A 125507-nucleotide genomic window follows, 5' to 3' on the forward strand; every position below is an offset into this window, starting at 1 on the left:
ATATTTCCGATGGAGCGGGAAAAACGGTAAAAGTGTATTATCGTTGCTCGAGAAGCGTAGTGGGCATTCAAATATTTTTTCTACTATCCTGAAGGTGTAAAATACGTTATAGAAAAAACTGTATTCACAGACGCAATTTCAAATAAAAATTTATATGGTAGGTACACTGAAATACTTTGGAAACGCACGTATTTCCGCCATTCATTAATATAAAGAAGTAAAAAAACTTTATTCGTAATAATAACAAAAATACAATTTCACAGCTTGTAAATTATAAAAAGAAGCAGCCATAGTGATAAAAAAAAAATTAATAATTATATTGGACTGATTCACGAATAATGAAATGTTGTGTATAATTATTAGTGTGTATTCAATCGATTAATTGCGTGCCAGTCATCACGCAATCATTACCCTTGCAAACTACAGCTTTTTTGAGGCGATTTCTAAACAGATGTCGTCGTCTAGAAGACATACTGTACCCAATATTGGTTAGTTGAAAAGTGTCCGTTTTCAAATCATACGCCTCAACATAATTCTGCAAGAAAATAAGAATTATCAATTGAATTTATAAAACAGGTAAACGGCACATAATTCGTTTAGTATTTTATATGAATCGAATAATCACATCGTCGTCTTCAAAGATGCAGAAGAGATTGTCATCCCCTATAGCCACTCTTCTGATACAGCTGTATGTGTTGTTTTTGCAATCCTGACATTTGCACGCAAAATCCGCGCTGCACAGCTATGAGAAAGGGAAAAGAGTTATGGAAATTCAAAAATTGCATAACGAAGTATTACAAGAGATAATACTAATATAATATAGAGTGAATTACAGCCATATTTGAATCACTGTCCGTTGGACATCCAGAGCTCTGCGGTTTCTCCGATTTCTCGCCTCTGTATTCGATAAGCAGTGTTCTGTCAGTATGCAGGTAATGACTTAGCAGCGAAGTGCCGTCGGATTCTGCATCCATACCAGCCATATCTAAAATAGTTGCAAACAGATCGACGCTACTCGCCGGATACTGCACGATCCCCTTCGAAATGCCTGGACCGCGAATCAGTAAGGGAACTCGAATGTCTGTTTCGTATGGCTGACGTTTGTCGAATGGCAAACTGAATTGTCCTACAGAGGAAAAAGGAAATCGGAAATATTATTGAGCGCAGATTTAAAAGTGTGAAAGAAAGAAAAATGGTAGGAAACGTGAATGGATTTTTTTTTGCAATTTTCTCACCGACGTGATAACCGTTATCCGATGTGAAAATAATGTAAGTATCGTTCATCAAGTGACGTTCAACGAGTGTATTGTAAACGTTTTGTACCAGATCATCGACAGCTAATAATGCCTCCCAGCGACGTCTGTAAATTTCGTCCAATTTCGGCAAGACAGAATCCGGCAGCGGCGCTCTACCAAAGCGTGTCAAAAAATGCTTATCCTGCCGAAAGTTTTGACGATAAACAAAATTCGGCACTATCGTTACGTCCAATAATCAACAATTATTTCTACATATCATGAAGTGTGATTAATAAACCGATTGAAGTTATACCCTCTGTCGATGAGTGTTGAAGTTCGGTGTTCGCATCGCTTTCGTCCCTTTAAAGGCGCCGTCGTGTCTCGGTGCCGGTGTGAAGGGTGCGTGAGGAGCTGGTGGTGCCAGAACCATGAGGAACTGATGGTCATTATTAGTATTTCGCGTTTTCAAAAAATCCATCGCAAGATTTCCCTGGAAATAAAAACAGCTTCGCTCAGCTAAAAAGAAGAAGAAAAAGGGATCCCCATGTGTTGGATTTGAAAAAAATAATCCCCAACAAATATATGTACATACATTGGTAACTGCGCACGTGCTTATAGTCTGAGATACGTATGAATTTCGGAAAAAATCATTTACACTTACGATCACGTCAGTGAGATAATCGCCGGGCTTAGCACCGTACTTTTTGACGGTGCCATTTATGGACAATGTGTAGTCATAGTATTTCGAATTGCCGACTAGCCCAGCCCACCAATCCCAGCCAAGTGGAACATGCGATGGCCCGCCTGCTGCGCTGCTTCCATACTGAATCGGTTTTATTGTTAGATGGAAATTTCGCTGGTTGGAAATCGCTATCAAAATTATTGACTCTATGTTTTATCTTTGACTTTATAAACCTATCAATTGTATAGTAATAATAATATCAATAACAATAATAATGGTAATAACAATCACCACCAACATCCACAGTATACACAATAATGTTTCGCTTTTTTGGCACCAGCAGAAATGAAAAAAATAAAAATAAAATGAAAAGGTGAGTCATGTTCCAAAAACTGTATGTAAATATAATTATCTTTGTCGAAGACTTCGGTTGACCCACGGTTAGAGTGACGTTCGAATGTATGTATGTATCTCGTATTCAAATTTTTGCCAATTTTGAGATAAAGTCGTACCCTGATTTGTTTCGAAGACAAGTTGATGTCAAATTGAGCAACCTTTCTTGGCGCATTAGGTATTAGATCTAGTATTCAACGATTACCTGGTTCAAATATTTTCCAGCGTAAAAAGTGGTGTAGGAGGATGAATGACGTTTTATCTGTGATGCAAACGTGTTCGGCTCTAGGTATTTCTGCCATTTCGGACTGCTGCAACCACCAGCAATCGAATTGTTGACGGTCAAATGATTGTGCTGGTATCGACCAGTCAGGATTGAGGCTCGATTGGGACAGCAGATCGGCGAATTAACAAACTAATCAATAAATAATATGATTTAGACGATTCATAAGTGGTCGCAGTGATCAAAGTGCTAAATGATTTTTATAATTTAACCCGTCCATTGTGACATACAAATCAGGACCTGTGAGTCTACCTCAAGAATAAAAAATCTTACGCACGATTTGCAGACAGTGCATCTCTATACTCCATATCGATGTGGGAGGAATTTATAGATTACAGAGTAAAACAGAGATTCTGATTGAAGGAAGGAAAGAAGACGCCACGATCTCAGTTTCTTCGGGACTTTTTTGAAAAATATATTTGAGGTATGCTCAGTTTCTTACAAAATGGCTTAGTTTCTTTAAAAAATGTCAATTCATAGAGGGTATGCTTTATAACGTTTTATTATAACTTTTCCCATTCGAACTAGCCGGCAAGTTTATATCGTGAATACGAAATCGAAATAGTGAATTCATAGAATTCGTGCCATTTCTATAAAACAAAAAATCAGTCTCTATGGCTCTTTAAGCGAATTTTTGATTACAGGCCGCTTCCAATTTTTTTTTTTCCCAACTGCTAAATTTTTCCGTAAAATTTGGAAGGAGAAATGAAATGGTCCACCATTTGGTTAATTTTTAAGATACATAATAATTTTTTGCTACTTAGTGCTATAGACGTAGGTATATAGTTTATTAGTATATTTTTTCTAAATAACTGTATGATTGCTTGTAACAATTGCTGTCAACGGCCGGGCAACAATTTCAATGAAATGCACTTGGGGAGAGAGGGAGGGAGTTATACCGCTCACAGAATAATTGATTGCAGCGAAAAAAATTTTACACAATATTTAATATGTATATATTATAATTTATACCCTTTTATCGTTTGCTTAAAAAAAAAGAAGTAACGAAAATACATCAAATTTTCCCACCGTTGCGGAATTTTGGATGGAATCTTATAAGTGCGTTCGCAAATTTTTGCTACGAAAGATATAAAACATACCGTCATCATGATCAGACCGAAGTTAGATAGTTCGGCTAATCTATCTAACGATCAAACGACTAAATATTACGTTCATAATCATCGTAAATTTGGCAGTTGATTGTTTAAATTATGTGAAATAATCGGCTATAGACAAGTGATCACCCCTCCCCTGTAAATGGCAAACATCGCGCAGTATTTGAAATAACGAGAGAAGTAATTTCACGTTCGTTCGGTGGATGATAGGCTGAAGTGCCAAATGTACCGGTAATAACAAATAAGAATTTATGACAAAGAATCTGTCTTACACGAATCATCCCAGTATATTCATCATGTTTATTGCGCCGATTAACAATGGAAATGTGATACCATATAGCTCGGTGTAATTCAGAGGTAAAGTGTTGTTGACGGTTCAGTTAAAGATAGACAAATTGCACTTACGCAGTTGGCAAAAACAGCTCCCTGGTCACCAATAAGCTTCTTCGTGTTTCGGAGTGGTGTCTATAATTGTTTAGAAAAAAGGACATCTGTATTAGTAAATTAAGGAGAAATACAAGAGTAAAAGAAATACTCCATTCTTTAAAAATAATTGTAACAATTACATCCCTATTCGCACAAATAGGTAGAATAATAATAAGAATAACATGAAATTATAATTTATTACTTACCATTCCACCGATCGTTAAATCCAAATCATCAGCTACGATCAAGACTATATTCGATGCTCCAATCGCAATCTGTGTACCAGCACATGATATCAACGCAGTGAGTATTAAGATATTCATTATGCAGCTTCCTTACGTCTTTTAAGAATGGAATAAATTGCTCAAGTTAATCGCAAACATAAGCCAACTGGCCTTCTATGTAAGCTAACAAATTTTGAAGAAATGTAAAAATGTGCCAGTGCCACTGCAACGTTTGCATATTAAACTTAGTATTAAATTACACACTTAGCCCGCAATTAATCACGAAACTCTTCATTGTTTTTATGTGATCATTGTTCGTAGCCATGAATATAAACAAACATTAAAGAAAGCTAGCCTTTGCAAACAATATGTAACAGTTAAGTGGGTAAAGTGATCGTCGGTCGGTAAGTAATTACTTATCCTAGGGACTTTCGTTGTCTTACCAGCCTGTACAGACACGCTGATAAAACAGAACTCATACACCTGCATATTACAGAACATACCTGTGGTGTATATCTAGTTTTTAAATTTATCCGGTGTATTCGCACTCTCTACCATTCAATAGTCATATTAATACCTTGATTATAACCATGCGACTATATTGTACTTTTTTGCAATTCTTAGGGGGTCTTGAGCCCAGCTGATAAAACTGTATATATTTATCTATCTCTAGATATATACGAAAATTTTCAATACTGCTCGCGATGGTGTATACAAACACAACACCCGTACCTGTCAGAATTTTTTAAGAAAAATTCTGAATCATGTCAAGGAACAAATAACAACATAATTGATGCTGTGGCATTATATCGATTATAGCAAAATTTTTGCAAACGCCTTTCGCCACGTGATCTTGGCTGTTACCAGCGCTGCCTACGACGCCTACATCAAGTTGTGACTTCACAATGGTTCACAATAGCTGCGATTGCGAATGACGAGGTATCCTAGTGTATTCCGAAAAATGTGGTACGATTGTTTTTTGAATTCGGTCCTCTTTTCGCGTAGATAAACGTAGACAAATTCATACCGCGTGGACAACTCGACTAGCACTCTGAGTACTCAGTAACTATTTAATTAGCGTACGTTCTACGAGATACCTAGGTGCATAGCTACACTAATGTGATTACTTAATTAATTGAAGGCATTTGAGTTATTGCTCAGAATCAAATAGGGAACTGAAAAATTACCTCGAATGACAGATAAATGTGAACTTTGTGTAATATATCAATAATTCTATTGAATCCTGAAATTATTCGTAGTTAAGAAAGCTTTCAATTACTACGTGGCCGTTCATAATTGAGGTTAAGGCTAGTGATTCGAAGTATGTCCATGTGATAATTAGTGCGATAGTGAAATCTCCAAAGTAGAAAGTCAGGTTTGTCATGGGGTGTAAGTTGTGAGGTGAACTTTGTACGTACGAAATTATTCGTTTGTGTTGTTCGTTTCGCGATCCTTCTTTGTGTCAAAAAATTTTGAGAAACCATTGGTTGTGCCCTGAGTAAAAGCTGATTCTACAAATATTCGCAGGTATTCATCCATTACTTCTGCCAACTCATTCTGACTCAGATAATACTGTCGCGAATATCACGTCCTGCAATTTTGCTCACATATTTTATTACATTTCATTCATATATGCCTACCAAGCTGTGATTATTATCTATGTATATACCTACTTCTAATAATAACTCTCTTTGTTAAGTAGCTTAAGCCAAAAAATTATTCAGGCACCAATTTGGCTTGAGACCTTTTCTTTTTACTTTTGTAAAATTCCAATCGTTGTGCGATTTATTGTATATTTGTAACTGAAAGATGCGAATTGATTAGTGTTTAACGGGTTGAAAAGGTAAGGGCAATCCTTTCATTCTGACTTGCATGTTGTTCGCTGGTGCTGGTGCTATTAAAACTGGCTGGGATCTGGCTGTAATTGTTATTTTCGTTATTACCAGAAGTTGTTGATCTATCTGCAACTCATCACTTCACTAACTCAACAAATAAAGAAACTAACACACGTTTATTATTAGTCTAAGAATAAGGACATGTCCGCGTATTGCTTTGCTCATTACTCTTACCGTACGTTATGGTGTTTTCTAATCACTCAAGTGAATAGCCTGTTAGCCAGATTTCTTAGTCGTATAATTACGAGTTTTCGCATTTGTAAACCAAAACTAATTGTTTTTCAACCTGTTGTAATTCATTAATTGAAATTCTTATCTTGCAAACGTTGCTTTTCAAGCTGTTGTTTAACATCCTTGAGCTGTGTTACATTAAAGATTACGGAAACCTGAAACGACATGATAAGAACAAGGCCAACATTTTCATATATTCTAAATGTAAAGTCTGACTGATGACTTTACGCTCACAATCTCCACATTTTTCTACTTGGACAATAGTTTAGAACTTGAATAATGAGGCTTAAACATTTTTAGGGTTTTCAATTTAATTATCGTTGGAAAATGAAATCTAGTCCCAGTTAATATTTCCTCGCAGCTATCGATACCCTCATGAGATTGAGAAAATTTAGTTATCATTTACCAAAAGTCATTGTTTGATGTGATTTGTACTACTGTGATTCATTGTCTAAGTAGCATCTCGTAAACAAGTCAGAAACAAAATAGTTTGAATCAACCAATATTTTTCGACAGTTTTTGCTAAATTGTTAAAATGATTTTGTATTAGCTTTGGTTCCAATTCTCATCATCATTTCAACGACAGTTAATACTTTTGAGATATGGTACAATAATTTTGCAAAGGTCCAAAGTTTAATATTCTTTGAGAGAAATTTAATAAGTCGGGGAAATGTATTTTGAAATTTTCCATCATTCACTCGTTGTCAAGGTTTTATGTTTTTTTTTTTTTTTTTATATCATTTTGCCAACAATCTGATGACATGATTTTCTTACATTTTAATCATACCAGATTCTAGATCCTCAAATTTTGAAATACTGTGTATCGCAATATGAATAAAAAAATGCTATTAGAATTTGTTAATACTGACGTCCTTGGAGTTAACACTGTTAACTTTTTCCAGACCATTCTAATCGCAAAGATAATTATATTCATTGTCATATGGTTCTTTCTTACAGCCGCAGTTAAATTCATCACAAACAATTGAAAGAACACAAGTACAGTATACGGAAAGCAATTGGGCGAATGATTTGTACGACCAATGATTGCCAATTATTGGTTCTCAACTACTCCTAGCGATGCTATTTGTCAAGCAAAATTTTAATATAAAGTAATCGGTTTGTCCAAATTATCAAACTTAACTTAAACTCCAAATAAATTGGCTCTCCGTAATTATCATCCATCTCGTACCAATTGGCTTCTGCATTCCCAAAATAGTTTTAGAAACACGCCAAAGGTACAGATCAGACTCTGTCCCTGGCTTTTGTGGTGATGGTGAGGAAGAGAGTAGGTCGAAAGGCAAACCATACCACAACCACGTCTTCTACTACCACCACGGAGTGTTCTGAGAGCAACTTTAACCAACTGAGTAGCGGTGGTTCGTTTAGCAACTCTGCTATCGCTTCCTCTCTTCGGCGTATGACGCGCGAACAGCTTAAAGGTTTACTAAGGGAACGAAGGCTACCTGTCTTAGGAAACAAGACAGATATGGTACACAATCCTCGGTCATATAAAAAAAGCAATGCTGCTGCTACTGATTAACGTTATAATACATGACACAGTTTTTGTATAGTACTTTGGTAATACTTAAATATGAACATAACAAAAGCCCTTCAAAAAAATATATTTTTCCAGTAAAACTTTGAACGTTTAAGTAAGACTTAAATGCAGTAACTCAGCTTGTCAAAATTTTTCTCGCAAATTTTTCATCGTGGAAAGCCTTTCTTCTATAACGTGTATTTGGTACCTATCAGTAGCATCAGTTTACTTTATATGTATTCATGTGATATATTATCATCCGTCCCATACGCAATACAGTGGTATTATTTTAATTTGCATTTACCAGCCTTTTCATAGAATTGTGTCTTTATTAAAATTAAGCTTGAATCCCAACAATGTGGGTCTTGACTGCAAATATTTAGAGATCTCTCGACAGATTCAGAACTTGAAAAATTACCCTAAACCAAACTTACTTCATCTAACCAATATGGCTCATACCGTATGATAGAAAAATTTTAGAAAAATTGCACACATTCAAATATCCTGTGTGATCTCCGAATATTTTTTTTAACCAGCCCGAATTCTCGGAGAACGAAAATATCTTTGATTATGATTGAAATTTGAATAATAAAACTTGAAATAGTACCACTGTAATGAAAATGTTATAAAAAACGCTAACATCCATATTGGTAATTCAAAATAGTTGCGTCCAAAATCATGATTCACATTGATAACAAATTTTCCTCACCTTTCACCTAAGCATGAACATTTCTACAACTAGAAAATGATTGCTATAGTTAATAAAATAACTCTTAATACCCTACACACATTATGAAGACTTGATAATTGCTTGCATGTTTCACTTGGGTTCATTATGATCCCGCCATACTAATAAAATAAGTAGCCATTGCTTCAATTCACCATTCGTTTAAATGCAATTTGTTGCTAATGTGTGTAATTTCAGGAATGCATATATGGGTTTAGGTATCGCTGATACACACGTTATTTTTTATCACAGCCACATGTTATTAATAGGAGATTCGGTGTAACTAAATAAACACTTCACACTTTAGACACTTCACAAATTAGTCAATCATATATTTTCGAACCACTTTAGAGTGTGAAAATCGTCACTACTTGCTCGTAAAATTATTATGGTCACTACTATCGTAAAACATGGCTTAAGTCACTTGGCCCAGTCATTAACGGTCAGAATAATGATTGAAAATTTACTACTTGAAAACTGTAACAGACTTTGTATTTCAAGAATTTTCCCATTGATATCCAATTTCAATTATCGGTATAACAAATAATGATTCGTAGTACGAAATTTAGTATCAGTTTGGAGAATGATGATAGGGAGACAGTTGCCCCTTGACCCTCCACTAAACAGACTGCCCAATGATAATGAGTCCATGATACATCAGTCAGCCAGTACTCACTGGTCGGTCTATTCAGTTGTTGCTCCATTTGCTTCACTTTAAATTTAGAGGGGGAATAACAATGGGTAATCGTGAACTGAGGCCATACAAAGACTACCTGGTCATTGATATGAACTTCGCTGAGCTGCTTGAAGTAAATTAGACGTAAATAAACAGTTTTGCTGTATTATATAGTTTTTGCATTATTCACACGAAAATGGCCGTTTGTAATATTGTACTTCAAAGTGAATTCTCAACAGACTTTTCAGCGTAAATCAACACTAATTACTGCAAGTTATAAGCACATGTAGATGCAATTTCTATATTTTATGAGACCATATGTTCGAAATAGTAACATAATTGGTTACATAAGTGAAGCCAGTTTCAAAGCTAATATTACGCCTCTGACACGGGCCTTGAATTCATTGACAAGGATTGTGAGAGTTTGAATACTGAATTATTATGTCCTTACTCAAATAGTTGGAACCTTAGAACTTATCGTTCGTGTATTTTAATTAGTTGGGCTAAAATTATGTCACAAATCCTGCTAAGTGATACTTTAGCAATGTCGTGGTTCTGCAAGTATTGTAATTTCATTTTTGCTGACAAGCATAAATTGTCAAATGCAATCACAGTATTGAAATGCCGCACTAAAGTAGCTTTGTTAATTTTGACCTAGCATAGATGTTCTTAATAATGGAAAAATCTCTCATTCAACTTAAAACAAGTTTCGTTAAATAATTCTTGTTTTTAACCATCAGATAAATCGCTTGGGAGCTACAATGTCGGAGAACACATCAGCCGTTAGACGTACTAAGGATACTTCTGCTGCTACAAATGGTACTCGACAAAGTACACCAGCAGTGAAAAAATCCTCCCATACTTCACAATCACATTTGCATTCCAATCAAAGCAGTGATTCGGATATAGATCCCGATAGCTTAACGCTATGGCATCATCCAATAAAAACATTGAACTTTTTTCTACAAGAATTACTTATCAATGTTGTTAGTTTAACAAAAAACACTTTAAAATATAGAAAAACAGTATGGAGTATAATTGTGATCGCCGGATTATTTTTGCTCTCGAGCAGAGTCTCTGGACCACAACAACAGGTGAGATTATATTTTTGAATTAACTCTAGATAATGTTTAATAAATTTAGATAATAACAGACTTTTAGAAAACATGACGACAGAGCATGAGTAAAATAATATTGAAGTTTCATATTTTCTTCTGCAAAATTCTAATATGTAGTTTGGAAACAAAAAAAAACGAGAACCATGGACTTATAGTCCTAGTAATAGAAGTAAATCTATGAATATATCCATTGTACAAGTGGATCACTCCAAACTTATTTAACCTGGTTACCACAGCTGTTTAAATCCTGGGAGGCCACCGTCGTATGGTGGTTCTACTGGGTAGGACTAGGCGTATTATCGAGTGTTGGCCTAGGGACTGGTCTTCACACTTTTGTCTTGTACTTGGGACCTCACATAGCCTCCGTGACGATGGCAGCTTACGAATGTGGAGGGTTGAATTTTCCCGAACCTCCTTATCCAGACCAGATCGTGTGTCCATCTACAGTAGATCCAGCATGGACGGCCAGCGTCTTGAATATCATGAGAAAAGTACGCATTGAGGCAATGCTGTGGGGCGCCGGTACAGCTTTGGGGGAGTTGCCGCCTTATTTTATGGCACGAGCTGCACGACTCAGTCGGCAAAGCGACAAAGATCACGCCCAAGGTCAAGATCAAGAAGAGTTGAGAGAACTCGAAGCATTGGAGGCACTGGAAAATGGAGAAAAATGTGTTTCATTGGGAATGCGCGCCAAATTAGCAATGAAACATTTTGTCCAAAAGGCTGGCTTCTTAGGAATACTTGCTTGTGCATCGGTAATTTTACAATACCCAATATCCATCCATTTCACGATAAAACTGAACCTTGTAATTGTAATTAAGTATTTGTATTACAGATACCAAATCCGTTGTTCGATCTTGCCGGATTAACTTGTGGACACTATCTCATTCCATTCTGGACTTTTTTTGGTGCAACACTAGTCGGAAAAGCTGTAGTAAAAATGCACATACAGCAATTAGCAGTGATTATTGCATTCAACGAGGAACTTTTAGATAAAGTAATTGCTTTGCTAGCAATTATTCCAGTCATTGGTCCAAAGTTTCAAGAACCCTTGAAGCGATATCTTATTGAACAGAAACAAAAACTACATGACAAATCTTCTATAGTAAGTATCAAAATAACGATGAATATTTGTTTGATTTGGTATCTTAATTTACTTTGATTTCGAATGAACGCAATTTATTTCGGCTAAGCAAACACTGTATAATCAATGATTTGCACTTTTAGGAAGGTTCTACAACAATTTCTTGGCTCTTTGATAAGTTCGTCATGTTGATGGTGTGCTATTTTCTGGTCACAATTATACATGCTTTGGCACGTAACCACCATCGTCGACGCACAAAGTCGTCAACTGATTAATCTTTAGAAGAAAATTGAACACGGACTGAAAAATAACTCTTAAACGGTGAGAGGTAGCACTGATGGAATAGAAACTTACATCATAGGCAAACATGTGCATAGATGATTCGAGTATTTTACAAAAATGAAAAGAACTACTCATCGATTATTATGCGTAGAAATGAACAATGACTAATAGATATCATCTGAGATATCATTTCATATTTTGATACCTACGTAGCTAGGTTAGCCAATCTAGGTATACATGTTAGAGCTGATACTAAAAAGAATAGTTTGCTCAATTGGTGTGCTACTGGCAATGAGTGAAGATCATATTAGTTTGGGCTTATTGTGGTAATCCAGAAAGGTAAAATTGTTTCTTAATTACAAATATCATTGAGAAGGTGATTTTTCCTCATAAATAGTACTTTTGGGTTTAAGGTAGTACATATAAGTTGAGCATGGTATGTAAATAGACGTGTCCAGCTAAACATGGCATAAAAACTACACACATGTCGCAATGGGATGCTTTCTGAAAAGAGACTGAAGTGACACAAAGTCTGCGATATCAATTGTTATATGATTTTTCCATTATCCGTATGCTTATACTGTACCTAATAGCCTCTTTCACAACAATTTCAACTTCCCATTTTTAATGGAAGAGTCATGATTTTCAAGAACTTGATAAATGATGTTATTTAGATTTCAATACACTCGTCGCACGTAGTATTTGTGTTGCGTCAAAGTAATCCACATCGACATATAAAGGCCTTGAACATTATAGACGTAAGCATAGTTAATTTATGAACTGTAACGGTCCACGGTAATCTTAATACGTCAATATAGTAATGGAACCGCAAAACCATAGGACAAATCAAAAATCCGACTTTTATTTATCCTAAAGCCAAATCCCTACGTTTGATACAGTATTACGCAGTGATTTCATGGTGGGAAAAATGAAAAAAAAAAATTAACGGTACTCCAACAAAATTTTTCCTGCTTGATCCGCAAAAAGTAAAAAGTCATAAAGATACCATTGCACTTTCTGTATGAACCCGGGAAATTTCGTATATGATAGTTATTTGTAATATATGCATCCTTGTGTCTAATTCAAACTTTTTTCATTCAATCAGTAAAGAAGTCTTAAAATGTACCGGGCACACGCATACACTATACGGGTGAATTGTTATTTTCACCTTGTTCTTAGGCATAAATGGTGACATCTAAAAGTAAGGAAGCGATATATGCAATTGGAAAGAAACCTATAAAGACATAGTTAAATAAGGGGTGGATATTGTCTGCCATTTGTATTACTCAAACGATAAAATAAGTCATAGGCTAGGCATTATTATAGAAAAAACTATAAGTTTCTTTAACTAATAGACCCATCTAATTTAAAACTAGCGAACAATTCACATCCTTATTTTTAATATGGTGTTGCAGGTAGAACAAATCAACGTAAATACCTATTGCAATACATTTTCGCTATTTTTTAAAACTATATCCAACCGAAAAAATATCAATTATAAAATTCTGTAAAAGATGAAGTGATTTAATTAAGTAGCTGCGGGAATCAATTAGGTAATGCCATTATGGTGAAGCAATGAATTATGTTGCACCGATTAAAACGGTTAAGAAGAACTGTAAGACGTGTTCAACAGAATGATTGTTAATGAATGACATTCTTCATTAGAATAAAATTTAGTTCCAAATTTACAACCAAATAATGTGTACTGTATCAGGTGATTAGAATATTATTTCATTTGATCAACACATATTATTGTTGTTTATATACATTGTTGTTATTATTGATATGTAATTATTATTTATTATTATAGAAATAAGTGGCGTGCTTCCTGAGTAATCTGTGTCATGTAAGTGTGAAATGTCTGGACACATTCGTATGCAATTGAATATGATTAAAAATAAAAGGGATAGTAATTTAAAAAAAAAGAAGAAACAAGTCAAAACAGACCATCCGTCTACAAGTTTTATTTTTCAAGTTATCATAGAGGTTTTACTTCGCACACTTTGCGTCAAAAAGCATTTGGTGACTCCCTAATTACAAGAGTACTCATTGCCTACTGAATTGAAAGTTGAAATAAGTGAGTAGTATTTATACTCAACAACAGCATCATGTTAATTTACTAGATTTTACGTTTATTTGTATTTTACAAGATGACTAAGTAGTTGAACTTGGTTCAGCGATAGAGGTGATCTGCTTGAATATTTGCAGCGATTTCAGATTCCCATTTATCTCCATTGTTGAGTAGCTTCTCCTTATTATATAACATTTCTTCGTGCGTTTCAGTGGAAAACTCGAAGTTAGGACCCTGAAACAACACATAATAATGAAATTTCATTAAATTATAAATAAAGCTCCAGTTAGCTGCAGAACGTGTTTATTTTTTTTTAAATAATGGATACTTTGACAAAATGCCATCCTTCTATAAAAATATTAACTTTCTGTGAGAGTGATCAATATTTTGAATCTTAGATTTCAATAGTTCAATTTAATGGAAGCTAGTGCACTCTTGAGTTAGCATCAACTTAAATATTAGTTAAACTATGCTCAGGTTGATTTTTTATAGTACATCAATTTGTATCAAGTTTTCATAACCTTAGGCGAAACGACAACTGTTTGATACTCTTCTGTATCCGTAAGATAACCTTGGTTTTCATTTCAAAGGCTCTTAAGATGATCGAAAGTCAAATAAGGTAACATTTTGAAATATATTTCTTTCCCATTCTTTCATACCTCCACGATGGCGTCAACAGGACAAGCTTCCTGGCAGAATCCGCAATAGATACACTTGGTCATATCTATGTCATAACGAGTTGTGCGTCTAGAACCATCTGGCCTTTCCTCTGCCTCAATTGTAATTGCCTGAGCTGGACAAATAGCCTCACATAGTTTACATGCGATACATCTTTCTTCGCCTGATGGGTACCTTTACAAAATTTTAATAATGATAACAACTTGACTAATAACAAGTGAATTAAGATTGACATAGTCACCTTCTTAGCGCGTGCTCTCCTCTGAATCTAGGGCTCAAGGGTCCCTTTTCAAAAGGATAATTTATAGTGGCTGGTTCTCTAAGCAAATAAGAAAAAGCGATTCCCATTCCTCGAAAGATTTCTAAGAGGAACATATTATTCACTGCACGATCCGTAACATCGTTCCATTCCATCGATTCCTCGGGTGGAGTAACAACGTAATACTTGTTCCGAATCGAAGGACTGGTAGCAACCGCACAGCGGGCTGCACCAAGAAGCTGCTTACCTAAAATGCAGATATTTTCAAAATACGTGTGTAAATTTCTTTGGAAAACATTGCTGAATAATAGTAAGATTAGAATTTCATGACGGTTTTGAGGTTATGACCCTATTACACAATAATCTTAACTTGACACAGAACTTGGTACATGGGTACCGATTTCAAACAGAAGCCGTTGGCCAGAACGTAAAATTTTATTCAATGACAATCGTGTTTATGATTTTTAATGAAATTATTATTACCAGTCTGTCGAAAGATCTGCACGGTCGCCATGGCCGCTACCTTTTAAAAAAAGAATCTGTGTGCCAATGTGAGTGAGGTTAACAAATTTCATGTGTGTTGGTACGACGACTGGAGGGGCGAGAGAGAAGAACTACGTATGCATGCGCAATTCGCAATGCATTTGAAAAATGGAAAGTTCAATTTAATGTTTCTATCTGAGGGATAAGTATTAAGTTATCAGTTACCACGAAACCACGCTAGGTTTTCGATAATGTGCTACGAAGTTAACGTCCGAATAGCATGGAAAAATAATTCGTTTGCATTACGTGATGAGCGAAGGATAAAATAATATCCAAATTTCACGTTCAATATCCTGAAATTATCCATGAAATGCATCTCACAACAGGAGATCTGAGACAACTGTCGGCACGTAATTACAACGTCGTTCTACCAGTACCGTACACATTTATATAACATAATTCGCACACAATTGTGCGGCTTTCTATTTCTTATTTAACTGTATCTAGTTGAAGCCGCACAGTCTTTGCACAGGTACCTGCGATAGTTTAATAGCGGTAAATTGGGAGGGGGGCTCCAAATATCACATAAGCATATTTCTACAATATCAACTGATATCATACAAATTGCTACACGTAATACCCACGCGTAAAAATCCAGCTATATTACTAAAAGAACGAAAATACCGCGCAAATACGATCATGTATAAACGCAACAGCAAAGGTTTGAATGTGTAAAGGCATGTCATGCCGAGGCACACCGCATAAACGCATCGCACAGTCGAGCTGCGCCTGTCAGCGGTAGGTAGCTTCACCGACGAGTCCCGTATTCCCGATTTCACGCTTGGTGGGTTAGATTGTTGTGTCAATTCCTCGGAAGTTTTTACTCTTGGTGAATGGTGGACGGAGATATTTTCATAGGTATCGATGAGGTGATTGGCGTGTAATTATTTATCTCTATTCAAAGATCCAATCTCGGTATGACGTAGGGTAGGGGAAGTGCGCTCGATGAAAAATTTCGACAAGAGAAATCCGATCTAGGGTATGAGCAAGAGCCTCGTTCCTTACTCCGTGGTGCCAAAGGGTCACGTGACCCTTATGTTTACCAAAATGGTGTTCTTACTGTTTTTCAAGAATTTTTAAGTTCTAGAATTGATTAAACAAGGTCCCGCCTATTGTTTCCGAGTGGTAATGTTTGATTAATGATCCCCAACGAATGCCCTTTCTCGCATCAGTCTTACGATGCGAATGTTTTTAAGACGAACTAGCATCGCTGAACTACCGAGCATTCTTTCAATCAACACGGAACTGCTGAACAGAAATAGACCAGATAAACTAACTAGATTCCTCCTTTTTTTACCACCTTTCTATTGTTATCCACCTTTGACGCTATTATCGAGTATTTATCTTACAGCTGTGATTTTTTTTATCGTCTCATTGTAGAATTATCACGGACAATGAACTCCATTTTGGGTGCAACTTTACGGTGTGTATTTGTGTGGCAGGTGCTAGACGAAGGTCTTGAAGGGCTTTAAAGAGCTACACGGTACCGCACCTGCTGTTATGCTGAGATTCTCTAATTCTAGGTAATGTGCTATAGTTTGTTGTTAATTTAATTTTTTTCTCCATCTTTATTCTCTTTACGCTTACCACTGATGCTGCTTACCAACATTATTTCACATGCTGTGACTGTTGTACTTACCTACAATATTAGTTGAAGCACACCTGCTCTTGTTGTGATTCTCTTGAATGAAATCGTGTCAATGAAGTTCAAAAGGACAAGTCCACCCTGTTATTGACACTTCAGAACGGCATGTCTTTTTAAGTTTATGGATGCTACACTTTTCAATGTGTACACAGCTACATGACTGTGCCAATTGTGCACACAGCTTCAACATTAACATTTCACCTGAAAAAATTCAACTGTTTAGATCAAAAAGTAAGTTCAATTTACATAACAAATTAAGTAAATTGAATGTTATTGTAATTAAGAACAACCTATTGAGTTTCAGTTCAGTATCGTCTTTACTCATAAATATAGTCATTTAGTACAAATGGATGGCAAGATTATTTTTCATTATTTTACCTTTCGGTCTTGGCACAAGTAACAAGTTTTATTGCCAGAAAACTTTGAAAATGTGAGTCTCAATATCGATTTTCAAATGGTTTTTGGCCTCATATACAGATCGAGTGTTCAATTCAGTTTGATGGATTTTTTAATAATTATATTGCATATTTTATTATCTCCGTTTTGAATTAGCTAAAATAAAATTGGCAATGATTGAACAAAGGTGTCGAATTAAAAACGTTCTCTGTTAGCTATATTCTGTATTTATGAGTTATAGTTTTCATTCACCTTCGGCTGATTCCATTGAACTTTGTTTTCAGCTGTGGCTGTAGATGATCTAAGGAACAACTCAGCTCGGATAGAAAAGGAAATCTAAATGACACGCAGTGTTTCAGTATAGCGTTTAGAGCTACGGCCATAGGCTCGTCAAAGATGGCCACAAATCAAGTGGATTACCAGTGGTGAGTGTGAAAAGTTTTGTTAGTCATGTATCAGATGTGAAATATTTATTTAAATGCACGATATAAATACATATATGTATAATAAGAAATATGGTTATAAGACACTATCAGATATCCAAATAGTTTTTTTGTATTTTTACAGGGCTTATTCCATCATGGATTCTTCCAGAGTTTCAACGTTTTTGATATCAATTCTGTTGATTGTATATGGCAGTTTTCGATCACTGAACATGGAACAAGAAGCCAGAGAAAGAGAGAAAGAGAAAGAACGAACTAATTTGCTGTCAGGAATAGTGAGCACGGGAACTTCGGATTGTGCTAATGGCGGAGGCGTTCAAACGCTAGAAACTATGCACGCTCTATGTTTGCCCCTTGGTGCTTCAGTCTCCCTTCTGATCATGTTCTTTTTCTTCGACAGCATGCAAATGCTCTTTGCAATATGTACTGCAAGTGAGTATTACTTTAATATGCAGTAGTCGATTTGAAATGAAAAAGATAAACATTCATTTTTCCTCCTAACTCCTCATTATCTGAAGACTGGATTTTAAACAGAATACGTGTGGTTTATATATAATGATGAAACTGTGATGTTTGTGTAGAAGTAAATTTATCATTGATTAGCTCACTTAAATTTTTTTCAGGTAACAATGCCGTTATTTCAGTATAATCGAAAACCAGAAATTTCACTGCACAAGCATTGACAACATTTTCATGTTTTTGTTCCAGTCATAGCTACGGTAGCGCTAGCTTTCTTGTTGTTACCAATGTGTCAGTATATCATCCGACCTTGTTCTGATGGGAACAAAATATCGTTTGGTATGTGTGGGAGATTCACAGGTGCGGAGCTACTGTCATTTTCCCTGAGCGTGAGCATCGTGTGCATTTGGGTACTCACTGGCCATTGGTTGTTGATGGATGCCATGGGAATGGGACTGTGCGTTGCATTCATAGCATTTGTCCGATTGCCCAGTCTCAAAGTTTCCACTCTACTTCTAACGGGCCTTCTCATATACGATGTTTTTTGGGTCTTCTTCTCTTCCTACATATTCAGCACAAACGTCATGGTCAAGGTTAGTACTTGGCTTACAGATGATCAAAATCACAAAAACTTTTATGAGGATAACAGTTAGATTTCGGCAAATGACTATACTTTTTTTTATTATCGTACCCAAATATTATTACATAAACATTTATCCTCTACAGGTTGCAACACGCCCTGCAGATAATCCAGTCGGTTTGGTGGCACGTAGATTGCATTTAGGAGGTGTAGCCAGAGAAGCTCCTAAACTTTCTCTGCCTGGCAAGCTAGTATTCCCATCTATGCATCAAGCGGGGCATTTTTCAATGCTGGGTCTTGGAGATGTGGTTATGCCAGGTTTACTGCTCTGTTTTGTCCTACGTTATGATGCATATAAAAAAAGCCAGTTATTGCCGGGTGGTTGCGAAACAGGTGTTCCTCCGCCACGCCATTTAAGTCGCATTAGTTACTTCCATTGTTCGTTGATTGGTTACTTTCTTGGACTACTCACTGCAACCGTCAGTTCGGAAGTCTTCAAAGCAGCCCAACCAGCACTCCTCTACCTCGTACCTTTCACACTACTGCCACTACTTACCATGGCTTATTTGAAGGTAATAAATTTACTGTTTGTCATGCGTGAATGTACTTTTGTTTCCTTCTGATTGAGAAATGACAAGTAGTAACCAAATCTTTACTCAATAGAGAATGTTGATTTCATTTATACTACAATTAGCTGTTTGATATTTCAATTGAAGGCTAATAGTTTCACACATTACAGGGGGACTTACGTCGCATGTGGAGTGAACCGTTTATAACTCATCCACCTTCAAAACATATGGAAGTTTGACAGCTGTCACGATCCATGCCAAATCACAATCTCCACCACATAAACATGTATCGTGAGAATTTCACTGTCATTCGAGATCATTGTCTTTTTTTCATCAACGTCATTTTGTGTAAGTAATTTTTCTCCCAATTTACTATTTTATTCACGCGCAGTGGAATAGCGCATAAGTGCAGTGTTGGATTCGAAAAAAAAAGAAGAAGTTGTTTGCATTATTACTTTTGACCCAGTAAAAATAATGCAACAGTAATTAACGCCACAGAATCTATGCAAATGGCTGCTTGTTATTAATCAATCGTCGTATTATGGGTTGATTACATAGTTCAATTTAATTTAAACTGAGATTACTAGCTGGGGAAAATGGTACTGGATTACAGGAGAACTAATAATTAGCGGTTTACTGCAATTTCTAATTTTCGCAATTTACACGTGATATAGGTAATTTATTATTATGTATCTCAATTACTTAAGTTGGCTTTGAAGAATTTAAGAGTTATATGACATGTAGAAATAGTTATTTCCGAGAATACTAGTTTCCCCATAATTTTCTTGCATGTTGACTTTGGCGTTAACACGATATTACAGTAATACCTATTCTAGATTTAATAACAACAGAAAATGTTCCATTCAATTTCTCAAAAACCCAAAGAATATACACGTTGGTGCACTGTACTACACAGCTGCATATATCAAAATTCTAGGTATATTACTCCAAGTCCCTTTTTCAAAAGTAAATCTGCATCAAAAATGTGGTTTGTGGCGTAAGACATAATTGTACGGTTTAATAGAATAACAATTATGCAAAACTTACATGAGAATAGGTTTTGGTCATTCTAGTGCTTTTTTGTTATTATAGTATTTTTGAAACTCTACAGAATATTTTTAAAATCATTTCTTTCACTTAACGCAATAATGTCACGAGTATTTAAATCGTTTAATCGATTTTTACTAGTGATTCTAAAATACAATGTGATGGTAGACTTGTATAGCGTTCTACAACTGAAACTGGTTAACGTGATAGGGTAACACAAAAATTGACCAACATGAAAAATGATGATAAAGAGAATTTTAATTTGTATTCAAATTTGGTGAAAATCATTTTGTGAGTTGTAATCTGAAGTGATGCATGATTTACGATAAGTATTATCACTCATTAGGTATATTTCATTCGTTATATTGTTGAATATTTACGTTAGACTATTGTACGCTCGAGCAATTTAAAGATAACATCGGATAGATCATTTGGTAAATTTGTCACTGGTGGTGGCGTCCCAGCATTTGTAAGACTGCTGCTGAAGATTTACTAAAATTAGGTATTTATCGAGAAACTGAGGCAGTCAACAGATTAATTTTTTTTATTTTTATACTATTAATTTCTCCCTGTCATCCAGTACCTTTTGGTCTGTCATACTACTATTTGAATGTAAACAGTAAAAGTACATAATTCGTACAGAAGAAATCTGTTTTAATTTATTATGGAATGATTCTAATTTGAAAGTGTACATAACATATTAGAGTTATGACTATAAGTGATCATTTGACGAATTCGTAAGTGCATCCAGTGAAGAAGTGTGCAGGTTGTGACTTTATTTTAAAACAGCTTTAGTTTCATACAAAGCAACTTTTCTGTACATACATACATATATACATACATACATACATACATACGTACGCACGTACATACATAGGTGAATACACACACACACATACACACACGTATACATATATGATAATTTTTAGTGTTTTAAGATTATCTAGAATTATCCGACATCGTAAAAAGTTGAAGTTATTTAAGTGAAATTGTTGCACAAAGTTACGGACAAGAAAAGAAAGCTCTTACATTGGAAACATTTCCCTACATCAAAGTCTACAGAATCGTATTGAATTTCATAATTTTCAGGAGCAATAAAAGTAGGTAACGAAACATCATTGCTTGTGTGTACAATGATACTACGCGATTTCGTTGAATATATTGTTTCTTGAGATTGGAGAAAATTGAGGCACACTCCTTATTATGCTCGTTGGGTTCTTCAGTCAAATTAGAAAATTTATTATAACGTGTTATCAATGGGTAATCTATGGTTCTTTCTATCTATGAATCCCCTGAATGCATTTCATCAGTTATGCACATACTAGTCTTACCGCAATTCATACGTAAATTATCAGAAATTACAACATGCAAAGTTAGAATAACAATCAATTATTCTGTAACTTAAATTTGCAACTTTATTTATTTGCTAACTTAATATTAGCACAGAAAAATAGATCCTATCTAAAGTGAAATGATGTGTTGATATTAATGATTTGAAAGAAATCGATTTGAATTTATTCAAAAGTAAAATGAATGATCACAAACAATGATATTCAAATTACTTATGGTAGAAAATAATTATATATATACGTATACATGCAAACATACATGTATGGAAAATATTCAACTTTCTCTTTGCCAGATATTTCGAACAAACATCGTACCCTTGCAAGAGACTGCTAGGTTTCATTTATTGACTTAATTTTAAAATGAGGAATATGTGGAGAATGATGAATCAAGGTCAAACATTGAAATAACACTTGTATATGAAAAAATGCATCTTTGTCAATAATGCTTAAATCAATACGTTTATCATTCCATGAAAAACATGGATATAAACTTTAAGCTCCTGTGTGCCGACCAAGCAAAACAAATGACGGTTCATTAATTATCAGAAAAAATGGTATTTTGACATCAAATTACGTGTTGATATTGAAAAAATAGAGTTTAAGTATACATATATAATATATAGTATGTACAATCAAATTTTCTTAAGTCTGTTACAACTCAAAGATGAATCGTACGTCTTAAAAAAAATTAAACATTGTTGTTGATCTATAATCTATAACCGAATACATCAAGAATGTGGTGTGGAATTACAGTCTCGAAATCTTAGGTTATCATGCAAATGCAATGCTTTACTAATTTATTAAAATTTCAAAGTTTTTAAAGACAGCATATCGTTCATTTCGCAGACTTCACACTTACTGCCAACAGTTACTTGATATTCTATAATTTCAACATAAAATTGAAAGTTTACTGGAATTGTTGATTCTAAATGCCAAACATAATGTTCCATCAATTAAAGTTTGTGCTTCAATAGATTTCTAAAGTTTCTAATCTAAAATTCGAATCGCTTCCAGTTATATCACAGAAATCTTGGATCCCTAACCCTAGAACGGTACACTTCCGCAGCCGATCACTAATTACACACTTGACTTTAAGAAACAGTGGTTTCAGCTGCAAGCAAGCTCTCTTTGTGTATCCAACGCAGAATTGTCTGATAAACGATTAAGAAGGGATAAAGTCGAATAACTTCACAATTAGTTATAGGTAAATACATCTCAGCGACAGAAGTCTGGTGGCTGAAAGGACTATGCAACGGAAAAAAGAGCTGGGTATGCCACATCCAGTGTAACGTTCCAGGGTTAATTTTGAGCAATTTTCTTGCAGGGGAGCGACAAAACTACTGTAGAGATTATTCATGACCATAAGACTAAACCTTAGTTTATAAAATACATGAGAAAGAATACATGTTCAAATAACCCAGATACGTACTAAGAATACATTTTCACGTAAGATTCAAACAAATTCGTGTGTAATCAAGTATTGAAAAAAAATCTTACATACCCAACATCTGTAAGGATTTTAGATTTTACAAAAATTATTATGAAACAAATCCAATGAGACTTCGGTATAAAAGAAATTTATTTGTATAATTTCTAATGTATTCATGAACTAAGTATACAGTTTAAATTAAAAAATCCAAATACACTAGAATTACAATTTACGCTAGTATAAAAAAAAAAAAGGAACAAAAAAAAGAATTGAAATGAAAATCGCAAATTAAACCTTAAAACAGTAATTTTAATTGTTGTTGTTATTATTGTTACAATGTATGAGATATTCTAACAATAAGAGCACTCCCTTGTACTATTGCATGTGTGAGCGCATGGGCACCTGTGTGTATGTGTATAATATACACCCTTCTGTAGATGCAAATTTCACTAACGATTAAACGGATTTAAAATATTCTGGAACTCGATAAGTTTTTAACTTTTCTTTTTCCAAATTTTGGGAACTTGCAACTGTATATGTCAAGATGTATTTTCCATATTCCTTTGTAAACCAAAAATTCAGAGATATCTAATCGTGAACATCTTATGATTTAGATTGTGAAAAGTTAGCGTGAATTTATTGAGCACTCTTACCTCGTTTTCAAAATTATTGTGACTCATCCCACCTTATAAAACTATCACTGAAGTAAGCATTTTGTTTCTTTCTATCTAACTATAATCAAAGAATTAATATTTATTTATAAAACTTTAGCATTTGCTGCAGTAATATGTACTATATACATAATAGGTATAAAGTGACTATACACCGATAAAACTGGAAGAAGGGTCACTGAATTAAGCTCCTCCATGAGGAAAATGCAATATTATAAAACCAATACCGAGAGTTAAAAGAGTGTAACTTTCAAATTTGTGTATGTGGAGCTGTCCATTTTTCTTTGAACTATATCGACATGGACCAGGTTAAAGACAGAGAATTTAATTTCAATTAATTTGAAGCTATCCCACCATCATACTTCTTGTCTGTTTTATTGAGTTTAGAGTGTTAACTCTAACTCATTAGCTATGTGCTCTATCATACGTCTTACTTTGCTTGAAAGTTTTTATACATGGTAATTTTTAGTAACATGAAAGATAGGAATTTGTTTTTTCTTCCCAATTTGATCACCGGTATAAGCTCTATTACTTGACTTTCGCTTGTATACATAAACTATTTTCCCATTGCTAATGTAGTGATTTTGTGAACATTCGAAGAAGACCTAATTTTTTATATTCACATAATATTGGTTGTATTACACAAACCTGATATTCTGATTTATTGGACACTATTTCAATACTTATACATTATATATGGCCATCAATTGCAACAGTGGACTCGACATCTTGTCATTCTTACCAGTTTGATCCGGGTATTAGAATTATGTATAGTTTATAAACTATAAGTCACCAATTATTCTCATCCAACCCATTCAGTTGATAATTTTCTTTCTTTTAACAACAATGAGCTGCTCGTAAATGGCAAAATTGAATGTCCCATTGATTTTACGATAAACAGAAGTTTGACATTAATGGAGGAACATTGTCTTTACATAAATATCACAGACTGTATTGATCATCTACTTATTGCACGTCATTCCATCATTGAATGTTTTACCTAGCTAGATGTATTTGAGCCTGTTATTCACTGCAATCTTGTTATGTTGTTTCTGTATAGGATGACACAAATGTACAAATAACATCCAACTTTTCTTCACTTGTGACACCAAGGTTTTTGAAATCGTTAGACAAATTACCAATTTGAACTTGACCTACAGGTCTTGTCATAAGAAATAATTATTTTGTACTTGCTTATTGCATGGGAGTAAAAAGTATACTTGATTCAAATTGCGTATCGTCTTGCCATGTTCGTATTGAAGATTTTCGCAGTTGGTAGAAGTTGTGTTCACCAAGGTTCATTGGAAGTAAACCAATTTTTCATAATTCGTGACAACTTAATTTATTTTTGTTTCGATAGAAGCTTTCTTTGAGTAAATTCGTATAATCAGACTTTACTATTTCTTCATTTTAGCCCAATCAAATCACTTAAAATAATTATGCATAGTCAACAGGTCATGTAGTCGACAATTGTGCATCTATATGTTGTTGATAGGTGGATGGTTAAGAATCATACTGTAAATTCACATTTTGTCAAACTATTGGAGAACCCAGTTCCTCTAATGCAGTAGACACAAATTGACACAAATCACACGGTACTTTGACTGATTGTCACATTATCCAAATTTTTTCGGATACTTTCTAACTCTTTCATATCTGAAACAGTGGCTTCACATTTATAGACAACCAAAGAATGATAGAAATGTACAGCGAATGCTATGAAAACAATAAGTACTGGAATTACAATAATTGTGCTAGCTGTGGCAGCTGTAAATGAATAGTCCCAAAATTTAACCCAGCATAAAATAGCTACTTCTACCAAAAAGAGAAATAGCCCTAAGACAGTTGAAAACGCCCAAGCCAGTTCTATAAAGCCACGCATCCGCTCATGAGGGGATTCAGTTACTAACCGAGCAATTTGCAGTTTACTTATAGCTTCGACATTAGGCAAGAGATACGTACTAATCATAAGCGCAAATATATGAACTGATACCAGGACAGTTGTACAAACAGCAAACATGACAAATAGCCATTCTGGTACTGCTGTCGGCTCATTTATTTGTAACTCCACCATAGCTACCTGAAACAAAGGATGACTGATTAAAATTTAAACTTATTTTCGACATCTTTTGCAATTTATAACAATTTACAAATTTTTCACGTATAATTTATGTACCCACTGTTGAAATACTGAAGTCAGCTGATTTAATATGAACAAAAAAAGTCAAGTTTGCAATTCCTTAGCATAAGATGTTTTGCAATACATATTTCAAATCTTTATTCTGGCACCACACATCGCATGGTAATAACTGAGCCAATATTATTTTATGTAGTGTTGTAAGATTAAGCGTCACAAACAATTGTAAATGTCTTCAAATTAGCTACTCATTATTTCATATAGGGTTTTGGGGTTTACCGTTCCAGAATAGGTATATATCAGATGCTAAACATATTTTGGCTGATAAGAAATTGTCTGGAACCATTTAAGCTAGCGCACATTCAAAATTGTGAACATGATTCATGTTTCTTCCCACACATTTCAGACACAAATAATACCTATGCCATTAAATTCACAATTTTGGAGAGTAATATTCACAAGCACGTTGGACTTAGTAACAGAAAATCTCAAAAAATGGTTTGAAAATATTTGTTCTTTAGCACGTACTTGTATCAGCGTTCTTGTACTTGTAATTCTGTTCTCTCTGTGTTGATGGTAACTTTGAACTGATAAGGCTAATTTACAACCTTAAGTCTACATTAGACATACAATGTACACTGAGACTGTGAACAGAATATTCTAAATTGTTCTGGGAGCAATACTGTCAATTTGGTTGATACACCAAATATCAACCCCAGAGTTAAATAGCCCCAATACTTTTTATCCAATATCAGAGTAGACATTTTGCAGTTTTTCAGAACCTATGTAGCTATACCAAAATATCATAAATTTATTTGTTTTTCGTTTACGAAGTTTGTCAGTAGCATCTCAAAATGTAATCACCAAACTTTTAAGAGAAGGATCGATTCTACAAAAATCAAGTTAAATTTTCTACAGAATATGTTCTACAGACTCGCTTTTCAGAAACGTTATTCTACACAAAGGAATTTCAAATTTTCATCAGAAATAATCCTGCACGAATTATCCTACAGCTAAATTGTTGTACAGAATATTTTTCTACAGAACATTTTTCTATAGAAATTTTTGTATAGAATATTTTTCTGGTTTTACACATCCAATGCAATACGTGTTCGACACGATACACACATAAATTCAACGCAAATAATTTAAATAGAATTAAATTAAATTAAAATGTACGAAATTGACGGTTCAATGATTGCTTTGAACGTGGGTTGTGTCAAACACACTCTGTTGAAACGTATTGTGTAGAAAAATTCATGTCGGAAAATATTTTGTAGAAAAATATTCTGTGGAAAAATATTCTGTAGAATAATATTTCTGTAGAAACGAGTCTGTAGAAAATATTATGTAGAACATTTGCTCTGTAGAACTGATTTCTGTAGAATAGAACAGCACTCACTTTTTAAATGATTTCATTGCTTGTTTTAAGACAGCATCAAACTTGTAAAATTTTGGAAGTTGAATAATATTGGTTTCTTCCTGGATATTTACCCACATATTTTTACCTAAAATTTGATGAAGCTGAAGCTAGCAGCCAATGTTAGTATCCAAACGTGTTAAACTTTTTGGAAATAGAAAAATGCAGCTCTGTTTTATCATCATAATTCTTTGAAAGTATTATATAGGGAGTTCATGGTATTTCACGAAATATTGATTTTCGGACTTGACTCCCTTGTTGGAGTGAACATTAGAACATTTTGATGCTAATTTTGGCTGCTAGCTTTAGCCTGCTTACAATTTGTTTGTATCTCAATGCAAATTAGGAAGTAGCATGATGCACACGATAGATGATATAATTCCTATCCTACTTTACTATTATATTAAATGGGGAACTAATAACTATCATCTCACCATGGCAAATCCACTTAGCAGTTCAGAAGTAGTTGCAGTAGCTTTGAGCTTAGCTCTACTCATATGTAGTCGCCTCCACGATAGTCCCTGAGGACTATCTTCATCCTCAAGGTTTAAAGTTCTACGCGATTGCATACTTCTGTTACTCATGCACATGCAACAACAGGTGTTGCACGAACTGCTCAATGGTTCCATATAATTACTATCATTATATGAATTGTTACGTGCGATGTGTGGAGGTGTAATCATATCCAAAGCAACATATTTGTTATTTTGTCTATGCTGCAGAGAATTCAGTGTAATTTCACTTTGCGTCAAGTGAAACGGTTGTTTAGATCCATAGGTTGGGTACGTATCATTAACTCTGTTCAGTTTCTGAAAATATCCAGATGTTGTAGGTCTCATTCTTTGTGCGTTGTTCAAATATTTCCACGAGGGCAATGGAAGATCTATTTGGGTACCTTTTGTACACCTTTTGTAAAGCTCATCTTCTGAAAATGTCCTGCTTATTTCTGAATGCTGATAACTGGATCCACTTGGTTCTCTGAAACTTTTACTATCAACATGTTTCTCTGAAGCATCATTTTGTATGATTTGAAATCTGTTTTTCTCCATTTTTATCTTATGTTTAACATTCAAATTAGTTTTCACAATTTGTAGTTATTCACACAGTTTGTAGCAGATTGTACAGAATTTATGTTGCGCATATAATACAAGTTGAAAAAATGCATATACATATATACACATAGATATTCACTCTGTTCATTGTAGCAATTATGTTTAGAGATACGTGAATTTTAGGTCTTAGAAAAAACCATCAGATCTGATCTGATGCAAATGGTACCACTAATTGAAGAGTGACATTGAATGTGAATGTGCACAGGTTTCACGGAAGCGAGTTACGATTGCATATAACCACTGGTAGAAAAAATTCTCAAACTATTAATGTGAGGTATCAAGAGTCTGGCCAAGAATCAAAACAGAGCACAACTGTCAGCTGGCTGACTAGCACATGTCGTATAGCTTCAAAGGTGAACCGTATACTGGCCTGGCATAACAGTTTCTAGGTATTCAACTAATGCTAAGATCATAACAATGCTAATAATTGCCGCCAAACCATATCGGCCACGTAACTACCTATGTGCTTAATCAGTGTGAGTTAAACTCACGAATATACCAACATTACCATCCGAGTACATAACTGTGCTGCTTATTTCTCTTCACCTGAAGCATTGAATGGAATTTTATGCTGAACGGCCCTGTGTGAGAGAGGGAGAGAGATAGATCGAGCGAGGCCGGGAGGGAGGGAGGGAGGGAGACAATGACAGAAAGAGACGGGAAAAAAGTCGGAGTGAGATGGAATGCGAAGCATTCCGCCCCGCTATGAATGTAAACTTGTAAAGACGAGTCGTCAATCAAGAGATTCATACAACAGTTGAATTGTTCGACTCTAACTCATTGTCCAAGTGACTTGCAAAATAAGTACATCGTGTGATTTAATATCACCTTGGCGTGGATAGGGCTTCCCAATTACATCACTGGTCAGCTCAACAGGATGTGTTAATGTTCTGTTATTCCTTTGAAAAACAATATAACAATTTACATCTAACATGTTAACAATTACTTCTCATCTTGAAAAATTATGTCGCCAGAGGGGAAATTTGTGGAATGTCTTCAACTACATTTATTAATCGAAGCACTTTTATATTATGATCACACTTCATGAGACCGTAAGTGCAATGCTGTATAATGTTGGTATTATAGGAAATATACAAGAACTTTTTATAACATCGTTAAATCGAAGGTAACACCTAGAATTTGATATTAAGTATATCTGTAATTAGCACTTTTTGAGCAACATTTACTTTACAATATGGTTCTAAATGCAACAAATGAAGATCGGTTTTTAATTTGATCCCGTTAATTTGGCGCTTCGTGTTTTTTAATACACGATACTGGTAAGAAAAGTGTGTGTGTAAAAATCATCCCCAAGTTTGAAAAAAGAGTGGTATAAGGTTTTTCTAAAAAACTGATTAATCCTAAAAAGTCCCCACTGAGAGAAAAAAATCTTCAAGACACGAGATTCGTGAAAAATCCAGGGCATATTCGCGATCAAAGATATTTAAATAAAAATAAAGTTTCTCTGGAACTGATCACATACGCATCCTCTACTTATTTTGTTATTCCTAGGTTACGTAGAACAAATTGTACTTTGCTGAAAAATCCCTAAAGATAATTTTTGACGTTTCGTTTTAGCATTATATAGTCTTTCTTATTTTTTCTAAATAATACCGAAAAGTCCCAATCGGAAAAACTTTTCAGAGTTCTCGAACGAATTCCAAAAAAATCATCGGGCTTGCATAAATTAAAATGAAATAGAAAGAATACACATATCTCCAACCGAATTTCCTTTGTTTAGACATTTTCTTTGGAGTGTTTAGAAGTAAAAAAAAAAAATAAACACGACAACGTGATCATTGTCAACGTTTTGAGAAAGATGTAGTATTTCTTGTACTACAAGACCCGAATAATTTTCAGCCTTAGAATCGTGAATCCTGAAATTCTATACATGGTACTTTTCAAGATCAACCAAAGTTAGCTGTTCTTGCGACTTCGTGATCAGATTGTGCCTTGCATGTCATTTATTTTCAAAACGTGCCATTAAAAAGAGAAGAAAATATAAATCATAATTAAATCTTATCAGTAGTCACGAACGACCGCAAAATCTAAAGAGTAATAGAGCTCAATGTTCAATACGTGTATTACGTAGGATGCGGAAATGCGGATTTGTTCAGTAGGAGTAGGTAATAATCATACGGGGTTTATAAATCAATGATACGCAAAAGGTAAGACGAGACATGCAACTTAATTTATTTATTATCGTTAATAAAGCCTAGCCTAAGTTAGTGGTTATCCTCCCGCAATCTGCACACAATTTCACACAAATTGAATTTACGCCGAGTTGGCGATGCGAGCACTAGATAGCGCCAGCTACATCGTTGCCTCCGATCATTTTTAATTCGTATATGCGTACCGATCCACGAAGCGCGCTGCTGCGCTCGTGACTGCGCCTGAAAAAATAAAATGGTCGCTGGTTATCGGGGTGATGTGTACGTGGAATATCAAGCCTGTAACAATTACTAGAAAGAGTATATAATTAATCAGGAGTGTTAAAAATGGGTGACATAAAAGCGCAGCATGGTGCGCAAGATATGAAGGGCTGGCTGTTCAAGTGGACTAATTACCTGAAAGGTTACCAAAGAAGATGGTTCGTGCTGTCAAATGGCCTTCTGTCATACTACAGGTACATATACATATATATATATATTTTTTTTTGACAGTACCTATCCCTTGTAATTTCTATTTTCAAATGTTTATTACGCAACATGACCTCAGGTCCATCGATTCTGAATCACTGAAACTGTTTGATATTCAACGATAGTATTACTATTTCAATTCACCGTATTACAATTGATTACGTCTAGTATAAAACCCTATGCATACACGTCGCGTGTTCGTATTGTGCCGTACATACCATATACATACATATGTATTGTACAATCCGCAATTACACACACTTCACGTGTCACCGCTGTTAATTGTCTGGATTCAATGATCAATATACAATAAATGTCCAGCTGCTGTTTTAATGCACGTTTGCTTTCTCTTAATTTTTATGATTTTTATTTGCTTATTATTATTCCATAATGCAACTCTATTATTGTCAAGATATGCGCACGTTGCACCTGCAGCTATACCTTAATATTACTTTGTTTCATTTACTACTTGTGATAAAATTATTTCTTCTGTTATCCAATATGTGTGATGATTTTGAGGCATCGTGTTGCGATACTACAGGTAGCACATTATACCACCGCCATTAGACGCAGCATTATTAAGTTAAGCTAAGATATATTACTTAATTTTACAGAGATATTTTTCGCAAGCCCGGCATGTATGTTTTTCAAGTCTTCGTTCACCCACCGTGCTATACTTTTTATACACATAATAATCTCTTCCGATTTTTATTGCTGTCCTTCTATGGTCCAGATAAAGAAATGAAGTCGCTAAGAGAATGAAAAGATGTTTCAAAAAACCAATGTACACAAAGTGAATGGGGCGTGTTTGTTTTGTGGACTGTTTAGGGCTGAACCAACGGGGGGGCCAAAGATATCGATGCGACGCAGGCGGAGAGGTGGCAGAGCCTCCGAGTAAGTAAAACAATAAAAAAAAAAGCAACGACAGAGCAAAGAAAAAACTTAGAAAAACCCGAACGTACTTAAAAAAATTCCTAGATATCATTTCAGTCCAGCTTTCCAGAAACATCATTAGATTTCCTATTAAATTTCCATGTATTTATTATTTACCTTGTTCCTATCCTGTATTCCTGTTTTCATTGGTGTACATGCAATTTTTCGAACAATTTAAAACATTTCATTGAAGCTCTGACCGCCTCTGTGTCCTGTGTCTGTAGATTGTACATGCTATTTTCAAGTGGTGAATTTATCATGAAAAAAGCTTTTTCTGTTCTTCTATGAGTAATGTAATTCAGACCCAGACAGTGACTAATCAGTAATGTCAGTAGACGTAATCTCAGGGTTTAATATCTACTGATATTTCTCAACGACAGATTTTGCTCGCAAATGTATCTTCAAACAAGCCCTATATATTATAATCATTATTATTGTCGTCATTGCCATTATTGAAATATACCATTTTATGACAAAACTGCCCATTAATACGTACCGTCCTAATGAATATTGGAATAATTAAATTTGATACCCTTATTTGTGCTGCAATTGTGATAAATTGTGCTTGTTACAATATCTGCCTAGTAATATATTATATACCTGAAAGCACTTATTGTGAACAATACTATTCAGCAGCTGATCAGAGAAACGTCACTGTATATTAAGTAACCTATATACTACTGTAACAAAATTGCAAATAACATCTGCTATTGAATACGTGACGTATGAATAAGTTCAAAAACAATCTGTAGTTTGCATAATTTGGTTACTATGTATACAAAATACCACAACATATTCACACTTCGTATCTTGAATCATTTTAACTATTGAATAGAAGAGTTACACAAAAATTGGTATTCCTTTATCGCTAATGCGAAACTTGATATCAGACGTATATATAAAATGATATTCATGATCTCTTTGATAAGCGTGTACAAACTACGACTTTATTATTTAATTCCCCAATTACATAAGTGTTTTTCGACATTTATTTTTGCTAATTAACTGGTGAAGGATGTCTTGAACACCTATCGATATGTCTGCAAATTCTTTCCGATATTGTGTATTTTCAATCATTTCTTCACTAGGTATGGAATCAAAGTTGGATGAAAGTCCTCTGCATTGGGGGTCTGTGGTGGTTCGCAATCATGCAAGTTTCAATATATTGTGGGCAAAGCTGTTAAGAGACATAGTTGTCTTACAATTTTAACAATATATATAATATTTCTTTTACTTTTATCTCATTGGATCAGGACCTCTTATGCCATTTTATTTTGCAAAATAGTGACTGGTGCCTCAGAAGTTCATCTACCAGTTAAAAGTTCCAGCAGCGTAAACAGGAATCAAAGAGAGAATTAAATATTATAAGCATATATTTATTTGCATCTCTTCTCTTAATGTTAACAAATTTTTGTTTTTTGTATTTGTTTTTATTTCTAAACATGAAGTATACATGCATTTATTATTATGCTTGTATTTCAATGATGCATTTTAATTATCTTCCGTGCCTTCAAGTGATGATTAATGGTTAATGTTGATAATTATCGTGATGTGCAAAATTTCCCAGAATTATTCAGTGTTTTGGAACTGTGTTGAACTCTTATATTTATGGACCATTCGGATAATCTGTGATCCTTAGGATTTTAAGTCCTTTCTCTCTTGGTCATCACTGTCTTTTGATGTTTCAAGAGCAACACCAGTTGGAAATTATGATTCTAAAGAGAAGTGCAGAAGAGCATGATGTTATTAAGAAAGTCTATGTAAATGGCACCCATTGTATGGGGGAAATATGCAGAGCACATAACTTCCATGTATTATTCGACTGGTCCGTAATAATGAATTCTTTTTTTTTTGTCCAAAACAGCTATAGTGTTATGTTGTCTTTATGTTGTTAATCATAATAGTGTTTTGAAGGAGTGGCAATACGTTTAGAAGTGTTCGAGAGAGAAACTTATTTCGATACCTGAAAATGAGATTTTCACTTATGTTTCATCATGTGCTTATTTGATCATTGAATATTCGCCACAAACGTGCATCAATATTAATTTAAATATCATATAAGTGTTGCTAACAGTCAGAAGTAGTGCATCATTCGCTGTAAGCTGTACTTTCTGGCTTAGGAATTGAGATATATTGTAGAAGGACTCGTATGCTTTCATCTTTCGCTTAGGAACCAGGCAGAAATGGCGCATACTTGTCGGGGTACCATATCATTGCACGGAGCCTTAATCCATACTGTCGATCCTTGCACCTTTGTTGTGAGCAATGGAGGGACACAGACATTTCATATAAAGGCAGCTACAGAAGTTGAACGCCAGCAATGGGTTACTGCTTTGGAATTAGCAAAAGCCAAAGCTATTCAGGCAATGGAGTCAGGTACGTGTTGAATTTCGACATAAAACATGGTCTGTGTATTTCAGTCTGTTGACTTCAAAATTCTCTAGTTTCACTTTACACGGTGAAAACTCAAACAAGAAAGTAACAATAATTTGTTGTTGAAAATATCACCTTTGCACATTGAATTGTAATTTCGGAATTGATGAAAAGAAAAAAACAAGAACTGTATTGAACCTGACAATGCGATGAAACAGAAAGTACTTTGAGAAACATGTTCTAATTATACAATACTAGTATAGTACACGTTATGCAAGTATCTTTGTTTCAGAAGAAGATGAGGAAGATTATCAAGACAATGACAATCAAAAAGCTGAGCATGCCTCCATCGTTAAAGATCTAACTGACCGCTTGGAAGACTTACAGACTTGTAATGATCTAATAACTAAACGGGGGACTGCTTTGCAGCGGGCTTTGAATGAGCTTGAAACTCTGGATGTTTCGTCTAACGTTTCTCCCAAAATAAAAGCAGTTAACGAGCGTGCAGCCCTTTTTCGATTTGCTTCAAGCACAATGATTAATGTATGAACTAGGAGCTGTTGGATTAATTTAAAAATATTTAACCAAAATTACCATTTTAATCATTTCATTTTATTATAGGCATGTACCGAGTATCTCAATCTTGCCCAACAACAAGGGCACAAGTGGCAAAAGTTGTTGCAACACGAACGTGAACAAAAATTACGCTTAGAAGAAATGGTAGAGCAACTTGCAAGGCAACATTCTCATTTGGAACAAGCAGCTCAGCATGCTTTACCTCCAGCTTCAGGACCTAGTGGACATAGATCTTCTCGTGAGTAGTTATTTACTCCGTATCAACAGCTTAAATATTTTTACTTCGATATCTTCAAATCAAAGTAATGTACCAATGGTTTCGTACAAATATTAAATCAGGCAAGTTTATAATTGCATGCTTTTCGTGTACCCATGGATTGCATACTTGAGTACGATATTGTCTGAACTTTATTGTAAAAGGTTACTATGGAAGAAAAGGGTATTTTCATCAAATGATGAAATGTCAAATTTGAAATAGATGTCTATCAGAATCTCTAATTTCTTGATTCTGTTATCACAAGACTTTTACAAACTTGAGTATCAACAAAAATTGAGTAAAAGGAGACAAATTGAGTTTCGAAATTTTTAATATTTTACCACCATTCTTTCAAAAATCGGCTCGTTTTACATTTCTCCATCATTAACATCAGCTAATACTTCTATTCGTGGCACAAGTATGTTAGTTGTATTTTTGTTGTGAAACTGATTCACGATTATTTTCTTAATCAGTTGTTAAGTGATAACAAATGAACACCAATTCAATAGGCGATGTATTGGCAACTTGTTGAATAGATTTGGAATAACCTGAAGCAATGCCTCTAGACGTATTTATACTAGAAGTTCATAATTTTACGGTTAAGCCCTTCAATGAACAAGTCGTTGCTCTCCACACTTTCCATTGACGATCATCCCTTCAATAGTTGTTTTTTTTTTCTTCTTTCCCTATCGTAGTATCATTAGTGCACACACGACCCAAGCAGCATACCGATTGAAAAAATGGCGGGGTCGGTAAGTTCTCATGACATTCACCAGATGGCGAATGAATAGAATTTCAGAGTTCTAGCCATCTTTGCATAGTGACAGCTCACAGTAGCGGAAATGTGGGTGGCGGAATGAATGGTTTTACATTTGTACACGCGAGCGTTTTTTGTCGTAGACTTGGAGGGTGTCATTGAGATACAGTTGGCCTTGGGGGTCACGATTTTCGTGCATTTATAGTGTTATATTTTGGTATTCAGTAATATGTAAGTCAAATTTCATGTGAATAGTTTTATAGAGGTATTGCTCTAAATTTTTGAAGAATTATTATTGGGACAAAATAGGTAAATCTAAGACTACCTGAGATAACTGTGAAGGCCTTAAAAAGTATTTTCGCACTTGAGATAATTCCAATGTTATACTTTGAATCTAATGACACGTCATTATGTCGTAGTTAGAATAAATATACCTATCTTTGTACGAATATTTTTCTTTTATCACTTTCTTACTTTAGTAGATTAGCCTGAGGTAGTTTTTAATCAGCCTTGTTTATTTTACAAACGTTACTTATTATTTCTAAATCAGAATTTTTCTCACCAATCTGGTGCCTTTTAATTTTACTGAAATTTTATATTTTGCGGTTATCTGGTTTGCCCATGCCTGGACTGAATTAGGGTTGATGTGTCAGAAAATATGTATCAATGACTTTTGTAAATATTTTTCCTTTCGTTTTGGTATTTTAACTTACCACAAAAAAATTATTTTTAGTTATTTCTTTACACTTGCATTATATATTTTCTGTTAATTTCGATATTCATTTTGCGTCTATTTAAATAGACGCCCCGGTGCATGCCTCGCCGTCGGAGGACGAAGAAGATAACGCTGAGTTCTACGATGCCCAGGAATCGGATACATTTACCTTAAACATTCCTGGAGTAGCAAGTGGACACTCTACATCAAGGGATCGTGATCGTACGGATTCCCAAGGTAGTGACGATGGTTCAAGTTCTGAGGGTGATCCAGCTAATCCATCTCCCGGTCCTGACTCAGCTGCCAATAACTCGTTCCATATTCTGACCGACCCATCTGTTTCGGCATCTAAATCTAGTGATATAAACTCTGCAAGCGAACTGGCTACTGTGAGTAATGTTGTTTCTTTATTAGACACATGCATCTGATATCTGTAATTTGCGCTACACTCATTTTTTGATAACAATGACTAATGTTGAGTTAAATATTCATCACTGTTTACAGACGGCTTGGAATTCTAATAATGGCACCGAAGCAGCAGCTGGCACCGGGATGACAGTCTCAAAAAGGCAACGTCGAACTAGGGTACCTGTTAAACCTAACTATCCTCTCAATCTCTGGAGCATAATGAAGAATTGCATTGGAAAGGAACTTTCAAAGATCCCAATGCCTGTCAATTTTTCTGAACCACTCAGTATGTTACAACGCCTTACAGAGGATTATGAATATGCAGAAATACTCGATAGGTATTACAAACCATGTGTTTATCAACATGAATCAAAAAGATGAAGTTCTTTATCTATTCAATTTTTGTACTTCACTTTTGGCAGTGCATTTATTTATATTTTTCGTTTGTGTCTTCTTCAAGAGCTGCAGAATGTGAAGATAGCTGTGAACAAATGGCATATGTCGCAGCATTTACGGTTTCCAGTTACTCGACAACAGCCTCTCGAACGGGTAAACCGTTTAACCCTTTGTTAGGTGAGACATATGAATGTGATCGTACTGATGATCTTGGATGGCGGGCTATTTCCGAGCAGGTATCCCATCATCCGCCAATGGTTGCACAGTACTGTGAAGGGCGAAAGTGGCGCTGTTGGCAGGAGTTTACAATGGCCTCGAAATTTCGTGGAAAATATCTCCAGGTAATTTTTACACTGTGTTGAATATTTAGTCTGGCCAATTGTCTGTAAAATATCTGCTTTCATCTAGCTTAATGTGACCAAATTGCTGCATTGATTTAACCTTGACTATTTGACTGGATCGTAGTACTGTTGTATAGCTATGAGTATTATGTCGTTTGGAAATTAAACTTCCTGGGGTTTGTGCTAGTGATCATAATAGTGAATTCAAAATCTACTTCTTAAAAAGTATATTGTTAACCGACTAAATCATCATAGCCAATAAAATGTATACGTAGTTGTCTATTGTTTTTCCATTTTCCATTGTATTTGTACAATAAATCTAATTTTAGATTCAACAGAAATTACTGCAAAGAACCTATGATCTTGAACTTGATTTAATTATTGCAAATTAGTATGGTTTATATATCTAATTTCATAATTTAATTCTGTAAGAAGTTAATTATAACAACGTTTTAATGACAAAATTCAGGTTATACCCTTGGGTACGGCTCATTTAGAGTTCATTGGAACCTCACAGCACTACACATGGAGAAAAGTAACGACCACAGTGCATAATATTATAGTTGGAAAATTGTGGGTTGACCAAAGTGGTGACATGGATATTGTTAACCATCATGACGGTACGAAATGCCATCTGAAGTACATACCATACTCGTACTTTTCGCGCGACAGCCAGCGCAAAGTAAAAGGGGTTGTAATGGATGCGAACAGCGTTGTTAGATGGGTTGTGCAAGGAACTTGGGATTCTAAAATAGAAGTTGCTCCTGTTATAAGTTCCTCCGGTACCCCTGATAATCCTGTTTATAAAACTGGTCCTTACAGTCTTGCTTGGAAACGACGTATGCCTCCGTAAGTAGTACAAATTGTTTGAAAGTTATATGTGTTGCCACCGACATATGCTTGAATATTGAAAAGGCGATACATTGGGTTCTACAGGTTTATTTATCGAATACTGACCACCCATCCCTTCAGGGAGAGAGGGCTGCTAATGCAGGCTTCAAGTAAAATCAGCTGTCAGCCGCAATAATGGCCAGTATTCAATAAATGACTGTATTGGAAAATATACGTCCTTGCCTGAAAATAAAAAAAAAAATCCTATGGCTGAGAGCAGCGTTATTCTAGTGACCATAAAGTGAAATATTGTTGGTGTAGAATCATGAAATTCTACTTCTTTCTATTCTATTTATTTTTTATCTTTAAGAATATATTTTTGCATTAACAGTGAGGACTGTGAAAAATACTACTCATTTACGGAACTGGCTTGTCAGCTGAACGAACCAGAAGATGGTGTTGCACCCACCGATTCACGGCTACGACCTGATCAACGATTAATGGAGAATGGACTCTGGGACGAGGCGAACGCTCATAAGTTGAGACTAGAGGATAAACAACGAGCAGTTCGACGAAGCCGTGAGGCAGATGCCGAAAAAGCCGCGGCAGAAGGTAAAATCCTTTCAGTTATGAATTTTCTTAGACGATCTAGCTGTTCAAAGTATAAATCTTTCTTATTTTGAATGCTTGAAATCCTATGAATTTTGTTGATATTTTAGTATGTACATCATTCTTGAATTGCAGGACTACCATATGAGGGGTACGAGCCCATTTGGTTCAAGAAACAGAGAGATCAATTTACAGACAGCTTATGTCACATTTATACCGGGGAATACTGGGAATGCAAAAACAAGGGCGACTGGACACGGTGCCCCAACATATTTTAGTCTATCGTTTAAAATAATAAATCCGATAATTCATTATTTGACGTTTCATTTATATTGAGAGCTTAAAATTGTTAGGAGGCAATCATATTGAGAGCTAATGAGCGATGGACGAGAAAATAGTGTTAATTGTGCAGGTCGTGTAAAGCTACTTGTCTTTCGCTTATTATACGATCTATTCGGACTTATATCACATTTACCATAAATCAGTATGTACCAAATTGTTTGCTGCCTGACAGTTACTGTTAAAAGTCTCATTCTTGTAAAGTGAAATAGAAATATAAACTGGCAATCTGACACTCCCGTCGGGGCCTCTACTTTATTATTTAATCAATTATAAAAGCAGTTTCATCTAAAATTGGGCATCCTCGGAGAATTAACAAACAATTGAAAATTATAGTGTACTAAAAATGTGAAAATCGATGCTAGTCAAATTCGTCTGACGAATTTGCTTTGCATCAAGAAATGTACCAAAATTATTTTTGACAGGATTCGTGAGAAATTTCACCGTTTGAAAAGTAGTTTTCGAATGAAAAGTTGATAATTTTTATTTTGAATGAATTTATCCCTTATTAAAATCGCATATAGTATCTTTTGACGATATTTGTTACTCTGTAAACGTCTTGCAGGCTAAAGTTTTTATGAAAAGAGGATGCCTACAATTCCCATGCTGCACAACTAATAAATAGTACAGAAAAAAATATGATATAATTTAATGAATTGAAATAAAAATAAAGGTGGCGTGTGAGCTTCCAAACTGTGTAATTAGGGAAGCAACTAGGCTTTGTATACAATATTATTACGAATTTTTCCTCTCCCAGATTTACATTTGTTAATTAATATTATTACTTTAATATCACTATTATTATTATTATTGAAACAAATTTATTGTACATCTCTATTTCCTACTCGAATTACATAATAGTTTCGGGCTGTTTTCATTAAGAATACATACTTTGAATTTGATTTATATTTAGGATCGGATAAATTGAAAGTAACACCGTATGGAATTCATTTGTTTGCTACAACTTATTTATGATTCATAATTGTTTGAATAGTGTCATCATACTTAGGCATAACAAAATTTTCAAATTCAAGATTATCCTGTAGATCATCTGGGCTCGGAAACGATAAATTTCAACATCTCTCACATGCATGTGTATCAATCAAAAAAATAAGCTCCAACAACTGTACTTCAAAATCGGATTGTACTGCCTACCAGCGTTTAACCACTAATTCCTCTCCAATGAATGTCCAAAAATAAACGTTTAAATGATTCGTATCGCGATGGTTTGAAGAAATTGAAGCTTGATGAGATTGCCATTTGCCGATCAATAGCTAACACCGTGATAGATCAATGCGTTATGCATATCTTGAAATTTTCGTAATTACAGATTTTTACTTGCAGTGTGTTGTATTGTTATGTTAAATCCGTACGATCATTTCCAGGCTGTATTCTAATTTTAACAGTTGATAATTATTGAGAAGATGATACATTATCTGTATACATATAAATACGAAATAGTTATTAAATAAATAATAATAAAAACCTAAATAAATGAAAAAATATAACGATAATCTGGTTAGAGAAAATATTTGGCTGTTAGTGCTTGTATAGTAGGCATTCGTTGAAGAAAAAAAAATACAACTGCTTCGCTATATGAGGTTTTTATTCCATGACAAGATTATTGAATATCCTTGATCACAGGCTCATACCAACACCCGCATTCCCCACTTTAGCTCTTGACATTTTTCACATACGTTTTCCTATCGCCAATAAAAACTAATTTTATTTTATGCGCGTTGTGCGCGACGTATAAATTAGTGTACAGGTGTACATTTATACATACGTAAAAATACTCGCGTATTTTTTCATGTGTATTTTTAAACTTCCTTACAGCCCGCCGGGCTTTAACATTTCAAATCACTCTCTATTACCTATTTCTGAAAATTAGCATTCGCTTTCCGACGAACAGTTCATAATAATATTACTAATTGGAAGTGTTAAATTCGCATTCGTATTAAGCCGGTGCGTATCATTGCAGAAAAATTCACTAATCTTTATCGCGGATGGGGGATTGAAGTTATTTTAAAGCGGCGGATTTACCTGGAAAGCGGACCTACTCATCGTCATACGGCCCTACCGTGACGTCACGCGTAGTAATACATACGACGGCCGAATCACAATGAGTCTTCGAACCTACGCCAATGGGACTGCTTTCGATTGTTGGCGGGCGCCGCCATCTTGGTCAGTGAGCTTGTAAGCAGCCGTCCGAGGAGGTGTCCGTTTTTCGGTGATACGTATCTAGTGCGAATTCTCGAATCCTTTCAGCGACCCCGTGAAATCCGCTAGCATCCAGGATGTCGGAGCGGGAGGACAATGTCTACAAGGCAAAACTGGCCGAGCAGGCAGAACGCTATGACGGTGAGTCGTTATTTTTGACGAAATCTTTCGGCTTCCAACAGAATTCGGTAAAATACGTCGATGACCTCACGAAAAAAACCTTTCCACAGCTAATAATTCCGTGGTCAATTCTCCCGGTTGTTATACTTGACAGACGATTGGCGTCCTCCCATGTATTTGCACACTATTTTTTGCCACTTATGTCCAAAGAACTGTCAAAATCTAACTTGAAACGTCAGAACTGACAAATTCGCCTACCGCGCGCAATGCCGGTGCCTCGAGGTGACCCTCCCTTTTGCTTCCTACGCGGTTTTCTACTCTTGATCGGCACTTTAATTATTGCAATGAATAATTCCAGAGTTCCTCGCGGTAATGCCTTGTTAATTATAATCCGTGCCGAGTGATTCGGGACAACGTTGCTAGGCGTGTAATCGAACGTGCGATAACCGCATTTCGAATGACGCATAGACATGGGAAGGCAAAGCTTCTAACCGCACGTACCTATCAACTCGTGTCTAGACATAAAATCTCTCAAACTTATCGGAATTACCTTCTTCGACGGTTCTTTTTTTTCAACCTCGTCCTCATGTCGCGTCTCGTCCTAGAAACTTCCATCATTTCTTTATTCCCGTTCAAAGTAAAGTATGGCTATTCGCTTGGGGACATTTCCCCCCTCCCGTCTGTGGTGCCTTCAAAAATTACGCTCTACATCTTCGCGCAGTCGTTTACACGCGATATCGTTGTTTCAATTTACAACTTTGCGTTTTAAGTAACAGTACAATAAGAGCAAGTCCCGTTTTACGAATTCTTGAAAAGGAACGATGAAAAAAACAGCCATTAACTTTTCCCGACTTCGTTGTACAATTGAGATCAATTACGTATACGCAATATCGTCTTCGTTGATTACTTCGGCAAATACAAACTATGTAGTAGGCTAGTGCCCACTGTTTGACAGGAACATGCATTACCTCATGAGCTGTATATTATCTGTTGAGAGCTACGTCAACGGACAAAAGAGATAATGAAAATCAGCCCTACTGGAGAGCTAAAACCCATTAAATTGTCGCGGCAGTTAATCTATGATAGCAAATAAATCAGATCTTCATTCAGATCCAAACGATATTTCATGAAATCACTAATCTTCTTCCCAAATACACGTGCCGTGATTTTTAAAAATATACATAAGTATATTATTTTTACGTAAAATTATTAATCTTATCTTCATTGGATGCCAATCACAGCATGAACCTATTAATGACTCGGCAAATATTGGAATAGATAAAATATTTATCAAGAAGATCTCAGTCAAAAAGGGTATCAATAGAGGGGTTAATTTTAAGGGTAGTAAGAGCAAGCAGGCTGAGGGAGAACCAGGCAAGGGGATGAGAGAAGCAAGGGAGGTCGTAGCTGAAGGAAAGTATTGATCTGTGCCTGCTATCCTGTGTCCCTGTACACTCTCTAGCCCATGTACTTTATTCGTGTTAACTCTCTGGTCTTATCAATTTATTGAATAAAAGGAATGACTATGCTGTATCAATGACGTATTTTATGCATTTTAGAGAATTATTCATTTTGTTAGTTTTATACATGCATTTAGTTATCGTAGCTGATTAGCTCACACAATTCCAATATTGACTCATCATAATGATTATTTGAAGGTGTTTCACTCTTTTTTAATCTTCTTAAGTTTTTATTATATAATGATAATATTAGTTTTTCTTTTAAATTGCTACTTTGGTTGGAGAACTCTTAAAGACTACCTGCAGTTCCACTTGCTACTCTTTCTCATTCACTGCAAGAGACTTTAAACTTTATTTAACGGCAAAGGGTTGCTATCCTGTTCCGTTATTTGATTTTAAAAAACAGTTGTAAAACTTACTTTTACACTAATGGTACTTGTTACATGCTTATAGTGTTAATTGTCGTTATTCTTTGATTGCGATTTCAATGCATATTGGATTTTAAGATGTCTAATTTTCTGCTATCGTCTTTGCTTTTAAGGATAACTCTGAAAAATCTTATGTCACTATACATTTCCCAGTAAAAAACGTTCTATACTCATATTTGTACGTGTAATCTCCAAGGACCTTGCAATTATGAAATTGGAAATCTCGATCCTTTTCACAGGATAATTTTAAGGACATTGTGACAAATTTTGTTGTTGAATTATAGGTATTTCGAATTGTTTCAGGAATTTTCTTGTTGAGAAACATGAAAAAATGCGTTCTTTTGCTGATTTTCTCCGGTAATTTATTTACATGAAGTATAAAAGTATTTCTTAATAAATTCAGATTATTCAATACATTAATTACAAATTAAGTACTGGACCCTCGGATTGTAGATTATATAATGAAATATTTGTTGGACCAACTCAAAGACTTTGGAAATTATCTCACAGTGGTCTCGTGTAAATAATTAAATAATTAATAAAACTGTGTAGCAAGTTGAGTAAAACTAAGTGCAAGCTTTAGATCCTAAAATTTAACAATTACCTCAGAAACCTCCAGGAACTCTGAAAGTCATGAAATTCCTAACATGGTTCAGAGTACAATGAATTATTTATGTACCAGAAATATCTCAGAATTTTATTTATGTGCTAGAAACTTTGTAAGTTTTTTTTTTTTTTTTTTTTCTTATTAGTTAGCTCTGAACAAGCTTTAATTTTGACAATAATAGCTACCAATTAACTTATTACTTTTGATCGTTTAGTGACACCGAATAATTTCCTAACCGTTAGTTAAAATTGAGATAACACAAGATAAATAAATTTTGTTTGCCTTTTTCATTGAATCTTCATTTTGGTTTCTACATATTTTTCATCAGCTAAGAACAGAAGCTTGAGAAAAATTTTCCTTAAAACAATAACTGTGTCATGGCGTTTGCTAGGTAATTGTATCACATGTCCTAAATTTGACAAACATTTGAACTTTAGCGATGATATTTGTATTGCAGAGATGGTCGAGGCGATGAAGAAGGTAGCGTCCCTCAATGTGGAGCTTACCGTCGAAGAGAGGAACTTGTTGTCTGTCGCATACAAAAATGTGATTGGTGCGAGAAGAGCCTCATGGCGGATAATCTCTAGCATCGAACAAAAAGAAGAAAACAAAGGAGCTGAGGAAAAACTAGAGATGATCCGCCAATATCGTTCGCAAGTTGAGAAAGAACTCAGAGACATCTGTGCTGACATACTCGGTGTCTTGGACAAACACCTTATCCCTTGTGCGTCGACCGGCGAGTCTAAAGTCTTCTATTACAAAATGTAAGGACTGCAAATTTATTCTGTTTTATCATTATCTCATTTATTATATGACATTTTCACCGAGAAACATTGATTTGGTTACAGGAAGGGTGATTACCACCGTTACCTTGCAGAATTTGCAATTGGTAACGACAGGAAGGAGGCGGCCGAGAACTCACTGGTGGCATACAAGGCAGCGAGCGACATTGCAATGACAGAACTACCACCTACTCATCCTATTCGCCTTGGACTGGCTCTTAACTTTTCTGTATTTTACTATGAGATTTTGAACAGTCCTGACAGAGCGTGTCGCCTTGCAAAGGCTGCCTTTGACGATGCTATTGCTGAACTGGACACCCTTTCAGAAGAGAGCTACAAGGACTCTACTCTCATTATGCAACTCCTCAGGGACAACCTCACCTTATGGACCTCGGATATGCAGGCGGACGGTAAGCCATCGTTATTGTTCTATTGAGTTAATAATGCTTTATGAAATAATATTTTACTCCTGAAATTCCTGAAATTCCTAAAAAACATATGAAGAATTAGTCTTAGATGGGACATTTTCAATTTTACATTTAGAATCTGAAGTTGAGCAGCCAACTGTTCAAGGAGATGGTGCTATACCCATTACGAGTGATTCCCATCCTTAAGAACACTATCCACTTCCCCTCCTTATACCATCATCAGGTTAGAAATGTCTCCTTGCTGATCAAGGTCAATTTAAACCAAGAACACCTGATAATTGAATCAAACAATCAAATTATGAGATTTTAATAGGCTAATTATGCAGTTTTTAGGGAAAATTATCATTAATAAAACATGAAAAAATTTATATTTTAATGTATTGCTAATCAAGTTTTCAAAGATAAAATTGAGCTACTGTTTGTAATAGGCGAAGGCGACCAGAAAGAGCAGCTGCATGATGTGGAAGACCAGGACGTGTCGTAACTTAAGTTGCAGTGAGTGTCATTCGCGCATACAAATGAAAGAAAAGAAAAAACTCTTAATAATTCTTAAGCAAAAAAAAAAAAAAAAAACAAAACATACAGCGGGTGGGAATTCAGGGTGGGGAGGGAAGCTCTTTAGCTATCATGTGGCCGTATGTGTGGTAAAACACGCATGCGTTCACTCCAAAATCATCCAATCACATGTTGTTGAGTTGTGGAGCACGCAGAAAGAGTATAAGAGACGCATCCTGCGTATTAGTGAGATTACAAGCATTTAACAAGATGAAAATCCGCTGCCTGTTGCAATACTAGTTCCTGGCTGGGTGTAGCTTACACTGTTGTCCGGGGACCAATTTGCTATACGTAGTTTTCTACATTGCGTACGCTTGGATCCAAATTCTTAAATGCCAATGCGTTCAGACCCTAATTGATAATCAATAGTTATGTAATCTCTTAAAGAAATGTAGTTGAACTATCATTAACGTGGATCATGAGAAGAGCTTAGAAAAAAAGCATGAGCATTAACATGTACTCTGTAAGACAAAAAAAATTGTTGTCACCATTTTTTTTTTTTACAAACATTCTATCGGTACATGCTGAGACATCAAAAATACGAACTCTTTGCTACTAATGCAAAATTTTTCGTCTTTCTTTCTTTTTTTTATAATCATAACATTACGTGTATCTATGTGGCGCATTGAAATAAATTATTTTATCCATCATCACCTATATTCATGTTGTACATCAACGCAAATTAATAATCAAACTTATCGATTTGTGAATCATCAAAAATATTTCGTAAATTGAGAAACTAAAAGCTCTCTTTTTATTTGCATCCTTCATTTTTTTTCGCTCTTTCTCTTCATCCTCTTATCCACACAGCTTGATACTTTTTCTGGAGATTTTACGTAAATATCAAGTATTTCTGCAAAGAAGCTGATGTCTGGTAATCCTGCACGAAGCATCTCATGGTAAACTTTTCATTGTATTGCATTCGTTGATCATAAAATGTCATGCAGACTACCACAATATCACTTGTTTCTCATATACTTTTACGTAAAATCTGTAAGAGTTTGAATTAAGCGTACGCTTGCAAGACGGACACCGGGCATGCTTAAAAGAAACAATAAAATACAATTGAAAGAGAAACAATTTGTGGAAATTGGTGTGTGGCGTGCCCCTACATTTAAGTATTATAGCAGTAATATTAATTAATAATTATATTATAAATATATTACAAAGAATAACATTAAATAATATTGATAATACCATAAGTAAGTATATTAATAATAATTTTAATTGTACAAGGAGCCGATTGAAGTAATTAAGATTAACTTTTGCAATAGTGAAACGTTAAATACTGTAAAATTATGGAAATACCACGGGGTATGTAATTATTAAATCTAAAAGCAAGAGATTTAAAAAAAATAACGTGAAAATAAGACAAATGCCAATGCTGACGATGTAGGCAACACACACACGCAATTCGATAAAAACTTAGAAACAGTAAATCATATTTTGGAATTCGCATGCGTTCACTCTGTATTAGGAAATTAATACAATACACCAATTACGACTTTTCCTGTAAAGCCACATATGAAAACTGAAAATAAAGTAATTATTACTGTCTATTTTGTGGCTTGTTCATTGAATTTCGATGAAATTAATTCGATACTATAGACTTGCGAAGTACTGAAATTCGCAACTAATGAACCACTCTTAATTTTGATTATTTGGTATCATGTGACTGAAAAATCAAAGGTGTTTGTGTCGTATACAGATAAACTTATGATATATTAGTAGCAGCTTTATCATATTAATCCAAATTCAATTTAGACCCTGAACTATTATATCTGTAATTGTATGGTATGTGCAGGTAACAGAGAATTAAGTTGGAATTCAATCAAAATTGTAGTAATTAAATTCTCATTATCTTCTTCTTTTTCAATACTACCACATAGTGTTATGTATTTCGCAAATTTCAAGATGTTCCAACTCAGAAATTCCAAGGTGATAAAACAAGTTTAGGTGTCTGGAATTTTGATATACTCAATATAATATGGGGATATTTTTCCCTCTTGTTTTTATCCAACTCATTCATTGTATTGCGTATTGAAATATTAAAATTAGACATCATCTGAAGTTGAAGTATTTATACTCTCATTATATTTTGATATAATCAACATAACTGAAATATTATCTGTGCTGTTATCAAATCATTTATTCAACGATTTTTATCTGCAATTACATAATAAAAGTAAATATAAATTCAAATTTGGTACTAAAAGAATGTCTCTCGGGTTTCAGTGTTAACATTATCACAGATTATTTAAATTTTCTACAACATAACAGTCTACTCGTATAATATTATTGATCCTGCATTGTTGATTCTGATAGACACAAAATTAAGAAACGCCCTGTCTTGTTTATAAAATGAAAGGAGGTAACTTATTTTAGTTTAATATAAATAGATACAAAATTTGAATTTCTAATATATATATATATATAATCTCACAATATCTTTCAGTACCTAACTTGGCATGAGTCGTTGTCACAAAGTAAAAAAATTTTTATACACTTAGTACTGGTAAACCAGACCAGGTCACTGTCTTCTAATTTTATACATGAGTTAATATCTGAAATATTTTTTCAAGCACCTCATATAAATCATATTTGATTACTTATGTTTCGTAAAATACGTTATTTGTTCAAAAAATTTTCGATTTTCATTTACTAGTATATCTTGAATGCATATAAATAATTGTTTTCTTTTTCTTTATACATGTATGATCTTATCACAATATCTGTCAGTAAAATTTGCTGTACACTTAGTTCTGGTAAACTAGATCAGGTCACTGTCTTATCTCTCAAGTGTGATTCACTTGAGTACTTATATTTTAGTCTACTAATTTGATATGTTCACAGTCCTAATATGATCAGAGAATTGTATTGCATTATATCATCAATGAGTCAGACTTACTGTGTTTTACAATGCTGAGATTGTGGGGACTGTTCTTGGATAATTCTGCGTCACTGTACGTTGAATCGGATAAAGCCCGCTTTGGTCCTCGCTTATTGATGTCCACCTGTCTAAGGATCCTACTCAATGGACTTTCTGTCCCTGTCATAATCGGAGACAAACTGAGAGGTGTGAGAGAACGTGCTCTCGTTGACAGTGATGTACTCCTTGGTGACTTTGAACCCCGGTCAATTGATCGACGTCTTGCCGATCTTAATTTCACACTGCGTAGCATGTCCAACGAGACTGCTGGACCACGAGCGTATACAGGTTTGTGCAATTTGTTTTCCTGGAAGAGAATGTTCATAATTTTTTTGAATTGGATGGAAGGCTTTGTATTATATAGCATGTTTCATTAGTAAAACTAATTGATGATTGCTTTCTTTGCCTGATGATAGGTGACTTCTTAGGAAATACCTTGATTAGAGTCAGCTGTAAAAATTGGAATGAAGTACAGAAATCGTAATGACTTTCACGGAAACACATTGACCGTTCGGTATTTCGAGTATGTAATAAAGGAATTTTATGCCTTGTCAAAAAATATCATTTTTATGGCCCCACAATCTAAGACCTTACCTTGGCAGGTGGTGCTGCCTTTTTTAAAGTAACTTTCAACAAATCTTCTACTGTAATAGCTGGTCTGCTGTGCTGTAGTGGAGTAGAACACTTTCTCGTAGGTGTTTTGAGTCTCCGGCTACTCTTTGGTGTCGTGGGTATTATTGGCTGTGATGGTGGTGGCGGAGGTGGCGGTGGTGGTGGTGGCGGTGGTGGCATGGATGATTTCACATGTGTAGTCTCCAATGTATTGTGTATTGACTTCAATTGATCTGTTAAAACCGTGCTGTTTTGCACAAGATTAATACTGGCTTCGCGCACACCGGTAACTTCTGTGGTCAAGGCTGAGAGTGCTGCTTCACTTTGCATTCGAACCTATCAAAGCATTTATTTATCCAGAGTGTCAAGTTTCAATGTAGTGGTAAGAATTGCTTCTAGATAAAAGGTAAGTTTATAATTAGTATGTAATATTTACAAAGAGAATTTGTCAATTTTTTAATAAAATGGAAATACCTGATTCAGCTCTGCTGAAAGTTGCATTACTTTTTCACTTAACGTTGATATTGATTGTTCGTGTTCACATCTTATCGTCGTGACTAATTGAGTCAACTTGTTGACTATTTCATCTGGGTCTTCTGTTCCAGGTTTTTGTACATTGGTTGCAGCTGCACTTCGGAGTCGTACCCATCCCTGCAGAATCGAAATAACTAAGTTATCATATTAGAAGGATTAAAGCCATATGTAAAATGACTTACATATTATGCTTACCTTTCTAAGTAGCTCAACAAATTTTTTAGTAATCCATATACAGAACTCTGTAATTTTGGTGAAAGGTACTATTACAGTTCTTATCCGCAATGCCGGAGGTTGTGCTATTCGAACGCAATGCATACAGTCTGGATGTGGTTTTGCATAATTGAGCACTTGAGATTCTATCTGTGATAAAGATCCAAAAATTAAAAGGCTAGTTCATTTTGTCGATCAGCAGATTATCAGAGCACTTTCTCATTATACCGTCATTGTGATGGTCGAAATTCTAACTTAGCGTGCCCTGTAGTGCCGCAGAGCTCCAAAAAAGTATCAAAATTAACGAAGCTAAAATTCAATTCATTACTGAAACAGGAATAATTATGTTTTACCTCTGATGTAGACACTTTTGCATCCAAATCTGATACTGTTGGCAAGTCAACAGATGCTGGTGAACACGAGGAACTGCTACAGTATTTTTTCAGAGCTATAGTATATTCACTGTCGTCCTGCATCGGAGTAACCGGCTTACTTTGAAATTTAAAATTTGGAGGGCAAGCTATAGATGTTTTTGGCTGGTTCTCACTTTCGAAATGCAATGCTGTTCGACTCCTTTTGGCTGGCGGTGAGCTACTTCTCGAACAATTGATTCCCTCATCTTCAACTGCATTTGACCAGCAGTAAGTATCTCCATTATCATAATATGTTGATTGTGAATTAAATTGGTCGCACAAGTTTGTGTTACTGGCGTTTTCATTCATATAATTTGTCGCCAATGGTCCAGGTTCAGATGCTGTGTGTAGAATATCTAATTGTGTCAAGCTTGGAAATATCTGTTTCTTTCTGTACCAATTCTCATCTACTTCCAGCAAGATTTTATCAGCTTCTGGGTATTCCCCCCCTTGTTTACATTCGAACATAAAACATCTCTGCACTGACGAATTCGTTCGGCAGCTCTTTGAACTCACAGGGCTAGTTTCTTCCAAGATACATGTGCCAGAATTAATTTCTTTGTTCAGGTTGTTGAAATTGAAGTGATCATTTGTCTCATTAAATTCGTCGATTTTAGGCTGATCAAAAGCCGTAAAAGTTGTGCTACTTTTTTGCATATTATTCACAATGTTGTCATGCGTTTCAGTCCATCCAGTGCCTTCGGCTGCTAATTCGATTTTCATAGCATTGTCAAGAGATACAGTTTTATCCAGTAAATAATTATCCAGATTGATATGAATAGGTTCAACTTGAATATCCTTCAACTTGGAGGAAGTATCGTCACAACATTGCCTCTCTGATATCACATTTTCGAAGCTTATGTCGAGCTTTGTGATGGGTTCCATGTTCAGTATTTGTCCGGTATCACAATCTGGCATATCAAGGTCTACTTTGGATCTTGAAATTTTTCCAATTAGGTTTGGACTCAGGTCCTTCAAATACAATGGGTCAGTTGAATTTTGGGAATTATACATCACCGCTTCAGGGGTCCTTAGATTTGGAACTGATGTATCATGGTCTACTCCCAAAGTTTGGTCAAGATTATCAATTTCAACATTTTCGTTTGATTTATCCAGTGTGAGGCAAGAATCTTGCAGAATTTGCTTTTGGCGAGCTCGACGGTGATTCTTTCGCCTTGTCATTTTTGTGTCTTGTCAATAATTTGTTTACAAATTAGATGGATCCAATTCTCCAAGAATTATCACTAAAAGTAGTGACGTTTTTAAATAACTGAGAAATGCAAAAGCTTCAAAATAAAGGTATGAAAGTTTCTTTTTCCAAGGTGACGGATAAATTTTTTTTTTAAATTCTAACTCCTAATCTGATAATTTGAACATCATTATTGATTCGTATTACTAATTGTAAAGATTCTATTGTGCTATAGGAATAAGTATTTAATTATTGAATTCATGGTACCTAAGCATTAATTGTGGTTTCCAGTGTAAGTTGTGTGACTAATTGTAACCCAAGTTTATACAAAGGTAAGGCATGTAAATTGAAAAGTATTTGGGATGAATTACCTTGAACTTTAAATCACGAGATTTATGCGAAAAAGTATGCCATATAGAAAAGTCAAATTGACTCGTCAGTATTTTATCACGACCGAAGCAAATTTGAAAAATGTTAACCGACTTTATTACTACAGAAATTCTGTTTATTTACATTATGTGAACGTCTGTATGACAGGTATCTCTAATTAAGTGACAGAATGCTTTTGACATTGGATTGGAGAGGCAACTAAACAGTCCCAAAGTTTGCTTGACTCACAATATTTCTGCTAGCTTTTTTTTAGTACACACGACCACAATGATAGAGCTTGCTACGGATTGGTTTTCAAAACTATTATTCGAAAGCCGTACAATCGTTCAAATGCGTATCTATTTCAGAACGGTTCAAATCATGCGGCGTTGACTGAAGATATATGTATTTAAGCATCTCTCTTTGTCCAACTCTAGTGGACACTTTTCGAAGGCCTTTATGTTGGAATCGCGCAGTCCATACTACATGTCGATAATTCCAACATTCAACAAACCTCAGGATCGACTTGCTACGAACGGCAGTTTACTACTCAACAGTGTTTTCTTGCACGTTGAAAATAAATCATTGTTATCAATTTAAATTATTTTTCCCTTTGATAATTACTCTATTCCTGACTATCTATGTCCTGCGTAGAGAATTAGAGACTAAACATTACATCACATGACAAGTAGTATATGACATTAATGTAGCATGTATGTATGTATGTACGTATAAATTAGGTTCCGCCCTGCGCACAAGTGCAATGCACTTCCATAGGATACACTATGTACAGCATTGTATGTTTTATGTAACCTGAATTGAAATAAATTATTAAACAAATTTTTGTGTGTTTTCTTCTAATTTCCTGAACTGTCGGTCCTACACCGTTTTTCTGTCTTTCTGCATTGCTCAGGGTTCCATTCGTCACGAAAGGGTCGTACAAATCCATTCTGAGACAATAATTTTTTGCTCAAAAAAATTCTGTTTATTTTTAACAAAGCTGATGACATGCTACGTCCGCTTAGAATAAGGCGAATCGGAGAAATTTCAGCGTAAAATTACTCCTGGTATCAGGAGAACATCTCAGCCGAGGAGGTCGATCAAAAACAGGGACTGACTGATTGATTGCATGTGATATCGATGCTGTGTGTCTGAAGGCTTGCCTGATTGCTTGACAGGGCTTGTGATCGCTTGCTTACATGCTACGTCCGCTTAGAATAAGGCGAATCGGAGAAATTTCAGCGTAAAATTACTCCTGGTATCAGGAGAACATCTCAGCCGAGGAGGTCGATCAAAAACAGGGACTGACTGATTGATTGCATGTAAGGTCGATGCTGTGTGTCCGAAGGCATGCCTGTTTGCTTGACAGGGCTTGTGATCGCTTGCTTACATGCTACGTCCGCTTAGAATAAGGCGAATCGGAGAAATTTCAGCGTAAAATTACTCCTGGTATCAGGAGAACATCTCAGCCGAGGAGGTCGATCAAAAACAGGGACTGACTGATTGATTGCATGTAAGATCGATGCTGTGTGTCCGAAGGCATGCCTGTTTGCTTGACAGGGCTTGTGATCGCTTGCTTACATGCTACGTCCGCTTAGAATAAGGCGAATCGGAGAAATTTCAGCGTAAAATTACTCCTGGTATCAGGAGAACATCTCAGCCGAGGAGGTCGATCAAAAACAGGGACTGACTGATTGATTGCATGTAAGATCGATGCTGTGTGTCCGAAGGCATGCCTGTTTGCTTGACAGGGCTTGTGATCGCTTGCTTACATGCTACGTCCGCTTAGAATAAGGCGAATCGGAGAAATTTCAGCGTAAAATTACTCCTGGTATCAGGAGAACATCTCAGCCGAGGAGGTCGATCAAAAACAGGGACTGACTGATTGATTGCATGTAAGATCGATGCTGTGTGTCCGAAGGCATGCCTGTTTGCTTGACAGGGCTTGTGATCGCTTGCTTACATGCTACGTCCGCTTAGAATAAGGCGAATCGGAGAAATTTCAGCGTAAAATTACTCCTGGTATCAGGAGAACATCTCAGCCGAGGAGGTCGATCAAAAACAGGGACTGACTGATTGATTGCATGTAAGATCGATGCTGTGTGTCCGAAGGCATGCCTGTTTGCTTGACAGGGCTTGTGATCGCTTGCTTACATGCTACGTCCGCTTAGAATAAGGCGAATCGGAGAAATTTCAGCGTAAAATTACTCCTGGTATCAGGAGAACATCTCAGCCGAGGAGGTCGATCAAAAACAGGGACTGACTGATTGATTGCATGTAAGATCGATGCTGTGTGTCCGAAGGCATGCCTGTTTGCTTGACAGGGCTTGTGATCGCTTGCTTACATGCTACGTCCGCTTAGAATAAGGCGAATCGGAGAAATTTCAGCGTAAAATTACTCCTGGTATCAGGAGAACATCTCAGCCGAGGAGGTCGATCAAAAACAGGGACTGACTGATTGATTGCATGTGATATCGATGCTGTGTGTCTGAAGGCTTGCCTGATTGCTTGACAGGGCTTGTGATCGCTTGCTTACATGCTACGTCCGCTTAGAATAAGGCGAATCGGAGAAATTTCAGCGTAAAATTACTCCTGGTATCAGGAGAACATCTCAGCCGAGGAGGTCGATCAAAAACAGGGACTGACTGATTGATTGCATGTAAGGTCGATGCTGTGTGTCCGAAGGCATGCCTGTTTGCTTGACAGGGCTTGTGATCGCTTGCTTACATGCTACGTCCGCTTAGAATAAGGCGAATCGGAGAAATTTCAGCGTAAAATTACTCCTGGTATCAGGAGAACATCTCAGCCGAGGAGGTCGATCAAAAACAGGGACTGACTGATTGATTGCATGTAAGATCGATGCTGTGTGTCCGAAGGCATGCCTGTTTGCTTGACAGGGCTTGTGATCGCTTGCTTACATGCTACGTCCGCTTAGAATAAGGCGAATCGGAGAAATTTCAGCGTAAAATTACTCCTGGTATCAGGAGAACATCTCAGCCGAGGAGGTCGATCAAAAACAGGGACTGACTGATTGATTGCATGTAAGATCGATGCTGTGTGTCCGAAGGCATGCCTGTTTGCTTGACAGGGCTTGTGATCGCTTGCTTACATGCTACGTCCGCTTAGAATAAGGCGAATCGGAGAAATTTCAACGTAAAATTACTCCTGGTATCAGGAGAACATCTCAGCCGAGGAGGTCGATCAAAAACAGGGACTGACTGATTGATTGCATGTGATATCGATGCTGTGTGTCTGAAGGCTTGCCTGATTGCTTGACAGGGCTTGTGATCGCTTGCTTACATGCTACGTCCGCTTAGAATAAGGCGAATCGGAGAAATTTCAGCGTAAAATTACTCCTGGTATCAGGAGAACATCTCAGCCGAGGAGGTCGATCAAAAACAGGGACTGACTGATTGATTGCATGTAAGGTCGATGCTGTGTGTCCGAAGGCATGCCTGTTTGCTTGACAGGGCTTGTGATCGCTTGCTTACATGCTACGTCCGCTTAGAATAAGGCGAATCGGAGAAATTTCAGCGTAAAATTACTCCTGGTATCAGGAGAACATCTCAGCCGAGGAGGTCGATCAAAAACAGGGACTGACTGATTGATTGCATATAAGATCGATGCTGTGTGTCCGAAGGCATGCCTGTTTGCTTGACAGGGCTTGTGATCGCTTGCTTACATGCTACGTCCGCTTAGAATAAGGCGAATCGGAGAAATTTCAGCGTAAAATTACTCCTGGTATCAGGAGAACATCTCAGCCGAGGAGGTCGATCAAAAACAGGGACTGACTGATTGATTGCATGTAAGATCGATGCTGTGTGTCCGAAGGCATGCCTGTTTGCTTGACAGGGCTTGTGATCGCTTGCTTACATGCTACGTCCGCTTAGAATAAGGCGAATCGGAGAAATTTCAGCGTAAAATTACTCCTGGTATCAGGAGAACATCTCAGCCGAGGAGGTCGATCAAAAACAGGGCCTGACTGATTGATTGCATATGATATTGATGCTGTGTGTCTGAAAGCATGCCTGCTTCTCTGAGAGGGTTCTTGATAGCATGCTGAACGAGTCACGGATCAAAAGTGATGGCTGAAGAGATTAAAATTTGCACAAACTTTTCAAAGAGGAGGGGAAGATAAATTACAACTCATAGGTTTCAAGTTTCAGTTTCAGTTTATTCAATAAATCCTCATCGTACTACAATTAGGTGTTTTGGTGTCACTGTATGGTATTTTAACAAATTACCAAGTAGCATTATGGCGGAAGACAAGCAGAAATGAAAGAGAATGATAAAACATTACATAAGAAATCTAATTATAATATTGTAACGCTTCCGCGTTGCGCAATAAAAATGCGGATTCATGAGCGATAAAAAACGGACTCAAAAGGCACGGCAAAATAAAGCTAAGAAAGAAGTTTTATTTAGCGATATGTGTTTGTCGTTCTAAGTCAGAAACAAGATTGTTTTTACAATAATACAGATTGACGCAGCAACCCCATTCATTTTATGACAGAAGAATTCTGAAGCTTTTTTTATCTATGTCGACTACCAGATCTTTAGGAAAGGGGTAGAACGGTTAGAAGGTTTCACCCTTTGTAAAAAGTTGATGAAGAAGAAGGGTAATATACATAACCTTAGGCAGAATTCGAAAACTGTGTTATGAGATAGTTATTATTGTAGTTTTTAAGTAGAGTTCAAGCTACGGCTTGCGTGCAGGTGCAATGGTTCTCTGCAGGAAACGATATGTATAATATTGTATTGTTGCTATTTGTTGTAACCTGTATTGAAATGAATCAATGAACGAATTGATTATTTTCTATGTTCTACGTATTTTCTGAGCTGTTACTGCTACGATTTTTGCAACCCCTATTTTACAATGCTCGAGCTTCAAAAGATCTGAAAAGGGTCATTTGAATCGTCTTGAAGAGAAAAAGTTTTTCGCCTCTAGATGAAACAAAAAGCAAGGTAAACGCTTTGGATTTTGTCTGAAAATATTGACGATTTTGAATAATACTGAAATCAATACTTTCATGCACTTTACCAACGTAATTTTGCGAATTTGGCTAAAATGAATGTTTCCCATCGGTGGTCATTTCATAGTCATAATAGTATACGACACTGCATTATCTATCGGGGTTCACGTGATGGTAACATTAGTTCTTGTAGTCTTTGTGTACAGGAACATTTACCGACTTGAGTTGCGCGACGCAGAGGGCGCTGCTTGGCGATGAATTTATCATGTTCATTTTCGAAACTGATAGATATACTAATTGATTTTCGGTTACAGAAAACCCCATTAGGCTAGCAGTCTTGATCATCTTCAATCAACGGTAGTACATTCGTTCAAATCATGAAGTCAATACCTATATTTCAGAACGATTCAAAGCAGATGGCAACTATTTTCAAAAGTAGACATCGAGCAGTTGCAATTAATATTTTGATTTTTTTTCTTTCATAGCCTTCAAGATGAGCAATTCAGTTCATGAAATAATTTTGATTCAACTAGTTTATCATTTGTACATTTTTATAAACAAAACAATTAATAATCTAGTTATGGTATGAAATTATAGCACAGTCGGTTATAGTTTTGGACATGTTTTCTTTGATTTAAAATTGTATAAGATAACATTGTGTGTACCATGCATTTCCTACATTAAATGATCTGATGACATTCATTGATTCGGTTTGTACACACAAACTGTCGGAGAGAAAATGACTCTTATCTATTCATATAATCGATTTCTGTCTGACGAGCTTCTAATGATACTCATCAGTGGATTCACTTTTTGTTTACGAAATCTTCACCCTTCTGAATATTTTTCTTCAATTCTGGGATGGCAGCTTCTAGGAGTTTAGATTCAAAGCTGCTTAATTTTCCAAGACCCAAGTTCTTCTCAACGCCATTTTTCTGTAAAAAAATGAATGATAGTGCTTAATTGTATAAAAGATATCTAGTTCACAGGTCAAATACTGCTAGATAATCCACTCATCTTTAGCACCATGTTCTTTCTGAGCAAAACAATTCTATCATACTTACGCCCAGGAGAATCGGGGTAGAGAAGTATTTGGCTTCGGTAACATTGGACCTGACGTATGAACATTCAACGATATTCTGTTCTCCATTGAGGGCTTTGATTAGAGCTATTCCAAAACGGGCTCCAGCATACGCCATGGATAAAGTTGCAGAGCCTGTTCCTGCCTTAGCCTTGACGACCTCTGTTCCTGCCTCCTGGATCCTCTCAGTCAAAGCCTTCAGCTGATCGTCTGGGAAGGAAACTTGTGGCTTGGCTTGAGAAATTAGTGGAATGATTGTAATTCCGCTGTGACCTCCGATCACAGGGACCTGAGTCTTCAATGGGTCCAAGCCCTATGAAAAACAAACAAAAAATAAAAAAATACTCAAAATTATGCGATTTTTTTTGTACTTAAAATACACTACAAACTAATCCGTAGTCTTAGATGGAGATGAGTATCATTATATTTTTTGGTGCGCCTGAAATATCGATACCAGTAATTAGTAATGCAATCTAATCTAATCTACTCTAATCTAGAGATTTGAATACTTTTTCAATTTTATAAGCGTATATTATGGATGTTATCTTTCAAGAAGTAAAATATTCGTAGAATTTGACTGAATTCTGTGAATACATATACGTATCATTTTTTACGCGGTGTTTCTCTTTAATTTCAAACAAATCATTTCAGGCTGTATAGAGCTGTTCAGAAATAGTTTGTGTAAATCTTGGTAATCACCTTAGCTTCGGCAATGAAAGTGTTGGACCTGACGATATCCAATGTTGTGACCCCGAATATTCTGTTAGGATCGTAAACTCCAGCCTTTTGGAAGACCTCACTAGCAATAGGTACAGTGCTATTCACAGGATTAGAAATAATAGCCACAAAGGCTTTTGGCGCAACCTCTGCAGCCGCTGCAGCAAGATCACGAACGATCGAAGCATTTGTGTTGAAAAGATCATCACGTGTCATGCCTGGTTTGCGAGGAACCCCAGCAGGGATAATGATGACCTAGTACAAACAAGAATGTAATTATGTAGTAAGACTGCAAAATTACAATGCCAGCATCAAAAATAAAACCATGTTATTGGGCTAAGGAGATCTGATTGATTCAACAATTACTTCTGAATTGTGACGTACTGAGTTTAATAAGAATTCGGTTCCAATTTTCTGAGGTCTGACTGTTTTCACTTGATTATAAAATTCACGCTTCTGATAGACTGCGAATTATGAAACGCTAAGTAAAGCACTTATCCTTATAAAGGTAAATTTTACCTAGTGGATAATAGATCTTGACTGGGTTCTTAACTCACCTGGGCACCTTTGAGAGAATCTTTTAATTGATCAGGTCCATTGAACGCCTTTACCTTGGCAGGGGTTTCAATGTGAGATAGATCTGCAGCCACTCCGGGAGTATTTACAATATCATAAAGAGAAAGTTCAGTGACTAGGGGAGATTGTTTCATGAGCAGTGATAACGGTTGTCCGATACCTCCGCTAGCACCCATTATTGCTACCTTGGCATTGCGCTGAAATAAAAGTAATACAAAATTTAAGCAACTTCGGCGCACTATTCTCTGCGATGTTAAGAAGACTGATGTAATGTAACAGGTTCATTCTTGCCAACTGTAAAGTGAGGATATGGCTTAGCTTGAGAGAATAATAGTGAAAACACAATTCAATTTATAATAGCAATAATTCACTACAGCACCTGGCTTTCCTAGATAGGTCACATAGAGATTTTCAATGAAAAATGAACCATTATTTGAATCTTGATGTTCCTCTAACTCAATTAAATCAATATATCTGGACCAAATTTTGTGTAAAGTATGTACAGAATATATTCAGATTCCCCCACGAGTAGTGAAGGTAGGAGAGACTAAAGTTTGGACTAATTAAAAAAAAATTTTATGACGAGCTGTTGCATAATCAAAAGCTGTCGGAGAGCAGATAAATCGTACGGCATGCCTCATCGACACCGATTGCTTTCCGACAAAAGTGGACCCCGCAAAAGAGATAAATTTCTGATTTAATAACAAGTAAAAGTAAATTACGTGAGTTTATTTTTCTTTACAGACCAGAAGGCTACTATCTGAAGAAACGTGACCTACGCAAAATCCGATGTAACAAGGTTACATAAAGTTTAATATCTAGGAAAAAGAAAAGAAGTTGAAATGAAAAAAATCGTTTATTACCTGGGATCCGGTCGATAATTGCTTCGTACTTTGTTGCACAAGTGCAGCAGTAGGTTTTATAAGCCTCGGAAACATTTTGGTGAACTTAGGAGCGGCCGTCACTGGTGAAAAAATATTCGGAAGTATTCAGCAGAAGGTCCGACAACCCTTCAATGACACCAGATAACCTTGAGGAGTTATTACGGAAGCACCACGTCAGCGTCGGCGCGTGAGCTCTGACGTCTCCAGGTCTGGCCGCGTTTTTTGAAGCATCTCGGCCGAGCGCGTGCAAATTTCCAGAGAGCAAAAATTCCACTCGAAATTGGCATAACCTTTCGAATACCCGCACGTAGATGCATGCTTTAATAAATCCTCGGTTTTCATGTGATTGGGCTGCGTTGTGTGACATTTATGTGAATGAAATCCATATGCAATCAGCCGCGAATAAGGCGCATTCGCAGAAAAAGATCGTAATTTTATTTACATACTTAGTACATACCATACCACCAATACCGTCAACTATTATAGAAATAATTTATAATTTAGGTAGGTTTATTAGGTATATTTTGCTTTAAAGCAGCATGAATTGAATACAAAGTCATTTTTTGAAACCGAACCTCGGTAATAACATTCGATGAAAGTTTGGTTGCCTCGCACACGGTCGAATGTTCATCAAGTCGTCTAATCATTGGGTGCGTTCATGAAGTAATAGCAAGTAGTAAACATAGGTAAACGTTGATCAAGAAGCATAATACAAGTGAAACTGAAGGAAACAACACTACGAAATTGCGAATTTCGTACGTGATGAAAATATTGGTGTAGATTGCAAAATACAAATGAAAGTGATGAAGTTACTGCTATAAATGTGATGAAAAAATTTTATCGCAGATTTGTAGACAATACTAATTGTAAGGCTAACTCCTTTGTATATTTTCAGCGAAATTATCGCCGAATCAAGTCAGACAAACGCTATATCAACGTATTTTTGGCGAGAAAACGTGATTTAGCATAGTCCCAAATCGCTGCAATGAATATTTCAGATTAGAACTGAAAAACCGAAAAAATTTCATGGTATTTCCGCAACTGTTGATCATACGATGTTTTGTCGGATTTTTTGAATTTCTGAGGGTCCAATTGGTCGGAATTGGGTCTTTCTAGTCAATTCTAGGCCCAAAAGTCTTTCAAGAGAAGATTTCAAAAGATGCTGTAGATCAGAAGAAGAAAAACAAAGAAAGGAAAAATTTCGTTTTTCTCAACTGGTGGTAAATGGCAGGAAGAACATTAGCATTTTTCACTTTGTGCGCAAATTTTTCCCAAGGATAATCTAATATGATCCAGACGAATTGGTATGCATGCGACAACGTTTCAATATTAAACAAATTTTATTATCTATGTACAACATGTTATTTATCGTTCTATTCTTTTCTCTTCAAGCAAGCTTATCCGTCATCAAACTCAACATCCAGCTCCAAGTCCAGTGTGCTGATTTCTTGAAGGGTGTTTAACAGTGTATATCGAGAAAATCTGATATACAGTTTTCTGAACCAAACGTATTGGGATTTATGAGCCATCATGGCCATCTGTATTAGACATAAAAATCATTAAATCAGCAGATTGAATATCGTGAACATCATAAGGTGATTGATATCAATGCAGAACCTACTTGTATAATTTTCTGTTGTTTAAAGCTGAGTAGATACCAATGAGATGCAAATAGCAGGCTGATTGGTAAATCCAATATTAGAGTATATTTTCGTAATATATTTACAGATTCTAGTACATACATTTTGCAATCTGAAAAATAGTATGGAACCATAATAGTTAGTAGAAGATTTACAGTTACTTCTATAATGTCATTATTATATACAAGTAGAAAATATAAATTGCTCACTTACATGATGGCAATTTATTCTCTATACATAGAGACGCAACTCCATAGAAAATTGAAATGTGATTTTTATGTCCGCTGACTCCTCGCTTATCAAATGTAATAACCGCATTTATCCTGTAACTTTCAACGTGTTGAAGAATCGTCTCCCCTACTACATTTTCTGGCCATAGAACTTTTGGATCATCAGGTAACTGTGTAGACCTTAATATTCAAATGAAAACTATTAGTCGATTTTTATTCAAATATTTAAAGAAGATTTTTTCATTTCCTGAATCCGTATAGTGATGATCAGTAAAGTGGCTTTCAGCTTACATTAAAATGGTAACATTAGCTTCTGGGATTCCTAGGGTTTTAGCACTAGCCCAGAGCTCCTCTTTTCTCCTTTTAGCACCTCCTGCAATGACAACAGAAATTTGTATCAAGATGTTGCGCCAATAATAAAATAAATAAGATAACAATAAGTATAATGGGTACCTATAGTTAAACACAGGAGATAAACCTCGGAATTTTTCTGTTCTATCATACAATGTAGCATTGGACCAAAGAACATTACTTCGTCATCCGGATGAGCAATAACTAACAATATTCTAGCAGGTGGTCCAGGCAGCTGCCATGCCTTATGACTGACATTTAACAACAGTACATACAAAAATATGCAAACGCAAAAGTAAGCAACGCCGGCAATGACTAGCTGCCACGCTACTTCTTTTAAGTACCAAATTGTTTCATCGAATAATACGTTAAAATAATTGTTCAACGAGCTCACTATTGACACATCCATTAGAAGGCCTTGGGTAAATGAAGTTTACAAATTTTTGATTATCGTCATACTCTACGATACATGGAGATTTATGTCTAATGCAATTTTTTTTTCTTATTGCAAATTTGATTAGAATTCAAAATAATTAAGTTAGGCTTAGGTTAGGTTAGGTTAGGTTATGTCATGTACAATCGCGATTAGAAAGGTTTGAAAGGTCGGGCACCATGACGTCGGATCGGGTTTAAACCCGATTTCCTATGTTTATCAGATTTGTTCGAATTCAAGTTCTTCCAAAACGACGTGTGCGATTGATTTTTGGTTTAACTACACATTTTGAAAAAAAAAGGTTACATTATTCTAGTACTATGGTTCTCTTCACATTGCCAACGTGAGAATAAAATCTAGTGAAACTCCTAGAATCAGATGCACAATTCCCCATACCTTTCGTTTTGCTGCTACGCCAGTGATGATGGTTAACCAAACCTGACTTGACACTACTTGTCGACACTTGACAGACGTCAATTTAAAAGATTGCAAGTTTACCAATTTCCGATTCGAAAAACGAAATTCTAATTGTACTTAATTTGGTTTTGAGCTGATTTGAGGCGGCGCTGCAATGGCCAAAGAGATGAAGGAGGTGGACATATTTCGCGACACGTACCTGAGATACCTTGGTAATAATAAATCTTCGACTTGGAACGAATTAATTATTGTGAATTATCTTGGTACTTCTGGCAAATGCTTCTGAAAAGTATGCACTTCAATTATTTTAATCAATTTTTCGTTCTTATACACAGTGGTTTATTCCGTTGATTCTCAATTTGACCCAACGCGAACAGATGTATGTATGTACATACATCGTCAATGGTTTATCCTTCTTTTTTTCTAGGATACGCCAACGAGGTCGGTGAAGCTTTTAGGGGTATTGTCGCAAAAAATTTGGTACGATTTAGCTATGCTGTAGCAATCGGCTACGTTATCGCTGACTCTTCGTGCAAGGCAGTTGTTGCCTATCAGGTAAATAAATAAGAAAATATGTAGAACGTAAATCTTCGAAATAAATTGCACGTGGAGTTGGACGTATACTATATCCCTCAGCTACAGTAGGTATAAATATTTCCTACGTTCTTACTGGCTGTCGGTAACAGTGACAATATTTATCATTCATCTGTTCCCATTTAAAATATCGGAAATTCGTTAGTTACACAGAAAGACCACTACAGATTTTTTGAAACCACATACTTATTGTGCGTAGGTTGAAAAAAAAAAATTTCACTCATCTCAATCACTTAGCCAATAATTAACGTTATCAAGCGAAATTTTCAACCGATAAAGCTGAGCTCAAGGGTTACAAAGTGAAAAAAATTTATCGAAAACACATGTTTCTGTAGAATAATTTTTTGTAACTTTTCGTCATCCAATACTTCGACTGTAATATTGCTGTTTTTTCTTATTTCAGCAAGAACCATCCCCGAATAAAATTAAACGAGTGGCTTTGTCAGCATCTGATTGTTTGATATGGCAAGGGTTTGCTTCTGTGGTGATTCCCGGGTTTACTATAAACAGGATTTGTTACTCTGTTCAATTTGCACAGAAAAAGTTGAGCGGTAAAAAATTCCAAAGCCCTTGGATCAGCGTAGCAGTCGGTCTCATATCCATTCCGTTTATTATTCATCCTATAGATGCTTTGGTTGAAAATGGAATGAATCTAAGTTACAGAAAATGGGTTGGTCACAGTCCCAATATAGCACCGGATTAATGTCAACTAATTTCCAAGTAACACCACAGTTGTTCCAAGTCTCGTTAGTACAAATTAAACAACAAAGTATATAGACAATGCTTTACGCCCAAGCAGTAAATATAAAGCGATATATATATAAACATTTTCATCGAATGAAACGCATATTTTAATCTTTTCCTTATTGTTAATGTATTATTGTTGTATCGTATACCCGTACGTTTTATTAGATCAATTGTTACTTACGAATAAATATTTATTATAAAATTTTTCTTCCTTCTTGTTAATTCATCCTACGTATTATACGCTATAATTTTCCATACAACATCCCATCGAAATAACGAGGAAAATAAATAGCCTGCCCTTCACTTCTGAAAGTGTGCTCGACAAAAAAAAAAGAAAAAAAATTTTTCAAATTTTTATTCTACAAAGAAAATTGTGCAGATGAAGATTCGGGATTCTTATATACCAATAATATGCTACAATCATATCTCAACCCTTTCTTTTGCTCTTTCATGAGCTTCACGTATGAATGCTCCTTAACTAAATAAGTAGTCTACCCCACAACGTTCGCCGTATGTCACGGCAGTTAGTGGTTACAACCACTCTAGACAGACACGTGCGTCGGCCTGGAATGCTGAAGCACAAACCAAAACCGCATTGGCGACCGAATACTCGTACTTTTTGAAATTAGTATTGTCTTTGTAATTCTGTGGAAGGATTTTTTCATTGAACGAAATTATTGTTTGCTTTTTTCAACCGCATTGTCAGACAATTTTTGATTTGTACAACCGTCGAAATGATCATCTTTCAAAAAATTTATTGCTCCAACATATTTGGTTTATCAAGATAAATTTTACAATTGAATATTTTTTTCTTTTAACCTAATTGTTTACTCAATTTCCGTATATATATATAGATATAGATATTTCTTATTTATAAATCATACACGAATAGAAGGGAATACCGAAAAGCACGGACGTATCTATTGGACGAAAAACTACCGTTCGTAACGCGCAAAGTGGAACGATACGGTTCGTTTTACAGGGCAGGTGTATACCATCTAAGGAAAATGGTTCTTATTTAACGCTGATTCATCTCAGAGTAAACTGGGTTGAGTGAGTTCTACTTGCCCATGGAATCTGAAATCTGTATAGGTTTACACCTACATTGCAGCGAGGAGAATCATTATAAAATCTGATGTCCCTATACTTCTACCCTTATAATTCCTCGATAAATAAATCAAATTGTTTGTTACTCCGTTTCATTAGCGACTACAAGTGTATACATATGGGGATCCGTATACAGCTGTTCCTATACTATAGCCTACTGCTGAAGGAAATTGCGATTCAGAAATTCTTGACAATCTGTATCAATGCGTGACTTTAATGATGAATCAATGTTAATGTTAAAATAAAAATTTAATAAAAAAATAAACAAATAAAAATACAAAATAATGCGCAATCGTCATACTTCCATGTAACACTGCTAGTGAATTGATTATAAAATAAATAACAATCATTTCATGTACAGTTTGATTTAGAATGAAGAGATTAATCGAATCCAAGTAATTCAGTTTAAGTAACTGAAACCGCATTGATCGAATTCTTTTTGATCCTCCAATTACAAAATAAATCAGTTACAGTACATATGCGTGCTAAAATTAAAGATGTTCACAATAGTATGGTGAAAGGAAACTGAAAATTGATCGTGGACTTTTTTTTCAGTATATAGATCACATTGAATTATACAAGGATAATATGTACCAAGTGTTCTATGATATAACGCGATAGAGGAACCTGTAATCTAAAATATTTATACGTTTTTATTCTGCACTATACTCGTGAATTACATAAAAGAATCAACTGTTTCAGTTATTCACGCAACCACTCGTATACAGTTGCGATTTAAACCTAGAAAATTATCGAGTATCAGCTGCAATCGAGCGGTGAATGTAGAATAAGTAGAAATCGACTCGATCCCACCCTCTGACAGCGAATTATCAAGTATAAAAAATTGGTGATTATTATTTTCATGAGTGAATAGTGCGTCGTATATATGTACGATAATGCATGGGTTTTGAATGATCGATCAAGATTTTTGTCTTCCTAGATCTCTGCGATCGCGTGGAAAAGAGGTTTTTTATCCCACTAGGCGATACCCGAGAAGCACGTTAGACGGTAAGGGAGTTCGCCCCCTCCTTTTCCCGTTTCCTGCAGAACCGAAACAGCGGAAGTATCGCGACGACGTCGTAAGCAGGACTCGGGGAACAGAGTTTCGATCAAAGAAGTTCCGTCAGACGACAGAGAGCATGCAGAGGTTGCGCAGGGCGGTCAGTGTAAAAGCAAAGCTCGCGTCATCGACCCTCGACGCCCCGCAAGCTCGGGTGAGTTGGAACTTAGTTCGCAGGTTGGCAAACATCCCGAGGCGTAGGTAGGCCACATACAACAGACCTTGTACTTTCTTAAATTGAATAATTTAAAAATTAAATTTCTGAAACCTGTGGCATTCTGGGATCCTCCTGTAGACTACCCACCACCGCACCGTCAGGATCAATAGGTATTTCCAGTCGGCGCTTTCCTGCGTCCACGCGGCGGCCATGTCTAGCTCAAGTCGGGGATGGACACGCCCACTCCTGGCCGCCGTGGCCAATGGCAGCCCGTTACGAGGGGTGGAAAGCTGTGGGTCGGGCCGAGCGATCTCCTGGCCGTCGAGTGGGCGTGGCTTGTCGCCCCTTCCAAGGGGCTTTTCCTGCAGCAGGTGCAGCCAGTTGGCAGGCGGACTCCAAGCAAGCGCCTCGTGTCACGCCGCCACGCAGTTGTCGCCCCGGTCCTCTTTGCCAGCGGATGAGCGCGACGGTACCGAATTACAATAGCGCACGAAGTGTCGGTCGTCCGCGGACACAAGACGCGGAGGAAGTAATCCGGGTGGTGCGGACTACGAGTCAGCTTTGGGACTTGAGAGAGTCGCCGTTGCCCTGACTGTGCTTTTCGTTTATTCCTCCGTTTGATATTTTTTTACTTTCGACATTTTATCCAGTGTTTTTATTCATTTGCGTTTCATTTATAGCACCGGATATGTATGCTGCAGCCTCACGTGTGATAAAATGATGTGTATAATTTATTATATACCTATACAGCTAGATGAGAGAGCTGTGCTACATGTATAGTTTTCGGGTGAAAAAAAGTTTCATTGTGCGTCAAAATTATAAGGAGAACGGATTGTGCAGGTGTTAAACTTGATGTATATTCTTATTGCTGATATTCGTGAGCAGCCCTTGATCGCGATCTCACCTAACTCTAAGTATAAATTAAGGAGAGAAAAATTTACTTCTCACGAGTTAAGTGCGCCGAATGTATCTCATCGCGGCTATATAAGTGTGTCTGTAATATTGAAGAAGTAAAAAGTGTATAAACAAAAAAACAACTTTAGATAAACAGAGAAATAATAATCTGATAGAAGGATAAATAAAAATCAAACCATCGCCTTATACGTTGGAATCACTGTACATAGTATACAAAGACAAAGGAAGGTATGCCACAGGTGAAAAATGACAGATCATTCGTCGTCCGTAACCGCGGTAATGATGCCGCTTCTCTGGAGAAAAAACTAATCATTCATCCGAGAATATCCGCAGGTAAAACGTCACTCGTGAATAACTGCAGGATAGCAGTACAGAGGGTGCAAAGTGGAATCGAAAATTGAGTTGTCAAAGTTCGGAGAGTAGTAACGGGGATCTCCGAAGAATAACAATTAGAAGAAGAAACCGAAGAAAGAGGCCGTTGATCAGAGATCGTCGCCGAGCAAAATCCTCGCGATCCATTTACAATTTAATATTATACGGGAAGGTATCAATAGACAGCGCGTCGCTGATTAATAAACACTGCACCTGCTGCGTGCTATACGCATATAACTATATATAAATACGTATATATTCACATATTGAAGATAGAAACAATCAGTGAAGAGAAGTGCGCTTCCTTAGGCTTGGGGATAATACTGTAACAGTGGGTGCGCTGGGGCCCTCGGCACCCTTCGGCCGTTACGGGCCCGCCGAGGGAGCGGCCGCTGCGGGGGAGGTGGAGGGGTACGGGGGCGGTGGGGGCGGCGGCGGCGGCGGTGGCGCCCCTGGGGTCGCGGGCCTCGCGGGGGGAACCCCCCGGATCAGGGTTGCACCCCTGGGGGGGCCTTGTTGCGCGCCCCTTCCCGTCACCCAGGCCCACAACATAGGTGAGCCCCGTTATGCGGTTTATCACGCAGCTAGATAAAATTTACGCTCAATTGGCGGCTAGCTTTCGAAAGCTCGATTATACATATATAGAGTCTCTTTCGTCCAGCTCCGGTAGGTTTAGCTATTGTAGAAAGAATTTTTCGAGGCTACGATAAGTGGGAGAACGACTGTGATACTTTATACTGATTTTGTCTTACTCATACAGCATGGACGCATGTCGAAAAATGTTCCAACATTGTCACTCGAGCTTTTGAAAGTAAGCTGGGACGATTGCTTATTATTGTAGTGACACGATTCTCCTGATGTCTGGCGAAGTTAATGGAAAGATAATGAAAAGAAGTAAATTTTATTGAAAACTATGAGAAAAGAGGGATACATCGAGGTTTTTGGTAAAAAAAAAAAAATACCCATGTTAACCATATTTTTTACTATAATTGTAGCAGATTTTATTCTGCACAAAGTGGTTTTACTGAAAAACCTGATGTGTGCCTTTTTTCCTGTAGGTTTTAGTCAAATCTTCTCTTTTATTCTCTCCACGTAGGGTGCAACTCTTGTAATGTGAGCAATTTCAAGCCCTAGTGTACAGTTTCTTGAGATTAGTGAAGGTATGGCTAATGTTCTTTGTGTTGTTCATCTTATTGGATCACGAAATGAGTGAAAAATTGTACGACACTTCCGTTCTTACAAAGTTCTGACGAAAAGGATTAATCACTGCCACATCTACAACGCGAATCCCTGAAAAATTTACATAAACGTAATTTTGAGTCACTTGTTTTCTCTTGACTATTATAAGAACTTGATCCTTAGATTCCCGAAAAGGTCATGGTACGTTAAATTTTAAAAATGAACGCGGTTCAATGAATAACGTTTAGACCGTGAAATTCAAAAAAGTATCAGCGCTTACAAACATTAGAGAAGGGTTGCACCCAGTGCCGCATGACATCTGCAGGGACGAAAAGGTGTACAAACTTGTGTGAGCCACTCAGGTACAAGTGATCACGTAAGTCGGTGAATGTTGAACCACAACATTTTAGAGAATAGTATAGCAGTAACTGAGATCGCAAGGAAGTTATAATAAATTGAACGGGAAAACGGAAACTGTATTTTTCGAATTCGTTGAAAAGTTTCGACTTACATTGCTGTATCTCTGAGTGGTTCATTGAATTTCGTCTGACAATGATCACTTCTTTACAGTCTGCCGTTATTTTGGGATAATTATAGTAATATTGCACAGGTTATACCATATTCTATCTGGGGTTAATCAACGTAATTTCGCATTGTTCGTTCTGGATATACAACGTTTAGATTCACCCCAATTTTGGGCTTGACAAGGAACGATTGTAATAGCTTGTCGTATCATTATCCTTAGTGAATAAACCACACCTCGGTCTTATAATAACTGTGCCATGAACATAGCGACTGTAATATTGAACTGTCTAGGGGATATTTTGAGAAAATGATCTCCTTATCAATGATTTCGTTGCGTTCAATAAGTCAGCGAATGATTCAACTCTTGGTGCATAAAACAAGTGACATAGAATATGGAAGGTATAACTGACGTGCATGGAGTGCTTTAAGCTGTAAGAGCAGCAAACTGATAAAAGCTCGTCAAATCGCTCGGTTTAGGAAGGTGCGGATTAGCTATGCTCCTGTCTTGCGCGGGCTGCGAGAAACCTATTCTGGACAAGTTCCTGTTGAACGTGTTGGACCGAGCCTGGCACGCCAATTGTGTCCGCTGTTTCGATTGCCGCATCGAACTACAGGACAAGTGCTTCTCGAGGGAGGCGAAACTCTTCTGCAGAAACGATTTCTTCAGGTCGGTTTACTAATGTTAAAACTTGGCATTAATTCATTAAGCTTATATCTGATTACCAGTTAAGAAACGAAAGAAACCGCTGTCACATCTCCCCGTATACCTAACGTTGATGTTCCTCGATCCTCTGGCGATTTTTTTCCAAGGAATCCTGTCTGCCGCTCCCATTTTTTGCCCGAATGGTATTACAAGCGTGAATTAACAGTCAAGATTTTGGCCTGATGGTCTTATACTGGGATCTGTGACTGACTGCCTTACGGCTTAACTTGTAAAATGTCGTATTTTTTCTGTCAGAAGGCATTCCTTGAATTCGAAAATCAAATGAGGAAGTTCGCGGAAAGCGTCATCATCACATTGAGATGTTTGTCCGCCGAATATCCTATACCTTTGCTTCGCACCCTTGTCTATAAAAGTTGCATCGGCCCCGTAAATTGCATACTACATACGTACACTGAGCGTTGCCAATTGGTTTACTCGCACACAAAAAAAAACCGGATGTATAACAATTATACTCACATCCACATGTAGGTACAGTATGCAAATTGCATTCGCGTGAATTTTGCAAATCGAGTTGTCATTTTTCAGGCTCTGCTAACAAGGCAAAACTGCAACTGAAATATTCTTGCCACCGTTATATTTGGCGTGAAATGACAATCGATAATCGCCGAGTGCCTGAGACGACGATGCAGGTGAAATAAAATTCGAAGCGTGCGAATGGCCGCCATGTTGATTCGGCATCGGCGTTTAACTTGTAACACTGTTGAACGATCGGCAAACACGTTTTCGTGTAATTCTAGCCAACTTAACTTTTATAGCCGAATTGCAATATTTCACGCCAATTATTTCTGCACCATGGATTGTAGATGTATGAAAAATCCCGCGAGTATTTCAGTTTCAAAAATGAATATTGAGTAATGCCTGTACTATGGTTCAGATAATACATCTGTGGTAAAAATGTTGAAAATTTGATTAAACGAGTTCTCGTAAGTCAGCGAAGACGCGTGGCGATGGTATCGAATATTCTCCTTCCGATCGACCTAAAAAGGTATCTAATTTTTTATGAATAACGCCCTTATTCAACGTGACTCGATTTATGCGCGCTAGTAGCCGCGGGTCGTAGACCGACGCGTATATTATAACACGCGTCAAAAGGCGCATGCATGGCGAGGGCCGAACGAGGAAATATTATAAATGTTCCGTGACACCCATACGAGAGTTTGTTGGGCGTGACGACTGCTCCGAAGCGTATTCCAGGAAGGTCAGCCATCAGGGGATTCGTGTTGAGGTTTTTGCCAACCCACGTTACGGTTTATTGCGTCATCGCGAGTCGCGCCTTCGCGGATGCATGCAGAGCCGGGACGTCGCATCGTCCTGCAGGATATTGCTTACTAATTAATTTAAATCGACACCTTCCTTAACCCCGAGCCGACGCTTTACTACGATTCCAAAACTCCTGGAACTCATATTTTCGAGGCATATACCCTGCATCAATAAAGCTCACCCGCGCCTTTGGGGAAGTTTTTTCACCACGAACGCAGGCCGAAGACCTTATTCCAGTAAAGTGCCTTTGTTGAATTGATCGAACCGGGTACTCAAAATAAAATCAAAAAAAAAAAAAAAAAACATTAATACTTCTTCAGCGGATACGGAACTTACGGTTAACGGACACACGATCCTCGGTAAAAATTCCCTGATTACTCTTCTTTCAATTGATCGTATCTGTATCGCGTGGTCCTGCTGTTGATGGCGCAAAAGTAGATCAGATTATCCGACAATTTCATATGATACACGTATAACGCAATTGCCGCTAATTAGAAGAAAATATGAATTTCTGCCTTTTACAAGACGATTTTACAGCAGCTTCAAGTGCAGAATAACCGTGTAAAAAACTTATAATCGACGAGTTTGAAAATCCTTCAGTTTGTCAGATACGAAAATTGGCTCGCTCTTTTAACACCTCAACAGCAGCAGCACCTACGCGATATTTAAGAGACGTCTTAGGTAAGAAAGTAAGGATGCAAGAGATAAAATAAAAAGGAAAAACTAGGCGAGCGGTCAGCATCGAGTCGCGTGTTGTGTTGGAAACTCCAGGCGTCGCGGCGCGTCGGCCGGCAAGTTCTGCTCTCGTCATCCCGGGAGCAAACCTTCTTCTGCACGCCGTGGCTAATCGGGTGCGTTCGTTTTTATGCACAGGACTCTGTGTGTGATTTGTGTTGAACCTGCGCGTGTATGGTCGGTGTGGCCCTGTACAGTATTCTTGTATTTCTTATTTTTGGGAGAATTCTCGGAGGCTTTTTCACCCGCGCGGCTTAGCCACGGTTTTCTTTTACTCTTTGCTCTTCTACTAATTTTTTTCTTTTTCTCTCTCTCTCTCTCTTTCTCTTTTTCTCTTGTTTTTTTTTTGTTTATGTATATATATATATATATATACGATTCTAACGCCGAGAAACCCTTTTTACTGTTTAATAATCTTTTCGGTCTTACATATATATATATATAGCAATAATATAAAATATATATGTATACGTATAGTACACACTTCGGAGGATACATGAATATTACGTGTACATATATATATATATATATATATATATACATCACACGCACACCTCAAGAGAGCTCAAACGACAGAACACATAAATAAACGGTTGCAGCGGGTTAGCTAATTGCCAGTAATTAATTGTGTAACATTTGTAATTAGACGGAGATAAATATATATTGCGCGAAAAAATAATTAAAGGACTTGTTGAAAAGGCGGTTACATATACATATATATTAACGATCGCTACAGAAAGTTAAGGTATACGGGCATCACAGAATAAAAGCAACACTGAATATGTCACGAGATATTTGCGAAGAGCGACTATTATATATATGCAATACGAGGATATTGTATGTTCTTGAAGCGCTTGAGGCTTTAACCAGATTGCGAAATTTTTTACGGTCGCTGATTTGCGCTGATAGCTTATTCTGTTTGCACCTTTTAATATAATAAATATGTCGTGGCAAGCAACTTTTCTATGCAACGCAACTCGTCGCGAATGCACATTCATAGTTTACTATAAAATATTATTGCTATATTTTATTATGAATAATAATCCTCATTTTATCGGCTGTATCCGAGAAGGTAGCTCAAATTGTATGATAAACGAGAAATCAATCAAGATTCGTGATGAATTCGGTTTAAGAAATGTAAAATACTTTCGAACGATGTGAATTGACCAAATAATTATAGTATCTACAGGGAATAACTTTTGGTATCAATGTTTGCTTTATTGCTTGTCCACAATTTGAATAAAATTCATGAATTTAGGGAGGATCGAGGTAGTAATATGTAATAGTCGTTCCTTATACAGTAATAGGAGATCATGGTATTTCTATAAGATGATGATTTATACATCTTGACGAACAAGAGGTGGTATTGTACAACAATTAAGCTACAGTATTATTTACTTTTGGAAAATCAAGAGTGTGAAAGAATGTCAGGTATAAACGATAACTCTTACAAGAATAATTCTCAAAGCAAGTATTTTGTAGGAAATTTATGAAATTTTAATATTCACAATAAGAACGTGTATTGAATTAAAATCACTCATATACTCTCTGCGACTAGGATTTCAGAGAAATTCTAAAAAACGCAAACAGGATTTTATTTTGCTCTTTTTAAAGCATTGCACTAATTGTCGTCGATCGAGTTCATTATAAAATTTAATTTAATATAATTCTTTTAATGTTGTAAGAGTCCGATATGCTTACGAGTGATTCCAAAAAAGATATTAAATCTGCATTTTTACGATGACTATGCGACTTCTTGTAACTCTACCTCGATTATCCCCAAATTCGTATATTTTATTGTAATGAAAAATAAGCAATAAAGCAAACATTAGTACAAAAATTTTCTCCGTGACTTGCGGATCTTCTTCTATACAGTACATTCTCATGTGAATTAGCGAAGAGGCAGTAAACACAGAATCAGTAAATTTCCTTATAATCGTCGGTTAGCTTATAATTTTCTGCAGTTGTGCAATGGCTGCTCTATTAATTGCAAGCCTTGATTCTCTTGCGTATAGAATTTCAACGCGGACATGGAAAATTATCTCATTCCCATCGCATTACTTGTATCTACAGTCTGACGCCATCACGGTGAAGCTTAAATGTGGTCCGTGTGCCAAGAATCACTTGATTCAGACTCTGCAGCCACGTTAATCAACTTAATTAACTTCATCAAAATATAAATCATAATACTACGCTGTGATTTTTCATATCATCGCAAAATGTAGCGGATTTGAGTGATAGTTTTAGATTTTACTGCCGAAGGTCCCGAAGACAACTCCATATAACAGTAGATATTGCAGATCATTAATATTCAACTGATGAACTTCTTCAGCCATTGATCAATGGTTCTACAATACCGGCAATAAATCAAGAGCTAAAAAATTTATCGATCTATAAGGTTGTAGCAAAAAAGGACAATTTTCTTCTTTTTTTTTTTCTACTAAACCAATCTGCCAGTAGCGAATGCAAAAATATTGGAAATCAATCGCGGTTGGTAAGTAATTTATCATTGACGTTATAAGATAATTTCTGCAAAACAGAATTTACAATCACTTTGGTTTTTACTCGAAGTTGCGTGGTTTTCATTTCTACTACTGATGCCGAAAAAAACAACTGTTTCGCAAGTTGTGGATTTCGAGAGTAAAAATACAGTCGACCAAGCCGTTTAGGTTTTGAAAATTTATTACAATCGATCGGTAAGTGAAAAGATGACAAAAAAAAAATAAATAAATAAAAAAAACTTCAAAATTTTGTCACATCATTTAAAAAAATACCAAGATGTCTACATAATATTACACCTTATAAACTTCAGAGCTCACACGTTTTACAAAATAATAAATCGTTCCGCGAGATATTTTCATCGATAAATGCACGTATACGTTAGGTACATCGGATCGTGAGTCAAAGAGTGAGAGAGAGAGAGAGAGAGAGACGTGACAACGTGGAGTTATTAAATAATTCTAGGGTCAATTAATCACACCGTTGACAATGCAGGTCGGTGAACTTACTGCAATATTTCCCGCCGCTGAAGGTGTAATTCTCACCGTTGTAACCGCGTGACTGACAGGTCAGTCAACAAACCGTATAACAAGTACACTGATTGTTGCTGCAGTAATTCAGCGGTTCGCTCTTGCGGTAAACGAGATACCTACGGCTGTCCGAAATTAAACCAGTTTAATTCGAGATTCTGGATCTCTGGATCTGCCGACGGGATTGAAAAGTTGAAAGTCCCACATCAAACGCAGCTCGATTCTATGTACACATACATACCTATACCTATATGCACATATATGGAAGTCCGTTGACTAACGGCGGCTGCCGAGACTTTGAGCTTGATTTGTCAGCCGTCCTGACCTTCGACCTCTCGGAGTAGGTATAATTTAACCCAGCTTGCGCCGCGCCCCTTCGCGTCTAATGCTTCCTACCAATGATTCATTACAGTTTTTCTTTTTTTTTTTGTTTTTTTTTTGTTATACTTTAAAGCGAATCGCCGTTACGGGCCGATGCACACCGAATCCCCGTGTCCCTATCACTGATTGTGAATCCAACAACTACTTGCCACTAGCTGAATATAAGAGGTATTAATTACTCGGAGGAAATATCTCAGCATCGTCGCTTCTTGATTCCATTCGATTCGATTTCGATGGCCATCCGGAGTTTTCGGATACGTCGATTTGAATTACAGAAGTTTTGTGAAAATTATGTTGAAAAACTGAGAAAATTCCAAAAAACATTTGGATGATCGTTTCGCGTGATTCGAATGTTTAAAACGTTGCACTTTGACCCTGCGACTTATAGCTGCAAAGGTGATCGTTTGATTAATCAAGGATTTTGTGTTTGGTCTACAGGCGATACGGTACGAAGTGCGGTGGTTGCCTGCAAGGCATCAGTCCGTCGGATCTGGTAAGAAAGGCTAGAGACAAGGTGTTCCATCTGAACTGTTTCACGTGCCTGGTTTGCCGGAAACAGCTAAGCACGGGCGAGGAGCTTTACGTCCTGGACGATAACAAGTTCGTATGCAAGGAGGATTACTTGTCCGGAAAACCTTTACCCCACACGCACCATGCCCATAGCCATCACAGTCATCACGGTGAGTTTTGAGCCCATCGCATGTGCATGCATTCATGGTATACCTACGAGAAACGGTGGACTGGAAAAAAAATAACGAGGAAATGGGTTTTTTTTTTTTTTTTTTTTTTTTTTTGGTTTGGCTAACGATCATGGTTTTTTTCTACCGCTAGTGTTTTCAAGACAGTGTTTTGTTCACTAGTGAAATCAATTTTAAAGTCCTCTCTCGAGACGTCGCACCGCGTGAACCGAAATTAGCGCCAAGCTCTAGTCAAACGTGAAAAGGATGAAAATTTATAGAGACTTTTAGGGCGACTTGGTTAAGGAGACACGTGTATAACGCGGAAGATTAAACTGTGAAATTATACGTCCTAATGAAAATACCTGGCTGTAGTATAGCTAAGCGACAAATTTCACAGCTAGTTAACTGCGTGGCATATATATACAGACGGTGGAATACATTTGAATAGAGATATTGACTGGCCAAATAGAGAAACGGGGAAAAGATGTGTCGAGAGGCAGGTGTAGAATTCAAATCTGCTCGGTCTGTCCGCATACTTTAACAGATTATTACAATATCCACATCAATTTATTCAACTATGCACTTCGATATTATACCCACGCGATATGCAGGATGCCTGAAATTAGGGAATTACGTAAAATGCAGGCAAAGTGAAGAGATTTCGAATGCACAAATTGGGAGGATTTCGTACCAGATGTAGGAATACTGTGTTTTAATGAACGTTGACGAATAAAATCACGCCATATCGATTTGGAATAAAACAAAAACGTGTCTATGCAGGGTGTGATCCTGATCCTGATCACACCGGTGAAAGTTGTTTCTCAGAAAATTCCAATTACCTTAGGTGGAGAAAAAAAAAATTACATCATAGCGTTAATTTCAGGCAGAATAAACAACCCATTCCGCAATACATTCAATGCGACAAAATTCAAAAGTCATCGGAGAACGATGCGACGTGTGTACAATATACGTTTACAGATATGTTGTATCCAGCGCGACAACCGCTTTTACTTTGACTGCCTCCAGCGATGAGACGTGACGTTTTATAGATCTCAATGCGGACTTTCGACTCGATCGTTATACTTTAAATGATCTAGTAAATCGTACGAATAAAACTGTGCTGTAAAATTTAATTCGAGATACGCCAATCCTGCAAAAATAGTCTTGAATAAGCGAATTTCAGTCAACATATGTACTGTAATAGATTCTTGAGACTAATAAAGATGGCGTGGAAATTTCTGCAGACTTTCGTAAAACACTGTCGATAATAATAATTCTCATTGATATTAGAAAAGTTTAGATTTCCGACGATTCTTGGAGGATTAATCAGAGGTTTGAATGATTTTGGAATTTTTTATACATTATTCTGTTCACGTGGAACATTTGAAAGCTGATTTTAAATATATGATGTAACAGTTCGACACTTTTAAGTTCAGAGATTTAAGTGGGGGTTCGCAGTGTCGTTGCGAAGGATTATTACAGGGTCTGTTGTGCACGAGGTCCGATAGAGGAACGGAGGAATATCTTCCGCAGGCTATACGCGCACCTCTGAGAAGGCGAGAGGCGGCAAGCTGTGAAAACACCAGAACGCAGGACCCTGCAGCAGGTCCTTGAAAAGAGTACCGCGGCTCAGTTTCATGGGGTTTTGTAACGATGAAACGAAAACCGAAGGTCGTTATGTTACGCAGCAGGGCCCTTTTGTCGCATGCCGACACCTAACCGCAAGGCCCAACCCCCTTGGATCCTCCGAAGCTTCGGTGTAGGGCCCCGACCTGCACTCTGCAAGAGCTGGCTATAACGCGATGAATTATGCGCAGAATTTCAACTTTAAATACCTTTTAAAGCCAACTTGAGTATTGGGTTATTGTCAGAGAGTTAGACAGACTCACTGTCCTACCCGTCGACGCCAATTTGCTTAACCTACCTCAGTCCGAACCTTCCGTTCAAAACTCTCGCGATTGTGTGAGAGAAAAATAGGATTGAAGAAAATATAGGTAGGATATACCCTTGGAATACGTCTGTTTGTGTGACTACGAAAATAAGTCAATTAATTCGTTAACCGCTTCGCCTTTCGTTTAAAAAAAAGCAACCCCTAAACGTTTCTCCTAAAATCTACCTTATGAGAGCAACAAATTGCGCCAGAATTTTCTCTCCCTGATCAAGATTTGCAGAGGTTTCATATTTTTACCTCCATGGTATTTAAATCAGGACTCAAGCTGTTTGATAGTTGTAATTTGGTATAAGGTGTACAATTAGCTACCAGTTTGCTGGATCTATGTGCTGTACTTAGAGGGTTAATTTCAGCCGGGCAGGTACAAAATTGCAAGCTATTTTTATCCTCGATGTGTACACCGAGCGTGCAATTTTATAATTTTCTTTTATTGCATCAGCACAAATACCGCTGCACCGCAAAGTAGGTATAGCTATAGGTATACTCGTATACCTGTCCTGCAGTCTAGCTCATATCAAAGCGTTGATTTCTTTACCGCGTCTATATTACACCATCGGCCGATATTGTGCATACACATTATCCACCTATGTAATACACATTTGCGTTGCGAAATTTAAGTGCAAGTTTTAATCACCGCATTGATTATATATTTTACTTGTAACCTCTGCAGCGATAAGCATGCAGCGTTCACCGAAACGACGCTTTAAGTTCAGTCATGAGTTTAAATTCGTATTAAACTCGTTTCACGTCTGGCCACCGATATTAATTTTTGCGACTTGTGTGAAACTTTTCGTGTAAAACGTGATAAAATGATTATTTCCGTCGCTTCTCTTTCCCCAAAAATAATTCATCATTTGGAAAATTTAGAATGGAACATTCAATGCCTGTAAACTTTGTTAAAAGCGAGCTCATGGCGCCCGTCCACTCCATGTTGTGCAGTACAGATAACCGACGATGACTCGAAATTGGATGATTTGGTGTTGACAGGGGGTGATTCTCTGATGGGATCCGGTTCCGAGGACGAGGACGATGACGGGAGTTCGCACCACCACCACGGCAGCGTCGGTGGGACGCATCTGGGGCCTCACAACCTCGTCGCCGGTGTTCCCGGGGACCCGAGTGTTGGCCACGGCGGCGATTTACCCCTTGGCGGTGACCCCTGCAAGCAAGAAGACTCCGAGGATCAAGGTAAGGTAACCCTGCAGCGTTTTGCGATAATCTCATCATCGGCAAAAGAGCCCCGCTACACTGCAGAATTCATTCAGAATGCTTCTGTGCATCATTTTGTACAAAATACTTTGTGAGGAAAAATGAAGTTCATCTAACGTGACCAAAGGCCGAAAAGAAAGCTTGTTAAGTATACGTACAGTCAACAGTCCGTGGCAATTATGGCCTGACAAACGAAGTTGGCAACGAAGGACTGACGAGGGTACGATTAGAGTACTTTCAACAGGCTTGCAGGTGAGATTCGTGCGACATGTTGATTGATCCGCTACGAAGGCAAGAATATTGCATTATGTAAAATGGACCTCTACTATATTTTCACAGTTTTATCGACGGCTGACAGTTACGTCGATACTGTCCAAGTAGCCTGACTTCATAATTGTTTGATATTGTTTGACGAGGAGTAAGGACGTTCCTGCAACGGTGTTATTTCTTATCTAATAACACCGTACGACGTCAAATCTAACTCCAAACAGGGCGAAGCACGGCTCACTGTACTGGACTTTAATCCACCACGAGTCTAATCACGATTCTATTGCCTATGCATGGCGTCTGCTGGAAAAGAATACCTTCGAATGGTTTAAGAATTTTCATGCCAGTGAAAGAGTGCCTGAAATACGACGCCATTTGTACTTGTGTCTACTACTGTACATCGTTGTTGGTTCGATGGTACCTCGCATAAAGGTGTATAAGTGTACTATATATATATACATGCTGGTATAACACACCATTGTGGAGTGTGACACTGTCCAAATATTTTCTTTGTCCCGTGGTTGAGACCTCCCCTGCGTTGTGTGTACAGTATCTATGGCCTGCAGGACGTATAGATCTCAATGGGCTTATAGGAGGCTGTGTAATAATTCAATGGGGATGTCTATTTTCGGTGGGGAGAAAACTCACGACTGTGCAGAAATATGGTGGCACTGATCGCGAGACGATGCTCAGACCTTCTTCGAGTATATTCGGGGACAAAGCGGAGAGAAAACCGGCTCTCTCTCTCTCTCTCCTTCTCTCTCTGTGTCTCTTTCTTTTCTTGGCTTTTCAATTCTCACCGTACGGAAAATAGCTGATGGGATATCAATCGCCGGTCGATCTCTGCACAATAAGAGAAAATAAGTCTGCAACAACGCGAACAACGGCTAGTCTAACGGTACTAGTTATACGTCAGCGCTTGTGAATCTGCAAAGTTTATTGTGTTCATAAGATATATGTAATTGCATTATTTTTTACCCCGTTAGACGTTTTTTAAACTCGAAAAGCAATTACAGCTGAATACCTTCTATGGATAATAACGTATTGAGCGATCTGTTCTGTCGTATATAAGATACGAAAATTCATGTCATCGGCTAGACTTTCTGAACGTCTACAACGAATATCAGCGAAACGATGGCAAAACGATGCGTAAATTTTCAGTTTTTAGATAGATACTGTTACAAAGGGTGAAACCACCTGTTTTACCACTTTTTTCTAAAAATCTAGTAGTCGGTAGAGAAAAAAGAAGCTTAAGAGTTCATCTGTCACAAAATGAACAAGGTTGCTGCGTTAACGAACATTATTGTAAAAACAGGCTTGTTTCTGACTTCTAACTAGAAACACGTATCGCTGAATAAAAGTCTTTTTCCTAGCTTTATTTTGCTGTGCCTTTTGAGTCCGTTCTTCATCGCTCACGAACCAGCATTTTTATTCCGTAACTTTCCCGAAAGTTACAATACCCGTGTCACAGTAATTTTTGTTTGTATATACGTACAACCTGGAGAGAAATGACTTTTCGTACCGTTAACACTGTGCTAAAAATTTCTGCACAAATATATACCCACATATGCGAGAATGAAAGAAAGGTGCCCCTCTAATCCCCACAATAAGCTGTGTTAATTCGATGAAAGAATTAGCCGAGCCAGTATGTATATACATGATAAACCGTTCGCGACGGATATACATATATACATATACACCTATAATACGTATATAGAACGGTTTTGATCCGGGAACTTGAGCCGAAGTCAAGCGTTTGACGTGAATACCTACACCTGGGTACGTGTATATATAGATATAGGTGTACACGTCGCGGTGTAAAATGTTTTTTCGCTGGTGAAGGTAAAAAATTGAACCCGGTTCAACGAGGGTTAAACGATGAAATTATTGTGTACTCTTTGATCGAAGGTTCGCTCGACGGCGATCCCGAGACTCGAGACAGCCAGACGGAGAATAAAAGTCCGGACGGCGGGGCGGGCGGAGGAAGCGGCGACGGCGGGGCCGGTTCCAAAAGGCGCGGCCCCAGGACGACCATTAAAGCCAAGCAGTTGGAGATACTCAAGACGGCGTTTTCGCAGACGCCCAAACCGACGAGACACATCAGGGAACAACTCGCCAAGGAGACCGGCCTTCCCATGAGGGTCATACAGGTGAGTCGGGTCTTCGCATCTTCTTATCCAAGCAGACCGGAGAATTTCGGAACATGCGACTTCTCGCCTTTGCTTTTTATCGTATAGACGTTTCCCGGAGACGAAATCATAACTTGACTATATCAAAGTGTCGTTTTTACCGCAGTCCAGTCATTTGTAAACTCTATAATCGAAAACGAATCTGCGATGGATTTGAACTCATATGAAACGATTTCGAAATTTTGGATGCTGGTTTTTATCAGCGGTTAAATCCAGGCGATACTTAATGACGAATAGTCAGAGTTGATGATTGCAATTTTTTTTTTACACTTCTGCTTAGAAAATTACGTTAATTGTCACGGAATTGTAATTCAGCAGTGATAGTGTGATTCTCTGCTGATCTACTGCCGTCGAAAATTTGTCGAGGAAAGTTTTAAACACGAAGATTTATGCAATTACTGCTTCGATGAGTTTGAAAAAATCACTTTTGATTATAATGGGAGAAAGTATAGACGACCAAATTGATAACAGTATCGATTGTGGGATTACAGTTGGCCTGAAATTCTAACCACTTCGTTCAAGTTGAAAACTTAAATTTATAACGTGAACATTTATATGACGATAAAACTGCATATTATACAGACCAAAATATATTATACATACTTTCACGTATGTCTTGCGCTTTGTGGATAGAAAGTAACGATCGTACCGTTGGATATACTTCACACGTTTGATAAAAAAAAGTTCTGCAAACTAGGCGTCGAACTGTAATATCCGCGATTAAATTTAGCCGCGCTTAGCAAAATTGTAGAAGTGAGAAGATCGGTTATCATCGGGAACACGATGACTGCCACAGAAAAGGTTTTTCAAAGTAATTAAAGAAGAGAATTAAAAAAAGTTATAAGTGCAATTAAAAAAAAAGAAAATCCAGAATAACAATGCAGCAAAGAAGAAACATTTTTCCTCAGTTTTGTTTTTTAAATTCTTACTTTCAGACACTTAAAACCTCTTTCAATTCTCCTCTCGAACTATATACAAATTGCCAATACACGACGCGCATGCAATCATTACATCCCGAAGAGTTTTGAAAATAAATGGCGATCGCCTCAGTTCGCGCGAAGCTTGCAAATCCAGCAGTACAGGAAATCGGTATCCTTTCTCGTTCCAGGTGTGGTTTCAAAACAAAAGGAGCAAAGAACGGAGGCTGAAACAACTAACGTCGATGGGCAGGGGCCCCTTCTTCGGTGGATCTCGAAAGATGCGGGGGTTCCCCTTGAACTTGAGTCCCGGGGCGCTTGGTGGCGAAGACGGACCCCCGCCGGGATTCCCCTACTTCGCCACGGACAAGTTCGAGTTTGGATACGGCGGTCCCGTCGCGTTTCACCACGAATTTTTCGGCGGTCATCCCCCGCCGCATCCTCACGGCCCCCCCTTCAGCGGTCCTGGAAATCCTGGTGAGTTCTATGGCGTTTTGGAGTTAATTTGGCAACAGTGGGTGGGATTGTTTATAGGGGCTGAAATTTATCTCTCCTATTGAAATATTAAGACTGTTTTGAATCGTACAAATTTTCTGTCGAGCTTCTCACTGCTGCGTTGTGTAATCAGGTGCGTCGCCGTATTCGGCGGGGTTCGCGAAAGTCGTGCGTATGTGCACGCAAATAAATGATATGTGTGTAAATTTGAACGGGTATTGGGTGATTTATATTCGTACAGTCTGTCTATGGAGTTATCGATTATCGAAACATCCGCGACACGATGTGTATAAGTCTGTGCGTCTTATAATTACGCAAAATATAGAGCGTAACACGATCAGTGATATTCTTGAGAGCAGATGTATTCGGAATTAATTTTTGCAATATTATACGCACGTTTTCTTTAATTGTTACTTTTCGAATATCAGATGAATTCGACTGACAAATTGACGATTCAACCAACTGTTTTACGAACTTCTATCTATTCTCTTTATAAAAGAATCTCCGTATGAAAATTTTTGAAAACAAATTGTTTATTTAGTATCGAATGGAGCTCGAGTTGAGTGTTTTAAATGAAAGACTATTGTGTATAGAATATTGTTTTAATCGATTGCGAAGTGAAATGAAACGAAGTTCGAATTCAGAATTTTTTAAATTAAATTTCGCCTATTATTGTCAACGGATCGTCAATGCTCTTCATGAACTTTTATTCAAACATATTTTTACCGAGACTATACATCCTTAACACTGCCGGATTCAGGTCCTCCTGTCGATACGTGTTTGTATTGACTTTTACAATACGTAACCGCTTGAACTCGCCTCGTATTTAACCATTCAGAGACACTTCAGATGTAACCGATACGTCGAGCAGAAGTCAATAGAATCCTGTTCGAACGGCAGCATGTCATTTTATTGTAAAAGGTGTAATATGCAAAGAGAGAAGCATTGTCCGCAGTCAGCCAAGTGAATGAAGCGAATCGCAACTATCTCGCGGCATTTTTCCATAAAAAAATTTTAACCGCAATCTCCGTTCCTCCCTATGCACGTGCATTTATATAAAAAAAAGTAAAAAACAACAAATAAAATAAAATAAAAATAAATTAAACCTAATACTTATAGGCGTATCGAAGATTTGGCAAAAAAATTCCTCCTGTCTCAAGGGCTAAAGTGTCTTTAGTTTTTAGTTGGTCTTGCTATTGCAGGCCTAGATCCGGCTAGTCTCGCTGGAATGGCAGCTGCGGCTGCTGCGGCCGGCGAATATCCTCCCCCTGGTGGACCTGGCGGACCTCCCGAGTTCCTGACGGGTCCTCCGGGCCAAGGACCTCCCGCACCTCCAGGTGGCAGTCCCGGGGAATTCCTAGCGCCGTCAGGTAAGACGATTCACCATTAAGCCAGAACGATAAATTATCTCGGAAGCAACTGCACGTTGTATTTATACAGCAACAATGCTCGGCTGCGCTAATGAAACTGAGCGAGATAAAAGTTTCGATTTTCTTGATGATTTAGGTAAACTTGTTAAATATCCATGCAGCGATATGCTACTTACTTGCAGTTTAAAAAATTGATACTGTAACAAAAATATCGGGTCTCCGTCGTTTTCGGATATATAATATTAAATCATCGCCTTAAAAACGATGAGGCTAATCTTCAGCCGTGCAGGGGTGCACGGGATTAAGACGCAGTCGCCCAACCCTTTAATAACGATAATTGATCGAAAGGACGGCGGTATGTTAATTAAGAACAATCCCGAATCTTTGCAGGCGGTGGCCAGGGAAACCCTGGCGGCGGTGGTAACGGGGGCGGTCCAGGAGGCGGGGGAGGCGGTGGCGGATTCCCGGAGCCCCACCAGATGCAGAGCGAAGGCCTTGTCTGGTAGAACAAATTAGCCTAGCTGAACAGCTCTTAATTTATGTATAAGGAACTCGAGTAAATTTGCGGAAGACACGTGAATTGAAATCAACGCGGTCGCAAAAGATGCTCGATCAGCAGCTCGTCGATCTGTTGATCATTACCCGTTCAGCGTATTATCATCTTCTGCCTCTGTTTTTGTAAGATATATTTATCATTATTATTGTGTATAAAATTGGAGCGCCACCCCCCACCGCCCCCCTTACCCGGAACCTACTTCATCCCTGAAACCCCGAAGACCCCTATTATGTATAATGTTATGTACCTTGTTAATTATTTTAACGTTAATTATACCTTAAGAGACCTTGTAGATATTGCTATCACACATTGTACTAATTATTATTATTGAATATAAATATATAAATATATACATATATTTCGTGTGTGTGTATATATATATATAAATATATATATAAATATATACACATATATCTGTTAAGGCGGCATTCTATGTAAATACACTTTGACGTAAGCGAAAAGACAAGATGGAGAAAGACAGAAACGAAAACAAATTGATGCGTAACAAATTTTAAATTTACATAACACACATTAAACTTTAAAGATGAAACCGATATTATATATATATATATATATATATATATATATACATATATATATACATACACACATATAAAAATAATATTCACACTAAATATTGTATACAACACAACATGCCCCGCCATAATGCATATTAATTATAAATATTATTATATAATAAACCACCTCGTATTTCCGTAAAAATAATTGTTTCTGCCTAATCACCTCGGTGTCTTACACTTTCACCTTATCATTGTACACCCTGCCCCCCCCCCCCCCCCCCCCCCCCCGGCCACATGCAGGTTAAAGGTTATTATCATGCAGGTTTAAGTTCACGCATCTTGCAGAGGGACAATGAACCGCGACATGTGACGTTTTACGACGTAGCTGTTGACCGGCATCATCGGCTTATCAACTTCTGCAGGCTCATAATATTATTCTAAATAGCATCGCGGGATGAGCCGCCCTGCATTATTGGATGTGTAATGTTGTGAATTTCACGGGGGAGGCAGAAACGTTTAACGTTTAAAAGAACAAAGTTAGAATGCACGCCGCCGCGGAGCAGGCTGCATCTGCGTTATAAAATAAAATGTCGAATGCGGAGAAGAAAAAGAAACGAGCCCCGCCCTGAATAACGCGGGTGGGTCCCTAACGTCGTTAAGGTCCAGCCGGAAGATTCGGATGTAGAACATCTGGCGAATTCGATTTTGATGTGTTTCTGCCCCGGGGGTGCCGGCAGCGCCCGGTTGACGGGGGTCGTCGATCGTCCCGCGGTGCCCCATGTGTTACACCGTTACACTGTAGCGTGTGGCGTTTCACCGCGGCCTGGCGAAAACCTCCGCGAACGACAGATGCGGACCCGCCCCGGTCCCGGGGGAGTCCTGCAGGCGGACAAACCCTCCCCGGGGAACATCGCCGGCTTACAACCTATCCTCCTTTACCCCCTTCGACCTACGTCCTGGCCGCACTTCGATCCGTAAGACACAAGGACCCCCCAAGGAACGGCGCCGCCGCGACGGAGGGCTTCTGCCACGGGGACGTCGTTGTTACGGTTCGACGCGTGCCCTCCCTCCCTCCCTCCCTCCCCCTTACACCGACGTCATCCCCGGGCCCCGGGCCCCCCTCTCGAGCGTAGCTGAACCTCGTTTAGTCATGCGTCCGGGATAATTAGCCTCGGATAAGCAAGTGCATCGCTCAAGCTCTTTGTTCTCTGCTCGACACGGTCCAACTTTATTTTACGGACGGACGGTGGTGGAGGAGGGGAAGGGCTACTCGAACACTTTGGTTTTTTCTCATTTTATTCGAGGATGTCGATTAGGTAAATGATCGGAAAAAACTATTCACAGTCTACGTTTCTCCTCTGGAATCAGCTCCGGGTTAACACCAATTTTATATCGTTGAGGTATAACTATACCTACTAAGAGAGAGACTTGCGGGAAATGGTGGGTTAAAAATCGATTGCGGTTTTAATTTTTTCAATGCAGTTTGGAACTCATAATTAGAGACTCATAATTGTGGCCAATTGTTACACGCGCGTAATCTTTATCCCTGATCAATCCGCATGCATTTTTTATTTGCAAATAGCAATCAAGTTTCTCATATGTAACGTAACGATTACATGGAACGTACGATACGTAAATGCAATATTATACACTAATGCACATACCGGCTTAAACGCAGATGAAAGTAGGTATACGGCAAAGATGAAGTTAGTAACTTTATCGTAACGAAACATTGGGGAATAAATCACTATTTTCCTAATTTTACAATAAAAGAACCAAGATTTCAAAATATAAGTGTGTTTTGTTTTATTACGGTTTACTGCGAGGTTTACTGAAGCTCAGACAATTCCAAAATCTCAATATAACGGTTTTTTCTCAGCATGAATCGTTACGATAACCTTACTTACATTAATATGTATTACAGTGCATGAGAGAAAATTGCTTTATATAACGCGAGTATGTTTTACGCGTTTTTTCACGCGTGTTTTCCATGCACAAAGTACCCGTTCCTATGACGGTAGAATGAGTTTACGACAGTGTATACGCGGAGTACAGAAAAGACCGCTTTTAGGTCATAGGAGTGAGTAAAAGCGGTCTTTTCTTCACTCCGCGCATGCGCTGTCGCAAAAAAAAATCTGATATTACGCAACCCTAACCTCAATTTCGTGCTTCGTGAAAAAGAGCGTAACACACTCTTGTTATTTGCAGCGTGTAAACGAAGTGCCATGTAAATATGCGGCCTGCATGATCTAGGATCCCCCCCACCGGCTCCCCGAGGACACCCTGTGTCTCTCCGGTGGGAGTTTTCAAAGTTGAGGGGGCATGTCACGGCCCACGTGACAGAGACTCACGTGTCGACACACGTGTCACCCGCCAACCCCCGTAACTCACCCCATTTCTCTAATTATACACGGAAGCCTTACAAATCACGCCCCGGTTAACGCGCGCCGTGTCGAGGCTTCGGCTGCACCGCGACGAAGAAAACAGCTCCTACATCGCCGCGCGGTCGTGATTCCGCAGGTGTTTGTCGGCCTCTCTTCTACGCTATCCTGAATCGATGAAAAACTTTTGAACTTGAGCTACCTGGAATTAGGATTCGGATTTGAATTGGCTTGTTGGGGTGGGGGTGAAAAAGTTGAAGTTTGAAGTAAAAAAATAGAAGGGCCACGCTATCGAATTTTTTGAGAAGCCAAAACTTAATTTACACAGTTATCAACAGATGTGAAAAGTCTAGAAAAAGAGAGAGGTTAGAGTATATAGAATATACCGAAATGTAGAATCGTATACAGATTTTAGATTTTGCTGTACTATGTTTGAACCTTTCTATATTTTTCGAATGTTCTTGGACTTTCATTAGATTTTCACGTTTTCTAAGAATTCGATATTTTGGTCCACCTATAAATCAACCATTCTAATTTCTTAGCCCCACTCGCTTGTTGAATGCTTGATATAGATTTTTTCAAGGCGGAAAAGAAATCAGTCAAGTTGTCTTGAATAGAAGTTTGAAAAGTTTAAATAACGTATTACCTTCACTACTATTATGCCTAAAGTTCTCAACGTTTTCTCCAAAATTAATAACAATACAAACCATTCGATATCGAAGTATGAAGTACTACGACATAACACACCTACTGTACTATCAAAAGGATGCAAAACTGCGCGATTCGTGTGTACGAATCAGACCCTGAATCCGATAGCAATATTAGAATGATTCCGAGCTACCCGGAGTAACCAATTTCAAGATCTGTCTTTATTCGGACGTCGATTCGAGGTATTAAGCACTACGCAGAAAATTTCACCGAAGTCATGTTACGGGTCGAGGACTCGAGAATGGCCGATTGTGGGGTTTGTGTGTGTGTGAGAGCACCTGTGATTGCAGGGACACATGTATACGTGGACCTAGTAGCCGAGATAAGTATACGCCTGGGATCGTGAAGGCGCGCGCTGGTCGCCTACCTACCGTTGGATGGTTGTAGGTACCCACCTACCAACATCGGCCGCGATTAGTCCGACGTGTTGTACAAGCCGTAGGCACATCGGCAATCAAGTCGAAAATTGATGAAAATTTTTCGACAGGTATATACAAGAAACCGCACCGACTATTTCTTGACTCGAGCGTGTAACACGCTGCGGACAAACCTGCGTCCGTATCGGTGTGTAATTTCTACGCTCGTGTCTGCGAAGAATAAAACAGTGATCGAATGACCGCGGGATTACGGACGCGTTACTCGCACCGTATACGAGAGAAAATAAAAGGTGAACACCATGCGTGCAGGGAGAAGAAGGATTCGTCAAAGCATGCATGAACGATCAACAGTTGTCCGTCCGTCCATCCGTCCATCCGTGTCTCCGTCCATCCCCCTTTTCCCGTTTTCTCTCTCTCTCTCTCTCATTCTCTCTCTCGCTCGCTCTCTTCAGAAGTGACAGAAGCCAAAGAGGCCTCCCGGTGTTCTCGATCCTCGCCATCCTGGTGGTCGGCTTAGGCTAATCCAAAATCCGGCTTATGTCTCAGCTGGTTCCTGTTTTATATATAATACCAACACCGTCTTACGAGAGTATATTTTTCTACGGTATTATGAACCAGGTACTCACTACGCACGCGTGTTGGTAATTCGTATTCATCCAGACGCTGAGGATATTTAGGTATGTAGGTATATCGCCGTTGATCGTCGAGTCTTTGTGAAATAACTCAGGATCTGCATGGTATATTGTGAAAAAGAAACCCGTGCGTCACGTGTTAGGGGTACGGATCCACGATCGAACGCCGCTTATCTTGGGCCGGCTGTTTTTTCATCGAGGCCTAGAGGAAATCGGTTGGCTTCCAAAAAGCCTAATTTCCACTCCGTACGTATCGTACATATATTAACGTCCCTCAGATCAGAGGTCGAACGAAACTTCGCCGCATCGAGGGATAGAAAGACCCTCATGCGGAACATGGGCCCGAGCATAGGCTTCCTTCACCCACGATTATAGTCAAGATAATTTTCACTCCGATGCATACACGCATACACACATGTGTGTATGAACGTGTCATAGATTTAGCGGGTGTACACTGCTGGACGATTCTCCATTTAATAAGTTTTTTCTTCAATTCTTATATAGGCAACAGATTTATAACGAGTACTTGTGAAATTGGATTTACAAAAGTTGAAAGCCCCTTGGATTAGGTAAGTAATCGCATCGATCTGCATTTTATCACTCCTCAACTATCGAGCACAATGCGATTAGATTCTTATGGTGTATGTATACAAGCATTTGATTTAGCGTGCGTTGCGCCGTGAGGGTATAAATAAAGATACATATTTACCGAATCCGCGTGCATCGAAGATCTGAAGTATTCCAGAGTATCGTTATAAGTAGACAATCAACTTCTCTGATCGTCAGAAGGGTGTTAGTCTCGATTCGATTATACTCACGATCAAAGTGCGAGTGTGCAGAAGTCCGGTCGGCGTGAACGTGTAACATGAATCGCTTGGCATGCGCGGGACGAGGACGGATGGATGGATGGGTGGGTGGATGGGTGGATGGACCGAGCGATCCGCGTGCCCCGGAGATTCGAGGGGACCCCCTTCAAGTTCCATTGTTATCTCGTTTTCTTAGCCACCCGGCGCACAGATAAGTATTTGCTATTTAAAATACCAGCCCTCGCCGCGCGTTGCTTTGAGCCGGGGCACCGCGCGCAAGATAAACTGTTCGGTAGGGGTTGATTATAAACCGAGGCTAGGGGGTGGCGGGCTCGTTGAATGGGGACGAGGGCCGTGCACAACCCCGAATACTGGGCGTCCGGGGCATGCAGGGGTGGTTTATGGGGGTGTACGGGGCATTGTTGTATAAATAGGTTTGGCAAGTTAGGGGTTGCTCGTCGCCCCGAGGGAGCTGCACATGTTGGCATCGATTATACCGCCCCCACCTTGATCCTCGTCGACGGGGTGCAACCCCGAAGCGTCGCGCAACAACCACCACCATCGCCGTCGCCGCCACAACCGTCGCTGCAGCGCTTCAGGCCTGAGCACGAGGCTCTGTTATTTTCAAGCCATTTGCTTCGTAAACGTATCCAATCTCTGCAGCCACACAGACACACATATACATATACGTACATATTACATACCTATATACGCTTACACTGCAGGATTCCCGACCCGCGGCATCGCCGCCCTTTTGAAACATTCAAATTCCGATCCTGTGTTGATTTCGAAGTGTAGAAAAAAAGAAAAAAAGAAAAAAAAAAACTACGAAAAACAACAACAACGGTAAAAAAAAAAAGAGGAGATAAAAAAAACGAAAGGACCGAAGGGTGTGGGAATACCGGGGGCGCGATTAGTCAGCGGGTATCGTTTCAAAGCTAAAGGGTTATCGGTCGTTAAACCAACGTCGGCGATAACGTTTACGCTTTCGAAGCCTATCGCGTGCGGCACTTTCGAAGCTTAGCCGGAAAGCTTTAAAATTTCAACCCTGCTTTCAAATGGAAATGGTTTAATCGTTTGATCCAATTTTGATATCATGACTAGTCAAACAAATGATCTGCATAAATTGTGAGGTTTTTTTTTCTCTTTACATAAGTTGATTTTTGTGAATCAGTTTGAATACATATTTGTCGAATGATTGGTACTTTGTATCAATTACTTTGACCGTGACGATATGATCATCTCGTATTTAAAACTATTTCCGCGTTGCGTCAGAGAGTTTTAAAACTACTCTCATCGAAGGCTGGATAAAAACGTATAGACTTGAAAATCGACCGTCAGAATCACAAGTATATATGATACAATATCACGGTTACGACATTACGACGATCCGTAAATATGCTAATTTACGAGCGTCCTAAATTCTACAGAATCGCGTCGGAACTTTGATGCTTTGAGGTAAATCGTCATGGGTTTGAATACAGGGACCTGTTGACCGCTGAACTCGTGTTAATTAGGAATCAAATTTGAGAAATGACTTTCCTAATTGGGATACGGCGAAGCATCGCAGCCGGCAAAAGCAGTGCTTCAAGTTGCTCGTGAAATTTCACCCCATCAGGCTCTGCTGAAAAATGTGTTCCGTCATCCCGATAGCAGGTACCTGTTAAAATATAGCCGCTTGTGCGGTGTAAAACGATTTCGTAGGGGTGAATGCAAGGCGGTTGGATCCGGTAGGTATCCGAGGTAAATGCAGCGGGTGTGTAATGTAGAAATTATACCATAGAGCCAAAGTATCGGGTCCGTAACGCCGGAGTCAAGTGGACCCCGAAATTCACCCCTTAAATCGCCCCAAAATTTCTCCCCCCGCGATTCATCGGTTCGGCATGTACCCTCGTATATGTATATAGAGTATAATACCTACACACGTTTGGCAACCAGCTCTCGTGAGCATTAAAACTCGCTTTGCCGCTAGCCTATTGCCCCTGTATCCTATATGCATCGGAGAGGGTATCATCCCCACGGTATATCCGACCCCCTCTAGCCCCCTGTTTTTCCCCACTTCATCCCCGAAGTGCTCGCCGTCGTCGGGCAACACCAGAGGATCAGGAACCCTCGTGTTTGTTTCTAATTTCTGCGTGATCGTTCTGTCACCACTTCTGACTGCCTACCAAAACATATCTAATAACTCTAGTGTTTGAATTATACTCTTTGCAAGTGCGACCAGCATCGTCTGCCTCCTCTGCGGAGACGCGGATCATAAGTGGATGTTGGCAGAGGCACTTGACGGACTTTTAGAGCATCAGGCACTTGCAGGGTGAATAGTACCCTATATTAATACATACGGTTTGAAAATCCTTCTTTCAGGGTGTTTCTTCACTATCGTTGTCATAATAGTTTGGAAGAAGCGACGTCCGCGTTTCAAACTCTTCTTCTTCGTACCATTTCCCTGGAGTCTTCAAGAGCTGGTGACTCAAGTGAATCCTCCGGCGCTGCTGAGCTCACCACAAGGTGTTCACACAGGCGGTTTTGTTTCCACGTGTGTGAACAGCCTCGCTGCAGGCTCCTGCAGATATTGGCGCCCCGCCCCCCATCTGTCTGCCCTGAAAACGCCGACGGCGACGATGCCCCTCGGTTCTGCCGATTTTTGATCGTATACTCTGGCACAGCCACTGTGCAACACCCCGGCGTGTACACACTGACGAAGAATAACCATTTGTCCGCACCGTGCTGCTGCGGGGGGCACGTCCTACACCCAGCAGCGGAACCCCGCGATGCGTATGTTGATGAAACGCTAAACAGCATGTCGTGGCGAACAGGTGCCCTTGGAGAAATAATGGGAGTTGCGGGTCAACCTTCAAATCACATTACGCAAGGGTGCATATTATATCGCCACTTTCTCGCTAATGTCACTGTACATATTGGCTGATCGGGGTACATCCAGTGGCCTTAGAAAGAGACCCCAACTGAAACGATCAAAAGGCTTTTGCTCCTTTTCAGACAGCTTATAACTTCTTCTCCGAACGCCATTCATTCATCCGTCACACCGTGAAACAAGATTAGCGAACTGAACAATCACTTCCGTATCTCGCGTATCTCGCGGATGATAGATCAGCGAATCTGTACGATATACATTGGCAAAATCTGTTTCTTTCAAGTATCGATGCAACGAATCGGTATCGCGTCCTGAATCTTTGGTTCGAAATTCGCGGAGAGCTTTCGGTATACCAGAACGCGAAGACGGTAAGGACGGGGCCCGATCAGGCCCTGCAGAAAGGGGGTTACGTTACGTGCGGGTCCGGTCAGCGCGGGGGCCATGACGGGGATGGGGAAGCCGGAGTGACCCCGTGGCCCGGCACGTATGGGGCCCAGACTGCTGGGCCTGACTTCTGCCGTACACCAGAAGGGAACCCTGAGTGGGGCCCCGCAGCCTATACTTATCCTCCTACTACAGCCTTGTGTTACCTTATACTTAATGCCCACGGCTGCCCTACGGGGTGTGTTATTATTATCTGACATTATCTATAATTCCGAACCGGGCAGGAAGCCCACTTAGGAATTGTGATAGCCTCCACGATTAAACCCCTAGCCCACATTGTCCGTGGCTACAGGTTTCTCCAATAAAATTTGATAAACACGTCAATCTGTCACAAATCGAGGAAAGAAAAACTTTGACTTCGTGCTTTGGAAAGACATCTACGAAGAAGTACCAACGATTTTTGTTTTTGTTTTTGTTGTCTCGTCTGACCACGCGTGTGACTTTCTTCGCAAGGAATCAGTACTTCTCAACGTTATCCGGTAATCTCTGATAAAAACCTCTCAAAGTTCGAATGAAAAAAACTTGTCGGGTCCTGCGAGCGGAAAAAACTGAGGCAGCAAGAGGTGGAAGATCCTGTATCGATCTCTGGGCTCTTCCTAATCGTCCACCCCCTCCAGCCTGGGGCACAACAGTAGGCGCTCGCCCAACCCAAAACGTTTCGGTAATAGCCAAGCGATTATAACTGAAAAAGCCGGAAACCACTTATATATACCGCTCACAGCACTTATGGGTCGGCAAGCTAAGCAACCACACCCTTGAACCGGCTGGTGGTGGATCTTACATCTCTCGTACCCGTGGACGTCGATCTGAAATCCCTTCGGGCAAAGAGGCTGGACGGACCCCTGGAGCTGCGAGGCTCGCTTATCTATCACTTACCGGAGAATCCGACTTGTACGGACTTTGGCTACTGGACTTGAAGCCTCGGCTCAATTGCCGATATATCGTCACCGGAAGTCGCCAGACAATGTCGGGCCACAGGTGTCCAGATTTGGGTCGGTTATTCACTATCCGAGATCACGTACCGTCGGAAAGTTTAAACTTTTTTGGAGTCTGTGTCTGATTTCTGATTATTTTGGCAATCGTTTTATGTGGCTGGTGTTTTTATTCTGCTTCGACTAACCGGCTGTAGGTATAGGTATAGGTACGTTCTATTCTTCAATCTTTAACCGAGTCCATTAGTATCGTCGGTCTGAAATAGGTCCCAATGAACCGGATGAATGATGCTCCATTTCTTATTCCAGTTTAAGGCCAGTCTCATCTCGTTCTACACCGCGTTTCTCACCATTCCGTACATGTGTAGATGTGGTTTTCTTTCACCTTAGCGTGTTTTTTCACCTCACTTTATATGTATACCGCTGGTGTTCTTCTTACACGGCTCTGCCTCCGGAGCATCTATAGTAAATGATCTAACCATCCATTTATAATCCATCTATCTGTCTGACAGGCAACATAATTCTTACATGTAAGTATTATGATTACAAATTATTGTAGTTTTATGGTGGAGATTGTTTCTAATCAATTTTGAAGTAAAAGTAATACGAAGAATATGGTTGCAGTGGCCAAAAACGTATCAAGCATAGAACATAAAATGAATCGACTAAATGTTTACCTTCGTGAAGTGGTACGGATATACAGGATATTTTCATAACCATTCATACAAAGTTAAATTCAGACTTTGCGTAACGATCGGTTAGAATAACTCTCAGGTATACAGAAAACGCAATTCTATTTATAAGACAGGCAATTAGTAACGATCGATGATGCCAAATAATTTTAAGGTGGTCCACAGACGTTAAAGAGAAATTACGTGATTACGTGAATCAGATCTTGTCATTGTTAGACCTGAAGCAGCCGCAGCTGTTGGAATAACTCGCGGAAAAATACAGATTGAAGAATTTGTGATGTCAGAGGAGTTTCGGGAGAAGCTGTTTGACTGGCGCAAAGAATTTGGCAAAGAAGTTGATTCAGTCGGGGAACCCCTCCGACACCCTCCTCCAGATAAAGGTCCGGTTCACCGAACAAGTTACATGCCAGACTCCCGGAACGCGATTACACCTAGGTATGTGGCTGTATACAATACATATATACGTAAACGGATGCGTCTACCTATGTATACGTTTGTGGAGGGCCCTGATATGAGGCCCCAGGGTTGGAAGTATCGCTCGCCGTCGAAAACACGCGCGCCTTAGGAGCAGTCACGTGGAAACGTCATTGGCAGCTGGGCTGGCGAGTGCCTTCGACCGACGTTTGCACCCCTAAGCCGCCCCATGCGCAACCACCATCCCTGCAGAGCTTATTTCACGAGCGAATGATCACCACCCCTATACATAGGCGGGACTCCGGGACTTTGCTCTCGCCACGTGAGAGAGGGTAGCTTATCTTTGCCGGGTTGTCCGGGTAGTCGGGGTGATCCTCGTTGGGTCTCGGTACAGAAGCTACGGGGGCACACGGTGCGCCTACAAACTATACAGGGTGTCCCAAGGCGATCCTTGGGGGAGCAGGGGGATTCCTTACTCCGTCACCGAGGCTTCGTCTCGAGGATGAACCTCGGATTTATCCCTCCAATCCATACGCTCTTGGGGAATATTTCTTCTATGGATTGGGAGGTGAACTCTTCCTCTATGGACCAATTCCTCGTAAGAGGAATAACGTATCCAGTACCTAGTATGAGAATCCAAAGCTTGACCTTCTGATGTTGGAAATTAAATTGATAAGAATAATCACATTAACAGTCTGTCTAAAACAGTATAACTGAAGTAGGTACAATCATCGATTTTTTTCCCTAGTTTTCGATCAGTAAGAAGACTGACTAAGAACCTAGGAAATGGTATAAGATACTGAATTGGTTCGCGAACTCTGTTATCGGGGTGAATGATGATCCTAGCTGATAAAAATTAGTCTGCACTAGTAAAATCTCATTGACATTGCTTTCGGTGTGATTTCAGTTACTTCTGACTCGCGGATACAAGTAGGTACCTGGTACATACATACATACGTTGGGGGCACGGCGTCTTCGGGAAAGTTTCCGGGTGTTCGGTGTTGTCGTAGCGATCTGCAACCGCTGACACGAGTCGCAAAGTCTCTGCAGCGTGCAAAGTTGCGGGGCGCGATACACCCTGTGCGATTTCTCCCCGCACAGAGTCCCAGGGTCGGTGGTCCTTGCATGGGGAGGGAGCGTTATCTTCACCGTCCCAGGCTGACGGGGTTCGCCCTTTGGGAATAACGCGGAGATAAGCGAGCCCGGGACTCACCCCCCACAGAAATGCAAAAAGATCTTGATACGGGCTACCGGAGAGCTGACTCTCTACCCTCGCAGCATCCCCGCGCGTAGATATGACTCTGGCTACGCGGGAGCCGCGTAAGAGTTATGAGTCAGATTTATCTCTGACCGTTGACTGATTGGAGTCATGGAGTCTGGTAGGTGGTGGAGAACCTGTGGAGATCGACCTGTCGAACACGAAGAAGATAATGTCGCTGCGATACTTGTTGTGCTGCCTCTTTTCGAGCTTAATGGGTTTTAAAATTTCTTCATGATTCTTTGATAAGGAAGTTCCACATGACAATTGAACACTAGATCCATGGTTCTTCTTATTCTGGTTATGCAGAAGTTTTGTGTCTAGTTTTTGAAAGACCATTTTTCAACTGACTCAAACAGAATTCAAAGTATGTATTTTAATAAGCGATTTTACTGGATTGCAAATACTTCTCACCTGAGTGTCAGCCTTGATGTCAGAAAGATTAACGAAATCACGTAACGACCATCGTAGAATGCATCTGGCCTATTCTGGTCGAAAAATTAATTAATCCGATAAAGTAGTTGAAAATAGATTGGGATTAAATTATTGTAAAAGCTGTGTAGAGCCTTGAATTTCGGATCAAAAAACAATAAGAATAAACTATTTTTTATGTGATAATAGCGTTAAATAATACGTATTGTACACAAAGTTTGATAGAATTCCTGATAAATCGGATTGCCGGCCCTAACGATAAAAAAAAAATCCAATCAAAACGAGAATAGAATTTAAACCGATTTGAATAGTTTTTCCCCAGCCAAAATAGCCCGCGGACAGAGGTGACACGAAAAAAATATGACACTCTCAGATGTTGTGATACGTTAAAAAATCATTTCGCATTTCAACAACGTTTGATAATCATTTCAATCGTATTACCTGACATCTGGAGGCACCAAGTGTTGAAAAAATCGTGATATCAAGTATTTCAGAACCCGTGAGAAGAAGCGAGTGAATGAAAGAAGGGGCTGCGGTTCAACGAATTTTTAATTGCCTCCCCGGACTTTGGGAAGCTCAATCTCGATACCTGTTCCGTAAAGAGGTGAAAAAATTACATCACCGAGCGACGGTCTCGTTTGGTTGACGTCGACTCCACGCGCAGAGGGTCGCACGCCGTCGGTGGGTATACCTACATCGTAGGGGTGGTCTCTTGCACGCGTAAAGTTGCTTAATCAAGTGGAACAGTTCGGTCTACGCGTCCCGGGGCGAAGGGAAGGTGGAGGGAAGACGCGTTCGTTCCAGGGATAGACGGGACGGATGGACGAACGGACGGACAGGTGGCTCGGCTCTGTCTGACTCGACCGCAATGCCGGCTCTCTTCATTGTTTCCTGGTCTGCACGAAAAGTTCAAAGTTGAGACGTCAGTGCTCTGCAGGGTTATACATATACCGGAACCACACGCTCCTCGTCTACGAGGAACACGGAACACACTAAATATTATAATGCTGCGGGAGGGACTCTTCGTGTCCGGGATATTACGACACGCCACAACTTCCAAGGTATAGAGCAGATAGGTGAAGTAATGTCGAGCGAGCTTTTGATTACACGGTTTTTTTCTATCTTTTATCCCGAAGGTTGATAGTAGCTCAAGAATACGTCGTTTGAGCTGCCAGTTTTTGGGATGGACGGGGAAATTGTGTAGAAAAATCAGATGCAATTAATCGTTTGATTGTTTTATATTAGGCATCGGTGGATTAACTGTTTTACGTTCACTTTGACTTGGATCACAAGTGAATTACGATTGTTCGACGTTATCAAAAGCATCGTTCTGTAGTACAAGTTTAAGTTTAGCTTTGAAATCCTTCTCTCTGTTAGATTGTCTAATTACGACGTTATAGACCCTCGAAATCCCATTGAAGAATCGGCAATGCAGATTACGTAATAACTGAACGCGAAAATAGCTATATAGTTTTGGAATTAGTTCGGAATTGTTGTCCGTTCGGTCGTTAAATCAGCATTATATAATCTATGTTGGTGAAAAGGTATTATTTGGCAGAGGTTTGCAGATTATCGGAAATAAATTGCGCGAAGACGCGGATCTAACGATATATAATACAGAAAACAAGTAAAGCGTGAAGATAATATGTCGAGATGAAAGTTCGGAAGCATTATCCAAACGGTCGTCCGACAATGATCGTTTAATTTGCAACAACCGTCCGTCTGACGGTAAGAATTCGATGCGAAGATCGTCTGTCAAGCTCCGTTCGAAACAGCTGGACGATTTATGGCTCGATGCGGATGACCGGCAAATATCGAGGAACCGAGGCACCAACCGAACGGCGAAGCGCTCCAGAAACCAGATGACATGGCGAAGCAAATGGCGCAGGGAGCCTCTGCATCAGGACCGGCAAATAACACATCCAGCACAAAGTGGATTCGGCGCGTTGTAAGGTAAGGTAAAGCATAAGTTTGACGCGGTGAGAAATTAATGCCGAAACATTTCTTAAGGGGTGCAGGTCCGGTGCCGGGGGTTCGGGGCAAGGATGACTGGTGATGTTTTCGGGGCAGAGCGCGGCGAAACTTCAAGGCCCCTCGAGAACCTAGAAACACTCGTGGGTCCCTAATTATCACCCCGGGGGTCCCCCTTTCCGGCGGGGGCCTCTTCTGGTACAAAACTGCCCGGCGGGGGGTGCCCCATGCTTCGCCGAGGGCGTTCCTGGGCCTGTCAGCGCGCACCGCCACGGCCGAGGTTCTTCTCCCATGGCAGCGTTCCTCCGCTCGTTTCGATCCCGGCAATCGGAGCAGCGCGCTCTGGGGATCTCGCCGTGGCTCCAGACAACGACGACGACGACGACGACGACGACGACGACGACTCGACAGCCGGAGGTCAGGGTGACGTTTGAGGATCTCACCGACGACGTCGGTGGATATCATTTGTATCGTCCGGCAGGAACCACACCTACAATGACCGCACTCGAGGGGGAGAGGTTGATTTTTTACATTCTGTTTTGATAGTTGTGTTAACCTGAAATGTTGATGTATAAGATGGCGCATGGATTTCAATTGGGGTTATTTCAACAGGAATTCTTTGCTGGATACTTGATGTGGATGGATGGGGGTCAAAACTTTGGAAGAGTTAATACGTCGAATAGCCGATATATCGAAATTTCAAGCATGTGAAAATAAAATAAGGAAAGATAAATTGTTCGAAATCTTGATTTTCGGAAGTATCACTGATCAGAATGACTACCAATTGGTGACACTTTGAAATATCAATATTTCGAACAATTCATCTTTCTTTATTTTATTTTCACATGCTTGAAATTTCGATATATCGACCATTCGATATATCCACACTTCCAAGTTTACATTAAAACTGGAAACGTTGATTAAGGATAGAATTGAACCGGTGGTGTTAAAACCACGATTACTTCAGTTGGAAGACATTGACTAGTTCAAGCTCTATATCTATTGTCATTATGCCACTGGCATTAACTCTATACCACTGCATTTCCTCACAGTGACTACAGAACTACAGTTGCAGTTTGTCCATACAACCAACTCGATTTGCAGTGAAACTGGAATACACTTTACACCGATCAGCGCCGAAGTTTTTGGTATTAGATAAGGCACGTCTCTGGTATAAAAGCTGACAGCAGTACGATAAAAAAAGTTTAAGTAGGTATATCAAAAGCGTGTAAATGAAGCGAAACAAATTCACCGATCAATCATCGTTTCTACAAAAAAAAAAAAAATAGAAACAAAAAAAAACCAATCGGTCACACAATAATCATTTCCTAATTATCCCGTCAATTAGCACGAGCCACCAAGGCATAGACCACCCGCTTACTGTACCAAAAGGATAGAAAAAAAAAAAAAAAAAAAAATCCAGGCGCAATAAAAGTTGGTAAATTTTACAGGTCGCGCGTCGTTCGCACACTTCGTTCGCTGGCAGCCCCCGGCTGGTTGGTTCCGGGGTTGCATTTCGGTTGATCGTTGATGTTTTGGCCCGTATACGGCACACTTCGAGTTCCCACGTGCAGCTCCTGCTACCCAAGAGCCGCGCGCACACCAGAATCGCGTGTCGGGTTCTAGCCACGATCAGCCCGTCAGTCCGACGGGATTAGTTAGGGGTTGTTACAATGGGGAGTGTTTCGTTGGAGGGATGGAGGGGGGGAAAAGGGGGCCAGAGGAATAGATGATTGTAGCTCGGCCGCGTGACGATAACTGCCGGGGCTTGTCCTGACAGCTACGGGCACGTGCGTGTCTCAGATCCTGACTGTTCCGGGTCCCGGTTCCCCGTCGGGGTCGGCGAATACCCGCAGGACTAAAAGACACCCTGACTGGCGAATAGCGCGGCCCACACTTCTAGGAGGAGGTGTAGCTTCGGTTGTTGGGATGCACCGGAGATAATCGCCGGTTTATGTTGGCGCACCATAATTACCCAAGTAGCATCCCCCGGTCCCCTTATAACTGGCACTTTTCGTTGGTACGACATTATCTGGATTTTAAAGGCGTTGAGGAAGCGTGAATAGTGATTTTGTGAAAGAAATTTTAATCGTGGTTGTTGAAAAAGTTAGACGCACCACCTCGTTTTTGTCGACCACTATTCTTGAGGCATGCGTAAGAAGCTGTTGGGATCATGGTTATGAGAATGGCGAAGTTGTGGGGAGGAGAAATCTGATTGAAACCGGCAATAATACGCCGGAGCAAAGAACTTTTGGTAGCGAATTAAAACTGACAATAGAAGTCGACGTTCTCGAGTCGCAGTGGCAAGAACCGGTGCATGGATGCTGGATTTTATGTATTCCGTACAGTACAAGCGATGAGCAAAAAGAGCAACAGACTGATCAGGGCAAGAAAAACTAGCGCAGAATTGTAACAGTATTACACAACTGAGTCAAAACGCTCGTATAATACAGACGATCCAAGTGCTCGGCGTTCACAGTTCACCGATATTTTCAAACGTCAGATTTACGACACTTTGTGCTTCCTTTTCACAGTTCTGCACTCCATCCTGCATAAAGCGAGACTTTGATATAGAATCCATTATTGTTCGGTAATAACAAATCAGAGGGTTTTCATCATTTATTCCCGCGCTTGAGGTAACTAAAGTCGAAGCCAGTTTTTGGAAGAAATCATTTTTTTTTTTTCATAAATACTTGCGTTAATACGTACTCACACTTTGTTGCTTTTCAATCCTGCCTAGACGAGAAAAATTAATAATAAAATTTTGGTACAATATGCGAAGAAGGGCTTCTCCGATATGCTGTCCTCTTATGGACTAGTGTGGCCCACTATCCAACTATACGGTATCCTTTATTATATAGCTATATGTATACGGTAGGTGTGTAGTATATATGCCGTTAGAGCATGGGGTTCTATGGTGCTTTAATGAACCAATTTAAATGCATACGATGATCAGTTGCCCTCTGAGCCCTCCTCCGCTGCTTCGGCTCTTTGGCTGCTTGGCTACCTTTTAAATACGCCACGCCGAACCTAAGACTATATACCTACACACCTATATATACATGCACGCGTACTTTGCGTATGCGTGTGTGTGTGTATCGTTACGCGCGTATACGTATGCATGTATATACCGGTCTCTAGAGCCGCCTATACGATACGACGAAGGAAAGAGGGTGTACCGGACAGAAGGAAGAACGAGCAGAAGGACGAGAAGGAGGAATAAATGGGGGACGAACCCGAGGAAACTCATTTTTCTTTATTTCTTTTTCTTTCTTTTTTTATTTTTTTATTCACCAAATTAAGCCGTGCGACCTCAACGTATTTGCGGGGGAGCTTTTCGTCGGGGTGAAAACCGCGGATAAATCGAACCCCATTGCTCCTGATCGGATTCTATATCCTGCAAGTTTTCCTGCTATGAAGCACCTGCGTTTTTTAGTTCTTTTTATCTATTTGATCTTTATTTCTAAAGTTATTCCTGACTTGAAGATTCATGTTCTGACGCTATGGTGATTGAATAATCCAGTTAACATTCGGAAGAACGTCGAGGTGGTGTAGTAAAAATTTCTACTTCGGTTATAAAAACAGTACGGTGCTTTCTGAAATGATTATCAGGATTTTTATAGTCTCAGATTACATAGAAGAGTATAGGTATTTAGAGAGGCTAATTATAATCTAATGAAAGTTGAGAGTGAAAAAAAAAGTAAATAAAGAAATTAAAACGTGAAAGGGCACCACAGCCGTACCTCGCAACAGTGTAGAAATTTATCACGTCTGGCTCTGCCAGGTATACTTTTCGTCAAATTATTCCGCTAGATAGGGATATTTAAGACTTCGCAGGGAGCTGATTTAGAGAGCAATTTGCGAAGCGGCGGATTTTGCCGATCGAACGGAATATCAATTACCTTTGGCAATTTTAAACTGCACCGGCATATCTACCTGAGGTGTTCGAAAGATCGAGCTCGTCTCTTGAACCAACCCTGAATCCTAAATCTGTATAAAAACATCTCTGGGCTTGTAAATCGGCCGAACTTTACCAAGATCTCGGTAATCAGCAAGCTTCGGTTCCCAGACCACAACGATCATGTTTTCGGCGCAGTGAGTCATCCGGATCCCGGCGAGGGTGGAAGGTGGAAGGTGGAGGGTGGAGGGTGGAGGGTAGGTAGACCGCAGCGACGGGCACCCGAGGTGCGCCTTCGTCAGGGCGTCCACGATCTCCGACAAGGCACCTGGCCCACTCCCACGCGAGGAGGCAACAAGTGACGACGCGTCGCGACGCCCCTTGCAGCCACGCGGGACGTCGCCTACCGGGACCCCCTGCCACGACGCTACGCGTACAAACCGACTGCTGCAAGTGTCACGCACCTAGCAGTCTAGGAGAGCTTTTATCAACTTGACGAGCCCCCGCTGACACTGAATTTCCAGCAGCATGCCGCCGCTGGGTTGCCTCGAGTTTTCGCAGGAAATTTCGTTAGGAGTCAAGAGGAAACGAACAGAAAATTATTCGATTGTTGTACAAGGTTTCGAGACCCTTGGCAGATGGTTGATTATTATTAGGGGATGTCGGAGTCCCGATCAAGTGAATTAGTTGTATATATTTTACACTGTTTTTTCTCTCACGCAGTGAGTAACGACGTAGTTTTCAACCTTGGGAAATAATAACGTTGCGCTGTTGTGCTTGTGTGATTGAAAGATTTTTGAAATGAAGGGGAAACAAGGAAAAACATTCAGGTGATCTTGTGATACCCTAAAGGCAGTTGAAATTAATTGCAAGGATATTAGTTGCGTTTTCCACAATTTTTCCGTACTTTTTTCAACGAACGTACGATACACTTTTCAAACGCTGTTGTTTTTCTAACTTTCATCCGCTTTCATCACTCTGAGGGGAAAAAAATTTAAAATACGATTTGCCCACTTCGTCGATACTACGAGCCAGCGAATCTGGTCACGGATAAATTAGGAGCCTTGACACTTCTTCGTCACAACTGTTCGAAGGTGTATGACTTCACGTGACCTAACAATAAAATCGGTTTTCTACGCCAAGCATGAATCTCTAAGAGGCAAGCATGAGATTCTCCTAAAATCAGATAAAACCAATTTCTTCACACAGGATCAATTTCGGGCATAAGACAGTGACGAAGATTTAGAGCTGATCGTGACGAGCCATTAGACAAGGTAAAATTTTTAATCGTTCACGCAGTACCCGATAGTAAAATGAAAGAATCAGCGTGTAACTATATCACACGCAGACGATTTGAAATTAAAAAATAGTTCTCAGGGCGTATCCTCTTCAAGAATTAAGGTCACCGTCATAAGTTACACTTTGACTCGGACTTTAAAACCTCGGAGTTATAACATTTTTTCAGCGAAGCGTCCAGTATTCCCGACAAGTTTTATGGAAATAGCAAGCGGCTTCCAGGACGAACGGCGTGCAGACGGATCAACTCGTGCCGACACGGACGTACGGTTCCCGTCAGTACAATAAATTTCTGGGTCTTCGGCTGCTTTTGCGTTGAGGTCAACCGAGTGGAAAGCAACGCGTCTGCCCCCAACCTTTCCTGACCAAGTCTCGTCTAACCCAGCCTAATCCGAGACTCAAGCTTTTACACGACCCGTCGCGTATTCGCTCCGCTGTGTCACAACGCGTCTTTTCTTGGTCTTTTCTCCTCCCGATCTTCGAGGGCTCGTATATGCAGCAGTTGCATTTGCATACAGGATACGACCTTCGTCTTGTGTTCTTGATTTTTGTTCACCCCCCTGAATTTTATTTCATTTAATTATTTTGCTTCTTTTACTCCAACGCCAAGCGTGGCGTGAAATTTCTCACGCCTTGGACAGAGGCAGTAACTCGATTTAGCGTCACCTATCAGAGGACTCGGCTACATGCTTGATCAGGATCCATAAATCGATCGTATCGATCAATGTTTGACACGTTTTCAAGGTCGCGTAATACCCACCGGATGAATTATACGGACCTCATGACCCCAGGCATCACGCATTTATAGGTACGTCATAAATCCAAGCCTCTATAGTGTAATATATAAGAGACGCGGTGGGGCCACCGAACGAGATAAGTAACTCGCATACTCATGGTGTTTATGTCTTTCACCATGGGTTCACCTGGAAGCGTCCCGTTCTTCTCAACTATTCGACACGCGTTCAGGGTTGTTGCAGGTGTGCGCATACGGGCATTATTTCAGAAGCTTAACATACATATATATATATATACATTTTTTTTGTGAAACAGAAAATTCTACAACGCAACTTGTAATACATATATTTTGTGAATATATACATATACACGCACATATTGTATATATATATATATATATATATATATATATATATATGTATATATCGTATAACCTACCTGATTCGAGGCTTGGTTTATGAAATTGCTTACACAAAATTGCTCGCGGATGATGCATAGTCACGGGGAGCCAGTAAATTTCAGGTATTCCAATATATTCGAGGGTATATACCTGCGGTACCTGTTCGTTCATTCCCGCTGCCTCGACTTAAAAGAAAAGATACAAAATGAGGATGGGCGTTCCCACCGGAGTTATTAATGACTCAAAGTCGGTTGCCATGGATATCCATAAGTCTTTGGCCTACGCGGCCTTCGCCACGGACTATCCAAGAAGTGTGAGACTGCTAGAATAGTTTTTCAGTCATTTTTTTCCTCATCATATGCTCCTTCTTCCTCTCCCTCTCTACAACCTTCTTGTTTCTTCTTCCTCGATACTCCTTTTTTCCCATTCCTCGATATACATTATTCCACGCCGCTATACAAGCTGCGGTCTCTTATCGAGGTTCCAGTCAACCGTCGAGCAACGCAGCCGGACTTGGACGTTGTACCCACCACCGAATCAGGCTCCGCTTCTGTATATTCCTCGAATCTTCCGTCTTTCCTCCTACTTATAAGTACACGAACAACAGGTTACCCCGATTAAACAATTGGAGCAAATCACCACTCATCGATCGTCCATCCTCAACCAACATCCTCAACACGGTCGACGTTAAACAGACTTACGCTACTCGTTTTTTTCACCTCTCTTATATGTAACAGCATACGCATATGCTACTCTGCCGGATTTGGTAAATCACTGCAAAGACGTCGACCGTTGATTCGGGCCACCTCCGGAGTTATTACAAACATCAAACACCGCAGCGTTACAGGCATATATATGTATATATATATATATATTTCAGAAGAGAAGAGGGCGCATACAATAACGCGTCCGCGCTAATGATCCTTCGGAAAGTAATCTATCCTGGACGGGATCCTGGCGGCACGAAAGACCCTCTGACGGTGCAGCACACATAACAAATGTATATTGCGGTTTTTCAAAATTCACCGTCAAAAAGAAACGAGAGATAAAAAATGAAAAGAAATAAAAGTGAATGAAAAAGAAAAAACTAGTAAAAAGAAGGAAAGCCGCGAAGTGCGTAGCCAGCGGCGGCGGTTCGTGGGAGCGAGAGGGCGAGAGATAATGGAGGGAGATGAAGGTGGAGGATGGAGGATGGAGTGAAACAAAAAAGGGCAACAAATACACCGCCGCCAGCGGGGAGTCCGGCCCAGCGGGGCACCCTTACCTAAATTCCGCGTCTCGCTCGCTCCTGGGATCGGCTGTTACCCGGGCGATTCTCCTCTCCGTCGCTCATCTCGAAGCGAGACAAATGAGCGGCATCCGTCTGTGTCACCTGTCGGTCACTCGGGTTCGTTCGTAACTTTTGACCGGAGTTTTTGAGGCCCGGCGTCTTGCTCTTGCGCGTCCTCCTCCTCCTCTAGGAGACGCGGACGCATGTCGAGCCTCTAATGTCTCCGATATCCGTACAGGGCTGATTCCCCTGCACCATACATGCAGCCGATGAACTCGCGCCCCGAATGCACCCCTGCAGATCGTCGACGCGGGGTCAGCCCACGAGATGTAAGCCGAGATAATCTCGAGATTAGATCTGAGCAATGCCTGCAGGGTGTGTCGTTTGAGACACCCGAAACTTGTGACCAGGCTTCCGTATGACGTCTCAACTCTCGATTTCTCTGATCCGTAGGTACATACCTACACACCGCATCCTCCGCCGACGACTATCCTTAGGAGAGCCTTGAATCGGGGCGTGTGTCGATCACGCGCTACGGGGTACCGCGCCTTCGGCTAACCGGACGCATCAACCTCTACCATTATAGGGCGGATGTGTTATACCTACGGGTACACGTAGATACAGGGGTGCATCCAACACCGACAATTATTGCGAGGCTACCGAGACCGCGCAACTTATATTCGATGCCCCTGCTTCGACCATACAAATTGCTCTCGTTTCACTCAATCGCTGAAGCCGTAGATTTTGGAAATTAATTAACGCTTATCTGGCACCTGGTTCACGCTTTTATTTATCGGAGTGCTTAAATGCACCATTGATACCTGTCTATTATTATGATCGGGTACAAGTTAGACACTTCAGAGCAGCTACTCGTCGAATCGAATTACAGTTCAAGACTCAATGACTGTTGTATTGTTGAAAATTTTTTAAAATGTGTTGACTTTTTTGGAAACATTCTAAAGTATTACATTGACGAAATGATTATTTACCCAGCGATGTTTAGACGTGCGATTCTTTTTACGAGATTTATTTCGAAGTTCAGCAGGATGGTATCAATAAATACTAATTGTTGCTACAAGCGCCTCGCTGAATGAATGATGAAATAAAATAATAAAATTTAAAAAAGAAAACAGGTATATCGACTGTCGATTTATTATCGTATAGCCCAAGTGACGGAGTATGGTGCTAATATTGAATGCATAAGATGAATGTGCTTTCTCGAACGAATGCGCGACTTCTGCGTATAGGCAATTTTTAACCCGAGAAGGAAAATTTATGATAGAATGATAAATCGTTTATTATGTACGGCCCACGTGTAGCGACACAGCCATATTGTCTGTCCAATGTCAATGGAATACCGATGTGTGTATGTACTTGTGTAGTCATTTATAAATTGGACCACCGATGACTAATAAACTAATTCCTAGGATTATAAATATCGAAGAGACAAGTCTGTAGCTGTCAGCCCGCAGCGTTGAAATTCTTCAACTACTGTAAAAAGGTCAAAATACAAATTACGAACACTCGACACCTCACATTTGACAGATGAAAAAGTCTCATTGACGAACGATTTGTGCGAGATAAAAGGTTCGCGCAACTTGCAAGTGAAAAGTATTTAGCTCGAACGCACGTGTTATAAAAATTTTCCTTCAGCTTATATCCCGCCATTTTTTGTTCGTTACGATTTATTCCGCTCCTCTAACGCCTGGCCAATTCAACTTTCGTTCTTGTAATGTGTTAGCCGTCAAACGCCGCTCCGCCTTGTTCGCTTTCGGTTCGTACTTACTTGCGGGTATATTGCGCATGCGCACAATTCGCTAAGGGCGCGATATTTCTCGTTACAGGGTTGCTTGACGCTTGTTACAAAAATCGAAACATACGCCGTTCCCGACTTGAGGAGGCGTGTGAAAATTTATGGAGGAAAAATTTCACCCAAGTGCGTATGAGAAACGCTGCGAAGTCTTTAACACAAAATCAGTGGTCTAAGGATTTCTGCAGCTCGGAGAAGCTAACTTTCATTTCGAGGTGCGACCTTCTTTTTTTCAAAAAACGTCAATATTTGCCTGCGGTGAAAAAGGTGCAAAGTAGGTTCGTCAAAATGCGACGGAAGATATATTGAGTTACAAAGTAATTCGAAACTCGTGTTACGTCTGAAACGCGTCAAACGCGGTAGCGCAAGTTTTGATGAAATCAGTTTTCAGCGAGATATCAGCAGCACGACGCTTCATTTGCGGCTTTTCGTACTTTGAAGAGCTAAAAGAAATAAAAACGCCAAGCAATTTGTCAAATCCGTATTTCATTATGGGATATATTCGAACAGTTGGACGGAACGAAAAAGTAAGGGAACCGAAAAAGCTGGGTTATACCTATATTTGAGAAAATTTGTACAAACGGAACTACGCAAATTCATTTTACAACCGGTTTCGAGAAAACTTGGAAAAAAATTCTAATAAACTTCTTTTGAAATCGGCGGACCACGATCAAAGCGACTGAAAAGAAAGCCTCAGAGAAAATAAAAGGGAATGTATCGCATTATGTGAAGTAAACCTGCAGCTATAGAAATTCGAGGGAAAAAATTCGTGAATTATTTTCATTTTCACATTATCTTCGGAGAATGAATTTTGCACCTGACCGTCGGATGAGAAAGAGGAAAATTATGAGAATTCAAGCTATTATTGACTGAAAAATCAATCTATGAAATAATCAATGTCAAAAATTAAATCTTTATAAAGCTAAATATTTTGGAAATTTTTGCATAAGAACATCTCATTTACTTAGCTTTCGTTTATTCCCATTAAATGACCACTTGGAGCAGCAATTATTAGTCTTTGAAACGTACAGATTATACCTATAATTCAATTTTGTCCAAATCCAACATTCAGAAGCCAATAAATTGTTGATGAACATCGCCACGATACAAAAAGCCTCGCGTATCGGGATCTTACTCATACGATATATCGTCATTATTGTATACGGGCTTGCCGCTTGCTTCGAAATTGCATCTTAATTGGTTTTCCGCAAGAGAGAAACGCGCGTGCGGATCAAAGGAATAGCGGTAGCAAAACGAGTCGTCAAAAAATCCGTGGTATTTAAACTTATTGTTAAACAAGATGGAGACTTCTCATGCAACGATTGCCTAAAAATTGGACATAATAGTTTTTGTCTTACCGCATATTAGTAAAAAGCACTTATTTGTCGCTAAAAATAATTAGTTTAAATTTTTTTATGCGAAAATTTATGCAGATATTTTCCAGAGACGGGATTTTCTTCACTTTCGACTTAAATTTTTCTTTTCAAAGAAAAAAGCCAGATATTGGATCAGTCCCGAATTACGGTGTCGCGAGGGAATTAGAATTTGTATCTTCGTCTATAATTAACGAATATTATTTTCCTCTGTGGTTTCGAGTCTGAGCTTTCGATGCCGGCTGCAACGGTCGGCGACGCCGGGCGTCGCGTCGCGTCGGTTTCACGGAACGTACAGCGATTTACGACGCCTCGCTTCTACCCGCGTTACGGCATCTAGTACATACACACGGTGTTCTATTAGTAATGCCACGTGATATATACGGACCGGTGTCGCGCCCTGAGCCATGACGCGCCGGCTAATAGCGAGAAGAGAGGAGAACATTTTTTTACCTGGAAAATCTCGCGGCGGAAAAGAAATTTGACGTGGCATATATATATATATATGTATATACATATCCTAAATTGGCATCTTAAGCATATCTAATCAGGATCCGATTAGCGCATCGATTATTGCGTACCTGCACACTCTGCGGTTGCAAAACGTTCCACATTTATCGTTATGGCTACATACCTGCGGAACCTCAAAGAAAAGCTCTTATCGCAAATTGGTGCGCAGACGGAGAAACCTCATAAATTTTTTGTCGCTACCAAACAGCCTTACGTGAACTACAAGAGTCGTCATATCGTACGTAGGGCAAAATGTAATCACTTTTTTGTTTCGTTCTGCGGTAGAAATTGAATTGTTTAAAAAAATGTAAAAGCGATCTACAGTGCAATTAAAAATTTGCTCACAATAAGTGCAGATATTATGAGAATTGCGTACCTATTAGGGTGTCCCTTATTTAGGTTGTTGATGAATTTTTGCCGCCCCACCCCCCAAATCAACTGCAAATAATTCGGAAACAATTGCTCACTTTTTTCAGATTTCTACCTCGACTCAACAAAAACTTGTTTTCTCAGTATATATTTTGTTGCAAGAGTAATAGTATTTTTTAAAATCTGTAACTGCGAGGTTTTAGTGGGCATTAGTGCTACTATCTGTAAAAAAATTTATATCACGATACCAGCAAATCTCGACGTATTGAACTTCCTCTGAATGCAAAAAAAAGTCAGATTTCGGGAGTGTGCAATTCGTCGAAATTGCCTGGTATGATTATGTGAATTTTTTCCCAGACAGTAGCACTATTGCCGACTAAAACCTCACAGTTACAAATTTTTTTTTTAACATTATTACTTTTACAATAAAATATCTACTGAGAAAAAAAGTTTTTCCCATGTTATTTCCATAAGAAACTTCGACCACAAAGCGGACTATCTCAGAGTTGTGGTAAAAATCTGAAAAAATTAGGTAATTGTTTTATAATTATTTGAAGTTGATTTGGAGGGGTGGGGCAGCAAAAATTCGTCAACACCCTAAATAAGGGACACCCTAATACCAATAGCACTTATCCAGAATACACAATCAGAAACGGGATAACAATCAAGTCAGATTGTAATATGGCGGAAGTTGCAGTATATAGTTACCATTTACAGCTGTTATCGTACAAGATATATGATATACTTTCTATTCAGTTTCCATACGACAATGTGAAGTTAGTTTAGCTCCACCGCACGTCTGGTTGCGTAATATATTAATTACAATGATACAATTTTAATATCACGGTTACTTTGCTGTTATTATACAGCTTTGGAGTTTGCTTTCCAATATAATCGTTGTTGCAGCAACTACACGTGAATTGTAATTGTGGCGTTCGAATTTTAAACTACCAATCGTTGTACCATATTAGCCACGATTTTAACTAATAACAAGTCTCGATATTCAAATTTTCCCGTGTTTCAACGTTTTTCTACGAATTTGATCAAATCATATCTTTCTCCCAACAAACAAGTCGAGATTTCAGTAAATGAAAATATGCATTTTAATACAATGCGTGAACTCATAGAATCTGGTCATCACGATTAATTTTTGTAATCAAGATAATTTATATTGTTCATGGCTCAATTTCATTTCCGTCAAAAAACACCCTGAGTGTCCATTTATGCACGCGGAATATGTCTCGTACGTTTTACAGTATGAATTTTCGATTTACTTAGGTATTTCATGCATTTGGCAGCCTGGCGAAATTGCTCAGGATTTGCCTGGCGGTGACGCGTTCAAGCATCAAAGTAATGCGCGGCGTCCTTTTACAAGGAGCGAGCGAAGCTTAACGAAAGCACCAGCTTTCACGGAAAATCGCTAGCTTCCGCAATTTCCTGTTTACAGATTGATTTTGCATCAATACATAGCAATTATGTACACGTTTCACGCTTTTTAAGAGTCATGCCGCGCTGTTTCACATATGTATCCTCGGCAAGAACTTTCAGTTTGAAATACGTACAATTCTACGTGTTACATGATTTTTTCTCCCGTCAAATAAACTATCATTCATTGCGACTATTTGCGTCGTGTAAAACCTATGAATCTCTGCACTATTTCTATCCGCCACTTCGAGATGTTGGAGAAACTTATGCTCGAAGAACGCGAAAAAAACCCGAGAACAGATATACAGACGTAGATAACGTAGCCACCATTCGCAATGATGGATTCTGTCAAATCAAAGCCGCAAGTAAGTACCCGTTACAAAGGAAGGTACAATATTACCAGGAACGATAAAGTCCTAGATATAGTAGACACTGGAGAATTATCTCCTCGATGTCTGGGTATACACAGCCTCTTCACTCGCGGTTCGCCTTTCTAGTTCACACGTGAGGCTGCGAGCTAATATGGCGAATAATAAAACTGTACCTAGTAGTACCTACCTATACCTATAATCTACAATGCACGGTTCATATATTATTCGCGGCAAAAAATTATCCAGTGTATTTTAACGGACGTACGATTCTTGTTTCTTTGTCCTTTATTCTACTTCTTTTTCGAGTACGAATTTTATCAGGAATTTTGTCCACAGCGGAGAAAAAACGTGATTAACAAGAAGAAAAAAAACTGAATATATTGGGTTAATGACTTTCGAAAACGCTGCCATGCTCGCTGCGGGCCTGGATGAAATATGTTGGTCAGGGATTTTACTTGTACCTACACATATTTACTTTTCATTTATTGTAGGTATATTATACGCAATATTTCTAGTCTTGCCAATACTTCATATAATGCTTTTACTATAATAGCTCGTAAAAGCGGAACTGGAGTTGAGGCACAATTATTGCATTCGTCAAAGTTTGTCGGAAAATTTCCTACTTAGCATTGAGGCTTGACGTTGTGAAGTTGATTTTGCAGTGTCCCAAGCTCGTAGAATCGAAATTTATTCATTTGAAATTCCTGGCATTTAATTAACTTATGATTTTCCAAAATAATAATAAAGAAAAATTTTTTCTCCTGTAAATCGTACAAAAACTCCGATTCTTGGAGACTTTTCAAGTATATCAAGTACAATCAATCATACATCAACAAACGATCATGTTTCAACTGGTACAGATATGCAAATATACATCGATATTTGGATCCATATTCAAGTATAACGTAACAAAAGATTCAAGATTTGGGAGTTAACTGGAAGTTTCTATAACCCAAATACAAGGTCTACAACAGGAAATGATCGGGACAGAAATGCCTCCGATTCGAGAATGAGACGTGCCCGTTTTCCGAGATGCAGGATACGTCCGCGTCGCGGAGCAATGCAGCTGCGATCTTAGAAGACAATCGCTGAAGGCGGTCATCTGCACGAGGGATACGAGAGAGGCTCGATCACTACCGGCGTGCAGCTTCCGAGAGGACGGAGATTACGCGGAGAAATTGGCGGAGCATCGACGCGGCCCAAGGCCGTCGTGAATAAAGACCCGGGAGTTCGTCTTCGCCTCGGTGGCGGTCGAGTGGCAACCCCCGCGGCCCGATCTCCAGGCTCCGGGAGGACCATTTGTACGTGGGCCGTCCCTTTTTGCCTCTTCTCTCTCTCCCGTATTTCTCATTCCGTACCTATACCCACCGGGTTCCTCTCTCCCTCTTTCTCCCCGGCTCTCTCGCCCTCTCGCCCTCTCGCCCTCTCGCGCCGTTCTTTCCGCGCCCGCCTCTCAGCGGTGCTGCTCGCCCGTTATACACCGCGGCCTCCGTCTCCTTCTAATTCTATCTCGCAGCGTTGCGATCTCTCTCCGACAACCTATCAACTCGGTGGATAGACGTTGGCTCCGGACGCCCTTAACGTCGTCCCCCACTGCCTGCCGGTTCGGATCTCCTCACCGACGAGGGACTCGCCCGTCTCTGTGCTCGTGGGCACGATACACCTCGACAACTGTCATATACACGGTGTACAGATTATTTTACACGCCGTACTTTTTACTCTCTCCCCCCCTCCCCCCTCCCTCGACGCTCCGTCCTTGCAACGCAGCGCCGAGCTTTCTTCCATCGATATTCGCCGCCCGTCCCACAGCGCCCCGTCGATTTCGACGGCCTCGTTAGATGCAAGCCGATAGTCGAGAGGATGATTTTTCTTTTTTTCTTCAAATTTTTCTTTTTTATTTAATTATATTTTCTTCTCTTTCTTCTAATTTTCTCTAATGACGACGGGACGATGCATCCCATATAATACTCGTATTATACGTGTTCCGGCTACGTCGTGTGATTGTATTGTACACGCGTTGCACGGTTCAGTTGCGTGTCACGAAGTGCTTGGATCGACGTATCCTTATCCTGTGAGGAGCTACAGGCCTGTATGCATACATCACGCTCGATCTACGTTATACCTATACGTGTAACGTGGATGAGTATGTTACTATGCCGTTTGACAGTTTTAGACTTACATCTGTAGACTAATATTTCCGGTCACGGTTACATCTCCTCAATTGCCCCTTGCAAACGTTCCGAAATACATAAATTCTCTCGGTGTATCTTCATTCGAAAACTCTACCCGCAATTATTATATTACGTAGGTACCTTTTGTTCGGGATACACCCGATCATTATCAACTCTGGGTCTTTACAGAATCGTTGAATTTTTTTAGCCGCAGAAATCCGTGACATAATTTGCGGTTTCAACTGAATTGGAATGATTGCAAAAGCAGAATTTACCGTAGATGGTATACCTAGAGAAGAATCAGCTTTAGCAAGGGTGCAAATGTGTTACAAATTGGTCGTCAATGGTATGGGGGGGGAAATTATTAGATCACTGGCCACAATGATCTGCTTGTGAATCAGGCTACCATTACAGCCAGCAATATACCACTCAACAGTTGGTCAGATTTCTATATTTTAACAATTATAAACTTTGAATAAGCGGATACAAACTGTATAAGCAAGAAGCTAACAAATTCAATATTTACACCTGACAAGGATCGAGACTCAACCAATCGAAGTCTCAGCTTTAAATCGTAATTGACAAAACTAGTTACAATTATCGAGCGACGATTGGCTACCCTGCCAGCATCGCAGGCTAGCCAACGAAGCGAGAAGCGTACGCTGCACGTTTGAAGATAACTTTGATCGCATTCCACGTCCGTAGTGTTCACTAGATACACTTTTCACGATCGAACTAGTAACGCTTACCGAAATTGAGATCGCCACAGCGATATCGGCAAACGATTAAACGGCGTTCGGTTGGACACCCTCGCGCCCTGCGCGCCACCGCGTCGTTCAACCTCACGACGGGGGGATTCCCTTACTTTAGGAACACGGGGTAGGAAGCCGCGCATACAGTCCCGCGGTAGACGGAGCTTTAGGTCGCCGCTAGCACCGGGCGTCCGGACCTCGCGTCTACCCACTCATTTACCATTTCGTACCTATAGACGCGGCCTGGGTATATGTACGCGTGTAGCTATGTACCCGCGGTATGTACGATCTGCGTGTGTATCGACGTGTGAGGTTATGTGCGTGCATCGAGGTACAAGCTCCGGCACGCACACCTCCACGTCTGGCTATATATTTTTCTCTATAACGCAACGGCAGAAACGTTATGTAGATACGTATGTAGGTATGTGTATGAATGTGTGTGTGCGAGGAATATGTAGGTGGGTAGGTGGGTATGTACGAACGCCCGCGGTAGGCACCATCGCTACCAACGGAAGCTACAACCGACCAGCCTCTCCTCCTTGTGTCTGAAGGTGCCCGCGAAGAGCTCCGGCCCAATACTGTTTTCAAAGAAATTAAATTACTCGGCGAAACGCTGTGCAATGCCATCGAAGATTCCGAATGACGATGCTGTACCTACTACCACCGTCTGTATGGGGGATTTTCAAAAATTATTCTCAGGGGTCTGGATAATTGGGGGTTAGGTATCACGCCTGCAGTCAGGGTGTTCAGTTGTTTGTGAAAACGTAATTCCCTGAGATTTACAGATTTTACAGACAAGAATCATTATTTATTCAGCTATTTTTCTCGTGGACACAATAAATGAAAAGTACCTTCAACAGTCATACGAACACGAATATTCTATATTTGACTAGAGCACAGCTTATTGTCAGGGCGAATTTGTAAGAATTCGTTAGCACGTACAATTTTTAAGACGTCAGGGCTTGGTTCATGACCATTGCTTGAAAGTTGGAAGAAAATTTTTTTTTCTCACCAAATAGTTAAAATTTTATGAACCTAACGGATGAAAATTAGTAGATTACAGATACGACGTGAAATTGCCGGAGATTTTCAGGTTTTTTCCAGGGAATATAAAATTCCCTGAGAATTCCCTGATTCCATAATTTCCATGCATACTGGTTTCGGCCCAAGCACAGGTGCTAAAACTGCTGAAACGATTCTTCATGCTCATCACAAATTCTTGAGCCAAGTAGCTTGGGTCAGTTGCGAAAACTTGGATGCAGAAGTTACATAGAAAGAAAAGTAAAAAAAGACAAAATTCGCAATATATGTTTAACAGGCGAATTGCAACGCTGGCACAAAACCATCATGGCTGCCGTTTACGTGCTCATGCAATGCCGTTTTGGCTGCACGATCGTTTCCAGCACTCACCGGTTATCCGCAGCATTTTATGTATACGTGAAATACGCCACGTTGAACAAAATGACTGTCGGGATTGTTCAGTTGTGATTTCACCTTTGACGAAAGGACTAAAAACTGGTCTTTCAAATTGCAAAATAAACTCGAACGTGCCTATAACACGTTATGTACGTACCGTCAACGCTCAGTCTTTATAGTTTGTACATTCATTTATATTTGGTTCACATCGAATACACCGCGTTAATGTCGCAGACATAAAAGGGCTGTCGTTTTAATCCTGAGGACCTTCGCAGCTAAACATTTTTTTTTAAACCAACGGCAATTTTCCGTCTAGTTGACTTCCATGCTCGGCGATAAACAAACGGTTGGATGTAACGCTCGTTTTCACATTCGATGCATAATCCCGATCCCCATACAACGTCCTCGGATCGGACTGAAAGTTTTCTTCAGATTTCAAAAACCTGAGGCCTACGTAGGATAAGTCAAGAAATTCTCGCCTAATATCCATTCGCAAGTATTTTAATTTCTCCCGTTGTGTGTCATGGTTGAAATTTTTTTGCAAAAACGAGTTAACGGTGTTCTGTGGTGACAGAGGAAATCCATATTAATCGGTAAAGAAAGAAACGAATGAATATGGTAATTCAGCGGTCACGTGTCCGCGGAATAGATGATAAAATCACATCAAACGTCCACTGGAAGCAAAATTTATTGAGATGCAAATCTGATTTACAGAGCCCGCCAAACAGCCAAATGACATGAAATCACAGAGACAATTATAATATTCAAAGCTCCATTATACATCATGCGTTGTTATTCATTCTCTCTAACAATCTCCCGTATATATGGATAATAAAAAAATCTAGTTAACGTAACCTTTGTTTTCAACAAAGTTGACATCAGTTATATAATATACTGTGTTTAATGACTTCTTGAATGTGATGAAGTTAATTACGCGAGTCATCCGCGCTTTTTTATGTACGTAACTAGTGTGTATCCACGGTAGTGAAATCAACAGGCTTCCAACGAATGCATAAGGAATAGGTAAACTGTATTATTACTTCAGAACAAAATTGAACTATAACCGAATATTGGGAAAAATAAAAGTCGTTGAATTTTTGGCTATATTTGGCTAAAAATTGATGGCTTTATTTTTTAACAGTAAATCTTACAAGAATCTTAAACTTTCATTTGAATGTCTATCAGGACTACGCCGGTGCCTTATTACGGGTATAATATGACGAAGACACCGGCAATATAACGGAAGTAATTCGACTGTTATATAACAGTGCAAATGTCACAGATGAGGAAGTTTCTCATCTCTGACAATTTGATCGCGATCCGTTCAGGGAATAATTTCGCCACATTTCACAATAAATATCGTAATATCATCAGCGTACTTGCGATGTCCACAGATGTTTCTCGTCCGCGTATATTCGGTTCGCGGTATAAAAATCCGCTGATAAAATCGCGCGAATCTACAGTAGCGAAACATTTTTTCCCCCGCAGAAGTTAGCCGATGTTATAATATCGCGCTTTACAACGCTGCTATATAGTGCAACATAACAGGTTGTACAAAGAGTGAAAATGGCGATTAATTTTTCGCCCACGTTCGCGTTATAAAGCCGCGAGCTTTGGCAATCAATATCAGATTCTGCCGCGCGCAGGGTTTCGCACGAAGCTTGCAGCGAACAACCTGTAGATGCAAATCCGGCACATCAACCCTGCACGTATGCCCTACGCAATAAATTACTCTGCTCTGCACCGTACAAGTCCTTAAGTGTAACTCGATCCAAAATATTTACACACGAAGGACACAGTTAGTTCTGTTGCCTTGCGGATTAGTTCACGTTGACACATGCGTAACAAGCCACGTGTGAAACCGTCTGTACAGTGATCAGTTGTAAACAGGAAATTTTCTAATGATTAACTCACTGTCAAACGGGGTGTTAATTGCTTCCCCTGCTCGGCGAGTCTCGTCCGGAAAGCGGCGCAGGACGCCACGGGTGTGACACACCCAGCCCTCAACCAAAAGCACCAAATTAGCCAGCCGATCCGTCAAAAATGTAATTCTTTTCTTCCAACCCCTGCGGGCAGCCTCTTTTTCGAGGAATTCCCCGGGTAAGTGGTTCGGAAGCGGACCACGTGTACTCCGGAAAATATACCGGAAATACAACTTTGTTATAGCTTTTGATGGTGGTGCCACCATTTCCGAAAGCATTGCACTTTCTGCCAAGTTCATTTATTATAATATACCGTACGGTAATTTAAAATGGAGAAGATTCAACAATCTGTAAGAATGTGCAATGCACATGTTTTAAGCTGAGCTTTGTCATTATTGTATGCTGGCAACCGCACATTTTTCCAACAAAAATTACGAAACTAAAATTTTCCGTATGTAAAATAATAACGTATGAAACTTTAACAGCGAACTTCGTATTTACAGCATGTAATTTATCATCTTTTTTCGTCAACTGCTAACAAGAAAAATAGTCGCAACGAAAAATAGAGTAAATAAGATATACTTGGTAGGTTTGCGTTAAGAGTGTGCAAAAATCAGTTTATTAATTTTTTGATGATATTTCAGATAACCTCGACTTCTTACGACAAGCTGGCAGTACTCGTATAGACTGAACAAATTTTTGTTCTCAGAGCAAAGCAGATGCTGAATACATATATTTAGACAGATATGTGAAAAAATTTATTTTGTAAACAAGAGTCTATGAACCATAAGAGAATTCTTTTTATTCGACATTATATGTGTAATTGCTTACCATGTATAAGTTTAGAAAATAAAAAAAAAAATTCGGAAAAAGATTCTGTATCGATATTAATTTTTTTATATTGAAACCGCAACAATAACTCTTGATTCAATTGTGATTGAAATTAGAATTATATCGACAAGAATATAAAACACTTTGTCGTAAAAAAAAAATCTAAATAAAATCGTCATAATTCGTACAATTGCCTTTTTGGGTCAGCAAATCGGTTTCTCTAATCCGAACTAAAGTCCGTCTAAATAAGGGATTCACGAGGGAAAGTGAATAGGCGTCGAAATGTCTCTTATAAATAAGATTCGGGGTTCGAAGAACGCGGAGATATAATGGGTGTAGAATAATTTGGTATATCGTGGGCGCAAAGCGACGGCCGCCTACCCCGATAGATACTCGAAATTAGTTAGCCAATCCGTCAAAAATGTAATTCTAGCAGGGCGAAGTCGGATGCGTCGGAGGCGGTATGGAGAAAAAATGCGACGGTGATGGTGGCGCACCGGGCAGAGAGACGGCAATGGGCCGTGAAACCCATGAAACCCCGGTGACGGTTGCCCCGAGGAGCTGGCGCGCTAGCTATGTTAATTAAACGCGTTTCTAGCTGACGTCGCTAGCCGCGGGTCCTCCCTTCCTCCCTCCCGCCCTCCCTGCCGTATAGGAAGTGCCAAACGAAGCAAATGGAAAGAATGAAAAGAGGGTAAAAAGGGGCGAAAAAAGGGGGGCAAGTGCAGCTCGGCACGTGAGAGGAGCGGCTGAAGAAATGGAATAAATAGACGAATTCGACCGGCTAATAACACGTCCCGAACGAAACAGAACCACGTGCGTGGACGCGAGGCTCTGCAGACGATGAATACGTGCACACGCACCCCTCAGAGATTTGCAGAAATGGATCATATGTGTGTAGTTGAGCTGTTAAATCGTTCGGAGAATTCTGTGAATTCTACGTACGCGAGAGCGGAAGAAAAAATTAGAGCGTTAATTACCTGGCTGGCTTGCATATTCACCGTGGTTCTAAGCCTCGTTTCCGGTTTTGATCGGATTGTGTATGAGCGAGACTGGCTGTCTGGTCGGTCAGAAATGAGTTGATTATAAATTAAAGGGATAAATAAGAAGAAAAAAAATGTGGAATGAAAAAATATTTATTATACAGTTAACTTAAACGCCCACGCGTGGAGAAATGGGAGAGGCTCGGGTTTAATTAGAAGTCTAATTAATTCAACGATAGGTAATAATTTTCAAACTATGCCTACGCTGTACCCACGTCAAACGTGAAAGCAGCCAGCCTGAATTTTTTGGGGAATATATAAACGACGCACGCGGCTTAATCTGAGGGTATAATATTGGACCTAATACCGCGGTTCGACTATATTTTTCAAAATAAATGTCTTCACTAGTTTGTTTCGATTCAATTCCCCTCGCCGCGTCTACGAGTCGTGCAATTTGCAAATTATGTATATTTAAACTGTGCTCCGCAGTCTTGTTCACGCTACAAAACTGCCGACTGCTGCTCTGCCGAGGATCTGAAGCGAAACAGCTACAGCTGCAGCTGCACGGCTGCACTTTGCCTCGTTAAAACAGCAATCGGCCGTGAATATTATAATCCGAATGAAAACGCTGAGCGGTAATTGAGCTAGTTAGAAACCTCAGGGCGTCAAATTCAAAATCAAACTTTCTAGTTGTAAATTATCATGCACAGGTTGTGAAACCGTCGCAGAAATAGGATCGATTCGAATATGAAGGTAGCACTGTAACATGCTATACGTATAGGCAATATATTAACGCATGACCAGGCGATTCGGAACGGAAGTGCATAGAAATGAGATAAAACGGTGTAATCTAATTAGGCGCGGAAATTTCAGACCGCAGCATTAATATGCCTGTAATTTTAAGAATGCAGTTCGAGCTGCCTGCCTGCTTCGTAAAGGTCTTCGTATATCATGAGCTTCGGAGCTATTAGAAAACATCTAAAACCTAAATACCGTAAAATTGTGTAAATTTAGAATCAGAAGAATCCGCTACCCTCTTGGTCTGCCATAATTAAGAAGCTTAAAATGAAGATGATAGATCCATCTGTTTTCTAACAAATCATTTATCTTTGGAACTTCAACTGAAGCCTCTCAACTGCATTTGCTATTTTACAATTATTATTGACGTTGCAAAGTTTATAAAAAATGTATCGAATATACTTTCCTGCTCGAAAAGGTTACCGGCTCTTTCTAACTTTGAATACAAAAATCGTTGATTAAAAATATCGCGGATCACGTTATAACGGGTTATTTCATAGTTCGTGGTTTGATCGCGCAAACTTTGGTCTAATGGATACGTTCCTCGTATCCTAGAAAAGTTAATTATACTCATAAAAAATAACGAGTCCCTACATTCTACACGTTGCAGACTTTATACCTGTTCAATTACACGCGTACCTACGTGTAATTTTTGCGCAACTCGGTTTAGTGTCCGAAGAAACTGTTTTGCGGTACTTATTGGAGTCGCCGTCCGTCCGGCGCGTGAAACGTATAACTTGCGAAAGAGTACATAAGACTTAAGAAAAATAAATATTGGTTCACGCTCCTGATAAACAATGTGTAAACTCAGAATTGAATTTGACGAGGGGAACAGGTATTATACTAGTTGAATGGTGTTCGGAATTTTATTTTAGTCTAGTTCGATTATCACTAAGTCGAATTTTGCAGATAAACTTGAGCTGTGAAAAGAGAAAAAGGAGATAGTGAAGAAAAAAACTTTTCAGAGCAAAATATTTCGGAATTAACTGTAATAAATCTGTCTCGGTAAAAATTTTATTCAACCTGTATACGTTAGAAACATCTTGAAATAAATTGTTTCTTTATTCCTGCAGAATATAATAATGTATTCGAATTTATTCAAAAATTGGTAGGAATTCGGCGCTAAGCAGTTTTATCTGTAATGCTCACGATAGAATCACTCAAATCAAGTTAAATCGATTCATCCACGAGGTAATGACTTGAGAAGCTATATCATATATTCCCCTTGTGAAATGTGAAATAAAGAAACAAACAAGATATGTTTAGTTCCACGTTGAAAATACATACGCATTGAGAAATGAATCAGACGAGAGGGAACAAATTGGACAGTTTATATTCTCTGAGAGACATACATTTGCATTAATTGCGAATAGCAGAATACTTCGTATTCGTACGATGAAAGATGATAAAAATAACTAAAACTACCTGTATTTGATACGGCGGGATAATTTACATTCATCGTCATAATATTTCTAGTGATTATTTTAATGTTCTCTGTTGGTATAATATGTTTGCGATTATCGATTGGTAGAAATCAACTTATCAGGCGGCAAAGAGAATTTTATGTACTTAAAAAGCGACTTTTCGATTTTTACTATATTTCTGTTGATCGAAATATATTTTTCAGCAATATAGAAATGCAGATTTGCATAAACATACGGTGACAAATATTACAGTGCTTACCAAGTTAGTCATCTGCATCTTGTATTTCCTCTCCTTCCTCTCTGTTCACGTAACGGCATGAATCGAGCCTCTAATTGATCCATCGGCACTAAACTGTCACTCCGAGAGCCGCAATTGCAAATTGACAATTTCAGAAATGCACCTTCATCCCTGCGATTTTAATACAAACTGTATTTTTGCTTTTCTTACAGACTGTTTTTCGGCTACACTCGATAACAGGTCGAAAATCATTATGGAAGTGTTTCGTGATTTGAAATTATGTAGTATCAGAGCTTTAATTATTTCGGGCGTTGATACAACTGAACGAAAAAATTCAAAATAAGGTTTTTTAACTACAGATTCCAGGGATTCTACGAAATATGCAACGAAATCCCGATATTTCCTGTAATCTTTCAGCATAAAGTGCTTTTTTCAGTCTCAGACATTCTATTTCTGATCTTTCCAGTGACTTTGTTTCAATACTCCGAATTCAAATATTATACAATAATAAATATTGAATATCATAGCTCTCTACCTGTCGCATGAATAACATGCAAAAACTGAAAAATTAAAAAAAAAAAAAAAAAAAAAAAAATAGAAAGTATT

At 38.9% G+C, this 125507-nt stretch overlaps 12 protein-coding genes across 32 annotated transcripts; 6 read left to right on the forward strand and 6 right to left on the reverse strand.

Annotated features, from left to right (window-relative positions):
- Positions 1–244: 244 nt before the first annotated feature.
- On the reverse strand, positions 245–4507 carry LOC124407207 (N-acetylglucosamine-6-sulfatase-like). Of its 2 annotated transcripts, XM_046883094.1 has the most exons (9): positions 4341–4507; positions 4114–4173; positions 2516–2725; positions 1897–2058; positions 1549–1725; positions 1236–1437; positions 834–1126; positions 626–742; positions 245–535 (listed from the first exon to the last, which is right to left on the reverse strand). In XM_046883094.1, exons 1-9 carry the CDS (start codon positions 4455–4457, stop codon positions 371–373), a joined length of 1503 nt encoding a protein of 500 aa, XP_046739050.1. In that variant the 5' UTR covers positions 4458–4507; the 3' UTR covers positions 245–370. The 2 variants fall into 2 exon arrangements, with proteins under 2 accessions (XP_046739050.1, XP_046739051.1); XM_046883095.1 differs by lacking the exon at positions 4341–4507 and having other exon boundaries at positions 1897–2105.
- Positions 4508–5229: 722 nt separating this feature from the next.
- On the forward strand, positions 5230–12757 carry LOC124407769 (vacuole membrane protein 1-like). Of its 11 annotated transcripts, XM_046884273.1 has the most exons (7): positions 5257–5885; positions 7442–7593; positions 7701–7973; positions 10165–10518; positions 10779–11297; positions 11378–11647; positions 11770–12757. In XM_046884273.1, exons 3-7 carry the CDS (start codon positions 7755–7757, stop codon positions 11899–11901), a joined length of 1494 nt encoding a protein of 497 aa, XP_046740229.1. In that variant the 5' UTR covers positions 5257–5885; positions 7442–7593; positions 7701–7754; the 3' UTR covers positions 11902–12757. The 11 variants fall into 11 exon arrangements, with proteins under 11 accessions (XP_046740236.1, XP_046740229.1, XP_046740227.1 ...); XM_046884271.1 differs by lacking the exon at positions 7442–7593; XM_046884269.1 differs by having other exon boundaries at positions 5257–5759; positions 7442–7973.
- A 1099-nt stretch (positions 12758–13856) lies between these two features.
- On the reverse strand, positions 13857–15554 carry LOC124407777 (NADH-ubiquinone oxidoreductase subunit 8). The gene is made up of 4 exons (XM_046884291.1): positions 15400–15554; positions 14899–15163; positions 14639–14831; positions 13857–14213 (listed from the first exon to the last, which is right to left on the reverse strand). Exons 1-4 carry the CDS (start codon positions 15428–15430, stop codon positions 14082–14084), a joined length of 621 nt encoding a protein of 206 aa, XP_046740247.1. The 5' UTR covers positions 15431–15554; the 3' UTR covers positions 13857–14081.
- A 656-nt stretch (positions 15555–16210) lies between these two features.
- On the forward strand, positions 16211–22428 carry LOC124407770 (signal peptide peptidase-like 3). Its single transcript, XM_046884281.1, has 7 exons — positions 16211–16328; positions 16840–16982; positions 17785–17925; positions 18068–18375; positions 18652–18995; positions 19129–19554; positions 19722–22428. The coding sequence occupies exons 3-7, from the start codon at positions 17897–17899 to the stop codon at positions 19788–19790; spliced, it is 1176 nt and encodes a 391-aa protein (XP_046740237.1). The 5' UTR covers positions 16211–16328; positions 16840–16982; positions 17785–17896; the 3' UTR covers positions 19791–22428.
- A 2970-nt stretch (positions 22429–25398) lies between these two features.
- On the reverse strand, positions 25399–29707 carry LOC124407771 (calcium release-activated calcium channel protein 1). Of its 4 annotated transcripts, none has more exons than XM_046884285.1 (3): positions 29545–29707; positions 28039–28588; positions 25399–26127 (listed from the first exon to the last, which is right to left on the reverse strand). In XM_046884285.1, exons 2-3 carry the CDS (start codon positions 28441–28443, stop codon positions 25636–25638), a joined length of 897 nt encoding a protein of 298 aa, XP_046740241.1. In that variant the 5' UTR covers positions 28444–28588; positions 29545–29707; the 3' UTR covers positions 25399–25635. The 4 variants fall into 4 exon arrangements, with proteins under 4 accessions (XP_046740241.1, XP_046740239.1, XP_046740240.1 ...); XM_046884283.1 differs by lacking the exon at positions 29545–29707 and adding an exon at positions 29225–29286; XM_046884284.1 differs by lacking the exon at positions 29545–29707 and adding an exon at positions 29220–29258.
- On the forward strand, positions 29371–40203 carry LOC124407766 (oxysterol-binding protein 1). 4 transcript variants are annotated; one of them, XM_046884264.1, is made up of 11 exons: positions 31065–31342; positions 32184–32249; positions 34459–34664; positions 34954–35204; positions 35283–35475; positions 37053–37354; positions 37470–37711; positions 37834–38110; positions 38580–38959; positions 39333–39553; positions 39686–40203. In XM_046884264.1, exons 1-11 carry the CDS (start codon positions 31215–31217, stop codon positions 39826–39828), a joined length of 2409 nt encoding a protein of 802 aa, XP_046740220.1. In that variant the 5' UTR covers positions 31065–31214; the 3' UTR covers positions 39829–40203. The 4 variants fall into 4 exon arrangements, with proteins under 4 accessions (XP_046740223.1, XP_046740220.1, XP_046740221.1 ...); XM_046884265.1 differs by having other exon boundaries at positions 34957–35204; XM_046884267.1 differs by lacking the exons at positions 31065–31342; positions 32184–32249 and adding an exon at positions 29371–29473.
- A 1853-nt stretch (positions 40204–42056) lies between these two features.
- LOC124407776 (14-3-3 protein epsilon) lies at positions 42057–48048 on the forward strand. 2 transcript variants are annotated; one of them, XM_046884289.1, is made up of 5 exons: positions 42057–42250; positions 45182–45488; positions 45573–45916; positions 46050–46157; positions 46363–48048. In XM_046884289.1, the coding sequence occupies exons 1-4, from the start codon at positions 42187–42189 to the stop codon at positions 46118–46120; spliced, it is 786 nt and encodes a 261-aa protein (XP_046740245.1). In that variant the 5' UTR covers positions 42057–42186; the 3' UTR covers positions 46121–46157; positions 46363–48048. The 2 variants fall into 2 exon arrangements, with proteins under 2 accessions (XP_046740245.1, XP_046740246.1); XM_046884290.1 differs by lacking the exon at positions 46050–46157 and having other exon boundaries at positions 42059–42250.
- Positions 48049–49178: 1130 nt separating this feature from the next.
- LOC124407768 lies at positions 49179–52372 on the reverse strand. Its single transcript, XM_046884268.1, has 5 exons — positions 51131–52372; positions 50760–50927; positions 50505–50681; positions 50013–50366; positions 49179–49725 (listed from the first exon to the last, which is right to left on the reverse strand). The coding sequence occupies exons 1-5, from the start codon at positions 52370–52372 to the stop codon at positions 49372–49374; spliced, it is 2295 nt and encodes a 764-aa protein (XP_046740224.1). The 3' UTR covers positions 49179–49371.
- Positions 52373–58487: 6115 nt separating this feature from the next.
- LOC124407773 (malate dehydrogenase, mitochondrial) lies at positions 58488–61135 on the reverse strand. The gene is made up of 5 exons (XM_046884286.1): positions 60959–61135; positions 60077–60292; positions 59502–59774; positions 58786–59115; positions 58488–58656 (listed from the first exon to the last, which is right to left on the reverse strand). The coding sequence occupies exons 1-5, from the start codon at positions 61031–61033 to the stop codon at positions 58528–58530; spliced, it is 1023 nt and encodes a 340-aa protein (XP_046740242.1). The 5' UTR covers positions 61034–61135; the 3' UTR covers positions 58488–58527.
- Positions 61136–62304: 1169 nt separating this feature from the next.
- LOC124407775 (N-acetylglucosaminyl-phosphatidylinositol de-N-acetylase) lies at positions 62305–63957 on the reverse strand. Its single transcript, XM_046884288.1, has 5 exons — positions 63303–63957; positions 63141–63222; positions 62833–63029; positions 62601–62731; positions 62305–62517 (listed from the first exon to the last, which is right to left on the reverse strand). The coding sequence occupies exons 1-5, from the start codon at positions 63607–63609 to the stop codon at positions 62377–62379; spliced, it is 858 nt and encodes a 285-aa protein (XP_046740244.1). The 5' UTR covers positions 63610–63957; the 3' UTR covers positions 62305–62376.
- Positions 63958–64061: 104 nt separating this feature from the next.
- Positions 64062–65596, forward strand: LOC124407778 (mitochondrial fission process protein 1). Of its 2 annotated transcripts, none has more exons than XM_046884292.1 (3): positions 64062–64262; positions 64478–64605; positions 65048–65592. In XM_046884292.1, the coding sequence occupies exons 1-3, from the start codon at positions 64205–64207 to the stop codon at positions 65345–65347; spliced, it is 486 nt and encodes a 161-aa protein (XP_046740248.1). In that variant the 5' UTR covers positions 64062–64204; the 3' UTR covers positions 65348–65592. The 2 variants fall into 2 exon arrangements, with proteins under 2 accessions (XP_046740248.1, XP_046740249.1); XM_046884293.1 differs by having other exon boundaries at positions 64208–64339; positions 65048–65596.
- Positions 65597–69460: 3864 nt separating this feature from the next.
- LOC124407174 (LIM/homeobox protein Lhx5) lies at positions 69461–87028 on the forward strand. 2 transcript variants are annotated; one of them, XM_046883034.1, is made up of 8 exons: positions 69461–69556; positions 71184–71373; positions 77274–77515; positions 80454–80654; positions 82851–83092; positions 84240–84525; positions 85728–85913; positions 86304–87028. In XM_046883034.1, the coding sequence occupies exons 2-8, from the start codon at positions 71201–71203 to the stop codon at positions 86417–86419; spliced, it is 1446 nt and encodes a 481-aa protein (XP_046738990.1). In that variant the 5' UTR covers positions 69461–69556; positions 71184–71200; the 3' UTR covers positions 86420–87028. The 2 variants fall into 2 exon arrangements, with proteins under 2 accessions (XP_046738990.1, XP_046738991.1); XM_046883035.1 differs by having other exon boundaries at positions 85746–85913.
- Positions 87029–125507: the final 38479 nt, after the last annotated feature.

Source organism: Diprion similis, chromosome 6, assembly GCF_021155765.1.
Source record: "Diprion similis isolate iyDipSimi1 chromosome 6, iyDipSimi1.1, whole genome shotgun sequence".
In the NCBI taxonomy this organism is placed as follows: domain Eukaryota; kingdom Metazoa; phylum Arthropoda; class Insecta; order Hymenoptera; family Diprionidae; genus Diprion; species Diprion similis.

Excerpts from the sequence above, each read along its gene's own strand:
- LOC124407776 (XM_046884289.1), top strand. The coding sequence starts at position 42,187 with ATGTCGGAGCGGGAGGACAATGTCTACAAGGCAAAACTGGCCGAGCAG. Across the intron at positions 42,251-45,181 it reads GCAGGCAGAACGCTATGACG|AGATGGTCGAGGCGATGAAG; the intron begins GTGAGTCGTTAT and ends TTTGTATTGCAG. Across the intron at positions 45,917-46,049 it reads CTCGGATATGCAGGCGGACG|AATCTGAAGTTGAGCAGCCA; the intron begins GTAAGCCATCGT and ends TTTTACATTTAG.
- LOC124407769 (XM_046884273.1), top strand. The coding sequence starts at position 7,755 with ATGGTGAGGAAGAGAGTAGGTCGAAAGGCAAACCATACCACAACCACG. Across the intron at positions 11,298-11,377 it reads GAATACTTGCTTGTGCATCG|ATACCAAATCCGTTGTTCGA; the intron begins GTAATTTTACAA and ends TTTGTATTACAG. Across the intron at positions 11,648-11,769 it reads TACATGACAAATCTTCTATA|GAAGGTTCTACAACAATTTC; the intron begins GTAAGTATCAAA and ends TTGCACTTTTAG.
- LOC124407777 (XM_046884291.1), bottom strand. The coding sequence starts at position 15,430 with ATGGCGACCGTGCAGATCTTTCGACAGACTG. Across the intron at positions 15,164-15,399 it reads GCAGATCTTTCGACAGACTG|GTAAGCAGCTTCTTGGTGCA; the intron begins GTAATAATAATT and ends TCTGCATTTTAG. Across the intron at positions 14,832-14,898 it reads GGAGAGCACGCGCTAAGAAG|GTACCCATCAGGCGAAGAAA; the intron begins GTGACTATGTCA and ends AATTTTGTAAAG.
- LOC124407768 (XM_046884268.1), bottom strand. The coding sequence starts at position 52,372 with ATGACAAGGCGAAAGAATCACCGTCGAGCTCGCCAAAAGCAAATTCTG. Across the intron at positions 50,367-50,504 it reads TTTCAGCAGAGCTGAATCAG|GTTCGAATGCAAAGTGAAGC; the intron begins GTATTTCCATTT and ends ATGCTTTGATAG. Across the intron at positions 49,726-50,012 it reads AGGCAGCACCACCTGCCAAG|GAAAACAAATTGCACAAACC; the intron begins GTAAGGTCTTAG and ends ATTCTCTTCCAG.
- LOC124407174 (XM_046883034.1), top strand. The coding sequence starts at position 71,201 with ATGCTCCTGTCTTGCGCGGGCTGCGAGAAACCTATTCTGGACAAGTTC. Across the intron at positions 77,516-80,453 it reads TAGCCATCACAGTCATCACG|GGGGTGATTCTCTGATGGGA; the intron begins GTGAGTTTTGAG and ends TGGTGTTGACAG. Across the intron at positions 84,526-85,727 it reads CAGCGGTCCTGGAAATCCTG|TTGGTCTTGCTATTGCAGGC; the intron begins GTGAGTTCTATG and ends TTTAGTTTTTAG.
- LOC124407766 (XM_046884264.1), top strand. The coding sequence starts at position 31,215 with ATGGGTGACATAAAAGCGCAGCATGGTGCGCAAGATATGAAGGGCTGG. Across the intron at positions 35,476-37,052 it reads TAGTGGACATAGATCTTCTC|ACGCCCCGGTGCATGCCTCG; the intron begins GTGAGTAGTTAT and ends CTATTTAAATAG. Across the intron at positions 38,960-39,332 it reads TGGAAACGACGTATGCCTCC|TGAGGACTGTGAAAAATACT; the intron begins GTAAGTAGTACA and ends TTGCATTAACAG.
- LOC124407778 (XM_046884292.1), top strand. The coding sequence starts at position 64,205 with ATGGCCAAAGAGATGAAGGAGGTGGACATATTTCGCGACACGTACCTG. Across the intron at positions 64,263-64,477 it reads CACGTACCTGAGATACCTTG|GATACGCCAACGAGGTCGGT; the intron begins GTAATAATAAAT and ends CTTTTTTTCTAG. Across the intron at positions 64,606-65,047 it reads AGGCAGTTGTTGCCTATCAG|CAAGAACCATCCCCGAATAA; the intron begins GTAAATAAATAA and ends TTCTTATTTCAG.
- LOC124407775 (XM_046884288.1), bottom strand. The coding sequence starts at position 63,609 with ATGGATGTGTCAATAGTGAGCTCGTTGAACAATTATTTTAACGTATTA. Across the intron at positions 62,732-62,832 it reads AGAGAATAAATTGCCATCAT|ATTGCAAAATGTATGTACTA; the intron begins GTAAGTGAGCAA and ends ACTATTTTTCAG. Across the intron at positions 62,518-62,600 it reads AACAACAGAAAATTATACAA|ATGGCCATGATGGCTCATAA; the intron begins GTAGGTTCTGCA and ends TGTCTAATACAG.
- LOC124407770 (XM_046884281.1), top strand. The coding sequence starts at position 17,897 with ATGGCCACAAATCAAGTGGATTACCAGTG. Across the intron at positions 18,376-18,651 it reads CTTTGCAATATGTACTGCAA|TCATAGCTACGGTAGCGCTA; the intron begins GTGAGTATTACT and ends TTTTTGTTCCAG. Across the intron at positions 19,555-19,721 it reads TTACCATGGCTTATTTGAAG|GGGGACTTACGTCGCATGTG; the intron begins GTAATAAATTTA and ends CACACATTACAG.
- LOC124407773 (XM_046884286.1), bottom strand. The coding sequence starts at position 61,033 with ATGTTTCCGAGGCTTATAAAACCTACTGCTGCACTTGTGCAACAAAGT. Across the intron at positions 59,775-60,076 it reads ATTCTCTCAAAGGTGCCCAG|GTCATCATTATCCCTGCTGG; the intron begins GTGAGTTAAGAA and ends TGTTTGTACTAG. Across the intron at positions 59,116-59,501 it reads CTTTCATTGCCGAAGCTAAG|GGCTTGGACCCATTGAAGAC; the intron begins GTGATTACCAAG and ends TGTTTTTCATAG.
- LOC124407207 (XM_046883094.1), bottom strand. The coding sequence starts at position 4,457 with ATGAATATCTTAATACTCACTGCGTTGATATCATGTGCTGGTACACAG. Across the intron at positions 2,726-4,113 it reads GAGCTGTTTTTGCCAACTGC|TTTGTTAATTCGCCGATCTG; the intron begins GTAAGTGCAATT and ends TTTATTGATTAG. Across the intron at positions 1,127-1,235 it reads GGATAACGGTTATCACGTCG|GACAATTCAGTTTGCCATTC; the intron begins GTGAGAAAATTG and ends TTTCCTCTGTAG.
- LOC124407771 (XM_046884282.1), bottom strand. The coding sequence starts at position 28,653 with ATGGAGAAAAACAGATTTCAAATCATACAAAATGATGCTTCAGAGAAA. Across the intron at positions 26,128-28,038 it reads TGCTAAGTGGATTTGCCATG|GTAGCTATGGTGGAGTTACA; the intron begins GTGAGATGATAG and ends CCTTTGTTTCAG.